This window comes from Phyllostomus hastatus, unplaced genomic scaffold (genome assembly GCF_019186645.2).
Source record: "Phyllostomus hastatus isolate PE091 unplaced genomic scaffold, TTU_PhHast_1.1 phas_scaffold_1674, whole genome shotgun sequence".
Lineage (NCBI taxonomy): Eukaryota > Metazoa > Chordata > Mammalia > Chiroptera > Phyllostomidae > Phyllostomus > Phyllostomus hastatus.
Window position 1 is genome coordinate 10,566,574 of NW_025334011.1, and position 144,179 is coordinate 10,710,752.

General features: G+C 36.0%; 1 protein-coding gene across 3 annotated transcripts; it reads left to right on the top strand.

Moving 5' to 3' along the window:
* Positions 1-8,381: 8,381 nt before the first annotated feature.
* Positions 8,382-119,646, top strand: ARHGAP12 (Rho GTPase activating protein 12). 3 transcript variants are annotated; one of them, XM_045857885.1, is made up of 20 exons: positions 8,383-8,526; positions 12,365-12,459; positions 29,126-29,164; positions 30,589-31,335; positions 61,350-61,613; positions 68,297-68,437; positions 69,890-69,970; positions 81,597-81,722; positions 84,967-85,041; positions 92,204-92,265; positions 98,783-98,864; positions 105,392-105,493; positions 108,389-108,487; positions 111,330-111,432; positions 112,677-112,793; positions 114,459-114,557; positions 115,814-115,891; positions 115,999-116,133; positions 116,366-116,468; positions 117,287-119,646. In XM_045857885.1, exons 4-20 carry the CDS (start codon positions 30,658-30,660, stop codon positions 117,459-117,461), a joined length of 2,520 nt encoding a protein of 839 aa, XP_045713841.1. In that variant the 5' UTR covers positions 8,383-8,526; positions 12,365-12,459; positions 29,126-29,164; positions 30,589-30,657; the 3' UTR covers positions 117,462-119,646. The 3 variants fall into 3 exon arrangements, with proteins under 3 accessions (XP_045713840.1, XP_045713842.1, XP_045713841.1); XM_045857884.1 differs by lacking the exon at positions 12,365-12,459 and having other exon boundaries at positions 8,382-8,526; XM_045857886.1 differs by lacking the exons at positions 12,365-12,459; positions 68,297-68,437 and having other exon boundaries at positions 8,382-8,526.
* The last annotated feature ends 24,533 nt before the right edge of the window (positions 119,647-144,179 follow it).

The following is a 144,179-nucleotide window of genomic DNA, read 5'->3' on the forward strand; positions in this document are numbered from 1 at the left end:
CTACTGGCTCAAAACAGCATTTATTTTGTTCACAAACCTCCAGTTACTCCAGACCCAGTGAGGCCAGCTCATTTCTTTACCACCATCTTGCCATCAGCTGAGATGACTTGAACCTGGGAACTAGACTCATCTTGTTCACACGTTTGTCAGTTGCAGCAGGCTCTTGATTGGGATGGTAGCTGGGGCAGTCCCAGCTGGAACAGCCGTACGAGGACTGACTGTGTGTGGCCTGGGCTGCTGCATGCCTGATAGCATGGCTGGGTTCTCAGGGTGAGCTTTCCCGGAGAGAGAAAGTCAGATGGAAGCTGTATCACCGAGACACGGACGTCACCCAGCAGTTCCACCATATTCCATTCTCCAGGAACCGGTTACTTACTAAGGCCAGAACCTGTTTCACGGGAGGTGTGCCAAAGAATCTGTAGACATGTTTTAAAAACTCCACATCACTCACCTTGTCTTACCAAGTCATCATTGTATCTAAAGGAAAGTAGTTCATCCCAAGTCAGTATCACTGAATTTCCAGCAAGTTTTTGTTGTTATTGTTTAGTATGTTTTTATATTTTGTAGGAAGTAACAAAGAATTGCAAGATAGCACGACTGAATTAAAACTTTTTTTTGTTCTAAAAAATATGCAGTTCATCTCACTAAACTTTTACAGTGTAAGATGTGATTTCTCCTTAACTCTGGGAATCATGTCTTCTTGGAATGCAACTGAACTTAGCATCAAACATTTGTAGTTCAGTAAAAGGCTTATGGCAATAGAATCATATTTATAAGAGTCATTAATTAGAGTATAATTTTGAAAGCCTTATTTTGGGACATATTTATTGACTCAGGCTTTAATAACTCAATATGATATTCCTAAAACCTCTCTTAAAATTATGGAGAGTTATTATTGGGGAAGAGGTAAGAGACTTAATACTAAGAGATGATTTATAGTCATTTGGTGGAGGAAGACATGAAACAGTCATAAAAAAGAATATAAAATCAAGTGTAGACATTGTTTGGCAAAGACAATGATAGTAAATATATATTTTTTGACTCCTGGTGGTTTTAATTTCATTCTTGATTTGGAGTAATTTGAGGTTCCACATACTAAGACTACTAACAGTACAGGTAACATTTTATTGCAACTGAATTTATTTCAAAATTTGATACTGGTGTTGACTTCAACTATTCACAGCTACTTCCTTCATAACCAAATGTATTATTTCATTCATGCAAAATGACCATCTTAAAGCAAAACTGGAAACTGCATCTTCAAAATGTTTACTTTTGGGTGAAAAAAATTCTTCAACAAGAGTTATTATCTATGAAAGCAATACAAAAGAAATGTAAAAAACTAGAGAATGACAAAGAGAACTTGAAACAAAAAGTAGTATAGCTCAAAAGACGTATGGAAATGAATATGGTAGAATACAAGGAAGCAGAACAGAATAAACAGAAGATTAAAGAAAGCAAGACAGGATATAGAAAAAAATTAGAAGTCAATTTATTTTCATAGGTTTATTTATTGATCTTTAATTTGCTTTAATTCATTTCACTGCAAATTACATTTTGGATATATACATTGTATGTGTTTCCTCTACTTCCCTTAATAGCAGTTTGTTTGGTAGATTTCTGGAAGAAAGGAGGCATTTGTTTCTCCCTTTCAATATTTCTGTTTCCATTGTTATTATCACTAAATTGGATCTTTCAGAATGATTCTTACTAGAGGATCATATTATTTTTAAGGCCATAAGGAAGAAAAGAAAAAATTGTCATTTAAAAATCAGAAGTGGTACCTCAGTACTCACTGTCTCATTGTTAATTTGTTCCAGAACTTGTGACGAATGCCCAAATCAAGTACGGAACAAAGAGGCATTTTCTCTTTCGGGGCAGTGTGGTGACTCATACAAGTTCCAGCAAGTGCAATGGGTTCCAAGCAAGCCCTGAGTGCTGAAACTTTTTTTCTCATCAAAATGCAATGAGTACAGGGTTTGACGAATTGTGAAGCCAATGAGTACCAAGGTATGACATTACTGTATACCATTACTGTTATATTGCTCAATTTTTTAATTTTTAAACTGATTGTGTTATTCTTTTTTTTAAGATTTTATTTATTTATTTTTAGAGAGGGAAAGGAGGGAGAAAGAGAGAGAAAGATCAATGTGCGGTTGCTGGGGGCCATGGCCTGCAACCCAGGCATGTGCCCTGATTGGGAATCGAACCTGCAATGCTTTGGTTCGCAGCCTGCGCTCAATCCACTGAGCTACGCCAGCCAGGGCTGATTGTGTCATTTTTTAAATTATCAAATACATGAGTACTAATAAAAAAGGATTTAACTTTATTTTTATAATTTAGATTTAACTTAGTTGACATTGATAATACATATTTTGAGTTCAGCTTTTGAACTTCAGCTTTTCTCATGTTTAAAGCTGCTCTCTGAATCAGTGGCTCAACACTAAAGGAAACAAATATAATTGTTTAGATTATACTTATTTTAAAAATGTATCTTTTTTATTTGGTTTAGACACAAGTAGCATCTCAAGAAAATGTAGAGAAGTTTAAGAGAGAATCATAATGCTTCAATAAGAAGTCAGCTGGAACTCAGAATTAAAGATCTAAAATCTGAATACTCCAAAACGAAAGCTTCTCCAGATTCTAAAGAGATAGGTTTGAAAATATAAGGAACTCTACCTAGAGAAATAGGTTCCATCTGAGCACCAAATCCCGGTTTTTGTTGTTATTGTTGTTATTTCTTGGTCTTAGCTATTTGGATGCTCTCTACCGGCAGGTATCTGATTTGTAGTTGACCTGACATATAGTTTTGTGGTCCTATCATCACATTTGGATTGATATTGGGAAATGACAAGGCTCTACTTTAGGCAGCAACAAAGATGGCAATATGCACTCTAATATCCTAATAGTCTTAACATAATTCTGAACACACAAAAGTAAATGTTTCGTCCTAAGTATGCAATAGAGAAAAATTCTAGTATTGATCCCTCAAATCAATATTATACACAATTATTAGGTGGAGTCGGCAAATCATCTAAACTTCACAGGCTCAACTGAAAGGGTTACAGGCCCCTGTTAGCGTGGAGCTGGAGGATTCACCCAGCATCTTCAGGAAACTGACTCTGATGGCCAGGTCCATCCTGCACATGTATATTTTGAAAATCCTAGTATTTGAGATTAGGGCTGTTCAATTTTATTTGAAAATAGAAGAGGTTATTCGATTCCTGCTTCCAGAATTTCCTTAGTGGGATTAACCTCCAACTGCCCAATGAGGGTCGATAAGCACCTTTTAGCAATTGCCTTTTTCCCTGTTTTATTTCTTGACTCCCATCACCTCCCAAATAAACTTCTTGCACTTCAATCTTTGCCTCAAGTTCAGATTCTGGAGCAAACCAAACTAAGAAAGAGATATATTTTCATCTTCTACCTTCATAAATCTGTAAAGGTCTACCTTTCACTACTTAATAACAAATTATTTTTTTACTAAGTGTTGAAAAAGTTCACAAAACTTCAATTTTATCATTTACCAACCACCTAACAAATGTAAGGTTTTAGACTAGCTGCTTTTCTCTCATTCTCCCAAACCACCATGATATACCAATCATGGGTTTTTAATAACGTGATTTGTTTGGATGCTTTATCTACTATACTAAATTACATAAATTTACATAAAGTTTTATCTGCTGGTTACCTGCTAGAACTGCTAGTACAATGTTGACTAAAAGTGGTGAAAGCAGATAGCCTTGTTTTATTCCCAAAGTTAGGGAAGTATCTTTATTTTTACATCAAGAAATATTATCTTTATCTTTCCTTTGTTTTACCTGGAAACTTTGCACTACCACCTAATTGTGACAAATACTAATGGATCTTAATGGTATAAATAGGCTAAATAATGAATTATTGACTGTAGATTTTTATTAGTTTTAGGGTCATTTCCTTAGTGCCTATATCTAAGTCTGAGATAGAGATAAAACTGAAATGAATGCTTATTTAAAGAATATAAGCAAAACAAATTAACAATTAAAATATAACTGAATTATAGATTGGCTGATTTACAAAGTTTCAACTTTAAGGTGAATAACTAATTTTCTTGTGTTAGGTAGCCCTGGCTATACAGTTTTGGGGAAAAAAGCTCCAGGTGGCAATTTTTCCTTTAATTTTAATTATTTATGCCAGCACTTATCTTTCATAACAGCATAAAAAATCTGGTCATGTAAATTTATATAGTAAAAGTGGTGAGATTTCACAAGAAAACAATAAAGACTTTAAAATCCTTAAAGGGATGGTGTTATGTAAATCTGAATGTGGTTGCAATGTATGATTATACTTCCCTTTTGAGGTTTCTGGAAATTAAGCCCACAAATAAATATAATCAAATACTGAAACATATTAGGCAAAATAATTTCCAGGGCATCTGTGTAACCCATGTAAATGGGAGGTAGTTGACATTACAAAGTAGGTGAGTGGACAGATACATACAGAAACATGTGCCTTGATGCCTCTAATACACCGCAGCCGTGGGCCTGGCCTGCAACCTAGGCATGTCTCCTGACCTGGAAGTGAACCAGTGACCTTTTTCTTTGCGGGAGGTCTCCCAGCCCACTGAACCACACCAGCCAGGGCCCAGGTATATTTTTCTTGACCTTATTAGGAGATGAACAAATGATTCATGAAATTATAATTTTATTATTTAAAACAGAGGATCCAAGTTGTTGAAACTTGTTCAAGTAAGTCTCTACCTCAAGAAAAATACTTTAGAAAATTTATAAATATTTGATACAATTTATACAAAGTCTCAAATGTAGTACCTGGATCCTAAATCATTACAGTAAGGAATAGATATTGTTCAATCTGAATTTAATAAAAATAACTGAATTTTGAAGAAGTTTACCTGATATGAGGTCTGTCCAGAAAGTATCCAACCATGCAATATGAAAAACAGAGAAATTTATTGAAGATTCGGGATACAAGAAATACTGTATACGTGACAATGATGCCTCAGTTCCCTTCAAAGTTATGACCTTCTTGAGGAAATCTGTTTCATTGGTAGCAGTTCGAATCAAGTCATTAGCAACTGTAGCATGATGTTCCTTCTGCTCTAGTACCAGAAGCCACAGAAGGAATTTTGCCACAAGTTTCATGCCAAGATCCTACATCAAAATCTCCGACACAGTAGTTTTTGGAATCCCCAGATCAGCTTCTAGTTCTCACACTGTCAGTTGCTGATCTTTGTTGATTGCAGCCTTTACACATTCAACATTCTCAGGTGTTCTGCTTGTTGTGGGCCTTCCAGAACGTGGATCACATTCAACAAGATTCTTGATGATCTTTGAAGTATTTATGCCAGACTTTTATTTGCGTAGCAGTCATTGCATCATCCCTGAAAGCATTCTGAATCATCTGAATAATTTCTGAAGAGGAATGTTCAAGCTTAATGCAAAATATGATGCATATTTGTTGCTCTATTTGCTCAGTCATTTTGAATGTGATGGCCACACAGTACACATGCTCACTCAGTGGCATCTACTGCCCTCACTGACTTGTACAATGAAGTTGTCATTGTTTACACATGTACATTCCAGTCTATTCTCCTTGGCTACCAGGTTACACCAATATTGAGCAAACCATTCCCATGATATTAACAATGGCTGGACTTTTTCCAGACTGACCTCATACATACTGGCAAACATGATACTCTAATCTGGCAAATTATCTGATAAAATAGATGAAGCCAGAATATTTAAATTACAAAGATACTAGAAAAAAATTTAAGTTAACATTTCATTTTTGTTTAACTTTTTGAAGAAGTAAATTATTCTCATGGTTTGAATATCAAAAATTTAAATATGAATACAATGAAAAGTCTTTCCTGTGTTTTCGATCTGCTTATTTCTCATACTTCGACAGTTAGTGCTAGTTTAATGCATCTACAAGTCAGTACACTATTCTGCAGCATTTTCCTGCTTTTTTTTTCATTCAACAAAAAAGTCTTGAAGATAGTAATATGAAAACATAAGGAACTTTGTCTTTTTTGTTAACAGCTACATATCACATTCAAATATATGGATATCATAATTTAACTAGTGTCCTGCTGATGGATATTTAAATTGCTCCCAATCATTTGCTGCTTTCAGCAATGCAAGAAATACCTTATCATCCCTAGTGTGTGAAAATTTATCTGTGGGATAAATCCTTAGAAGTGAAATTGGAGGTTCAGACTACATACATATGCATCTGAAATTTTGATAGATACTGCCAAATTCCTGTTTCTCAATAGCCTAGACAAAGCAATAATGCCAGAAACAATTTTATGCTTTTTCATTTAGAAATGCACAACGAAAAATGGGTTACCTATTTAAAAATTAGGAAGCAGGACAAGTTTTTTCAGCAATTTACAGACTACATTTTCAATCAAAGATACATCCAACAGAAATTTATTGTGCACTTACTACATGCCAAGTGCTTTTTAGGCACTTGGGAAATATATAATCAAACACCTCACGCACACACATCAAACTCAAAACCTCTCCCTTTGTGGAGCTTACATTTGAATTATACATTTTAGAACTCTATGTTACTTCTTAAGAAGCCAATTAAATGTAATTATCTTGAAAATGAACTGTTGATATCCTGAGCAAAGGAACCAGGCATATGCTGCCACTGTTATTTAAAAACTAACTATAGTCAATGTTGCATATGATTTTACAGCTCCCCATCAGGTTCTTTTAAAACTACACACTTGAGTGAGAGCTCTTTTTATCTGCCTCCATCTGCTGTTGGTAGTGATCAGCATACTGTGGGCAGTGTGGTATCATCTGAGATTAGGTTGTGAAATAGGAAGTGGAGTTACAGGCAGATCTGCAAGTATATGCAAACTGTTGCTGAAACCAAGGGTGTCCAATTCAGGTTTGGAGAGTAGGGAAGATAAGGTTATCAATATATTCCCATCAGTGCAGTTTACTTTTTGCAGTCTATCCTTGTTTTGGTTCTAGAAAGAGGTCAAAAGAGATTCTATAAAAAATATTCGAAGCATACAACAGCAACGCTCCATATGCTGAATACGGGAATAGAAATGTCAACATGTTAGAAACTGAGGGAGACAGAAAAGAGCATTGGTGCCAAGAAAAAGGTGGTAGCAAGTACAATGACAGAGAAAGTATGGTCTCAGGCTTATTTTAAGTATTTTTCCTTTGTAAGAGGAGTGTCTTAAAACTTTAGCCCTCCATTAGATTTAATTTTATAAGGTGATAAACGACAGCTTTTAAAGTGCCACCAATATCCTACTTGGTTCTTAGCAATCTTTAAAGAACAATTGGGAGTTCCACTTATGATAAGGAAGCCAGACACAATGGCATCTTCAAGTATGAGGTGAAGAACAGAAAAGAGCTAATTCCATTGAGTGGCTCTTGAATCACATCTTGGCAGCTCCCTATTAAAATTTCATATCGGCACCATAAAAACCACAATCAACAATTGGCTATTGAAAGAGTGGTTTCTGAAGTCCTAATGTTTATCACTTAAGTTTTTCAGTCATTGAATTTTATAACTTTTGAGTTTCGTCAACACGCTCCTTTAATTGCAGAGGTCGGGAAGGGTGAAATGGCAATGGTAGAATTCAGGTCTCTTTCTAGATTTTTAGTCCATCAAGAAAAACCTTTAACACTCTGCCTTCCGGATTCTGGGTTGCCACAGAGCAAAAAGTATAAACTGGAATGACTTTGGGCAATGACACAGTAGCCCCCGTGGGGCGTGCACACAGCAGGCCCCGTGAATGCCTGGGCGCTGAGGGTGAGTGGTCATGCAGCTCTCAAGCCGCCAGTCCGAGGAGCGGATGCTACTGGGTCCCAGGGGCCTCCTCCGCCCAGAGTGTGCACACCTGGCCCAGCAGTCTGCTCGGGTCGCTCCGGCAAAGGACATGTCCGCATGGGTCGGGTGATGGACTCAATGACTCTAGAGTTCCGTTTTGTCCTTTGGAGGCAGCACTTTCTCCGAGTCTCCTGGGGATTTCGGGGTTCCGTGAATCGCTGACCTCGCTCAACCACAGCTCCCGGCAGGCCAGTGGGCCCTGGACGGGATCGCGTAAGGACCACCGCCCCACTGTCTTCCCTGGGCTCCATTCCTGCCACTCTAGCCCTAGGTCTGTTTCCATTTCGCTCTTCCCTCATTTTCCCCACGAGCGTTTTCTCAGCACTTCCCACTTCATGTTTACCAAGTGCTTACGCCCACTCACTTTCCAGCTCCCTCAGGCTCCAAACCCTCGGCCCCTCCCTCTCCTGGATCAGCAAGTCCGATTCACCTCGCGCTTCCCCGTCGTCACGTGCTCTGAGCCCCGCCCCCACGACCACGTGACCCGCCCCCCCCCGCCCCCGCGCCGGCGCGCTCCGACGTGCCCTGGAACTTACCCTCCTGCGGAGACTAGCCTGCGGGAAGCTGCCGGACGCGGTTGCCTTCAGGCTCGATTCAACTACCCGCAGCCCCCTTGCTGGGTGAAGAGGCCGCTGCCTGCGAGAGGCCACCGTGCCTTCGGTAAGGTGGTGGACGCGGGGCCCCGCGTACGAGGGCAGGTTGGTGGGGCGCTGCACAAAGGCGCTCCGGGGCCGGAGCTTAGTCCTCCGAGGGCGGCGGAGTTGGGGGTGCCGAGGTGCGCGCGAGGTATGGTGGAGAGGGCTGCCTGAGGGGTCGGGGCGCGAAAGTGGCCTCGGACCATTAAAGGGGCTGTTGCTAGCTTAGGGGCTGACGTAGGCGAGAGGGTTTAAATGGCTAGAAGTTGTGGCTCCTTAGCCCCCCGGTTTCCTGACTTCCTGTGTGAGGGCAGCGCCCGCCCCGCCCCCAAGAAGGAGGGAGTAGGGGTGTGTGTGTGTGTGTGTGTGTGTGTGTGTGTGTGTTAAGGACTGGCTGGTGCCGCCCTCCTTCCTTGCCTCCTGCTGCTGCGTGTGTGCCCCTCCCTACCTGCTGTAGGGTGTTTAAACCTCCGCCCATCCAGGGATCCCACCTAGGGCCTCCATTCCTGGACTGTTGACCTTAAACTGGGCGCTTTCATCTCTGCAGTCTTTAGAGGTGCCCCACCCCTGCTGAATAGATGTTTGCTACTTTTCTGGGAGGAATCTCCTCAGAGTCCTTGAATTTAAAACATCCTCTTTACAAATGTGCTGCACTCCTCTCATCTTAGGGTACTGATCGTTTTCCAAGACAGTCTACTGCCCTAAATTTTTTGTTACTGCAAAAGGCCTCTTAGAAGAAATGTGCACATGGTCATCTGTAGAGAAATAGGCACAGCCTTTAGTTTAACAGGCCTGTGATGTTTTCCTTTTAGATGCAGCAGCGGTTTTAAATGCATTTGCAAAAGCTCAGAAAGCAAAATGTTTAAAGCATATCTTTATGGAAGTTCTGATACCATTTCAAGTGAAGTGTGTGTTGTGGGAATAGGCTGTTAACAGTCCTATTGCCTTATGGGTAATGGTGACATATGGAAGTAGATTTTATTGATCATTTATGCATATATTGCTGTAAGGGGAGGTAATGTGGAGGAGCATTGAATAAGGAGTCACTTGCGTTCTGGTTCAGATTCTCCCAGACATTTCTAAAGGTGAGAACTTGAAAGATTGAATATTACAGTGAAAGGTTATTAAAAAGTATATTGTCCCTAGCCACGCCTCTTTCAGATTTAAAGGTTAGGAAATGGTGGCCTGGAGATGTATTTGTTCATATCCAGTACTCCTTACATGATCTTCAGGAGGATGTATTAGAGAATGGGTCATCTTTCTATACCTTTTTTGGCCTGGCTTCTGCTGTTAGTATTTTTCTTTCTCTTTGTTTTAAAAATACTCCTGGAACCGTTGCAGAGCAGGGATTAGGATCCCAGAACAGTGACTAAAAGTAGGCTGTGAAGACTTGACCCTGAGCCGTGCAACCTCAAGAGTTAGACGGGCTGGGCACATATGTGTGATCCATGGTCGCATGTAGTTCAGCTGCTTTGGAGGTGTTTCTTTGTGGGAAAAGTACTGTAACAGATCGTGTGTGTGTGTGTGTATGTATGTATATGTCCCAGTCTTTGTTGACAGATACCGGTTTGTACTTTGTCAATCATAGGAGTCAGAGAAGATTGCTAACTCACTCATTCTTTGTGCCGTCTGTATATATTAGTGTCTGTTATGTAGTCAGTGTTTTATGTAACTTGGTATATTTTTTTACTACACCAGTTGAGATGCACAACTAAACATATAAATGCTGTAGTAAAATAGCATATTATTTGTAGTTAATCATTTGGCTTTTTTCCCATTAATTGGAAAGAATCTGTTGAGTGCTTTTTGTAAAAGGTAGATAGAAAGTGGAATTTACAAATTGAAGTACTTTAGGTTACTCAGTCGACATTTCTGAGAATAAAAGGCTAATAAAAATTCTAAATTGACTAAAACAGTGAATTTGACGTTTTGTAAAATTATTAAATGATAGTACTAATATTTGGCTTATCTGATAAAATTGGTACTAGGAAAAAGCAGCTAAAGGTGAATCTACCTAGATCAGGGATTATAATTTATGATAAATAGTGGGGGAGAAAAGTGAAGTTATAACTTTTATAACAGTTTTAATTATATGTTGCAAAAATTGCAAATATGCACTGTTTTGTAGAATGAATCAGATGTGAAAAGGTATGATGCTACCATATAGCATCATTGTACTTCAAATCCTACTTTTCAAATTATGCTCTTTTGAGGTACCCATCCAGCCACTATCTGTGTGGTTTGTCTTTTTTTCAGTTGTTAACAGGTCTGATTGTGCCACTTCCTCATTTGTGGATGGCTTTGCGGTGATTCAGCCATTTTCCTATTACTTTTATTGACTTAATAAATATCCTGCAGTTTCAGTTTGCTGTTGATACAGCTTTTCCTTTGACCTGAACTGCGAATGCTGACATCTCTAAGTGCCCCTCCCTTGTTGGTAATCTAGTGCTTCTCAGACTTCAGTGTGCATGGGAATCATCTGAACTCTAACAAGCCCCCATATAACACCCATGCTGCTCTTTCTACCAGACACAGATCACTGCTGTCTGGTAGAAATAAATGCTGTCATCTGTGTAATTTTGAAGTTTTAAGTAGCTACATTATAAAAGTAAAAAAAGGGAAAAAACCCAAGTGCAATAAATTTTTATCATTTTATCATGTAATCAATACAAAATTATTAATAAGATATTTATATTCTTTTTTTTAACTAAGTCTTCGAAATTGCATGTGCACTTTACAGCACATCTCAGTTTGGATTAGCCTCACATCAAATGCTCAGTAGCCATATTTAGCTAGTGATTGGTAGCACAGGTCTGGTGTCTAGAATCCAGATCAGTGCTATATTAAGTTTATTTTAGGTTGGCCACATCTGCAACCTTTTGGAATTTGTTAGGCATGTAAATTTTGGGGCTCTATCTCATACCTACTTGTTTTAGAATACCTGGATTTCAGTAACTTGTATTTTGAAAGCTACAGAATGTGACTATACAATGTATATGTGGTATTCTGAATGGGATCTTAGAACAGAAAAAAGTTTTTTAGGGAAAAACTAATCTGAATAAGTATCAACATTGTTATCAGTATTGTTCATTGAGTATGACAAACACCATACTAATGTAAGATAGCAGGGGAAATTGTGGACAGGGTAGATGGGGAACTCTCTGTACTGTCTTGGCAATGATTCTGTAAACTTTAAAGTGGTAGCTCCCCAGGTGATTCCATTTGCAGTGCGGAAGCTGGTCAAGGTACAGGCCTGGGTTGCAGTTCCAGTCCCAGGTCTGGGCACTTACAGGAGGCAACCAGTTGATGTTTCTCACATCAGTGTTTTCTCCCTCTCTTTCTCCCTCCCTTCCCCTCTCTCTAAAATCAAAAATTAAGATTAAAACATTTTTTGAGGAGTAGTGATTTAGATCAGTAACATGACCTACACTACTGCAGCTTGGGTGGCAGGATGGAGGCTAACATTATGTTGGGTAGGGTAATAATAGTATTTTTGTAATATAACTAAAACTTGTAAGGCACTTACCATGTGCCAAGCATTATACCATGTGCTTTATACATACCTACTCTAATTCTCCCAGTATGTGGAATGCCCTACTAATAAGCTTTGTTTCACAAATGGAAAAAAAAAAACTGAGGCTCAGAGAGGTTCAGTGATGTAAGTCACATAGCTACTTACTAGCAAGAGGCAGAAACAGGGATGGATGTTTGAGGAGGGAGTAATGTCATAAGCTATCAGTTAATTTGTGAGTATTTTTCTACTCTGAGAACTTTGCTTTTTTGAGTAAGCAATGATTAGTGTGGATGTTCTGTATCAGCTCTTGTAGTTTATAAAGTACTTTTTCTCTTTTCATTCTCACAAGGATCTTTGGAAGTTGTTTTCCAAATAAGTGAAGATGTTCAGGGTTTGAGAGCGGATATGTGGCAGATCCTAGATATAAATTTCAGGCCTCTGACAGTAAGTTATATGCTCTTTCCTTTTACTACAGAAGAATTTAGAAAGTGGTGTCTTTAAAAGTTTGCTGAAAATTACCTCTATTTTCCTATATATACTAGTGGTTTACTTAAAAATTCAATTTTATTGAGGTATAATGTATACACTAAAATACATTAAACCAACAATAAAGAGTACAGATACCTATGCCAACATGGATGAGTCTCAAAAGCATTATTCTGAGTAAAACAAACCAGACATAGAAAGCTACAAGTATGATTTGTGAGTACTTTTCTGTTACAACTTTGCTGCCTTGAGTAAGCAATGTTTAGTGTGATGCTCTCTATCAAGCTTTATAGCTTACTTTTTCCCCCCCACATTTTCTCTTTACATTTTCACAAGGATCTTTGGGGGTTTGTATTGTTTCCTTTTTACAGATGGATGTGTTTGCTTAGGCATTCACCAGATGATAGGCCTTTGGGTCATTTCCAGTTTCTTACTCTTATGAATAAAGCTGTTATGAATGCCCCTTGTAAGGCCTTTGCATGAACTTACTATTTTTTTCTCTTGGTTAAATACCTAGAAGAGGATTTGCTAGATCATCTGGTAAATGTATGTTCATAAGAAATTGCCAAAATATTTTCCAAAGTGGCTGTATCATTCTACATTCCCCACCAGTAGTGAATGGGAGTTCCAGTTGGTGTTATCCTTACCAAATACAAATAATAGGTTTAATTCCATTCTAGCAGGGGGGTAGTGATATCTGGGAATTTTAATTTGCATTATTAGGGTTTTGTTTAACAGCTTTATTGAGGTATAATTACTGTATAATATTTAAGTGTCCAATTTGATAGGTTTTCACATATGCACTGTGAAGTGCATACCATTATCACCATTATTAAGGTAATGAACATATTTATCACCTCCCCCCAAAAAAAAATTTTTCTTGAGCCTCTTTGTAATTCATTGTCCTGTTCCCTGGTGACTTTTGATCTGCTTTCCGTCACTATGGATTATATTTTCTAGAATTTTATGCAGATAGAATTTTTATAGTACACACTCTATCTTGTCTGGATTTTTTTCACCCAGCAAAATTATTTTGAGATTTATCCAGTTTTTTGTGTGTATCAGTGGTGGTTTTTTTGTTTTTTGTTTTTTTTATACAATTGGTGAGTGATAGACCCATATGTGGGTACACTGCAATTAGTTTATCCACTCACCTGCTGATAGACATTTGGGTTGATCCCAATTTGGGGCTATTACAAATAAAGCTGCCATGAACATTCACATACAGGTCTTTGTGTTGTCATGTGCTTTCATTTCTTTTGGGTAAATCCCTAGGAGTATAATCCCTGTATCATATAGTAGATATTCTTTTAAACATTTAAGAACCTGCCAGCCCTGGCTGGTATGGCTCAGTGGATTGAATGTCATTTTGTGAACCAAAGGGGTGCTGGTTTGATTCCCAGTCAGAGCACATGCCTGAGTTGCTGGCTAGGTCCCCAGTTGGGGATGCACAAGAGGCAACCATTTGATGTTTCTCTCCCTCTCTTTCTCGCTCTGTTCCCCCTCTCTAAAAATAAGATAAGTAAAATCTTCTATAACAAAACAAAGAACCTGCCAAACTTTTTCCAAAATACTTTTGCTATTTTACATTTCCACCAGCAGTGAGAGTTCTAGTTCCTTCACATTCTCAAAAATAGTAGTGTTATCAGTATTTTAAACTTTAGCCATTCTAGTAGATGTGTAGTATTATTTCTTTGGTTTTCATTTGCATTTTCCTAATGACTGAAGATTTTGGGCATCTTTTTATGGGCTTATTTATTACTGTCTTCTTTGGATGTTTATATCTTTTGCCCATTTTTATTGGATTATTTGTGTTATTGACATGTACAGTTCTTCATATGTTCTAAATATGAGTTGTTTGTTGGAGATACATGTTCATGAGGGAAATTGAGCTGTAGATTTTCTTTCTTACAATGTTTTTGGTTTGGGCATTGTGATAACACTAATCTCATATAATGAGTTAGGATGTTTTCCCTCTTTCAGTTTTCTTTGAGAGGTTTGTATAGAATTTATATTATCATCTTTACACTTTTGGTAAATCACTAGTGAAGCCATCGGGGCCAGGAGTTTTCTTTCTGGGATGATTTTTAAAGACAGATTCAATATTTTTAATAGATACAGGGCTCTTTGGATTACCTGTTTCTTAAGCAAGCTTAGGTAATGTCTTTCAAGAAATTTGTCCAGTTCATCTAAGTTGTTGAGTTTATTGGCATAAAAATCATGGCATTATCTTCCTTTTGCTGTCTTAATCTGTAGTTATGTCCTTTGTCTTATTCCTGATATTGGTAATTTGTGTTTTTTCTAATTTGTTCTTGATCAGTTTGGCTAGAGGATTATCAGTATTACTGACCTTCTCAAAGAACCGCCTCTGGTTTCATTTATTTCCTCAAACATTTTACCATTTTCTCTTTTATTGATTTCTACTCTGATCTTTATCATGTTCCTTTTTCTTCTTGCTTTGGGTTTATTTTTCTCTATTTAGTTTCTTAGAGTGGAAGCTTATGCCATTGATTTGAGATGTTTTTCTTTTCTAATAGGGGCATTTAGTGCTATACATTTTCTCTAAGCACTACTTAGCTGCATCCAACAAATCTTGAGATTTCATGTTTTCATTTGCATTCAGTCCAAATTTCCTGTTTAATTTCTGCTTTGACCACTGAGAAAAATAACCATTTAGAAAAGTGTTTTTTAGATTCTTAACAAATTTGGGGGTTTTAGGATACCTTTTTATTAATTTATAATTTAATTTAATTATCAGAGAAAACACTTTGTATGATTTCAGTTTTTTAAAAATGTATTGAGATTTGTTTCATGGCCCAAGATATAGTCTAAGGAAAATGTGTGTTTGTAAGAAGCTACTGAGCAGACTGTACCATTTAGCATTCTCACTAGGACTGTTTGATGATTTTTGTTGTTGATATCCTTGTCAGCACTTCGTGTCGTCTTTGAAGAAAAAACCTTTATCTATTGTAGTTGGCTTGTGGTGATACGTTGTGTTGGTTTTAATTTGCATTTTTAGGTTTTTAATGTTTTGTAAAATAATTTAAACTTGAATAAAAATTAAGAATCATGGAGAGTTTTCTTTTTTTCCAGTAGAGGACAGAAAGCTCTGAGGGATTTGTAGTATAGTTCATTATTTGTGTTTATTTGCTTTTTAATACAGGGTGAGGAAAAGGTAGGTTTACAGTTGTTCATATGGAAAATGATACAATAATTAATAAACAATAATACAAGAATAAACTGTCTCATGTACTAACAACTGTAAACCTGCTTTTGCTCACCCTGTATTTACATTGAAGGAGGATCTGTAAAAGCCGTACGATGATTTTAGTGACCTTTGTGGGTTTTGAGCAGACTGGTGCCAGGTGATTTAAATGTTATTCTCCAGTGACTATTTATTGTGGTAATATGTATACTTACAATGTTTCATGTATATAAAACCCTTCCTTTTTTTTTTTAGCTATTCATCCACCTATGGATAGTAGATTTGCTTCAACCTTTTTGGCTATTGTGAATACTGTTGCCGCAAACATGGGTGTTCACATATCTGTTCAAGTCCTTGTATTCAATTCTTTTGGATGTGTATCCAGAAGTGGAATTGCTGGATCATGGTCATTTTATTTTTAATGTTTTGAAGAAATTCCATGCTGTTTTCCCTGTGGTTGCACTGTTTTACATTCCCACCAGCAATCCAGAAAACAGAATTTTTTCTCCTCACCAACACTTGTTATTTCTGTTTTTTTGTTACTGTTGTTGTTTTACAGCAGCCATCTTAATGGATATGAAGTGGTTTTGTATTGTGGTTTGGATTTGTATTTCCCTAATTCTTGTGATGTTGAGCATCTTTTCATGTGCTTACCAGCCATTTGTATATCCGTGTACTCAAGTCCTTTGCCTACAGTGGGGCTTCTTACCTCAATGTTAATTTGAAGTAGATTGGCATAATATAACCATTGTAAAGAGTATGTCTTTTTAAAGTAAGTTACTCATGTCCAACTAGTACTTTGTGAGGGCCAAATGTTAATAATCACCACACGTGTATATGTACTTACCTTTGTTTTGTGGGTTATATCTCTTTTAAAGCATGGGGTTATGCAAACATTTGAAAGTGGTTGAGTGTGAGTAGTCATTTCAGAGGTTTTTCTTTGAGAGGGTAATGTGTATAGTTTCAGAGGAATATCTGCATGGGTGGGATTTGGGGGCCATTGTGCCAGGGTAACCAATAGATTTGTGCAGTTGTGACATGAAGGAAGTTTTTCTTCAAGAGTAAGTTATTAGAGGTTTAGAAATCCTATTACATTTTATAAAGACCAAGGTTATGATTTTCTTATTAGTATATAGCACCTTGTATAATGACATGGACTGAGACTGGACTGCGAATGGGTGTTTACCCAGAGGAAAATCAAGGTGTTGTTACTACAAGAGGTGGGGGATGCTGAGATGCCACAGAGGCAAGATCAAAATGATGTGAACTGTTTTTAAAAAAAAACTTAATATCTTTCTGTTTGTTAAACCAATTATTTTAGAAAGTTCTTATTAAGAAATTGAAATACGGGACCCAGGTGTTGAGATATAGAAGGAAGAATACATTGCTTGGAGTGCATTCAGAAGGAAGTAAAGAGGAAGCTGAAAACTGTAGAAGCAGAATGATCATCATAAAAGGGTAGTTTTATAGATTCTTGTGAAGCTGTTGTCCACATAGGTAGTAGTTTTTGGTGAAATAGAATCTGAAGGAAAAGAAAGTTAATCTTTTTGCTCAAGAAGAAAATTCGTATTGTTCTTCAGACATTTTACTGATTTTGAGGGGTTTTGTTTTGTTTTTTAGGTTTCCTTTTTAGGTTTGTTTTTTAGATCTTCTTTGTATCCTACATCATCATATTAAAACTCTTAGTTTGTGCAGGTGGCTCTCAAAGGGATTAAAACCCAGTTAGTGCTTACTGTTTTTTGGTCTAAAAGGGAGCTTGATCAGGGCTCTTTACTACAGTACTGAGCTTGTGAAATTTTTTTGAATGCAGTACACTTCTCACTTTCTGGTCTGTTATATATTAACTGGGTCAGTATTTGCATCTCCATATATGAGATCATTTTTACAATAATTTTGAAGGTTTTACAATAATTTTGAAGGTTGTACAACCACAGGTAATGGAAAACTCTAGTACCTCTTAAATAGTTGTAATTTGTGTTTTGGCAAGAAATATAGGCAATGTGAAATTCTCTATAAATACATTGTTTAAAAGTAAAGAAGAAAGGAAATACAAATTTATTTAAATCATTTAAATGTAGGGCAATATAACATATGTTTGTCTGAATATCAGATACGCATGATGTCACTTTAAATATGAGATAAAGTTAAGACAGTTGTCTAGCCCTGGCCAGGAGACTCAGTTGTTTGGAGTGTCATCCCATACACCACAAGGTTGTGGGTTTGATTCCTGGTCAGGGCACATGCAGAAGGCAGCTGATGGATGTTTTTCTCTGTCATTGATATTTCTTTCTTGCACTCTCTTTCACCCCTCCCTCTCCTTTCCTTCTCTAAAATCAATAAATATATCCTTGGGTGAGGATTTAAAAAAAAGTTGTCTAATAATAAGCATTTAAATCAAGTATTGTAGTTAAAATCCAGATGAGGGAGGTAGGTAGGAGGGTCAGTATAGTACTACAAGATGCTTCAGGTTCATCTTGTATATTTCTTGCCCCAGTTCTAGAATCAGCCATTTTACCAAAGAGCCTTGGTTCTGTTATTTGGAGAATGGTATTAGCAACCAAATCAGGATGTTAGGTGTGCCTGTTGTTGCTAGGGTGTCCTTTTTATTGATAGCGAGGAAACACACGTACTAAGCAGTATATAGACATCTAGCTGTAATTTTCAAAATGTAATCACCTGTACCCGTGGTGAATTAAAAATGAATTCATTGAGTTCATACCGATGTCTCCAAATCTGATCCATTACCACATGGATCATCCTAGCCTTCTCCCCTTGCTTTCAGTCCAACATTGAGAAATCTGGCTCCTACCACCCACATTCCATTTACTTAATTGTTCAATTCTAGTATACATGTATAGCAGTTTCAGAATTTATTATTGATGTTTTTATTACTACAACACAGTATTTAATGCAGTTCCTTTGCTTATGTTTTTATAGACCCCAATTATATCCAAAATTAGGTCATCATTTCTCTTCCTCCCTTTCAGTGAGGTTCTATATGTTTGTATTCCAGTTATACTGTCATGTCATGCCTGGGTTCCTTCCTGAGATTCCCTTGACCTCCTAACAGATTTTTTAAAAATTTGCATACATTGAATTTTACATCTTCTGTTGTAAAGATTAATGGATTTGACAAGTGCTTCACCTATGAAACACTCCCTCTTCTTTTCCCACTCCAAATAATCACTGTCTCTTTGGTTTTGACTTTTCCAGAATGCCTTATAATTGAAATCATTCAGTATGTGGCTTTTCAAACTGACTTCTTTCACTTAGCAAAATATGTGTAACCTCTGTTTGTGTGTGTTCTTAGCTTGATAGCTATTTCTTTTTATCAATGAATAATATCTCCTTATAAGGAATCTTATAGTTTACCTAGTTGCCTATTGTAGGACAACTTGGTTGCTTTCTGTTTGTAGCAGTTATAAATAAAGCTGCTATAAACATTTGCTGTAGGACTTTTTGTGCAAATAAGTTTTCAGCTCATTTGGGTAAATACCTAGGAGTGTGATTGCTTAGGTTGTATGGTAAGATCATGTTTAGCTTTGTAAGAAACTGCTAAACTGTCTTCCAACGTGGCTGTACCATTTGGCATTCCTCCCAGCAATGAGTGAAAGTTCCTGTTGCTCTACACCCTAACTAGCATTTGGTGTTGTCAATTTTTGAACTTCAGCCATTTTAATGAGTATGCAGTGATATCTTGTTTTAATTTGCAATTCCTTAATGACATGATGTTGATAATTTTTTCATGTGCTTATTTACCATGTTTTCTTTCATGATGTGTCTTCTCAGATCCTTTTTCCATGTAAAAATTTTGGTTCATTTTGTTGAGTTTTAAGATTTCTTTGTATATTTTCAGCACAAGTCCTTCAGCACATGTCTTTTGCAAATATTTCCTCTTCTGCAATTTGTGTTTTCATTCTCTTAAAGTAACTTTCACAGAGCAGAACTTTTAAATTTTAATAAATTTCTACTTAATATTTTCTTTCATTGATCATACATTTGGTAGGTGTGTTTAAAAATTTATTGACTCTTCAGAGGAAAGATGATAGAGTAGATGGAAGCTATACTACCCTCCTCCCAGGACCAAAATGGAATTACAACTAAATTACAGAAAAACCATCCTGAATAACCAGCTGAACACTAACTAGCTGGAGAAAAGCTTTATAACCAAGGACTTATGGAAGAAACCACACCAAGACTGGTAGGAAGTGCAGAGGTGGGCTGGCTGGGCTCCCACAAGCAGCAACTGAAGTTCCAGAGGGATTTTTCAGTGACCCAGAGGGTTCCCCCTGAGAAGAGTGGGGTTTAAACCCCAAGCTGGGCTTCCCAGCTAGGGCAACAAAACCTGGAAAGAAACTCAAATAACATCCATCTGTGAAAAGCGATGGGATTTCTGTCTGCCAGGGAGAGATGACTAGAGATGCAGAGAACCTCTTAAAGGGTCAACACACAAAATTTCATTTGCAGCCACTTACCCTGGGCTCTGGCAGAGGGAGGGCAGAGCAGACTAGAGCCACATGAGGAGAGTCTGGAGTTGGTGGCTGTGGGGAGAGAGCTGAAGGGTTAGTTGCCAGGATTCCTGTGCTCAGTCATTTTTACATTACAGAAGCCACCTTTTTCAGGCAGACCACTCCCCTCACCTGGCATCAGCCTGGGGGGGAGGCAATAGCTTCACCTGCAGGAATCCCTCTCACTTCACCCTGTGTAGCTTAAGCGAGGCTGCTGAGGAGTACAGTTGGAGGCAATTTTATTGATAAAGCCAAACAGAGGCCTGCAGCTGAAAGCAGATCTTTGGGAGCTTGGGGACTTTAGCTGACCCTTCTCTGGGCCCTGTGCCTGTAAAAGCTGGCCTTAGTGTGCAACCTGGTTCTTTCAACATACATCTGGGCCCAGAAGAGGGAGTCATAAGCTATAGATTACTGATAGCTCCAAATAGGTTGCCCAGGGCTAGTCACAGGCAGCACCAGAGTTTGCAGATCTAATTAATACATAGAAACAAATACAAGGAGACAACCAAAGTGGGAAAACAAAGAAATAGGACCCAAATGAAAGAACAAGAGAATTGTCCAGAAGAAGAGGTAAATGAAATGGAGGCAAGCAATTTATCAGATATAGAGTTTAAAGTAATGATTATAAGGATTAGTAACAACATGAAAAAGACATAGACACCATAAACAAGGATCAAAAGTAAAGAATGCAATATCTGAAATAAAAAATACAGTGGAAGGAATAAACAATAGGTTAAATGAAGCAGAGGGTTGAGTCAGTGATGTGTAAGACAATGTAGAAAAAACACCCAAGCAGAACAACAAAAGGAAAAAAGAATAAAAAAAAAGAGTTTAAGGGTCCTTTGGGACAATACGAAGCATAACAACATCCACATCATGGGGATACCAGAAGGAGAAGAGAGTGAGCAGGGGATCAAGAACCTATTTGAAGGAATGACTGAAAACGTCCCTAACCTGATGAAGGAAAAAGAGACACAAGTCCAGGAAACGCAGAGAGCCCCAAACAAGATGGACTGAAAGAGGCCCCCACCAAGATACATCATAATAAAAATGACAAAAAAGCCGTAAGACTAAAGCAGTTAGTTACCTACAAGTGAACTCCCATTAGAATTATAATCTGATTTTTCAACAGGAACATTTCTGGCCAGAAGGGATTGGCATGAAATATTCAGGGTGATGAAAAGCAAGGACCTACAACTAAGGCTACTTACTTACCCAGCTAGACTATAATTTAAAATTGAAGGAGGAAAAAGCTTTCCAGACAAGAAAAATCTAAGGGAGTTTGTAACCACCAAACCAGCATTGCTAAAAATGTTAAAGGGCTTGCTTTAAGAAGAAGAAAAGGGAAAAAAAGGAAAATAGGTTAAAAAGGCAATAAATAGGTATCTATCAATAATCACTGTAAAGGCACCGTATTTTTCCGATCATAGGACACACCTAGGTTTTAGAGGAAAATAGAGAAAATATTTTGAAGCAAAAAATGTGGTAAAATATTTAATAACATAAATAACATAATATTTCACCAAATGTAAATGTAAACAGAACTCAACAGCAGCATTAACAACCATTATTCCTCCCAAAATGGGGGTGCATCTTATAGTCTGCAAAACACGGTGAATGGTTTAAATGTTCCAGTGAACAGATACAGGGTAGCTGAACAGTTAAGAAAACAAGACCCATATATATGCTGTTTCTAAGAGACCCACCTCAAAACGGAAGATACACACATACTACAAGCAAATGGACAGAAAAAAAGGTATTTCATGCAAATGTAAAAGAAAAAAATTGGGGGATAGATACTTATTTCTGGTAAAATAGACTTTAAAACAGTAAGAGACAAAGGAGGACACTACATAATGAAAAAGGGAACAATCAAGTAAGAGGATATAACCCTAGTAAACAATTATGCACCTAACATAGGAGTACCTAAATATGTAAAGCAAATCTTGATGGACGTAAAAGGAGAGATGGACAGAATTACGCTCGTGGTAGGGAGATGTTAACAACCCATTGACTTCGATGGATAGATCTTCTAGACAGACAATCAATAAGGAGACATAGGCCTTAAGTGACAAACTAGATCAGATGAATTTAATTGATATTTTCAGAGCATTTCACCCTAAAGTGCAGAATATATTATATATTCTTTTCAAGTACAAATGGAATGTTTGTAGGATAAACCACATGTTAGGACACAAAACAAGTCTTAATAAATTTAAGAAGATTGAAATCATATCAAGCATCTTCTCTGACCATAATGCTATGAAACTAGAAATCAATCACAAGAAGAAAACTGAAAAAATACACCAAAACATGGAAGCTAAATAACATGTTATTACACAGTAAATGGGTCAACAGCGAGATCAAGGTAGAAATCAGAAGATACCTTGAAACAAGTGAAAAATGAGAACATGACCAACAAAATCTGCAGAACAGTCCTAAGAGGGAAATTCATAGCATTACAGCCTTATCTCAAGAAACAAGAAAAAGCTTAAATAAACAATCTAACTTGATACTTAAAGGAACTTGAAAAAGAACAACAAGCAAAGCCTAAAGTGAGTACAAGGAAGGAAATAATAAAGATCAGAGGAGAAATAAAATAGTCTAAAAATTGATGCAAAAGATCATGGGATCAAGAGCTGCTTTTTAAAAAAGATAAACAGATTGACAAACTTTTAACCCCTCATGAAGAAAAAAAGAGGACCTAAATAAATAAAATCAGAAATGAAAGAGGAGAAATAACAATTGACACCAAAGAAACACAAAGGATTGTAAGAAAATATTACGATCAACTCCATGCCAACCAATTGGACAATCTGGACAAAGTGGATAAATTCCTAGAAACATACAGTTTTCAAATCTAAATCAGGAAGAATCAGAGGATCTGAATAAACAGATTATATCTAGTGCAATTGAAGCAGTAATTTAAAAAACTCACAACAAATAAGCCCTGGATCAGATGGCTTCGCAGGTGAAATTTTACCAAACATTCTGAGAACTAACACCTCCCCTCAAACTATTCCAAAAAATTCAAGAGGAGGGAAGACTCCCATTTTGTTTTCCCTCCAAGCTCATTTTGTGATGCCAGCATTATCCTAATTCCAAACCCAAGTATAGACACTACAAAGAAAGATTTATAAGCCAATATCCTTGATGAACATAGATGCTAAAATCAACAAAATATTAGCAAACTGATACAGCAATACATTAAAAGATTATATACCATGATCAAGTGGGATTTATTGTAGGAATGCACGATTGGTACAACATTGCAAATTGATAAATGTGGTTCACCATATAAACAAAATGAAGGGTAAAAACCACATGATCAAATCAATAAATGCAGAAAAAGCATCTGACAAAATCCAACACCCGTTTATGATAAAAACTCTCAGCAAAGTGGGAATAGAGGGGGCATACCTAAACATAATAATGACTATAAATGAAAATCCACTGCCAGCATCATACTCCACAGGGAAAAAGTACACCTTAAGATCGGGAAGAATACAGGGATGTTCGCTTTCACCTCTCTTGTTCAACATAGTTCTGTAAGTCCTCACCATAGAAGTGGGACAAGAAGAAATAAGAGGCATTCAAATTGGAAAGGAAGAAGTTAAACTGTCATTATTTGCAGATGGCATGATACTGTACATAAAGAACCCTAAAGATTCCGCCAAGAAACTATAGAACTGATAAATGAATTCAGTGAAGTAGCAGGATGCAAAATTAATATCCAAAAATCAGTTGCATTTTTATATGCTAGTAATGAACTATCAGAAAGGGACATTAAGAAAACAATCCTATTCACAATTGCTTCAAAAAGAACAAAATACCTAGGAATAAACCTAACCAAGGATATAAAAGACTTATACTTAGAAAATTATGTGATACTGAAGAAAGAACTTGAAGAAGATACAAATAGTGGGAGCATGTACTGTGTTCATGGATAGGAAGAATTAGCATCATTAAAATGTCCATACTACCCAAAGCAATCCATAGATTCAGTGTAATTCCTATCAAGATATCACAGAACTAGATCAAATATTTCAAAAACATATACAGAACCACAAAAGGCCCCCAAAAGGCAACAGTGATTTTGAAAAATAAGAACAAAGTTGGAGGAATCATGCTACCTAATATCAAGCTATACTGTAAGGTCATAGTATTCAAAACAGTGTGGTATTGGCATAAAAATACACATAAATGAGTGAACAGACTAGAGAGCCTGGAAATAAACCTATGCCTTTACAGTCAATTACTATTTGACAGAGGAAGCAAGCACATGCAGTGGACTAAAGATAGTTTATTGAATAAATGGTGTTGGGACAATTGGGCAGTACATGCAGAAAATGAAAGTAGATCACCTGCTTACACCACGCACAAGAATAAATTCAAAATGGATTAGACTTAAATGTTAGACCCAACACCATAAAAATTTTAGAAGAAAAAATAGGCAGTAAAATCTCAGAAATTGCTCGTAGCAATACTATTTCTGATATCTCTCCTCAGGCCACGACAACAACAACAAAAAAATGGGACTACTTCATACTACAAAGTTCTTACACAACAAAGGAAACCATCAACACACTAAAAAGACAGCCCACTGAATGGGAGAATATATTCACTGATACACCTGATGGGTTAATTTCCAAAATTTATAAATAACTTATCAAAATCAACACTCAAAAAACAGTCTAGTTAAAAAATGGGCAAAGGACCTGCATAGACACTTCTCCAAAGAGGACATACAGATGGACAGTAAACATGTGAAAAGATGCCCAACATCTGTAATAGCAAATTAAAACCATGATGAGATATCACCTCACCTTGGTCAGAATGGCTGTCATCAACAAATCATCAAACAACACAAGTGCTAGCCAGGATGTGGAGAAAGGGGAACCCTTTTGCACTATTGGGAATGAAGATAGGTGCAGCCACTGTGGAAAACAGTATGGAGATACCTCAAAAAATCAAAAATGGAACTGCCTTTTGACCCAGCGATTCCACCTCTGGGAGCTTATCTGAAGAAAGCTGAAACACTAATTCGAAAGACTATAAGCACCCCCTTTATTCATCGCAATCTTATTTGCAATAGCCATGATCTAGAAGCATTCCAAGTGTCTATCAGTAGATGATTGGATAAAACAACTATGATACATTTATACAATGGAAAAGTACTCAGCTGTAAAAATGAAAATTTTACTCTTTGCAATGGCAAGGGTGTACTTGGAGAACATTATGTTAAGTGAACTAAGCCAATAAGAGAAAGACAAATGCCATGTTATTTCATTCATATGTGGAATTTAGTGAACAAACTGAACAAGGAAAATAGAGACAGATTCACAGATAAAAGGTGGGTGGTTAACGGGTGGAAGGACTCAGCAATAAAGGAAATGTATACCCATGGACATGGACAAGTGTGGTGAATGTTGGATGGGGGTGGGTGGGGGTAAAAGAGGGAGGGGATGGGGGATAAATGTTAATGGGAAAAATACAATAAAAAAACCCTAAAAATTCATTGCCAATTGCAGTCATACTTTTTCCTTTTTAAATTGGAATGTTTTCTCCATTCTTATAATCAAGAAAAATTCACATTCATCCATTTCTGACTAAGACTTCATGGCACAAATCTTCCTAAAATACCTCATGGAAATGTGTTTTTTATTGTAATATGCTTATTTCCCCAAATATCTTTCTCTATTTCCTCATTTTTGTTTTAGATTTACATCTTGGTTTTGAGTTTCCTATACCAGTTTATAGCTGATTGTGTTCTCTGTGCTTTCCAGTTACCCAATTATTTCCTGTATGCTTTCTGCTGTTCCAGTTTCGCTATTTCATGTGGCCAGAATAGTTTATAATATTAATCACTTTATTTTTCTCTACTTTGTTAGGTCCAAATGTATGCCTTATATATTTTTTTAAGTTAGATCATGCATTAAGAAAAAACTAAGTGCTCTCTAATGACTGATGTCTTGTTAGGTATACGATTTATAGAGTTGTTTGGGTGAGTAATTTCTTTTATTGGAATTGTTCTTAACATTTTTTTGTGCTCATTAAGTTTAACTGATTTCTTTAGCAGAGGCCTGTATAGGGGTTAATTTTAAGCTACTTTTAAAACTCCTTGTAGGACAGTGCTTAAATTGTGTTATTCTTAAGTTGGTTAACATTTGCATGTGAGCTGTATTAACATTTTGTTGTTCATGGTACTAGAATTGCTAAATATGTTATACATATATATTGGACTTGATTGTAAATTTACTAATTATGGATACACTTACTGTATTTCTCTTCAGATTTTGTTTACTTGTTTACTTTTTTAATATACTTAGTAAGGATACCATACTTAGAGATGTAGTTGGTTAAAGCAGATGTCCTGGGGGAGGAAGATAACATTTACTGAGCTGTATAATTTGTGGTAGGGAAAAAAATGAGAAAATTAGCAGACAGAAAGGAGGAGCCTATTATATTTTAAAATAGCATGATTGAAAGTTCTGAATTTGATATGGAGGAAGAGGAGTTAAAGATGTAAGCAGTTGTATGCTTGTATATTGGTTCTCATTGAAACATGAGGAAGAATGGTAAGATGTATGAAAAGCCTACATGGATATTTTTAAAGCTGCAAAGAAAAGCAGTTGGTTGGTACTGGGCATTAGATATGCAAAAACTTTACTGGTGGGTAGGTACTTTGTAGTTGTCTGTGTGTGTGATGAATGTGGATGCAGGAGTGTGGCAATGAGTACAGGATACATTTCAATTAGTAATTGAATGAGTACCATTCTGACCAAAATACTGGAGAAGATACCAGGATGAACAGTGCTCAACCTAATACCTACCTAATCTTAAGAGAAGAATCCACAGTTTGGGGAATAGAGGAAGAAATGAGCCAAAATTAAAACTATGAACATTTGTTTTAAGTAAAAATAGGATAGCATAAATTATTCACTCATTTGCAGATAATTTTCACTTAAATCTAAGTTTTTAGAGCTACTCCATAATTATTTTAATTTTCTTTGACTTCATAGTGTATAATAAGGCTTTTATTTTCATTTATATTTTACCTAACTTTCCTGGAGCTTGGATTGTAATACATAATTCCTGCTGTGTGATTTTCTAGAAGTTTATAATTTTATTAGTCTCTCTTAGGAGCTTCCCAGTTTCATTAGCCATCCTCCACCCCAGTATTAGAAATCTATCACAACTCCTGTTCTCTTACGACTTTGTGCCCACTCTTGTTCATGCTGTCTGCCTTGATATCTAACTATCTTTGTTTGTATAGGTGTCTTTTGACTACTACTGTGACGTCCCAATTCCCATTGCTTTTAACTACAATTTTATAGATAGGATGTTTCATGTTGAATGTGGTTAAACTGACAACTTTATCTTTTTTCGCGAATGCTCCCTTCATACTTCTGGTTACTGGGCAAGATGCAGTCATAAAGCCTGGCAGTGAAAGAGACGGAAGATGGACTGGTCTTTAACCCATTGTTGCTCCCCACCCCACAGCTCCTCTCTGACTAGCATGAAATCACACAATTTTTCTTATTATTCTTCATACCTTTCTTTTACCTATTCCTATGGATAAATGACCAGTATAGTATGTCTGAGCTACTGTAACATTCTACAGATTCCCTTAGTTGTTTCACTATCTTCAAAGGTATTTCTTAAGTTATATTATTTCTTGAAAAGAAAAATAAATAAATCACCGAGGATAAGTATTTCAGTGTGGAATTTTGAAAAGTTGTAGCGAAAAACTTATGTAGGTAAAAGTATTAAAGCACATAGTGACTAATGTCCTGGTAATGCATGAAAGTAAAGGCTGGACATTTTAGGAGATTAGAATTTCTATTTCCTGTGAGGGAGAAGACCATGTAGATTTGCCAGGGCTGGGGTTGGTTACAGACAGGAAGTGAATTTGAATACTGTGAGTTGTAGGTATCTATTAAAACATCACATGGATTTGTTGTGTGTCTGTAGTCATTTTAAATCTAGAAGAATCTCCCTCTCTTTTTCATTTTTTATGCATTCAGGTCTGTTGTCTAAGAATGTCTCACCTTCTGGATTTGTTTGTATCCTAATAATTAGCTACGGTTAACCTTTTTTTCCCACAAGAGTACAACATAGGTGACATTGTAACATTTTAGTACATCACATCAGGAGGCATGAATCATAAGGCTGTTTGTCATACTGTTGGTGTTGCTCAGTTTGACCCCTTAGTTAAGCTCATGACTTAACGGATCTTTACGTTGTAAAGGTATATTTCCCCACTTAAAATTACTGTATTTTTCAGACTATAAGAGGCACTCCCCCCAATTTGGAGGAAAGGGGTGTGTCTTATAGTCCAAATGTAGCTTGCCTGGCTCACTGTGGGGGAGGGGCAGTAGAGCAGGGTCATGGGTTATTAAATATTTTACTACATATTTTGCTCCAAAATTTTTTTTCTATTTTCCTCCTCTAAAACGTAGGTGAGTCTTACGGTCCAGTGCACCTTATAGTCCTAACAATATAGTAGTAAGCAATCTGTGGGGTAATCCGTATTAGGGCTCCCAACAACTTTTAACATTTGTTTTCATTCTCTTTACCCACTCGATACCATAAACTTGAAAAACAGTTCTGTCATTTTAACAATTTTACAAAAATTGTTTCTCATATTACTAGAAGTTTAAAAGAGTATTCTGTCATAATATAAATAAGGGACAAATGAAATTGAGACAATGTGGAAATGAAGTAAGAGAGGCTGTGGTGTAAAGCATACCTATGTTTGGAGGGTGGTGCTAACACTGTGTCATATACAAACTTGTACTGTGTTCCTTATAGCCACAAAGTTATGCTTCTAAAATGCGAGCAACATTGTATTTATGACTTTCTTTAAGCAATTCTGGCCAAAGTTAATGAACTTTATTTTTTTTAATAGGTTTAAATGTAATACTGGATATTTATTTCTCTTTCTAAGGTAAGTTTTATTTTTACTTTTCGAAATAACATTACTATATTACATTTATTATTCAAGTAGTTTGTCTAGAAAGTAAATTTTAGTTACTGAAGTTGTATCACTGATTTATCAATCATCAGGCTTATGGGTTTATCTGTTACAAAGAGTAATTGTCCTTTGGGGAATGATTGTTAGTTATGGCACATATGGCATACAATAATATCATGCTCAGTACTTTGGTGCTCATAAACATTTCGGTATAGTGAATGTTCAGAATTGCCTTAGGATCCTTGAGCATTGGGTTGAGTGTTTAAGTTTCCTAGGACTACTGTAACAAAGTGCCGCAAACTTGGCTTAAAACAACAAAAACATTCTCTCATAGATCTGGAGGCTGGCTGTCCAAAATAAAGGCATCAGTAGGTCTCTGCTCCCTCTGAAGGCTCTACAGGACGATCCTTCCTTGCCTCTTCCTAGGTTCTGGTTGTGCCAGCATCATTGGCGTTTGGGCTTAGCTGAATCACTCTCGTTTCTGCCTCTGTTCTTGGGCTTATTTAGAGAGGGGAAGGAAGGGAGAAAGAGAGAGGGTTACATCAATGTGTGGTTGCCTCTTGTGTGCCCACCACTGGGGACCCAGCCACAACCCAGGCGTGTACCCTGACTGGGAATCAAACCACTGTCAACCCCCTGGTTCACATGCCTGTACTCAGTCCACTGAGCTACACCAGCCAGGGCAAGATGTGGATTTTTAACATTTACAAATATAAATACTGGTTATGTATTGGCATTTGTGGGATTCAGCCCAACAAGAATTGTGGCCCTTCTGAGGGTAGACATAATAGGGAAACAAAGTAAACTCTTGATCAGTGTATTTTGCCTAATAATAACAATGCTGTATTTTTTTATATTAGGAAACAAAACATACAAATTGGATAATTTTCTTTAAAGCTCACTAAATGCTCTTGATCATTTTTAAAAATAAAGAGTTCAGGGTCATTGAAATTCAGCTCTAACTTCAAAGATGATCTTAGGTAAGGCATGCAGTGGATTTAGGTCAGTGTCTGGCCTGTGGGAAGTACTTCATACACATTAGCTGTTATTATTAGTGAGCCTTTCTGAGAACGTGAAGAGGTTTGAGGTAGTCATGAAAAGAAGGAAAGTTCTTCTCGCCTCTTATTTTTGATACTCTTGTTTCTGGTTGGTTAGTGTATTTACTATTACAGTCATTGGTAATGGACATAAATGACTAAATGTAGATTACAGTATTATAAGTTTTTAAATGTGAGACAATAGGAAAACATTAGACACATATTTACTTTCTGAGTTTGAGATTTGAAGGTAATGTTCTTTAAATGGCTTGTACTGTGTGATGCTTGTAAGTAAATATTAAAAATCCAGACTGTGTTTAACTTTCTTTTTCATTCTCCTTTTTATTTAAATAAAAACAGCTATATTAATCCAACAAGCCATAATGTGGCATACCATCCTTTTTGAGAGGTGAATAGTATTGAGTAAAAATGGCTGACAGAAGCGGCAAGATTGTTCCAGGACAAGTGTATATCGAAGTGGAATATGATTACGAATATGAAGCAAAGGACAGAAAAATTGTGATAAAACAAGGGGAACGATACATCTTGGTAAAAAAGACCAATGATGACTGGTGGCAAGTCAAACCAGATGAGAATTCCAAAACGTTTTATGTGCCAGCCCAGTATGTTAAGGAAGTCACTCGCAAAGCTCTGATGCCGCCTGTTAAACAGGCAGTTGGACTGCCAAATAATTCTATGAAAATGACACCGAGTCTGCATCTGCAGAGATCAACAGAAAATGTGAACAAATTGCCTGAGCTTTCAAGTTTTGGAAAGCCATCGTCATCTGTTCATGGAACAAGTCTTATTCGTGATGCCAATCAGAATTTTGGACCCAATTATAATCCAAGTCAAACTGTCAACCTAAGCCTGGACCTCACCCACAATAATGGGAAGTTTAGCACTGACTCACATTCTCCTAAAGTTTCTGGGCAGAATACGACACGCTTATTTGGTCACTTTCCTGGTCCAGAGTTCTTGGACATAGAGAAAACTAGCTTCTCCCAGGATCAGTCTTGCGATTCAGCAGGAGAAGGCTCAGAAAGGGTACATCAAGATTCTGAGTCTGGTGATGAACTCAGCAGCAGCTCCACGGAACAGATAAGGGTAAGATTGACTGTAGAGCGAACCACTTGCACCTTAATAAAAATATTAATTACAGCTTTTATTTTAATTAAAAAGCTTTTTGTAAGAGTTAGGAATCATTTGTTTTGCCTTATGTTTTCAGGATACATGAGTTCTATCCCGAGTTAAATAGGTAGGGAATATGTGAAATAACTTGTGGAGTTCACATTATAGTGTAGAATTACTGTATGTATGAGAAAAAAAATTTTCCTCTCTATTGATAATGCATGGTATAGAAAGGACTTACTTAATGCATGGTATAGAAAGGACTTACTTAAATTACCCAGTGCTATTTCTTTTATTAGAAAAAGTTTGTTTTCCAGCAGTACTAATTTTGACTTGTTTCCAGTAAGTCTCCAGCTAACAATGGATATATGGGGAAAGATGTCACTGGACTATTAACCACTAACTTGTGTTCTTTGAAACTTGTTTGTTAACCTTGAGTATTAAGACAAATTACAGAGCTCACAAACCTTTACTTCCATTCATGTACTTTTGTGTCTGAAGTTTCTTAAGTATCCATGCTTACTTGCATTGCAGGGGAAAAAATTTGTGTCTGTGGTTTGGTTTTCTAAATTTTTCATTATCTAACTTTGAGATTAGTTTATGCCAGTTTGTTGGTCAGGTGAAGTGATTTGAAAAGCACATACATGAAATTAAAATTTGAATGTATTTGGCAAAGTCTTAATTTTAAAGGAACTTTGAAAATGGTACATTTATGGCTTAAAACTCTTGTAAAACTTAATCATCAAGTTAAGTCATTGAGTAATTGTATGGCTGTTGTAAGGTGTGGTCTGATTATAATGGAATTGGTATGTTATTTCTATAGATTTTAATTTTTCTTGTGACATCTTGAATGGAAATAGGAAAAAGGGAGTGTTCTCTAGAAAAACTCCAGATGTTCGTGATCAATAGAGGTACGTGAAGGAGCATAGTCAGTTTATCATGATGTTATTATCATCATGACATAGAGTATGTAGTATTACTTGGAGCTGTTTTTATACATGGCTCCTTTTTGAGCCAGTGGGCTTTGGGAAAGCTGTGCTTTTTCTCTTCCATCTCGCCATCACCACTGTTTGACAGTTCAAATTACATTTTTTATTTAGGTACACTGACCAGCCTGTGTTCTCTTCATTATGGTCATCTTAGATTTATGGCATCCAAGTTCATGGCTCTTAACCTCTCTTGGGACCTTGACACTGTTTTGAAATTCTATTAGATTTCCCTGGCCAGTCCTTTTTCTTACTCTTCGTGGCAACTCTGCAAACCTTTTCTGTTACCTTCAGTTCTCTGATTCACCTGCTTTTTCCCGCTCTCTTATCAGGGAACCTTTCCTTGTATTTCACAGCAAAAATAAAAGCCATGGGATAGAACTTTCTTCAGCTTTGGGGAGGTTACTAGTGCCAGTAGTAGCACTTACTGGCACTCACCAGCAGTTAGCAGCAGTGGGTTTTGATTTGAACCTGGAGTTCATCAAGGTTCACTTTATGGTTTTCATAATTCCATCACTTAACCATCTGTATGATAGTTGGGGAAAATTAGTTAACTTCTGTGAGTTTCAGTTTTCTTATCTTAAATTGCAGATTGGGTGGTTGAGGATTAAGTGGATTACTAGATCTAATATGCTTAGAACTATACTTGGCATATTAGTACTGAATACCTATTGCTGTTTAATGAATTACTCCCAAATTTAGTAGCTTAACATAGTAAACATTGATTACCTCACTGTTTCTGTGGGTCTGTAATTCAGAAGTAGCTTAGTTGGGCCGTTTTAAAGACTTAGGGTCTCATGAATTTGCAGTCTTAAGAAGACTTGGCTGGGGATGCTTTTAAAATGGCTCACTCACATGGTACTAGTTTGACCTCCTCAGGTATGCTGGAATGTTGTACCTAGGTTTCCCCTTGAAGAAGCAAAGCATGAAAGAACAAGGTAGAAGCTACACTGTCTTTTTGCCCAATCTTGGAGGTCACACACAGTCATATTTTACTAAGTATACAGTTCACCCCAGTTCTCTGTGGGAAGAGACTACACTGGGTACAAACATCAGGATATGAGGACATTGAGACCAGCTTGGAGGCTGGCTAGCACAGTCAGCAGTCATTAGCTATAGCTGTCATTATTGTTTTTGTTGTTTCTAGTATTATTGCTACCATCTAATCTGTTAGTGCACCTGTGTCAGCGATCATCTTTACCCCCAGTGCAATGTAAGCATTGTCTCACCTATCAGAGGGCAGTCTCTTTGTATCTGCTTTTCCCTTTCTTCCATAAACCTTTTACTAAAGATTATATAGCATTGTGCCCATATGGTTTTAGAGCCATTATTTACCAAGTTTTTCCCATCATCATTTAAATTTGCTCATGTTTTTCCCATTTTAGTAAAGCTCTTTCGTGTACCTTCCCTACTGAGTATCACTTACTACCCTTTCCCTTTACTGGCACCTTATGCGAAGAGTCGTATAGGTTTGCTGCTCTACATTTGCTCATTTCCCACGCATTCCTTAACCTATTCTAGTATGTCTTTGGACTCCACCTTGCCACCTAAGTGGCTTCCAAAATTATGATATCACAATCAGAACATTGACCTTGGTACAGAAGAGATACTGAGCATTTCCAACACCACAAGTATCCTTTGTGGTTCCCTCCCATTCCCACCCCTCCTTAACCCCTGCTCACCCCAATATACTCTCCATTTAAAAATTTTTGTTACTTCAAGAATGTTATCTAAATGCTATATAACCTTTTGGGATTAGCCTTTTCATTCAGCATAATTCTCTAGAGATTGATCCAGGTTGTTGTGTGTATCAATGTCCTTTTTGTTGGTGACTAACTATATTCTGTGGTGTGGATGTGCCACACTTTGTTTCACCATGCACCCATTAAGGAACATCTGAGTTTCCAGTTTTTGGCTATTGCAAACAAAGCTGCTTATATACAAACATTTCTGCACAAGTTTTTATGTGAACATAACTTTTTATTCCTCTGGCATAAATGCTCACAAGTATAATTGCTATTGGTAGTTGCATGTTTATTTCTTCAAGACACAGGCAAATTTTCCAAATAGTATTTGGAAAGAAGTCATTATATATGGTCCATATTAAGAAATAGATGTTATACCCCACCTCACTGAAGGTGTAGTTTCTACATGGATTTTTTGGAATTATTTTGTATGGAAGATTTTTATCTTTTACTTCATTTGTTTATTCAGTCATTTATTTTTGTCTGTATGAACTCATAGGTATTTTTTATACCTTATTTTATAATCCAATATTACTATATTTTGCTGCTCAAGTATTTCAGCTTTGGCAGTTGAGAACTTGTATTGTCAGTTTGAGCACTGCCCTACTTTCTGGCTCTACAACGTACTCCATGTTACATATTGTATATTTTTTGCCCCAGTCTGGAACCAGCCATTTCTGTAAGGACTTCTGTTCCCCTTAATTGGAGAATGGTATTAGAAACCAGGATCTGTGCTGGTGTGCTCATTGCTACTTCAGTGTCATTGCTTCAAAGTCTTCTTGGATAATAGAGCAGGGAATACACATTGGTACGCTAACCTGTGTATATACACATATCTATAACTATTTCCACATGTAACCATCTGCATCTCTGTTAAAATAAACAGGTTCATATTGATGTCTTCAATTCTAATCTATAACCACATAGATCATTGCTTATTTATAAACTGTCACCCCAAAATTGAAAAATGTACCTACTGCCATTCACTGTCATTTGCACAATTGTTCAGCTTAAGTATATATGTTTAGGAGTATTAGAGATGTTAACTTGTGCCCTTGTGGAGTACAACTTTATCAGCTAGAATATGATATTTCATGTGTGATTTTTTTTACAGACTCACTCATTTTCAGAGTTTATTTGATCAGCACCTTTTGTCCCCGCCTGATTAATGAGATTGTTTCATACATTTGTAATAGAGTTAGGCTTTTTTCCCCTCATATTCTGCATTCTTTTCTGGGGTTCTTGACCTCACTTTGAATTTCTACGTTTAAAAAAATTGCATACATTGAGGTCTGTTTTTGGTGCTATAAAGCTCAGTGGATTTTGACAAATGCACAGTATTGTGTTTGCATAATTACACTATCATACAGAATAGTTTCATTGCCCTAATCTCCTGGGCTTCACCTGTTTGCCCTTCCTGTGCTTTTGGAGACTCCAGTCCTCTGCAACTGCTCATCCTTATGTGTAGTTTTGCCTTTTCCAGAATGTCTTTCAATCGGGATCATATAGTAGGTGTACTTTTTAGATTGGCTTCTTTCACTTAGCAAGATGTGTTTAAGATGCATCCATGCCTTTTAATGTTTGATAACATTTCTTTTATTGATGAGTAACCCATTGTAGTGATCTATTGAGGCACATCTTGGTTGCTTTGAGTTTTTGGCTATTATGAATAAAATTGCTATTAATATTTGCATGCAGGCTTATGTGTAGACATAAACTTCAGATCAGTTGGGTAAACACCTAAAATCACTTGGGTAATATCTTCAGTAAATACCTAAGGTTGCTGAATAGGTATCTCTCACATCTGAATAGGTATCTTTTCTACATCTCACCATCATTTGGAACTGTCAGTTTTTTGAATTTTTAGCCATTCTAATAATATGTAGGATCTTGTTTTAATTTGCATTTCCGAATAACAAGGGGTATTGAGCATCTTTTCATATGCTTATTTTGTGTCTTTGTTTCTGCTTTGATGAAGTGTCTAGATCTTTTGCTCATTTTTAAATTGCTTTGTTTTAAGAGTTCCTTGTATGTTTAGATACATATCCTTTATTAGATATATAGTTTACGAATACTTTCTGTGGCTTGTCTTTTTATTCTCTTAAGAGTGACTTTCACAGAGCTGAAATTTTTAATCTTAACGAAGTTCAAAACTTTACTATTTTTCTTATGGACCATGTTTTTACAATTATATCTAGAAACTCATTGCCAAACCCAAGGTCATCTAGATTTTGTTTCAGTTTTGGAATTTTTATAGTTTTGCATTTTACATTTAGGTCTATGATTCATTTTGATTTAGTTTTTATGAAAGGCCTTTGTTGAGGGTGTGTGTGTGTTTGTGTTATACACATATATGTCCAGTTCCTCATTTGTTGAAAAGATTTACCTTTCTCTATTGAATTGCATTGTTCCTTTTGTCAATAATCAGTTGACTATTTGGGTGTATTTGTTGCTTTCCATTCTGTTCTTTTGATCCGTGTGTCATTGTTTTGTCAATACCAGGCTGTGTGGATTAATGTAGTTGTATTGTAAGGGCTGAAAGTAGGTTGTGTGCATCTTGCAACTTTGTTGTTCAGTATTGTGTTGACTATTCTGCGTTTTGTCTTTCCATATAAAATTTAGTTTTACTTTGTTGATATCCAAACCATGGCCAAGGAATATTTCTTCATTTATTTAGACTTGTTTTTTATTTCTTTCATCATAGTTTAGTAGTTTTCAGTACCCTGTAGCTATCACCCTTAATGTGCCACTATCTTTCTCAGCTCCAAGCAACCATTAATTTAATTTTCTGTTCTGGATATTCCATTTTAGTGGAATTATATAATATGTGGTCTTTTGTAACTGGCTTCTTTCACTTATCAAGGTTCATCCATGTTGCAGCATGTATCACTTCATTCCTTTTTATGGCAGGATAATCTATTGTTTGTTTATTCATCACTTGTTGGACATTTTGGTTGTTCCTACCTCTTTGCTAATATGAATAATACTGCTGTAAGCATGGTGTACAAGTTTTTGTGTGGATATGTGATGTTTTTCTCTTGAGTTGATAACCTAGGAGAAGAAATGCTGGTTCATAGGGTAACTCTGTTTAATTGTTCAGGAACTTCCAGGGAAAAAAGAGCCTTCCAGGCTCTTTTCCAAAGTGGCTACACCATTTTATATTCCCACTAGCAATGTATGAGGGCTCCGGTTTCTCTGTATCCTTGTCGGTTTCTAACTTTTTGGTTATAGCTATCCTAGTGGGTGTGAAGTGGTGTCACATTGTCTTCGGCATTTCCCTCAGGACTAAGGATGTTGAGTATTTTTTCATATGTTCACTGACTGTTTATCTTCTTAGAGAAATGTCTATTCAGATTTTCTGTTCGTTTTAATTTGAGCTATTTGTTTTATGGCTGAATTTTAAGAATTCTTTATATAGTCTCATCAAATACATGGTTTGCAAATATTTTCTCCCATTTTGTGGACTCTTATTTTCTTGATAATGTCTCTTTAAGCACAAGTTTTTAATTTTGAAGTCCAAATTGATCTAATGTTTTGTTTTATTGCTCATGCTTTTGGTGCCATTTCTAAGACTTGCCAAATTTGAGGTCATGAAGATTTAATCCTATATTTTACCTAACAATTTTATAATTTTAGCTCCTACATTTAATTCTGATCTCTTTTGAGTTCATTTTTATGTATGGTGTGAAGTAAGGTTGCAACTTCATTTTTTGTATGTAACTATCAAGTTGTCTGGGACATTTGTTGAAATACTATTTCCTTCCCTCATTGAATGGTTTTGACACCTTTGTTGAAAATCAGTTGACATGTATATATGGGTTTATTTCTGGACTGTCACTCTATTCTGTTGATCTACATGTCTATCCTTATGCTTGTCCTAGATCATTTTGATTACTGTTGCTTTGCAGTAAGCTGAAAAGTTGACTCTTCTCTCTACTTGCTCTTTTTCAAGAATATTTTGTCTATTCTGACTCCTTTGTAATTCCATTTGAATTTTAGAATCAACTTGTCAATTTCTACAAAGAAACTAGCCAGAATTCTGGTAGGGGTGGTGTTAAGTCTGTAGATAGATATGGGAAGTAATACTTTCTTAACAGTATTCACATTTCTTTCAGGAAGTTCTGCTAGTGCTGAATTCTCTCAGTTTTATTTATTCAGGAAACTTCCATTTCAATTGATAATTTATATGGATATAGAGTTCTTGTGATTGTTTTCTTTCAGCACTTTAAATATTCTGACCAAAGTGGGTAAAATATTTTCTGGTGGCATATTTTGTTTGTATGGCTTCTGGTGAGATAAATGCTGTTATGTTTATTCTTGTTCTCCAGTAGTTAAGATGTAAAGGTGTTTTTCCCCTCTGGCTTCTTCCAAAGTTTTCCCTTCATCTTTGTTTTTTCTGCAGTTGGTTTATGTTATGCCTTTATATATGTTTTTGGTATTTACATTGTTTGTTCAGTTTGGGAAGTTTCTATTGACATGTCTTCAGGCTCATTGATTATTTTCCCAGCCATGTTCAGTCTACTGATCATCATTTCATAGGAATTTTCCATTTCTGTTACAGTGTTTTAATTTGATTGTCTTAGATTTTTCATCTCTGCTTAAATTACTCATTTGTTCTTGGATGTTTTCTGCTTTTTCCTTTTAAAGCCCTTAAGATATTAATAATATTTAAAAAATTTTTGTCTGATATGCACAACATTTATGCCATATCTGAACTTGACTCAGATGCTTCCTTTCTCCCTTCAGATTATTTCTTCTTGTTTTTTTGGCCATGCTTTGTAATTTTTTATTGAAAGCCAGACATGTCATATTGGGTAGTAGGAACAGAAGTAAGTAAGTGTCTAGTGGGAGGTGTTAGGTTAATATGATTATAAATTGGACTATGTTTAATGTTTGCTGCTGTTGTATCAATGACTTTCAAGTCCTCGAGTACATGTGTCCTGGGCCTCTAAGGCTTCCTCATTAGTTTCTGGTGTCCCCAAATCTCCGTGTTACCCCTTCTAGCCCTTGAACTTCCTAATTCCTTGGCCCATGTGACCTCCGCTAACATCATTGGTTAGTGGATGGCCTCCTTGCCACTTGACAGTGGTGGAAGTTCTAACTCTTCACTAGGCCTCTGTGTGTTTGTGAGCATGCATGCACATGCGTGCAATCTTGTTACTGTCCAGAAGTGACTTCTCTTGTCCCTTCTCTTGTCCCTTCATAGTATTAATATGCTATTCCTGCCTTCTCTGATAGTGCACTGGTGGGGTTTGGGGGTGCCTTATTACAGTCTGGCACATACAGAAACCTAGGTTCTGTGTTCGCCATTGCTAGTGGTATGTGGGTGGAACTGTTGATTTTTCTGTGTCATTTGGCAGGAATAGCATAGTAATACTAAAAGTTTTTGGTTTTGCTAGTCTTCCCCTTTTTTGGTCCTTTTGCTACATAGACAGGGATTTGTTGGCCTTTTCCCAGCCTCTGCCTGTTGGTGTTTCTGGGTTGCTGACTTCTACCTTCAAACCTGGGATATATGAAGCCAGAAGTAAATCCAGGGAACTCACCAGCATGTTGTTCGTTGGGTCCTGAAGTTACTAGTTGGTATATTCTAACTTTCAGAGTTGTCTTATGTATGTTTTATATATTTTATCTAGTGTTTTTATTTGTAGTTAGAGGGATAGAGGACTCCTTTTTCCCAGGATTGGAAGTGCTTGGCAAGTTTTCTAATGGTAGTTTTTAAGTATTAATTTTCTTGACCTCTTAACAATCTTGTTAGTCTTAGCTTCTATGGGATATCCTCTTATAAGCTTCCATGGCACCTTGTACTGTTCCCATGTTCTCGTTACATTTAAGATTGTTTTCTTTTCACTCGTCAGTCTGTGATCTCTAGGGTTATGCTAGCTGTGTTCCTTATCTCTATATTAAGTACCTGGTATAGTACCTTGTATATAGTAGCTATGCTAAATGCTCCTTGAATGATTACCAGTGTTTAGCGACAAACATAGGAAGTGGAAACCTTGATTAATGTCCCATCAAAGATGCATGTTTCTGTATGAAAAACAGTAATTTAGAACAGCAGTTCCCAACCTTTTTGGCATGGGAGACTAGTTTTGTGTAAGATTTTTCCATGGACAGGAGATGGAGCTCAAGTGATAATGTGAGCTAGGTTTCACTCACTCACCCACTTCTCGCTTCCTGCTGTGCAGTCTGGTTTCCGACAGGCCACGAACCAGTACCTGTCCATGGCCCAGGGGTTGGGGACCCCAGGTCTTAAAATGCTAAGCCTCTGGATGCAACATAGTCTTTAGTAGAGAATGTTATTAGAGAGATGGAGTTGGGGGTAAAAAGTTGTAATGCAGTATGGAGATAACACACACACACACACACACATACACACATATATAGTTGTTTTATGATTCTAGTAGAGTAGCAATTGTAGACATGGTTGAAAAGATGACAGAATCTTAATAGAGTCATTAAAAAATGTGTACATTACAAATGTTTTGTGTTTTCACCCTGTTTTTGTCCTGGGAAAGAATTTGAAAATCTAGGTGACACATCAACCAAAACAACAGATGTGGAAACATTTTTTTCATTTTCATTGAGAAAACTCTCATCTGTATGCATGGAATATCTTTAGCAATTGCTTCAGTAAATGCTTCAGACAGATGGTTTAAACTCCGAATGACTACTCAAATAATATCACAATTATTTTGAAGTGTGGTATGTAATACTCAAGCTCTAGAAAATCATGAGTGTAACTTCGTACATAAAAGAAAGGTGCAAGAATAGGCTTTTAAACCAGAGAAATTTGTGACTCAGCCTTTCTACAAAATACTTGACTTCTGTTTTTGTAACATGTGTTTGAATACTACTTATTTGTCTGTTTTTTCTGTCTCATAGCAGAGTGTAATTCAGTCACTTAAAAATGATTGGTGAATAGGTGTGTGACAACTTGGTTTTTAATGTGAGTTAGAAAAATAAAACAAGATTCATCAGAATAACCATATGATAGAGAAAGAGAGGAGGGTAAAAGGAACTAACATTCAAGCATTTAAATAGATGCTTACATATGTGGTTTCCTACAATTGCTTTATAAGGTAGGTAGAGATAACTTCCTTTTTGCATTGAAGAAGCAATTTCATATTCTTGGTTTAAAAAGTCAGGGGAGAAATTTGCACTTTAAAAAATAGTTAATTATTAAAAATTCTTGACATTCTCATTTGATTAAGTTGAATTGAACTTCTGTTCACTTTTATAATGGAACTCCGGTTTTACTTGAAAGTATGACTGACAAACTAGTTATTCACACTAGGGTGCTTGTTAGACCTTTTGTCTAACATGATCAAAATAAGCCCATCACTTTTAGGAAAACAATTGATTTTTTGTGTGTTAAAATGATACAATTCAAGCTTTTAGGTGAAAATGAGAATTTTGAAAACTTTATCTGCTAACATGAGCTTACAGCTTCAACCCAAGACTTTTTGATGAAAGCAGTGGTGATATTTAAGTTTGTTTTGTTTAATGTTTTTTATACTGTATAATGAAATGTTTCGGCATTTGGGAGATAAGATAAGCATAACCTTGTGAATTAATGTTTTTTTAAATGGCCAGTGCATGATGGGTACAAGAGTCATTCAAAGACAAGATAGACCAATGAATTTAATGTGAAAAAGTACAAATAGAGTTAATTGACAGGATTTTAGGTTCTACATTGCAGCTGATATTTAAGAACTTTTCACTCAAGTTTTGATGGAATGCCAGAGAAAAATGTCCACAATTACCTGAAAAGCTTTCTCTTTTTTGTCTGCCTAAGGCTGTTTTTTCTTTATGTATTCAACCAAAAGAACAAATTCTAACAGATTTAATGTAGAAGCTGATATGAGAATCTAGAAGACATTAGAAAGTATATTATAAATGTAAAACAGTGTCATTTTTCTCAGTAATGTTTTTGGGGGAGACTATCATTTTGAATAAATATGTATTTATGTTAACATGTAGTATGTCTTATTATTTTTTTTAAATGAGTTTCACAAATAATGTTAAAATTTCTTAGTTTTAACTTTGAATACTAAATATCAGTAGATAACTGAACATGAACTAAAGCTCTTTGGTGTCTCCAGGGATTTTTAAGAGTGTAAAAGGGGCTCTGTGACCACAGTGTTTGAAAATTGCTGTTTTGGTGAAAGGGTCTACATTTGTCTAAGTGAAAGTGCTATTTAATTGATGCCTTGCAAGATTCTTTTCCTTAGGTACATACAGGGCACATGCTAGTGGTTGATGATAAAAATTTTTGATAAAACTTTTAAAATTTGGCTAAATATTTTTTGGCTAAAGTCTGAGGGAAGGCAAGTGGTAGATAAGTTCTTCATTAAAATTTTGTATCAGTTAATTTGGAAAACACATAGTGGTCTTAACAATACATAGAATTAAATTTATATTTTTCTTGTAAGTATATATGCAGTATTATAAACTATAGTAATGTTAGAGGTTTGGAAATTTCTTGTGTTAGAAAGAGTTATATTGAACATTATTATACATAAAGTCACATTTCCACAAGGAAGGCACAGTGCGAAAATGCTCAGTTTCAAGAATTGAAAACCTTGAATTTGCAGAAATAGAAATGACAAGAAATGAAAGACTTATGTCTGTAGTAAGGATAGAAAAGAGGAAGGAAAGATTTCCTGTTCTCGGACTGTTTTAAATATTTTTGTGCTGAAGTTAGAAAATGGAAAGCTTACCAAGAAAAATAAAGACTGCCTACTAGATTGATTCTTCCTTAAGCAGAGTATACAGTGTGAGAGATGCCTTAATGTGACAGAACTATTTTTCAATACTTTGATATAAGATGAATTGTGTTAATTCGTCTTGTATCTCTTTTCATCTATATAGCTTGTTGAACTAAAATTTGAAGCAAGTTTGGGCAAGGGGATAATTAATGTTAAGTCTTACAGAATAAATATTTCTGAATGCAGTGAAACCTTGATCACTTTTCCTGGGGGACTTACATTTTTGCCTAATTGAAATTTCTTTAGTAAGACAGGGACACCCAATATCTATTTTTTATTCACCATTTATGAAAGGCTTTCTCTACTTGATAAAATGCAAAGACTTATTTAATTTCTGTCATTAATGAGCTTGTATTTTAGGGTATTTTGGTTCACTCTCCAGTATTAATAAAAGTAATATGAAAGATTATTGAACCTTTTCAAAAAGAATCAGACTTTTGTATTTATCATCATTACTATTAGTTGTCTTTATAGTAGTAGTTTTGTTTCTTTGTAGTATCTCCAGGACATACTCAATGTTATCTTTAGAGAAAAATGAAAAATTATACTATCAGGTATCATTGCCTGATTTGCCTAAAATGAAGATACTAAAAATTTCTAGGTAATAGTTTTGTGTAGGTAGGCTCTAATTTTTTAAAAATGTAAATGTTCACTTTTTAAAAATCTGGTAAAAGAAAATACATCTAAACAAAAAGAAAGCTTGTTTACCCTACATTCTAAATTGGAAATGCTTGTTTTTCTACCATGTCAGCTGTTAGTGTTTATTATTTCTGACATTCATTTAAAATCCTATAGATGTAGACTTAGTTTTATTTTAGTGACTCTACCCTCTGAATTTTACTTAACCATTCTTGGCCTCTTAGCACCCAGAGGATACATCTGGTCTTCTTTATTGTTCTATCTAGTGTTGTCTTCACAGACGAAGACTGTAGGAAACGTTAAAATCTCCTAAATACCCAAGAATGTAATCTAGCAGAAAGATTCACAGTGGGAGAGTTGTTCTGTCTCCCTCTCTCTGAGGATCTAAATGTGAGGGTGTCCAGTTCCTTTGGGAGAGCACACAGAAGTGTAGTGCTCTGGTCAGAAATGTATTTGAAGCTTATTTTTAAACGAATTTGGTGAGTGTGCCTTGGCAGTTATTTTACAATATTCGAGTGATTTTTTTATTACTTAGGAGTACTAAAGAACCATGAAAATTAATGTTCCAAGTTTTCTGTTTTCCTGTTTAAACCTACCAGTACCCCAAACTTATTAGCACTCAGTAAGTTGGATGAATCTGTGTATTGGATCAAGTAACCTGCTTCCTAGTGGAACGCATATTTACACCGTTGATTGTCTTGCTTTTATTTTGCTCAGAAAAATCAGTTGGAGAGTGAGAAACATTTTGAGCTTGGATTTTGGGTAGTGTCATAGATGTGATGACTATACTTTCCGAACTAAAAATCAGAACATTTGTTCTGATGATTGTGAGAAGTGAGAATGTACTTCTGGAAACAGTGAGAGGCAACATTTGAAATCTGAAGTAAGCCGGATAGTTGCCACTCTCATAGAGTGAGCGGATCATGTTATTTATATTTATTGATTACTTCAGCTGTGCTATGCATATTTTAGGAAGCAGGACATTATTTTCAAATCATTTAGTAAAAATAGGCAAACTGAAATTAAAGTTGATAACTTAACATTTAATATTTCTTGGTTAGTGTTTTTCTGTTTGTAGCTTCAGGGAGAAAGAATGTGCCAGCTCTTAAATTTGAAAATATTTTACACTGTGGTAACAAAAATATTTATTAAACAAAGCTTTAAGAAATTACTATAATTATTTTTACTTGGTAGGTACACATAGGTAGTGAGTAATAGCCTGAACTTTGAAATCAAATAGATGTAGTTGTGAATCTTGGTTCAGCAACTTCCTTATGAGGAGGAATAATTAACTCCTGGGTGTGAGAGAGATTAACGAGATGAGTAAATCAAGTGCCTCAAACAGTGTGTTTGCTTAAACAATATTAATCGCTATATATTATTTTCATTACTGCCAAAGGAAAATTTTATTGAGAAAAAGACAGTTTGCAAATCTGAATTTCTATCTTAGACTCTCAAAAGAGCTTTTGTTAACCTCTAAGTAGGCAAGCAAAACATTTTAAATGTACAGTTAGTGTATTGGATTAGAATCAATTTGTTTGGGTGTGTGCTTCATGTAATTCGTGTACTGTATTATGCTTCTGTAATATATTTGGGGGCCCATGAGATTTATTTTTGTTTTTCAGCTTGTATGGATACTGCTATTGCTTTAGGCAAGTTGTTTTAAAAATTAAATTTATTGAGGTAACATTGGTTTAATAACATTGTATAAGTTTCAGGTGTACAACTTTATAATACAACGTCTGTATACTCCATTGTATGTTCACTGCTCCAAGTCTAATCTCCTTTCGTCACTGAAAATTTCACCCCCTTTACTCTCCTCATCCTCCCCTCACCCCTATACCACTCTGGTAACTACTCGTCTGTTGTCTGTATCCATGAATGTATTTGTTGCTTTTGTTTTATATCCCACATATGAGTGAAATCATACGGTTCTTGTCCTTTTTTGTGTGTGACTTATTTCAATTAGCATGATACTCTTTTAAGAGCTATCCATGCTGTTGCAAGTGGCAGTACTTCATCTTTTTATGGCCGAGTAGTATTCTGTTGTGTAAATGTAACATATCTTCTTGTCCTTTCATTGGTCAAAGGACACTTAGATTGTTTCTGTGTCTTGGCTATTGTGAATAAGCTGCAGTGAACATAGTGGTACATACACCTTTATGAATAAGGGTTTTCAAAAGTTTCAGGTAGAAACTTTTGAAAGAGGGATTGCTGGGTCATATGCTAATTCTATTCTTCATTTCTTGAGAAACCTCCACACTGTTTTCAGTAGTGAATGCACCAATTTACATCCCCACCAGGAGTATACAAGGGTTCCCTTTTCTCTGCATCCTCTTCAACACTTGGTATTGCTTGGTATTATCTTATTGATAATAGTTTAGGCAAATCAAACAAATTTTTTAACAGAGCATTGCTCACTAGGTTTATTTTATGTTTTATAATACTTTGTCAGTTTTAATATTCTTATGGAAAACTGGTATCATAAGTTTTGGGGGAACTAGTCTAGGAAGGATCTAATGTAGGAAGCCCACTTTACTGTTTTTGCTTTGTATAATGCACACTTTTTGCCCAAATCTTGAGGGGAAATAAGGGTGCACATTATACATGGGTAGTACTAATTCTGTATCTTTATAAATATTTTTAATTCTCTTATATTTATTTATAAAAAGTGTAACTCTAGGAAGCAATAATGCTATCCGTGTCCAAAATAGTATTCTGGAATACAAGAATAGGTTTTGTTTCTAATTATAAATAAATAAAAAATTGAATTAAAAAATTAAAACAAAAGATTTTTTTCCTGAAAGTTTGGGCCAACAACACATGCACATTATGCACAGCAAAATAAGGTAGTTAAGAGTCAACAACTAACATGATAACAATCATAATGAGGGGATTTGTGGCCTCACTCTGGTGTGGTACCTGTGCTTTGAAGAGTCTGGAAAAAAGAAACTTGACATTCCAAAGGTATGTTATCATAGATGCAAAAAGACAATAGACAGGCTCAATTAAGGTAAAGATTGACTTTTGTCAGGGAAGAATCTATCTAGCCTTGGACATGACTGTCTGCCATGACTTGCGTTTAGTTAGAAAGCTTTTAATTTCAGACCATCCTATGTGGTTTCTTTAGGTGAGTTTGCACCCAGGCCCACTCTGAGCTTGTCAGGCTTAGTATGTGGCCCTTTCTTGTGCATGTTGCCATCATTTGATTTCTCAAAAAGTTCATCAGCTGGTATAAGGCAGTTCATATTTTTCTATTAAAGGAAGCTCAAAAGTTTCATTATGACAATATGGAAGTACAAGATGTTTGGAAGTTAAAAACTCTAAGGTTCCACAGCCTATATCTGTTATTAAAACTTCATTCAAGATATCAACAGGTTATACTGGAGTAGTAGATTTCTCTGAAGGACTTTTTTTTCTTTTTAACCTTATTCTCTGTTTTCCTTTTTTTTAAAAGATAGTTTATTATTTTTTTATCTTTTGTACCTGTATTTTATAATTTAAAGGAGGAAATCTTAACACTTTGTGCAACTCAGTATATCACTTTTCTAGTTAGTAAAGTGTGGTTTTAAAGTTTTATTATCTGGTAAATATTTCCCATAGGAATGTCAGATTTTTTTTCACTTGATTTACCATGCTTTTTGTTGAAAAGCATTGTTAAGCACTCATGTTATATGGATAGTATCCCTAGCGTATACATAGGGATTGAACTTTTATTTATAAAGAATCAACTGTTCCATATATTAGCTAAAGTAATTTTTTCTTCATCAACATTTTAGTTACTGTAATTTAAACAAGTTATGGAAAAATCTGTTTATCAGTTATGTAACTTAATAACCAGATTTTCTTTAGGCATAATCAAGTGGGAAAGAATGGGATCTTTTAAATTTCTCAGCTACAGATTTAAAGATTTAAATGGGAATTAGTAAATCTCAGTGTTCTTCTAGTAACTAAATGTAATTATAAAAATGGTATGGATAATCCTACAGTACTTACTTGCTCTGATATATCATTATTGACACATAATTGTTTTTCTGTTAGCGTCTTTACCAAAATAGAATATGAAGACTGAAAACTGTGATAACCAGACTTATTTCTTCCTATGGCTAGCACTTCTATTAAAAGGAACCAGACACATTTATGGCACTTTCAGTATGTCTCATTCTGAAGAGTAACAGTATCCCAAAAGGACATACTAGTTAAGAAATTAGTAAATCTTAACTGAATTTAGACCTCTGTTGCAGATTTTCTCATTTGTCAGTTTTATATGTAGAGACTTGTGAAGTCTGAATGAAAACCTTTTTATTTCTCCTGTGAATGTTTAGATGCCCGATGAAAGTAACAAGCATATAAATAACTGACTTGGCACCAAAGGGAGCCGGCATGTCTCAAGTGAGCTTTAGAACAGTGTAGAGTAATTCTGAATCTTTAGAGGAGGGTCAGGAGTTAGTATGTATGGGAAATGTATCTTTGTATTTAAGAATCTATTATAAAAATTCTGAACTAAGAACTAGTTTTGATGAGAAAGAGAATTGAGAAGGGCCCTAACAGGAAACTAAGAATGTTGGAAAACAAGCTACAATTTTATCCGAGTGTTTTTTTGATGTGTTTTTAGATGATTTTGTCTCCTGCACTTCAAAATATAAGTAGATTATTTTATATTTTTCTTCCTGGAAATTAGGGATATAGGAGGAGGTTGAGAGGAACAAAATTAAATTGCTTTTAGATTTAGCTGCTGATTTCCCCCCTCTTTTGGATTAATGGTCTGTAGTGAGTATGTAACATGTTGGGAGTGGAAAACATGTAAAATAAACTGTGATTTTTTAAATGATGACCTTTAGCGCTAATGGTAAGTTTTATTTGAGTTTCAAAAATGTATAAATCTGTGTAAGTCAGGGTTCTCCAGAGAAACAGAGCCAATAGGAGGTATGTAAGAAGATTTATTGTAGGGTTTGGCCTATGCTCTTACCAAGGCTTGAGAAGTCTCATAATCTGCCATCTGTAACCTGGAGGACCAGGAAAGCCAGTAATGTGATTAAATACAAGTCTGAAGGTCTGGGAACTGGTGTGGGCTGAGTGTACTTTCCTGTTTGAGTCCTAAGAGCCAGAGGATCCAGTGTAATAGGGTAGGTGGCAATGGATATTTTAACTCAAGTGAGAATATGAACTTGTCCTTCCTCTGCCTTTTTGTTCTATTCTGGACCTTAATGGATTAGATGATGCCCATCCTCACTGATAAGGACAATCTTTTATACTCTGTCTACTTATTCAGATACTAATCTTTTCTGGAGACATCCTTAAAATATACTCAGAAACATTGTTTTTCCTTCTATCTGGGCATCTCCTTAGCTTAGTGAAATTGACACATAACATTAATCGTCACAGTACCAAAAAGAATTGAAAGCAGTGACTCAAACAGATATTCATATGTCCAAGTTTATAACAGCATTATTCAAATTAGCCAAAAGGTAAAAGTATCCCAAGTTTCCATCAATGGATGATGAATATAGAAAATGTGGTATGTACATGTAATGGAATTTTATTCAGCATGAAAAATGAAGGAAATTTTGACACATGTCACAGCATGGATGAATCTTAGGGACAATATGCTAAGTGAAATAAGCCATTCACAAAAAGGCAAATATTACATGATTCATTTATATGAGGCACCTACAGTAGTCAGATTCATAGAGACAGAAAGTAGAATGTTGGTTGCCAAAGGCTGGGGCAGAGGGAGATGGAGAGTTTATAGGGTAACATGTACAGAGTTTTAGTTTTGCAAGATGAAAAAAAGTTCTGGAGGTGGATGGTGGTGATGCTTGCAAGGAGAGGAGGTCTGGAATGGCTAGCTTGTGTCTGGACAGGCCTCTGTTTCTGAAACTTTAGGATGAACTACTCACTCAAAGAGGTGCTAGACTTTTGACCACTATCATAATGGCACAGCCCCACTCCACCTCACCTATCTTTACCCTTTACTTACTCTACTATTTTATCCATTAGTAATTTGGAGAACTTGCTAATAGGAATGGTTATTCACATTGTGGCTTATTATGAGGATTATAATTTTAAGTATGGTGACTACATTTCTGATTTACAGTGAACCCTAAATATTTGTGACTTTGAACCAGCTTTTCCTCCTTGCCTACTCTGTATTTTCTGGGTAAACTTGAGTTTAGTATTGACCTCCATGGGTATCATGTGTTCTTGCCTCTATAGTTTAGATTGTAGAACTTCCTAAATACCATTCTAGAATCATTACATGGCTTTAAAACTGTCTTTTTTTCCACATTTTTTCTTTTTCTCTCACTTCAAAGTAAACATACTCATTGAGAATAAATTAGGAAATACAAACAAAAGCAAAACAAAATCAGCTCTAGTTCCATGAAGTACAGTACAAAAGCTTTCTTGATTTTTTAATGCATAGATGTGTGTGTGAGTATATATTTATATGTATTGACTCGTGTGTCTAACTTTTGAATATCTTTTATGGGATTCAAGGCTTCACTATTTGTTGCTTTAGAGTAGAATTGCCTTTATAACGATGAACAATCATTTACTTTTTATATGGTTTGTATAAGGTTTTCAGTACAGCTTTATGGAAAAAATGTTTTAAACCTCGTAACTATGCACCCAGATAGATTATCCAAGCAACTGTATTACAGTGTTGTCATGCAGACTTGTTAATGAATTGGTATATGTGGTGAGTTAGAAACCCATTTGTTTGGTTGTGTTCATTTGAATTGACAGTTCATAGATTCTTTTCCTTAGATAATTTGAGGTTTTTGAAATGTTATTTCAGAATCTTATCTTTGAAAAAAACAAACAAAAAAGAATAGTCATCAGAAAGTTAGAGGAAGGATAGTATATCAGCCATTAAATGTGTACCATATTACTGTGGATTAATATTTGTATCTTTCTGAAATTTATTATTTTTTGTTGTTGCCAGAAACCTCAACTTCTACCCTTAAATTTGTTCATATATGTTTTCAACAAGTAAGCACAGATGCATTTTTTTCATTTGTAATTTTACTGTAAACTTTTGAGTTTCTAGAAATTTCAGCAAGTAATCTTGAGTCATTTTCTGAATGCTGATCATACAGTTGCCATTCAAGTCCCCAGGGAGGGAGGTTTGGAATAACTGGCAGCATAGCAGGCCTTTGCATGTTGCTTCATCAGCATAAAATAGTAATAACTAAGTCTTGCTATCTCAGCATAATGTCTCAGTTGAAGAAGTCTGTTAGTTTCACTGACCAAGGACATACATATCTGGTTGAATATTTTCAACACAAATTAATAGTAAGATTTCATCAATAAATACTAGTTTATATAGCAGCTGTCTCCTTTACTTTAATATTTCTTAATATATTTTATGGATTGGGAAAGCAGTTACCTGGCTTAGTTTAATATTTGTGTTAGTGCTGCTCTATATGCACAGGAAGTGTATGAATTCTGTTTAAGAATAGAGGAGCATCTGAAAGAGAAGGTGACCTTTGAACCAGCTTTTAGTGGTTTTATTTGTGGTTTACTAGTTGGTGTTTGGGGACAGGATATCCTAGATCACAGGTGGCAAGCACAAGGCCCACGGGCCGAATCCAGCCCTCCACCTTCTTTTATTAGGCCCTCACCTTGTTTCTACTGGGCAGTAGCAGCGCTGAGCTCTTAACTGTTAAGGAGTAGTTACATTTATACAGTTCTAAAATTACATTCGGCCCTTTGAAGGCAACCTCGAGGCTGATGAGTTTGACACCTCTGTCCTAGATAGAAGGAAAAAGAAAAGATTTGAAGGTAATTGGGAGGAAGAGGTAGCCTGATGTTAATAGTAGAATTGTGAGTAATATGGGAGCTTTGAAGTGAAGAATGTAAAGAGAAAGAGAAGGATAATAAATGAGGCAGAAAAATTTATTTGGGACTGGTCAAGAGCCTTAAGTTCTCTGCTTTGATATTTGAGCCACTTCAATAGTCAGTGAAGTATTTTTTGATGTTTTTAAGCAGATTTGTGTTTTTAGAGAATAACTATTGGTACTTGGAAGATCATTTGGACAAGGTGAAGAAATGGAGCCATTAATCATTTAGCAAATAAAGGTAAAGAGGCCCTAACGTGGTTATCTTGGAATAAGAGTGGAAGAAATTCAGGATGTATTAAGAGGAAGATTAGTAGAACCTTGTTGGGATGAAGAGAAGAGACACAAGATGATGTTGAAATTTCCAAGTGAGTAGCTTATGATGCTGTTGATTAGAACTGGTGAATATGCAAGGATGGTGTCTTATGGGAAAGGCAGAGAGAGAGAAAGAAAGAGAAGGGAGTACTCAGGGGGACATACTGAGTTCTTACAGAAAATGACTATGGAGAGCTGTGGGCTTGGCCTTGGTGGGTAAATCTGTCTTTTGTTCCTTTTTGGCAAATTTTCTTTAAATTGCACACACCCTTTTGACTGTGTATTGCTCATCCCTTTTTCCCCAGGGCTTTTCACTTTGGTGTCTATCACCTCTTACCTACCCACCCTCTTGGTACAGATAGTCTTTAACTACCAGTGTTTTTAGTTTATAGCATGGCACTATTTATAATGATTGCACTGTTGTCTGTTTGCAGCTATTATTGCAGATTGGTAGCATGGAAATGACTTCATCAGTATGTTTGTGTATGGCTGTCTACAGAGAAACATTTGCTAAGTCTCAAAGCTTTCCTACTTGGGACCTGCTTTGTTACTGTCTGTGTCAGGGCAAAAGGCAGAAATGGTGACAGACCTGTGATGGTGTGAAGCAGTTACTCAGGTTGGCACTAAAAAGTTTTAGTATATAGAAATAAGGTATCAAATCCTATAGGAGTTGAGCAACCTTGAGTTGTAATAACTAACCATCTGAAAAAAAAAGTAAGGAAAAGAATTCATTTACCATGAAAATGATATCTATTAAAACTTTTCACAGTTTCATTATTGAAAGGCTGCTTTTCATATCTTTGTGTTGTGTCAGTTAAAAACAGATTCTGAATGTTCTTGAAGAGACCATCACTTCTCTTTGCATATTGGGCTTCCTCCTGCTTTCCTTTACAGATCTAGTTAAACTGTGCTGTGGACTCTTTCTGAACACCATGTCTCACCCTCGTTCCTGTTTAGTGTCTCTCTTATTATGCTCCCAGACCATCCTGTACACACCTCTATCTCTCCATAGTATTTAGCTCATGCCACTGGGCTCATTTTCTTACCTATCTCCTCCTCTTTATACTAGGCTGCTCACTCTTAAGGACAGGGTCTCTTATTTTCATCTGTCACCTAGCTCATAATTAGTTTTTAAATGTTAGCTAAATAGGTAAATCATAGAAAATATCAGTATATTCATGTAATGCAGTCAAGCTTTAAGATATGAACATTAAAGTTTGTAAGATTTTATATTTTATTTCTTTTGTTAGGATTTTATTTAATTTTAGAGAGAGGGGAAGGGAGGAAGAAGGAGGGAGAGAAGAAACATTGATGTGCGAGAGATACATCCATCATTTGCCTCTCTCATGCCCCCAACCAGGGACCTGGCCTGCAACCCAGGCATGTGCCCTGACCCAGGATCTAACCAGAGACCTTTTGGTTTGCAGGACAACATACAACCCACTGAGCCACACCAGCCAGGGCAGATTTTATATTTAAAAATAATTAAACAAAGGTCAGTATATGTTTTTCCCCCTCAAATTTGGCTTTCAGTGGAAAAATGGCCTTTTAGAAAGTTATATTTTTCAGTTAACATTGATATGCAATTTTTATGCAATGAAACTAAAGTTTTAGTCTTGTATTAACTGAATGTTGGCTTGTTGACATTTTTTCTTTTTGTCTTCTATTGTGGTCACCAGTGTTATAATAATTAACCATTACAGTAAGGCAGAATTTGAGCAGATAAATTACCCAAGGCACATATATGTTTTTTTCCAAATGAGTTAAAATAGAATTAAAAAATAATTTTAATATGGAGTCTGATACTTTGTAATCTTTTCCTCATAAATCTAAATCAAAGTTAGGCTGTGGACTGTAGACTGTAGGGGCTTACATTAATCATTCAGTATAAGTGTAATCTTACACTTAGAGTACAGTAGATACCTAAATATTAGACCTTAGTAGCATATGCAGAGAAATGAGGTATAGCTCCTTAGTTATTATGTATTCTGACATTCTCTGAAGTTTATTTTAGAAGCAGTTCTTGAACTATGCAAAGTCAAAAGTAAAAAGGGGACACATTGCAATCTTTTTGGTATTAAAAAAGTGAGGATTCCGGTGCAAACTAAGCTTAAACTATCTTCTTCGTTTTTCTTTCCTGTGAGTAGTGGGAGGGCTGTGCTAGTCTATGTATAGAGAAAGTGGGACAGGCCACATCTTTTTTTAAGTACAAAATGGGGTCATGTGCAGAGGTGCTAGTCCCAATTCAGGTGTTAATTAATGACAGATGTGGACCATAAAATTAGCTTTTTTTTTTTGTTCTTTTAAAAAGTCTTTTTTGGGGGGGTGTTGAAAAATCCCCTTGTTTTTTGTTGGTGACAATCCATGAACAAGGCTGTTCAGTTTAAATGCGGAATACTGGTTAAAAATAATTAGTAAACTAATTTTTATTTGATTCATTTATTAAAACACTTTTTTGTTGCTTTTTAAAAAATTTTAACTCTTCCTTTGATTTTCAGAATAAGAAGCAACTGGTGGTATGGACTTTAGAATTGTCTTTTTAAGTATTTATATATTTTATAATACAAGTTTATTGAGCCATGGCGAACAGTTAGTCCTAAGTCCATTCAGGTAGCTTGAGTTCTATTAGTGTTTTCTGAACAGTGGTATACATAAAAATCATGTAAGTTACTTAAAAAATACCAATTCTTGACTATCCGCCTCCACCACTGTCCCCACCACTGTCCCCACCCCAGTAACTCTGGCTTATGACCCAAGAATTTTATTAAGCACCTCTAGGTGAGTCTGATATAGATGAGCCATTTACCACCCCTTAAGAAACTCTAGTTTAATTAGTGTTATACTATCGCTCTCACTTTTATGAGTTAATGGACTAGGCAGGTGCCCCAGATTCTTCCCCTAATCAAATTCCAAAGGTAGTAATTCTCATTGTAACAAAAGTTGGAAAATAAAGCACATAGAAAAAAAGTCATATATAATCCTATTGTCTAGAGAACTCTGAGAATGTTTTAGTTTGTTTTTCTTCATACTTTGAAATTTTTAGTTAGGGAAAAATTGGTACAACTGTAATAACATAAACAATTTTAAAAATCATCCAAAAAAGAAAGAAATTTTTAGTTAGAGTTTAGTCGGAAGTTAAGTTTTATATATTTTTTCCCATTAACCTCATAAAATTTTCTATTATGTTACTAAAAATCAACATTTTCATTGCTTGTTACATAGTATTGCCTCATATATTGGATATTTATTTGCTTAACCATTCTTCTGTTGGATTTTTAGATCTAATAATAATATTGGAATGAACATCTTTGTGGGCAAAAAACTTTTTTTTCTTTAAGATTCCCTCCCGTACTTGGCTGAAGGTTCTAAAAATATATTTTTTAAAGATTTTATTTATTTTAGAGAGGGAAGGGAGGGAGAAAGAGAGAAGAGAAACATCAGTGTGCGGTTGCTGGGGGCCATGGCCTGCAACCCAGGCTTGTGCCCTGACTGGGAATCGAACCTGCAACACTTTGGTTCACAGCCCGCGCTCAATCCACTGAGCTACGCCAGCCAGGGCCTAAAAATATTTTTTAAAAGCTTTGAAACATACTGCCAAACTGTTTTCCAAAAAGATTCAGCTAATTAAAATTACTAGCAGTAAACTAAAGTTGTTACATTGTACCTTTACCAGCATCCAGTATATAAAAAACTATATTTTTGCTTCACTAGACAAAATAGTGTATAGTTGCTTAACCATCCCTTGTTGTAGTTAATATCTTTTGTGTATATGTAAAAATTAGTTTGATATTTATATTAAGGTTTTTTTTCTACCCATGAATGTATCTTTTCACAACTTGTTGAGGAAAAAATCATTACTGATCAATTAGGTAAGTACTTTGAAATTTTCTCAGTTGGTGGAGCTGTTGATAGTAAACATGGACAGTTTCCTTTTGCCAGAGATGAGATTATTAACAAAAATACTGAGGGTTCATCTGTTTCTTCTGTACACTTTGGAATTGAGAGTTCAAGCTGATTTTGAATTCAGTTCATTCGAGTTCAATTCATTAAAGAAAACAAATTCATTAAGACACTTTCTAATAGCAAATGAGCAGTATTTCAAATGACCATCAAAAAATTTAACTGGTGGGAAGTGAGAATGTAAAATGTTAAATAAAGTTTTACCATTCATTTATTGCTAATAAACCTCTTCTAACTACATATTCTTCTACTTAGAATTACTGTTGTATCTTTTAATCAGACATCACTGCTGCCTTTATTTCTTGGTTTATCAATTTTGAAAAATACCATACTTGAAAATTTCCTGATTTAAAAAAAGGAGACCATTCTCTTTCCCTTTTCCTTTCTGCATTGCTTGATATTTATCTAATTATTTTTGTTTCTTCTATTATTTCCTTTGTTACTTTAAGTAATAAGTGTAGTAAGTGTATTTCTGTCCTGTTCACTTACTGAGCCTGTTAGACTCTGCTTGGGCTTCTTGTCCCTGGGCTGCCTCTGGAAACCACCTCCAGGCGAAAGGGATGGGAGAGGCAGCACTCACCTCTGTTTCTCCTCAGGAATCACAGTCCTGGGCTACTTGTACATGTGTGAAAATAATTTTCTGTGTTTTATTGACTTTTCTAGTTGTTTAGAGAAGGAAGATAATTTCTGATTCTTGAGTCTGGGAGCTGAAGTCTTTTAATGACTTCTTAATCGCTGAATCTGGGAGTGGTTTCAGAGCCTTTATGTTGAAGTCTTTGGATTGGTACTATCAGGTTCCCCCCTTGTTTGAAAATTTTCTCCTCCTTGACTTCTAAATACTTTTTCTTGTTGTACCTTCTACTTCAGACTTCCTGTTTTGCCTCCTTTACTACATCCTCTTACTTTGATAACTTAATTATATTAATTAAATTAATACTTAACAATAATAATAACAATAGTAGAAGTCACCATGCCAGTCCTTGTGCTGTGTCCTTATTTATAACTTTAATTCATGAAACAACTGCTTAGTGTTCTTCAGGGTTCTGTTTTCCTCCTCTCATTCTGTGTCCTGTCTTTGAGTTACTGGCCCCACCTATAGGCTAATGACTTTTACATTTATATTTTTAGCCCTGATTTCCATGCTGAGCTCCCAATCTGTGTATCTAACAGTCTGAGCATTTTCACCTGGATTTTCAAAAGGTGTATCAACCTGATACAATCTAAATGGAACTCCTTTTTGCTCCTCTCTGTTTATCCTATTCTTCATCTTGACGTTATTTAATCTATAGTTAAAAATACATACATACATACAAAACATACATACATACATAAATACATACATACAAAAAATACACCAAAACATGCTTCACATAAACAAAGATACAATCTGCTTGTTAATTTAACCTTCCAGTTATTCTCGACTCTGGCCTTGCTTCTCCGTTCCTTCTACGTTTGTCCTCTTGCAGCTTTCTGCATTTTGTGTCTGTCCTGTTCTTCCAGCCTCCTAAATGATCTTTGCCCTTAGTCATGTCCCTCTAAAATCTGTAATATTTCTAAATTTTAAATCAGAGTGTACTTCTGGCTTAAAATCTTCACTAGTTCTCTAAATGCTACTGGATATGGTTGTGTTTTTTAACATGGTATACAAACTTTATCCTTTTTCTGGCATTTGCTCTTCCTTAGATATTTCTCTTGCTGCTCCTTTTACCTACTCTGTAAGTCAGCATCATTCCTGACTGTACCGTGCTTTTTATCACCTCAAACTTTTTTCTTGCTGCCTCCTGTATCCTCAGCTTTTAGCCAGGTAAAAGCTGGCTAAAGCTTTTACCCATGTGTAGAAGCTTTCCTATGTGTAGCTCTAGCATTGTGTCTAATATGCATTTATATGGTTTTTGTTACACTTTCTTTTCCTATGTTATGAGGTCCTAGAACACAAGACATTTTTTTATTCATAGTTTTAATATTAGCACCTAGCTGAGAACTTGACACTCGATTCATTTTCAGGTAGTTTCTAGCTTAGGTGATAACACAACTGCCAAAGCTGGAAATGTGGATGTTTTCCTAGTTTCCTCACATGTAACCGAAGTCCTTAATTTTGCTTTTAGTTGGGCATATGTGTTTGTACTTGTTCATTTGTCCATTCAACACATTTCATTAAGTGTTACTGTGTGCTAGGTGCAGTGTACTGACTATGTTGTGGGCTGAACATTGCATTGAATTTATAAAATTTATAGATTAATTTTTGGAGAAGTAACATGTTCACAAAGTTGTTTTTCCATTTGAGAGCACAAGTTTATCTACTCAAGTACATTTTTTGGTGCCTAAGGAAGATTTTATAAGTATTCCTCACTTGGTTTTCTACATTTTTGTTAGAGTTTATTTGTGTTAAACAGTTTTTTCTACCGTTATGAATGAAATTTTTTATTCTGTTAATTCCAATTTATTGCTCACGTATGGGAAACTGATTAGATGATCTTATATCTGGTCAGCTAATTAAATTTAGTAGTTTTCATGGACCTGGGTTTTCAGATGTTGGTTATGTTAATGACAAATACCAGGGTTTTTTCTTTTGAGTATTTATAAATTTCATTCATTTTTCATATCTTGGTACATTGCTTAGGAACTCCAGTACAATGTTGAATAAAAGCATCTTAGTATTATTCTTCACTTTAATGAAAATGCTTTTCATCAATATCATGCTAAGAATGATGTTTATTCTAAATAATTTTTAAAAGTCAAATTAAGGAGGCATCACCTGTTCCTCACTTGCTGAGTTTTATCCTGAATCCTTGTTGAATTTTATCAAATATTTTGTTGGTCTGTGGAAATGACCATGTTAGTCTGTTAATGTAAAGGATTACAGTGAGAGATTTCCTAAAGACAAGAGTTTCGTAACATAACTGCTTTTTTCCTGATTTATTTAATGCACTTCTGGATTTGATTGCTATTTTTTTTGTATGCCCTCACCTCTTATATCAGCTACCTGTAAGTCAGAAGTTTTCTATTTATTATTTACTATTATTCTTTTATTGTTGTTCAAGTACCGGTATCTCTATTTTCATCCCACCACAGCCCCTGTCCCACTCATCCCACCTCCCACCCTTGAACCTACCCCCTTTGGCTTTGTCCATGTGTCCTTCATACATGTTCCTTGATGGGCCTTCCCTATTTTCCCCATTATCCCCTCCCCTCTTGTTACTCTCAGTTTGTGTTTTATTACAATGTCTCTGGTTATATTTTGCTTGCTTGTTTGTTTTGTTGATTAGGTTCCACTTATAGATGAGATCATGTGGTATTTGTCTTTCATTGTCTGGCTTATTTCATTTAGCATAATGCTTTCCAGCTCCATCCATACTGTCTCAAAGGGTAGGAGCCCCTTCTTTCTGTTCTGTAGTATTCCGTTGTGTAATTGCACCTTAGTCTTTTGATCCACTCATTTACTGCTGGGCACTTAGGTTGCTTCTAGCACTTGGCTATTGTAAATTGTGCTGCTATGCACATTGGGGTGCATAGGTTTTTTTGAATTGGTGTTTTACGATTTTTAGGGTATAATCCTGGCAGTGGAATTGCGTGTCAAAAGGCAGTTCCATTTTTAGTTTTCTGAGGAAATTCCATCCTGTTTTCCCTAGTGACTGCACCAGTCTGCATTCCCACCAACAGCACACTAGGGTTCCCTTTTCTGCACAGCCTCGCCAGCACTTGTTTGTTGATTTGGTTATGATGGTCATTCTGACTGCTAATGTTTTATTTGGTGTATTTTCATTTATAAGTGAGATTGGTTTATAATTTTCTCTCATTCTTCTCTGCTTTTATTTCAGAATTACATTAATTTTATAAACTGTTGAAGTAATTTAATTTTTTTAATTAGAAAAACTGTTTAAATTTGAACTTTTTAAACAACAGGAACTAGTTGTTTCTTTAAAATTTGGTAGAATTTGTCCATAAACATCATTTAGAAAAAGGCTGTTTCTTGGTACTTTATTTCCCCAAGTCTAGAAAACAATCAGGAACAAAGAAAGAACTTTTTTCTTTAATACTTGTTGAATAAATATCCTCCTGATAAGTTTCTGGAAAATGATTTACTATATACAATTATTAACCGTTTATTTTAGAGTAACGTTGTTATCCTAGTGAATCACCAGGATACGTAATTAGTTTGGAAGAGAAATACATGGAAATCTGTCTGCAGGGATTGATTTTCCTCTTAGGAAGATGCTGTTCAGCAGTAGTCTAAAGTCAAAGCTAGTGTTTTTAGAAAAATGTTGATTTGTATGATTATAATTTGTGTCAGTCTAATTTATATCATTGAGTACACTGTATTGGCTTAATTGCCATGTGTAAAAAGACCAAAGGTAAACATTTTACAAATGTATTCAAGTTGTGGATTAGTTTTAGTGTTTTCTCTTTTAAAGCTTATTATGTAATTTAGATTCATTATAATTGTTTTATAGGCAAATAATGTTTTCAGAAGTTACAGTACTTCAATTTCAATAAGACTGATTCAGTATATCTTTACATTTCCCTTTTTAATTCAAGATTTTTAAGCATTCATAAAATAATTGGTATGTTATTGAGGTACTGAACATCTGAACATAACTCTAGGATTTATGTGATAAAGCAGTGGTTCTGAACCAGGGAAAGTTTTATCCCCAGGGTACCTCTGGCAATGTCTGAAGACTTTTTAGTTGTCACAGTGGAGGGTGAGGAAATGCCACTGTTGTGTAGAGGGTAGAGGCCAAAGATGCTAGTAAACATTCTGCGATGTGCAGGGTAGCCTCTCACAGAAAAGAGTGATCCCAAAATGCAGCGGTGTTGAGGTCAAGAAACCCTGACATAAAAAGAAAGATATATATATACAAAACTATGAATATACAAATACAAAAAGGTGTTCTCAGACGTGTGCTTTTTTCCAGCAACTAAATTGTAACAGTTTACAATGTTCTTATGCAAAGTGTATGAAGAGTATCCTGCTATTGACATCTAGTGAAACATTTAAAACTGAAAAATGTAGGCTAAGATCAAGCATGTAGATCAGAGTTGCTGCCCATTCTTCCCACTGTTAGGAAATTCACAAATAAGGAAACTAGGAATAAATTAAATGGTTTATGATCACTAAGAAATTGTAACTGAGAAGGAATAGAATGTAGTAAACTGTTAGCTGAAGTAATCCATCTCCTTTATCTTTCATTTATATTCCTGATTTAACATTAAAGCTTTGAATATAAAAATATTTCTTTTGATAGTTTTCTGAATAATTACTGAGTTACTCGTGTAACTCATGAGGCTTTTTGTGTTTTAAAAATTGTCTGAAGTCATAGAATTTTAGAGTGAAAGCAGACCTAGGTTGTTTAATTCAAGTTTCTCATTTAGAGCTATTAAAAAATCTATATTTAGAGAGGTGAAGTGATCTGATCCAGTGTCACACAACTTGTTATTGCCAGATCTTGGACTAGCACCCACACCTCTTGACTTCTAGCTGTATATTCTTTCAGGGTGAGGGAAAGTTTTTAATCACACTTTGGCTTCTATCTGAGTCTTTAATTTTTTGGAACTATGAACATTAAAACTGTTACTTCCTCAGATAGAATATATATACCTGTATATGTTCTAAAATGAATTTTAATATATATGTTTATACATTCTGTGTTTAATTTTAACTTATAAATGTTATGCCAGTTTAAACAAATTTATAAATGTCATACCAGTTTAAACATGAAAATTTCAAAATTTTCACAGGCAACAACACCTCCAAATCAAGGACGTCCAGATTCTCCCGTATACGCTAACCTTCAGGAACTGAAACTCTCCCAGTCTGCTCTCCCTCCACTTCCGGGAAGCCCAGCAATTCAGATTAATGGAGAATGGGAAACTCATAAAGATAGTTCAGGACGTAGTTATTACTATAACAGAGGAACACAGGAAAGAACTTGGAAACCCCCTCGATGGACTCGGGACACAAGCATGGGCAAAGGAGATTTTCAAAGTCCAGGAGAACCAGAGGTATGAGTAATCAGGAAATTGATCAGTGAGTTACCAAACTTTGTTTTTCTCATTGTTCAGAGACAAAAGGAGTGAATAGATTTATATCATGGTACTGAAATAATAGAACACTTGAAATCTCTAAGATACCAAATCTTCTTTCCAAGTTTTACTACGTTAATGCTAGTTACTGCCTAATCTCTAACTAGTAGACAGTAGCTAACTTTGTAGTGTGCTTACTAGTTGCAGAATTAACTGTACTAAAGTTGCATGGTGCCAGTGATTTCCTTCATGTGCTGATGTGCTAGAAGATAGTTAAATCACTGTTATTGCCCAAGCAGTGACTTTTTTTTTAGAAAAAAAAGGAAAGAAATTATGTCTCTTAGCCAAATACACAATGGCAGATATTTAACTGATTAAAACACACACTTGATTGATTTGGTCTGTAAGCAGGATAACTTCTCAGTTTCTGTCAGTCAGATGTACAAGATCACTTTTTGTTTACATGTAAGGGAAATGAGTATAACCTTATGTCTGTGCTACAAATGGACCATCCTGTAAGTCTGACAATTCATTGTACAGTCATTATTTTCTCTAACAGGTGTTCATACTGTCTTCCTGCGCCCCCCGCTCCCCCCGCCTTGGTTTCACCTTTCCCCAAACTTCTTGATTAAGGGTGGTGTGGTGAATTGCCCAGCTCTGTTTTGACAGATACTTATCTCAGAGGTCTGTAGAGTTTCTTGGGGTTGTCTTAGATATGCGGGAAAAGTTTGGCTGGGGTTGACATATGGGTGCTAAATCCTGCTCTTTCATAGATAGGGCCCTGTGCCTGCATAGGACACTCTGCTCTTATAAAAGGCAGCTGGCTTGCACAGTTAAAAACACGAGCTGGAACGATCAGGTAACACCTGTATTTAGCAGATTTAAAAGCTTTTTGTGTTAATAACTCCTCTTCTTGTCCTATTTTTCAGTTGGTTATTTATAGCTTTGGTTTGGTAGTAAGTTGTACTTTAGTGTTCAGGAATGAGATCAGGAATAGTGAGAGAAATTGTTTCTGGTTACTGTAATAAGAAAAGTGTTAGGAAAATTATTTGAAATGTAGATCTAGAAAGATTTGAAAATAAATTATCCTGTGTATCAACAATAAAGTAAAATCTTGTTATTTGGGAGAGTTGGGGAAAGGACTAAGTTATAGAATGATTTAAAGTACACACAGGAACTTGTAACAGTAGGTTTTTTAGCTTTCTATTTCAGTAAAGAAAAGAGTGATTTGTATATCAGAGTTTCAGCTTACACTACCAGTCTCTGCACACATTGTAAACATAGGGTATTTCCAAAGTGGCTGGAGCGCATCTCTCAGTAACTTTTTGAGAAAGGTTGTGCATGGGAGGCAAAGTTGAGACTTTGTGAAAATGTCTATATTCTGCTCTCATATGCTAGTTTTCCTGAATGCAAGGCATTTTGAACTTGACTTTTTGGCAGGCTGGGTCTGCTACTTGCTGGGAAGTTCCCAGTGTTAGAATCATTAAGTCTTTTTTTTTACACTAATCAGAGTTTCCACAGAAGTCTTAAAATCTTCTCTCTAGAAAGTCAGGGCTACGAGGGTGTTTGTAGTTAGCATTCAATTTGCATACAATCCCGGGTCTCTCCTCTTTCTGTTTAGTACCCTTGTCTCAATTACAATGTCTGAGTTATTGTCTACCAACTCAGAATCTTACTGGTTTTTCCTCTTGAGAGGGAATACTCTGCTTCTGTTGGTATAAGGGAGAGGTGAGCTTCCAGCAGCCAGGAGTAAAAAGGGGATTCTGGCAATTTTAGCCTTTGTTGTAGTACTCATGCTTTTTACCTCCAGTTCCAGGAATACCTGATACTTTCAGTTCTTGCACCATTTGAAGATTCTTAATAAATTTGTTGGATTTCATCTTCCTTTCACAACTCCACTCCCCACTCTCACCAGTTTAGATTCTGCTTTGTTGTTCTGCTTCTCAGCTTCCAGAGTTTTGTGACTGTTGTGTCTTCTCATGGGCTTAGGTCTTTTAAAACATATTTACTATTTTTATTTTAGTGGGGTTTGAGACGGACCAAGCGTTCAGACTTCCATCTTAAGTTTGAGGCTTATTATTTTAGTGTTCACACTAGAGCAAAGGTTCTCAACTGGGGATAGTTCTGCCTGAGGGGGTGGGGTTAGACAATGTCAAGACAATTTTGCTTGTTGCAGCTGGGAGAGCGCTTCTGGTCTCTAGTGGATGGAGACCAGAGATGCTGTGGAACAGTCTGTGAGTCACAAGACAGCCCCCACACACAATTATCTGGCTCTAAATGTCAGTGGTGCTGCTGTTGAGAAACCTGCCTTAGAAATTTTAATGTGCATACTATCAAATTCTAAAATTAAAATCTTCTTGCTCCTTAAAGTTGCACAGGAACTATACATATTTTTGTGCCATTATCATCTTTATATTTTTATTTTTAACTCCCTTGTTGTTGTTGTACATGGTGACTCATAAAATTAATAGTCATATTTACCACCTTTTAAAATCATATTTCTTTATAAAAATTATCTTGGATAACTTTTCTGCTGTCTTAAGTATTACTTTTAAATTTCCTTAGTGAGGATCTGTTAGTGATAGAGTCTTAGCTTTTGTTTATTTGGAAATTAATTTATTTCATCCTTGTATTTAAAGAATGTCTTTACTTGGTATACTGATCTAAGTTGAATGTTTACTTGTTTGTTTTATTCCTAATTTATTAAAGATTTTATTCTCATGTTTTCAGGTTTCCATGGTTGATGATGAAAATTTAGTTATCAATTTGATGGTCTTTGTTTTAAGGGTGGCTTGTCACTTCATGCTCGTAGCTTTTAGAAACTTGTATCTGTAATTTCACCATCACGTGATTAGGTGAAGTTATCTTTTCTATTTCCTGCCAGGGCTTTGTTGGGACCCCTGAATTTGAGGAGTCCTATCTTTGATGAGTTTTTGGAAAATTCTTAGCCATTATCTGTCTATAGCTTCTGCTCCATTTTCCCTTCTCATTCTGGAATGTTGGGTACATGAACATTTAGTGTGCTCACTCTGTTTGTCATGTCTCTTGATTTCCCTTATATTTAAAAATGTTATCTCTGTGTCTCTTTGATTCATTCTCAGTAACTGCTAGATGCAGCTCCTGTTCACTATTTTCTTCTTCATCTACATTTTTACTTGACATTAAACCAATCCTTGAATTTTAAAAACATGTTATTTTTATTTGTTTGGTAGCTTCCCCTCTTATTACTTTGAAAAGTTTTAAACCTACTAAAAACTAGAAAGATAGTATAGTAAGAATCCATGTACCAGACTCTTCACATAGGTTGCCAATTGTTAGTATTTTACCACATTTGCTGGATTTTTCTCTTCCTCCTTCCACCCTCTAGTAACGTTTTTTGAACCATTTGGAGCAGACAACATAATTATTTTATTCTCTTAAGTGTGTGGACATTTTCCCATAAAACTGCTTTTTTGATGAAAATAGATTTATCACAAAAATTTAATGCTAATATATTATTTAATATGCAGTTAATATTCTGTGTTTCTCACTTGTCAAGTAATGTCCTTTATAGTTTTGTTCCTACAGTGAAGGATCCAGTGAAGGGTCATCTATTGCATTTATTTGTTATATCTTTTTTTAGTCTTATATTTTGTTTTTGATAATTCTAATATATCAAGTCTTTGAAAATATGAGCATGCTATCTGTTTTTCTGCTGTCATGGTGTGTTGTGTCACCTTATGCACATGCATGCGTGTGTCTTAACATGAGATTATAGTTCTTGGAAATTTGTAAAAAAAAGCTTCGTGAGGAAGTTTTTTTTAAATCCTCACCTAAGGACATATTTTCATTGTTGTTAGAGAGGGAGAGAGAGGAAGGAAGAGAGAGAAACATTTGTCCGTGTCTGGATGGGCACATCTTATGTGCTGAGACCAGGGATCATCCATTCTCAGACTGGATGGAACTCACAACCTAGGTATGTGCTCTGACTGGGAATTGAACCTGTGACATTTAGGATACGGGGACGATGCTCCAACCAACTGAGCCACACCAGCCAGGGCATCATATATAAGAAGTCTTTAATGCTGGGGTTGGAAGTTTCTTCCTTTAGAGAGTGTTTGCTGTTGTGTCTGCCAGGTGCTTAGGCAAACTAGTGTCCTCTGAACATTTGAAACTAAATTTGTAGCTTTAGTCTTTACTGGCCTAAAATTTAGGTAGGTACTTTATATTGCTTGCAGATGGGTTTGTGATTAAGGATTCCCCTAATTTCACCCCATTACTGGGGAGGATTCCTGTGATTTCCCTAGTGTTGAATAAAGGGACAAAATTTCCTTCTGGCTCACCCATAATGTGCATATTTAATTTTTGGTTGTTCCAGTTCTGTATTATAGGGTATCCTTTTAGAGTCCCTGTCTTTGGTGGTCCCGAGTCCTGTTCCTTAATACTTCTGCATGGCCTTGAAAGCTAACATTGTAGTTTGAGGTTTGGCAAATGCCTTCAAGGAGAAACCTGGTCTTTCCTTATCTTTTTGGATTCTTCTACCTAGTATTTGGCCTCTGAGTTATTACTTAACCTCTTGCTCATTAATGATTTTTAAAAATGTTTCATCCAGATGATCAATTGGGTACCTACTTGTTATTCTTCTGTAAATGGAACATTTTTAAAGCCGTCTCACATATCCACTAGGCTACATTTGCTGCAGGATATATACCCCAAAGTTACTGAGGCAGGTATCCTGTTGTGTAGGAGTATTTAGGACAGAGCAGTTAACATTTGGAGAGTCCTTGCCAAAAATACTCTTTTAGTTTCTATTTCATTGCCATTAATTGGCTCTTTCCTGACAGTATAAATATCAAGATCTTAAAGATCTACTCCTGTTTCGTACTTTTTATGGCAGAAAGGAATGTCTTTGTTGCTCAAAAATTGGGAAATTGTGGTGAGCATTTTGTCAACTCGAAAATCATATTTCTGAAAAAAATTAATTTAGTGTTTCTTAGATTAATTTTATTAGATTGCCTTTTATTCTTTTTTAAAAAGATTTTATTGCACTTTGCCTACCTGAGCTTACATTTTAAGTGGTTTCAATGAAATAAAAAAAAAATCCTGATTTTTAAATTAAGTTTTCCTTTTTTTAAAAAAGATTTTATTTTCAGAGAGAGGAGAACAAAGGGAGAGAAAGAGAAACATTGATGTTTGAGAGAAACATTGATGTTTGAGAGAAACGTCAGTTGGTTACCTCTTGCACGCCCCCAACTGGGGACCTGGCCCACAACCCAGGCATGTGCCCTGGCCTGGAATCAAATATGCAATCTTTTGGTTTGCAGGATGACACCCAGCCCACTGAACCACACCAGTCAGGGCTCCAGTTTTTTAAAATGTTACTGTTAAAATATATGCAGCTCACTTGCAAGGTTTCTGCAGTGTTATCTTTGTCAGTACTTGTGAATGTATTAATATTAGACTCTTTATGTTTTTAAACTTCTACAATATTTAGAATCTACCTGTCTTAGTGTTTCAGACCAAATTACAGTGGTAGAAAATACATGGTTAAGATTTAATTACAAAAACCCTTTTACCTGAAAGTGACCCTGAAAGAGTCATTTACACATGAAAGTTAACCCAATAAGTATTTATTGAATGAGCGAAGTGCAGCCAAATTGCTACTTAGCCACATTATGGTGCCTTTTTGAAAAAGCAGAAATTGTTAACTTTTCTCAATCTTTTTTTCCCCATCTCTTACATGTCTGGAGTTTATCATGCTTTTTACAGTAAAACATACCTAAATTATGTCTACACTGAATTTCCTAATCTCTTTGTGCTTGATTTTTCTCAGTATTTTGTTTTGTTTTGAAGTTTAGTTTCCAGCCGTCTTTAATAAGCATTTGGTTGAGTGAGTTAGGAAAACTTGCTAATAAATTAGAACATAAAGTAGTGTTACAAAGGTAGTATCTTTTCTCCCATGTCTCCCACACACACTTAAAAAATAATTTAAGTTGCATTTATTGAGCACTGTTGTTTGCCGGGCATTTGACTAGGAACTTGTGATAGACTCATAGTTAAAGATACTTGGTACCCTCATCACCTGCTTTGCTTGTATATAGGCGTGTGTGTGCAAAAACACCTATATCATTTTTAAACCTGGTTTCAGTTCAAAAGCAGCATTAAACAAAAGGCTGCATTTTTGTCTCTCAGTGTGAAAACATTGTTTTCAGTTTTATTATGGTGAACTTTTCTTTGATATTTGTTTATTGGTTTTTTTTAGAGTGAGAGAGAAGGGGGGGCGGAAGGAAACCTCCATTTGTTCTTGCACTTATTTATGCATTCATTGGTTGATTATTTGTGTGTGCCCTCACTGGAGACTGAACCCACAACCTTGGTATATTGGGATGAACCAAGGTTGGTGTATTGGGATGACACTGTAATCAGCTGAGCTACCTTGCCAGGGTGGTGAACTCTTCTATGGTTGCATTAATGTGATGAAATAACTATTATTAATTTCACCTTAACACTTAAACAGTGTACCATTTAAAAGCGTTAACAATTTGTTTTGAAAATTATTAAAGTATTTTCAGGATATTTTTGTATTTATAGTCAAATATAATTGCTTAATCTCTTAAATTTTCAACTACTGCATACTTACGCTATCAAAGAAGAAAAATCCTTATATTTCTGACTATTTATAGCTTCTTTCATCAGAAGAAAACTTCCACAGAATTTGTTACAGCCAGTCAGATAGTCAGTGTGGTTCTCCTCCAAGGGGTTGGTCAGAAGAGTTGGATGAACGTGGGCATACCTTGTATACCAGTGACTATACTAATGAAAAGGTACATTCTTTTTTCTCATCTAGTTTTCTTGGTTGAATCCTCATAAAATCATTGTGTACTGAAATTTTAGTATTTAAAAAACACTCAAAATATTTTTCATTGTAATTTGTAGTCATGTAAATTGACAACATGAAAACTCAGTATAACTACTGACTCATGGTTTTAAACTACTTACAATAACATTGATTTTTATGGGGTCAGAACCCACTTAAGGCAGACCTTTTTAAGGGCAGGCATGTCGGGTGTCATTCTGTTTAGAGGGATTGGTTCCAGGACCCTCCTTTTCCCCCACAGATACCATAATCTGAGGGTGTTCAAGTCCTTGGATTATATAAAATGGTACAGTATTTGCACTTAACCTATATTTGCACACGGGCTACAGCAGAGTCTGCCTACGTATCACTTCATTCGCATGAATTCAGTGTAGAGTTTGGCACGTGGCAAATCTAAATTTTGCTTTTTGGAACTTTCTGGGATTTGGGGGTTGGGGAGGGATGTTTTCAGTCTGCAGTTGGTGAAATCTGCGGGTGGGAAACCTGGGGATACAAAGGGCCGACTGTCTTTCTCTGGGGGAATAGATTTTTGGGAGTACTAGTTTTCTTAGCATGTTATGATATACCGCCTCACTTCCTATACTTCTTTTTCTTTTATAACCAAGTTATATAAAATAAAAACCATGCATCTAGTATCTTATGATTAATTAACTGGTTTGGAAGTGCATATTGAAATTTTAGGAGTGTATTACATCTCAGATCATCAGAGAAAGTAACTGGATTGATTGGGCTGGTTTAGAGGATAGGACCTTTGGGAAAGAATGGAGGAGATAGGCTTTTGCCCCCTCCCCACCCCCCGCATTTCTGCTTTAATTATTTGACACTGGAACACAAGGAAACAGGAGTATTCATATATATTACAATCAAGATCACATGTTTGTATTAGCAGTAGGCTTTCTTTCCCTCTTCACATTCTCTGTATTACATTGTATGAAATAGTTTTTCTATGATTATTTAATCACATTGAGTAAGATATGTTGGCTATGAAGTTTGGATTAAATTGTTTAGTAGTTTTCTACTTAAAGATTAAAGAAAAATCCCCTTCTGTTAATTTTTTAATCCTGTTGTTGAGGTGGGTGTGGTGGCCCTGTGTTTAGCGCATATGTATCTGTGTATCTTTACGTTGTATAAAAGTATTTTTTATGTTTTAAGTCGTACTTGAACTACTAGCTTGACTTTGGATGAAAGGGAGAGAAAATAAGCTTACATTTAATATTGAGTTATTTACTCTTTCTAAACTTAAAATGTAAGCGTTAGCATAGGTTGTTAAATTGTTTTTTGCAGCTTTCTAAAGCAAGTAGAATAGAACTTACAAGAATAATATCTAATATCTCTGATTATAAAAGGCTAAACTCTCCTTTATTTAAATTAAAAGATAACACCTGTTCTTTTTTTATAGTGGCTCAAGCATGTTGATGATCAAGGTAGACAATATTACTACAGTGCCGATGGATCTAGGTCGGAGTGGGAATTGCCAAAGGTAATAAACCTTAACTCTGAATTTCTATTTAAAAATAGTAGATGAAATAATATGCAAATGGTTTCAGTAGATTTATTTTTAAATTTTTATTCAACTTTTTTTTACTTTTTTTATTGATGTTCAAATACAGTTGTCTCCATTTTCCCACCACCACTGTCCCCCGCCCTACCCACAACCACCCCCTACCTTCAATCCCACCCCACCTTGGCTCTGTCCGTGAGTCCTTCATATATATTTAACTTTTTTATTTTATTAATTTTTTACTGAATTCATTGAGGTGATATTGGTCTGTAAAATAAGACAGGTTTCAGGTACACATTCTGTAATACACCATCTGCATATTGCATTGTGTGTTCAGCACCCCAAGTGAAGTCTGGTTCTATCACCATTCATTCCTGCTTTACCCTCTTTTCCTCTTGTTATTACCATACTGTTGTTTGTGTCTGTAAGTTTTTTTTCTTTTCTTAGTCTGTTCAACTTTTTAAAAAGCAACAAAGTTAATTTCTTCAGAATTCATCGAGAATCCTGGGATTGGCTAAAATTTTCTAAAACGTGCATTATTTTTATAGATATTATTGATTGTTCCTATTAAAATATTCTTTTGGTTTAACATGAAATTTGTTTTTCATTATTCCTGGAATAAGAATTCTTTTCAGTGCCAGTAATGCCATCTTATATCTAGTTATCTTGAATACATTAAATTTTCTACTTGAAGTTGGTCTTATATTTAATCTTTATTTTGAAGAGAAAGATCAACTCAATATTCATGTTTATTGTATGAAATATGTGTTATAATTGAGTCAGTTATTGGCTGAGAGAGGCAACATGTAGTGATACGATCTGCTAGGGTGTCACTGGGTATCTCTTCAGACACAACACTAGGGCTAAGTTTAAATGATATCTGTGCAAACACTTAGATTTTAATTGGTACATTATTTTAATATTTTAGAAAACAACTATAATTAGCATGTCTGTGGCATCAATTATCAGATAGATTTTAGTTTTTAAAGAAATTTCCTTAAAATAAGTGAATTTAAAGAAAAATATTTGGTATAAATGAATACATGTGGATATAGAAAAAGATTACTAGGTGTTACTAATCTAGTGAACTGGTGCTAACAGTAGTTTTTTTTTTTTTTCTGTGAGTGTTATCTGGCTTGATACTCATAAAATATGATATATACAGCCTGTAGTTCATTTCTAAGACCATGCCTTGTGCATCTGTATTGAGCCAGTAGCAAAAGAGCTCCATTATAATTCTGATAGCTTTAAAATGTTACATTGATCAACCTACATGGATCTCAAGGAACAATGTAGGTTGCTATGATGGAAACTTGGTGGGGGTTAGGGAGAGAGGGATGAAGGAAATACTGGTTTTTACTGGTTAATTTTGCTATCAAGTATAGCCCTAGAAATCTCTTGTAGTTAAAAAAGCTTTGTAAAGTCTTCAAATAAGCGTTTTTGGGTACTTCATCATGAATTTTCCATAGGTACTTTATTTTTTGCCCAGCTCAGCACAACTAAAACTATTTCATATTTTTAACTACTTTATTGTTTAAATTAACATTTTCTAAATTAGAAGTCATATTAAAGTTTACATTTAGACAGTATTTTTTTTAAGGACTGTTTGGAACTTAACATATTGGTATTAATAAAGATAATTTTTATATTTTAATTACAAAAGCTCTCATATACAAAGAGTTTAGAGGATATTATTAGATTGTAGGGGTTTTTTAAGACTTACTTTTTTAGAGCAGTTTTAGGGGTTTTTTTATTGTTTTCAGTTACAGTTGTCCTCATTTCCCCCACCCCTGTTACCCTACCTCGCCCTCCCCTCTCCCATGTTTTAGGTTTACAACAAAATTGAGAGGAAGGTACAGAGATTTGCTGTATATAGCCCCTGTCCCCCAGCCCCCCATGCATGGTCTTCTCTATTTTCAGTGTCACATAATAGAATCATATATTTTTTTTTTACCAAGAACCTACACTGACACACATCATAATCACTTACAGTTTGTTGTCTACCTTAGGGTTCACTCTTGGTGGTGTTGCACATTCTATGTGTTTAGACAAAAGTATAATGACACATCACAGAGCATTTTGATTACCCTAAAAACCTGTTCTCTGCCTATTCATGCCCCTTCTCTTTCCCCAGCAACCACTGATCTCTTTTTGGTCTCTATAGTTGGGTCACATGGTTTTTACTTAAAGTTAACTGTAAAGTCATACCAAGATTGAAGAAAGATTTAAATAAAATGTATTTAAAAGTGCCATAAAAAAATTAAAAAGTGCCATAAATTGCTCTGAGGATTAAAAGTTTTATATTACTACTTTTTAAAATTATGAAATATAATTTAGTAAAACATTCGTAGATTTAAATTTTTGTCATTAATTTATACTTTTGTATCTGATTCATACTTACGATAAAACCATACTACTTTTTAAACTTTAAAATTGTGCTGAGCCCTCAGATCCCTATAATAGTCTTATTTGATGAACCGTAACATAGCAGTTGAGTGGTACAGTAACAGTGTTGGGATTTTTTTCTTTTTGGAAGTTTTCCAGAAATTGAATATGAAATGATCTAACTTTATTTTCCAGATTTAATTGTCCCTCAATAAAACTTTTAAGTGACAAATTAATATTCCAAGCTTTATATGGCTATTAACAAAAGTTTAGGAGAAAAGAAGTATTCATAATAAGATTAATAATACTTTGTTTTGTAAATGTACCAGGAAGAAGTTGAAAAATATGTCAGGTGTTACTTTTTAATACTGGTACCATTTATAAGAAAAATCTATGGATAGTGATGGCTAAAATGTAATATCCTATGTGCTGGAATAAGAATATGTTTTGGGTATATAAGTATTCAATATTAAAAACTATAAAACAGTACTTAATTTTATAATATTAAACTTATAAAATGAGATCAGATTTTGACTTAAAAAATCAGAAGAAAAATCTGAAAGTGTGTTTCATTGAAAATGATTTCGAACACGGATTATATAATATTAATTAAAGATGTAATGTTAATTTTATAATGTTAATTTTGTTCCTCTTGACAAATTTGAATTATCACTCCTATTATTCTGATTGCCTGGAGTAATGGCATCAAACATAAGACTTTTTTTTGACTGATTTTTCCCAGGTCAGGGTCCACTAAAAGGAGAGGCTCCCAGAATAACTTTGCATAAGGGCTAATTTGGAACCTTTACTTAACTGGTAGCTGGGTTTTTTAAAGACTTCTGTACTTTTCTTGGTCAGAAGACATGTGGGCTCAATATTAGGAAACTAACTTCTGGAGATGCCCTGGGTGAAAGGGAGAAGAGAAGCAAGGGACTTGAGTTATATCAAAACCGGAAAGGGTAGTTAGTTCTACAGCAATGGGAATGGATGCTGATTGTGACCAGTGTTGAGTTTTTAGTTTTGTGATATTATCTTATTTTCTGCCGCCATTTGCCACTTAGAATAAAATGTCAGAAGGTCTAGTCAATTTCTTATATTTCCAATTAAATTTGATACGTAGAGGAGGCTCGAGTTGGGTACAGTAGGAATAAGGAAATGAGGAAAAATGTTTTAGAACCACTCTTTAATGGATTGTTAATGTAAGATAAAGAAAACTGCAGATTTAATTCAGTACCCTAAGGAATTTAACAATGAAAGTAAGTCTTAAATTTTAAGTTCTGTCAAATAGATTTGTAACCTTCAATACAGAGATTAGAAATTTAACTACTATTTTCTAAATACATCTTTGATCTCAGTACTGTGTAGGTGTTCTAAGAGACACAAATGCATAGAGCTTGGTCTTTACCCTCTAGGAGTTTGTTATAAATTTGGAAAAGAGAAACATGTTCATATGACAGCTAAGTAAGATAGAACGTGTACACACATATTATATACATCTGGTTCTAGATTGGGAGTAAGTGAAGGGAAATGTAAGCTCAAAGACAAGAGGAAGGGTTAATAGGGAAAAATAAAGATGAATTAAAAGCAAAGAAACCACAAAATATCTCTCAAAATGAATGCCATTTAGAATTTTTTTAAAAGACATGAAAAACTGATGCTATTATAGACATGAGAAAATCAAGAGATCATTGTACTGTAGATGATAAAAGCTTTATATGTTGTAGATTTTCAAAGAGTTAAATGAAGAACAAAAAAAATAAAAACAAATGTTACATGAACAGGTGAATGTAATAAAGAAATTTTTTTCTGAAATGAAATTGCTTTATTTGTTTTAAATAAGGTTTATTTTTTATTTTTAAGTATATTTTATTGATTATGCTATTAGTTTTCCAATTTTTTTTTAAGATTTTATTTATTTATTTTTAGAGAGGGAAGGGATAGGGAGGGGGGGGAGAGAGAGAGAGAGAGAAACATCAATGAGCGGTTGCTGGGGGTCATGGCCTGCAACCCAGGCATGTACCCTGGTTGGGAATCGAACCTGGGACACCTTGGTTCCCAGCCCGCGCTCAGTCCACTGAGCTACACCAGCCAGGGCAGTTTTCCCAATTTTTTTCTCCCCTTCCCTTTGAACCCCTCAACTCTCCAGCATTCCTTCCCTCTTAGTTCATATCCATGGGTTGTACATACAAGTTCTTTGACTTCTCTGTTTCCTATACCCTTCTTAACCTCTCCTCGTATTTTTTATGCCTACCAGTTATGCTTCTTATTTCCTGTACCTCCCCTCCATTCTTCCCCTCCCAATCCCCACCGATAACACTCCATGTGATCTCCATTTCTCTGGTTCTGTTCCTGTTCCAGTTGTTTGCTTAGTTTTTGTTTTTTAGATTCAGTTTTTGATAATTGTAAGTTTGTTGTCATTTTACTGTTAATATAAACTAGAAATTTTTGAGATAAAAAGATAGTCATTGAAATAAAAAGTACAGTGGATAGCATAAACTATAGAAGAGACAGAGGAAGGTAACATTAATGCATAGTTAAGGGAAATGGAAGATAGGTAGAGTTTTCTATACTCATGCTAGGAAGTGAGTGCAGAAAATGGTAGAGAAATAATATATAAAAATGTGACTTAACGGACATTTTCTAAAGCTAAAGAAAGGATAGGTAGACATCCACATGTTGACAAAGTTCACTGGATCTGCAGAACATCATTATAGGGAGACAATTGTAAAAGCCATCAAAGGGTTAAAGATCAGATTACTTGCCTGGGTGGATTGCATCACTGAGCCATTGAGGCCTTTCTTTACCCACTCCTGTATCAGTGCTCTTTGCTGTGTACCTGTTGCTGCATAGTGGCCTCCCACTGGATGAGGTGTGTTGTCATGCTATTAACTGAGTTCAGTAAGGTGACTTGATTTCACTGATGGGATGTGAGCAAATGTATCAGAAAGCACCGTATTGAGATGCTTCTGTATCAGGTCCTGGCTTTTGTACCAGGGCTTGCTCTTTTACCTCTGCCATCACCATTAGAACATGCCAGGCCAGCCTACTGGTCCCAAGAAAAAGAAATAGATTTTTTAAAACAGATAAGTTAACAAAGCCTCTGAGTGTGTGGGAAAATACAAAAGATCTAACGTTTGTTTTATTGGAGTTCCAGAAGGAGAGGAGAAAGAGTGCAAGGCTGAAAAACATTTGAAGAAATAATGTTTGGAAATGTTCCAAATTTGGTAAAAGGCAGACCAACAGATTCAAGAAGCTGAGTAAACACTAGACAGGATAGACCCAAAGAAATCCACGTCAACATTGTAATCCAATTTCTGAAAACTTAAGGATTTCACTACCCTAGCCCCTCCTTCCCCGCCCTCCCAATCTTGAAAGCATCTCAGTGAAACAACACATTACTTTATAGGGTGATAATGATTTGAATGGCAGTAGATGTCTTGTTAGAAGCTGTGAAGCTAGAAGGAGGTGGTGTGGCATTTTTCAGATGTTGAAAGAAAAGACCTTTTCACCAGTAATTAGTAACAGCTAGTGATAATTGTATATCCAGCAAAAATTTCCTTCAGGAATGCAAGTAAAATAAAGACATTTTTACATGAAAGTAAATTGTGAGATTTATCACTGGCCATCTTTTTCTGGAAAAAAAAACCCTGCTATAAACAAAAGGGAAATGCTAACTGAAGAAAAGTTGGAACATTGGGAATGGAGAAAAATGGGAAGGCTGAGTATCTGAGGAGACTTTGTCCTGAATTTAAAAAATTGTTTGACATTCAGAACAAAAATTATAACATTTCTGGAGAGCTGGCCCCTTGTAGTACAGGCTTCCCCTGCTAGGTGAGTGTTCTAGGAACCCATCTGTATCAGTGTACCAGCTGGCATGGTTGTGAGAGGCTGCATCCAGCTTCAGTGATTTTTTTTTTTTTTGAAGACTTAATGCATTTGTGTTGGCCAGTTTTATGATGGGTGATTTATGAGCGCACCTGCACAAACTGTACTGAGTGTTCAGCAGTTTTTGACCAAAAATATCATGATCCCTGTGCCCACTCTCCCCATTCATCTGATCTTGCCCTGAGTGACACTCTTTTTGTTTCCTCATTGAAACAAGTCCTTAAAGGGAAATGTTTTGCCAGTGTGGAAGAGGTGAAATAATAAATAAACAGCAGAACTAAAAAGTATCAAAATCAACAAGTTTAAAAACTGTTTTGAGCAGTGGAAAAAACATCTCAGTTAGGTGTATTGCATCAAATGGAGAGTACTTTGAAGGTGACTGAAGTTTAAATATGTAAGAATATACTATTTCTTTTTATATACTGGTTTTTGGAGTCCCCCTTGTAGAGATGTTTAAAACTATATCAAAAAAAGGGAGAGAGTAATGTAATTTTTGGTAAGGTTTCTACATTCTACTTGAAGGAATAAAATGTTGATACTAGTTGACTGATGTATTGAGTATGTAAATTGTAATCCCTAGAGCAAGCACTAAAAACCATAACAAGAGATACGTTCAAGAAACTACAGATGAACCTCAGATCGATGTTTCTCTCCCTCTCTTTTTCCCTCCCTTCTCGTCTTTCTAAAAATAAGTAAATAAATAAAATCCTTAAAGAAAGAAAAAAACTATAGATGGTCCTGACTTACGGTTTTTCTACCTTATGATGGTGTGACCGTGGTTGGCCTTCAGGAGAAACTGTACTTCATATTTTGAATTTTGATCTTTTGCTGGGCTAGAGATATGTATACAATTCTCTCTTGTGATGCTGGGCACCTGCCGTGAGTACAGCTCTCAGTCAGGCACGTGATCCTGAGGGTAAACAACAGACTCTGTTCAGTGTGCTGTGTTGCCAGCAGTTTTTTGGGGGGGAGGGGACAGGTATTGTGTTCTGCGAATGTTCAAGGTAGGCCCGGCTAAGCTATGAGGTTCAGTAGATTAGGCGTATTAAGTGCATTTTGAACTTCCAATATTTATAACTTCTGATGTTTTTTGGGGAAGTAACCCCATTGTAAGTAAGTCATGGAACATCTGTATAGATAAATTAAAATATGGCAGAAAAGGAGAAACAGGGATGTAAACAGAACAGAAGACTTAATTACATTAAATGTAAATGTCCTAGACATATCTGTTAAAAGATTTTCAGAATGGGTAAAAAACCATGATCCAACTATATGCTTCTACAATAAAAATCACTTCAAATGTAATGATATATTATTACATCATGCTGAAGGTTATCAGATAATCTGCAGTAAATCTCATAGTCTATGGTGAGATTACAGAAGCTTTCCCATTAGAATTAGTAACTAGATTAGAACTCTATCACTGCCTCTGTTCAACTATAGAATAAGAGAAAGAAAAAGAAATACCAGTTTTTTCTGCTTTCAGAAAGTAGACCATTTCCTATGAAAACTTCTGTAAACCAAAGTGGCATAGAGTACGTGACAACTTTATCATAAAAGCAAAATTTTTCTTTGGATCTTTTTTCTGCTAATGAAAACAGGTACTAGTATAGGTCTTTTGTAAAAGGGAAGTGGCATAATATAAACTTTAAGAAAATGGGGGTTACCTGTAATAGAATTGAAAAGAAAGATACAATTTTTTTTTACTAGAAAATCAAGAGAATCTACAAACTAAGAACTGATGAGAGTTCAGTAGAATTGCTGGGTATAAAATCAATGTAAAAACTACTCATTTCTCTAGTAAGTAGTCAGTTTGAAAATATGATGTAAATAAAGTCCTCTTTGCATTAGCAGCAGCAGCTACAAAGGAGAATCTTGGCTAAGAAGATGCCTGTTAAAGTTTGTAAGGTCTTAACTAAAATTTCAGAGCAGAAATGAAGGACATAAAGGAAGACCTGAATAAATGGTGCAGTATACAATTATGATCTTGCATTGGGAGAGTTAATTTTATAATAGTGTCCACATTAGTTTGTAAAATTCACTGTATTTCCATTTACTGTCTCCCTCCCCATCTTTTTTGCAACTTGTGCTAAATTTTATTTGCAAACAGAGGCCTATGAAGAAACAAAACATTCCTGAGTAGGGAGAATGTGTGTTGGGAGGGTGGATACACATGAGGGACGGGGTTCCGGCCATGGTGATTTAAGATGCGGTAGTATGGGGACATGTGTAGGAAAATAGACCAGAACAGAATAGGAAGCTCAGATGTGGCATTAGAAATCAGTAGGTTATGCATGGACTATGCAGTAAATGTTGCTAGGATTATTGGTTATTCACATGAGAAAAAAATAACTAAATGTACACCTTGACCTGACTTAACACTTAATGACTAATTCCAGGTAGATTAGAGATATAAATATAATAAGCACACATAAAGGCTATAGAAGGATATATCAAAGAATATCTTTGACTTTGAAGTAGGAAGGATTTCTTAACACTAGATAAGGAAAAACTATGAAAGGACAGATTAACAGATGTGACTGCATTAAAATTAAATGAGATGTCTTCTAATATAAAAAAATACAATACACAAAGGAGAAAAGGTGAGCTACAGACTAAGAAAAGATGTCTTCAACTCAGCTTACAAAGGTTTAGGATCCCCAAAATAGAGAACATCCTGTTCTTCTTGTACCTACCAGTAAGAGAAAGATATCCAGTTGAAAATAGGTAAGATATATGACTAAGCAATACACAGAAGAGGACATACATGAAATAAGTACATGAAAAGATACTCAATTTTACAAGTATCCAGGAAAATGTGAATTAAAACAGTGAGATAGCATTATATCCTTTATATAGATTTTTAAATGTTTGCAAATGTACGTACATTTATTTTATATACGTAAATGTGTATGAGTTCAACAATAGCAAGTAGAGCAGTGCAAGGCACTATGATATGCTGGTAAGAATGTGAATTAGTATTACCACCCTGGGCATATCCATTTATAACCATTATGTAGAAATAAAAGTAAATTAATTAGAGCTGCATACTCACCAATGTGGACACATTTTAAAAAATAAAAATATTGAATGAAAAGAGCAAGTTGAAGAATATGTGTAATATGTTTCCGTTTATATAGACTTTAAAACAAGTAATATATATATTTACATATATAAGTATATATCAAATTATAAAATTCATGAGAATAATAAACACTGAATTACATGGTACTGCTGGGGAGAGGGAGAGAGGAATGGAATGGGGAAGCTGTATGATATAGTAAAAGCCTCTAATGTGGTTATACTATTTTGTTTTCTTTTTTTTAAATGTCTTAATGTTAGATATGCTAAGGCTTGATGGTAGATTTTCATTATGGTCTCTATTCTTTTGTATAAATTTGAAATAATTCAAATAAAATTTTAGTTAAATTTTTTAAATAAAAGTGTTTTTAAAGGAATTAGAAATATGTTAAGTTTTAGTCATCTGATTAAACTAGGGCTGTGTGTGTGAGTGTGTTAACTGTGGGGTCTTCTTATTTTTCTTTTCTCTAATTATCATACTTTATTTTTGTATTGTCTACATTAGATTTTATATGTTTCATTTATGCTTTTTAATGGCTTTTTTGAACACACCGTTGCCTAGTAAAACAATTAGCACATTTAAAATGTGATTATTACCTAGTCTAACTTTATATTATTTTTGTTGCCACGTAGAAAGGGTTTTTAAACAGTGGTAATCATAAAGGTCAAAAGCTAGGATTGGTAACAACATTCATGTATAAGCTTTCACACAACTATTCATTTTCCTTATTGCTAATGATGGTTATCTTGAAAGGATAATATAGCACTGTTAATTGGGTCCCTTTACACTTAAAGATTTCTGGCACAGAATTTTTTTGGTATCCTTTGAACATCTTTGTTTATTCTAGAAATGATCCCTGAGTGGACTGTGATAAATTTTAAGATTAGTAACAGTGAATTAATAACAAACATCTAGCTGTGATTACCTGGCTTTGGCAAATTTTAATGTGAAGAATGAAATAACGGCTTTGGGAGACAGTTTGAGAAGGGCCTGTATGGATTCATTTTGGAGAGAATAAATGGCATATTGTGGAGAAATATATTCGAACATTAAAAACACCTTAAGATATTAAAAAGTACCAAAGATACTTTAGTGGAAATTATAACCAGTCATTAAATTTTAAGGTTTACTGGGCTTTTTAGGAGTAGAGGTAATAGATATATTAGATATCTTTTGGTTTCAGTAGAAGAATTATATCCCTTAAAAAGCAGATTACTTTTTTTTGTTATTTTATTATAATAAATAATTTACTGTTACCTGTATAAAACAGTATAACTTTTAAGCCTCATGTTTCTTTTTTTTTTTTTAAGTTTTTATTTATTTACTTTTAGAAGAGAAGGGAAGGAGAAACAGAGTGAGAGAAACATCAGTGTGTGGTTGCCTCTTGCACCCCCCCTTCGGGGGACCTGGCCCATAACCCAGGCATGTTCCCTAACTGGGAATCGAACTAGTGACTCTTTGTTTCGCTGGCTGGCACTCAATCCACTGAGCCACACCAGCCAGGGCTAAACCTCGCATTGCTGAAATGTTTATGCTTGGTGATAATGCTTGACATTTCAAACATTTAAATGACTGAAATGATTGAAATACCTTATTGGTAATATGTCTTTAATTTTATATGCAGTTTTCTTGACAGTTTATAGTTTGTACACCACTAATATATTTAGGAATGTTCTTTAGAGTTAGGACCATCTCTACCTTTTAACCTGATTATATTTTACCACTTCAGAGAAACAGATAATAGTGTGTTTGGCCTGTAAGTGAAAACAGAAGTAAAAACAAAAATCCCTTTAAATGTGAGAGTACTTTACAGTGTATGTAAGCATAATTTTAAAAACCTAAACTAAAAGTTGAATTCATGTGGCTTTTAGAAGTAGCAAGAACCTAAAAAGTTGTCTGATGACTTCATTTTGTAAATTATGATAACTAATACTTATTGGAGAACCTACTATCAGGGCGATATTTTCTACTTTTATTACTTTGTTCAATCCTTATATCAACTCTGTGAATTAGATATTCTGTTATATCTGTTTTACAGTTGGTGAAACTTAGGAAGATTTAATATTTTACCAAAGATAGTATTAAATTGGTCCATCCAATACAAAAGTGTTGGTCAAAGGTGAGAAAACTGAGACCAGAACATTCACATTATTGTCATGATGAACTTGACCTAACCTTATGAGTCATTGGGAGGTAGCATATTTAGATTCTAGTTTTGTTTCTATTATTTATGAAGTATATTTTTTTCTTTAGTATAATGCTTCATCCCAGCAACAAAGAGAAATAATTAAAAGTAGAAGCCTGGACAGGAGGCTACAAGAGCCGATAGTATTAACAAAGTGGAGACATAGCACCATTGTGCTGGACACCAATGACAAGGTAAGACTTTTTGAGAAAATCTGTTGAGAATTTTGGCAAATTCTTTATTATTTTATTTCCTTCTTGGTTGAATCCCATAACCTTGGTGACTAGCATTTTATTGTGTGTTGCATCAGTTTGTCCTAGAGTAGGTTTTGGTTTTGAAAGTGAAGTTTTGAACAATGGACCTTCTCATCTGTAGCTTACTGATGTAAATATACCTTGATACATTTGAGCCTAGAAGTTGACAGGTTTTGTTTTTCTGATAACCCTATTTTAAAGTCACATATCTGTTAATTGTCTTCAATCTTTAGGAGTTTTTATAGTACAGACATTTAATTAATTTTCTCCATCCTGGGGAAAATTGCAGTCTTGTGCCCTTTGTTTCCCTAAATGCTCTCTGCGTATAGTGCTGCTTTTATCAGAGAAATAATGGTCTCTGCTTCAACAGGGAGTGAATTTGGATGCAAACTTCAGAATGGAAAAGTCATAAAAGTTTTTAACTTCCTACTTACATCTTTTCATGTAGCTTCATTTTGGGGATGGAGTAAGAAATCAGTTCAAATTCACAGAACATAGGCATACATACTAATGTTAAAATGTGGTGGTAACATCCCAATTCTAAATAAATTATTTTAGAAAGATATTTATTAATGGGGATTTTTAAAGAATTTCACTATAAGGCTTCTCTTTCACATAATTAACAGGTTTCTTGCATTTTTAGGTGTGTTACTGAAAACAGAATGAACTCTCCTAAGGCATAGTTTTCTTTATTTGGATACTTCATCTTAAACTCCTTTATAAATTATGTCAGTCCATCAGTCAAGACAAGTATTTTTTTTAAGTATACAAGTGACTGAAATTCATCTTTGTTGAATTAAAAGGTTTTTTGTGGAGCTGCAGAAATAGTCTACACACATAAGATGGACTAAACAGAACAACAATGAAAGTGGTAGATCAATTTCTAATTTCTGTTTTATAAGGTTGAATGTAGAGGGCATATTAAAGGATTGAAATTCTGGGGTTTGTGCTATTGAAGAATGCTTGAAAATATATTAGCATTGAGATTAACCTGAGAGGGTAAGATTCCTAGAGATTTTAATAGAAAAGCTCATTTTACTCCAAGAACCAGATTACAATTCAGGTATACAGAAAGCTCCTAAATACCATATATAGTGCTCTAATGTAAAAGCTATTGTTGAACCAACTCCACTGCCTCTTAATGCTGAGCAAAAAGGATGATTATTTTGGCAATGTAGACTTATAATTTCTTACTCCTTTTTAGTCTTTCTCAAAATTTATTTTCATTCAGTTAGAATAACTTCCATGAAGTTTTTGTATTTCCTTTTTCATCTGATTGTTTCAGAGTTGTGAGGACATGATTTTCTTGAGACCAGATATTCACTTATTTTTGGTAGAAATGTCTTTTTTCCCTACCTATCCTTTATAAATAGAATCATAGATAATTGCTCCACCCAGTAAACTTCTTTTTATCATTGCCTAATAATACCTTTTTAAGATTTGAGGCTGTGAAAGAGGAAGTATTATACCAGAATAGTCTAGTTGACTAATAAAGGGGTAAAGTGTATGTAACTTGAAATGTAATCATAGAAACCTGCTGGATAGCAAATGTTATGCTGTTACAGACAACCTTGGAGGAGGGAGATATGTGTGTTGTATGTGTATATGTGGTACATCTGTTTGTTTCTGCCTGTGTATGGTTTTTACTATAAAACCTGCTGTTGGCAGACTTTCAATGTATATTTATATATGCATATACATTTATAAGTATACATAGATAAATCTGTAAATGCAAAATTGTTTCTTGTTATAATAATTAAAATTATTACACATAATTACTCCATTTGATGTGGTTTTAATTTTTGTAGGACTGATGCTATGAAAAAATAAATTATAGTTACTATTCATTTTGTTCATTTGCTTATTTTCTAGTTTGTGGGTCATCAAATCTTTCCTCTTTTTCTCAGACAATTTTAATACTAGACACTCTTAGAAGTTAAATTGACAAGTGAAACATCTGAAATTATCAGAAAAAGTACTTAAATTAGGCTAAACTGAAATTTGGACATTAAGTATAATTTCTTTTTGTAAAGATAAGTTTGGTATGATTTTAATATTTTCTGTATTAATAGTGCAGTCTGAGGATGTTTGATTTAGAAGGTTGCCCCTTCAAGGGTTTTTCCTGTAAACTTGTACTAATGTGTAGTTTCTCTGTTTACATATTATATAGGATATACATCTGAAGACATTCCCCCAATTGAATGGATGTTAACAGTTTTGCATTATGATTTAATACAAATCTCTAGGTTTGTTGACAGTACCTTATCCAGTTTCATAAGCATAGAAGAGTAGACTGATACAGATATGAAGATGAATGTTCAAAGAGATTATTTGGTTTTATAGGGAAATCAATAATATGTATTATCATATGATTTTAAAAATTCTCTTGAAATTATTCAAAACCTTTAGGGGAATGGAGAAAATTTAAATGGAACTTGGCTGTTGATACCAAAAAAATGTTTCTTCAGCCTTATCTTTCATGAATAGTTTTACAAACGTCTGTGTTAGAAATCAGAAACCATGTTTTAATAATTGCTTTAGAAATGCACATTATTGGTTTGTCCCTGTTTTATTCCTGTAGGCTTAAATGTTAAAATATTTTTTCTGGTGAGTTATTAATCTTTAAATCTGAGGTGTCGTTTTTACATTTAAAAACTCATTTTTAATAATTAGAAAGTTAGCTGTAAATTACTTTAAATATTAGTAGTAATTTAATTTCTTACATAGCTGTTGACTAAAATAAAGTTCTCATTCTGGCAGTTGTCAGGTAATTCTTGTGACTGTTCTTTGCCTAATCCTGGATATTCATACTTACCATACCAAGGGCAAGTCAGTATGGTAACTATACATTTTTATTCACAGTATTTAGATTTTACCTATTTTAAATATGGTTAACTCAAGTTGATATAACATTGATTTTAACTCAACATGCATCATTTCTTTTGAGTAATTATGGAGTATTTAAATTTAACTGTAATTGGTAAAATATACCACATTTTATAAACTTTATGATATCTGTAGTTTTCAAATTAGTACCATATTAGTTTCAGAGCTCAATATAGAAGGAAAATAACTAGGAAAATAATTTTATTAGCTTCCCCTATTAAGCTCTCCCACTGTGAGTAGAAGGAGTAATATAATTATATAAAATAGAGTAACATTTTTCATTACTTATTTTTTATAGGAATCTCCACCTGCCTCAAAACCCTGCTTTCCTGAAAATGAGTCTTCTCCCTCTTCACCAAAGAACCAAGATACAGTTAGTATGATAGCAGCTTGTAGTAAAAATTAGTCTAGCTATTTCCGTCAATTTCAATAAATTAATCTTCTCTGAGTATAATATTTAAATATTTCTTGGGCTTCTATTACATTTCATTGTTGTTGTTTTTTTTTCTTTTTTAAAATAATTACAATTAGCCCTGGCCAGTGGCTCAGTTAGTTGGAGCATTGCCCCGTACACTAGAAGGTTGTAGGTTTGATCTCAGTCAGGGTACATACCTAGGTTGTGGGTGTGATCCCCAGTAGGGGCATGTATGGGAGGCATCCAGTCCCCCATATATTTCTCTCTCACATCATTGTGTCTGTCTCTCAAAAAATAATCAATAAACATACCCTTGGATGAGGATGAAAACAAAGAGGAATAATTACAATTGAAATAGGTTTAAGTTCAAAATCAGATTTTATTGATTTAAAAGCCCCTTTTTCTGCAAAATATGGCATTTTAATGATTAATTTATATGCCATACTTGTAAGTGACATTTGTTTGGTTTTTAAAAATAAATATAAAGATCCCTGGAGAATCCTATCAAATTATACATGACCTTTTTTCCTCAGGCTAGCAGTTCAAAGGTAAGAAGCATTTCCCTCCTCCTTAATGAGCATAGATGCCATTGTTTTTTGTTTTTTGTTTTTTTCTTCTATGCTATAAAATACATTGCTCAGGCTATGCTAGCTGAGTATTGGAGAGATGAAACTCAACTTTAAGTTTTCCCTAAACTGACAAACCTCCAAATGACCTTTCTTTAGGGACCTGTCTTAACTGAAATGAAATTGTACTTGATCTCTGTATCTGAAGTTCCTCCCAGCCTTTTCTGTAATTTGTTGGTTCTGCCTTTCCCCATTAGTGGCTTCTCTTTTCTTTTAGAATGAAGGCTGCAATTTTTAATGAGGACTACAAGATCTTGCATGCTCTGGCTCTTAACTGCTTCTCCAGCCCCACCTCTTGGTCCTAATCTTTCTGGCTTGTTTTCCTCAGACTATACTGCACTCCTATCCTATCCATTCCTCAAAGGAGCCTGCTTTTCAGCTCGAGGTCCTTGTACTGTCATTCCTCTGCCCACTGAAACATTTTTCTCCCACATCTTTTTGTCTGATTAACTTCTGTTTATTCATTGGAGCCCAGTTGAAACTATGCTTCCTCAGAGAATTTTATTTAAATCTAGATTTGGTCAGGTTTCCCTGTAATACTCTTCATATCATTTAATGATACGATACTTGATTACGTAAGATTGAGTAACTCTTCGTTTCTTATGTAATAGAGGAGCCTCGAATCCTCTATTAATAACCTGTATTCCCCACTAGACAAAGAAAAACTTCATTAGAGAAGGAACAGTATCACCCCAATACCTATTGCAGTGCCAGGTAGTAGGTGTCTATTAAATGTTTGTTGAATGAATAAGTGAAACCTTTAAAGCTTTTTAAAACATAAACTTTGTTACTTTTTTATTTTATGAAATTATAATGTTTATTAGGATACTTCCAATTGCTTATTCAGAGGCAAGGATTTCCACAGATGCCAAAATTTACTTTTCTCACTCCTTCTCCATTTCTTAACCTTGTCAGGTCATCCATGAATCGTATCACCTGTTGTACACATTTCCCTCTGACATTGCTCAGGTAGTTCCCTTGTCTCCAGTGTCCAGACTGATCTCAGCATGATTTGTAAAGAATTACTCTATGGATATAAGGTGCTTTTACTACCATACTCTTTATCAGTCCATCTAGAAAAAGAGCAGAAACCTCTTTTTAACTTACCTTAAGTATAGGTAATAATGTATAATAAGACCTTTTATAAATTATTTCTATTTTGGTAAAAGGGAATTTCTAGGTAATCTTAGAACTAGGACTTCATAAACCTTCTATACAGAGGTACAAAGGACTGTTTGCAAATTATTTTTCCATGCATTAGCCATTTTCTGAAGAGTTTTGAAAGCAACTAGACCATCCTGGACTCACGATACCCTCTGATGGCCATCACAGGGAAGTGCCTCACCAGTGTTTCCTCTTTGTCATTCTTTGTGTAACTTCAAGTGGAAAAACAAAACAAACAGTGAACAGCTCTGTTCATTCTACTTGAGGCCAGCCTGTTTCCACACAGCCACTCCTTTCCCATGGAATGGGGAATGCTGGGAAACATGCCCCATCCATGCTGTCAGCCCTTCCTCGCTGAGGCTTCTGCCCTCCTCGACTTCTCCTCCCTGCCTCTTCCTTTGCTCTGTGTTTTCCTTTTGCCCTGGTTCCACCTAGTCGTGCCTGTCTTTCCCACTCTTACCCAGTTAATACAAGGAGATTTTCCCCTTCTTTTTTTGTGAGTTAAAATATGGTTGGTATAAAGCCTTTAGTAAGAAAAAGGAAGCTACAAATTTAAAAAGATGAAAATGATATAATACTCGGCATTAGCCACTGATGTCATCTTAAAATCTCTGAAGATTGCCCGTCTACCTCTTCAAACTTTTTTTAATCAAAACTTTATTTAAATGTAATTTACGTACCATGCAGTTCACCCATTTAAAGTGCATATACTTCAGTTGTTTTCAGTACATTCAGATATGTGCAGCCATCATCGCAGTCAACTTTATTTTCATCATCTCAGAAAGAGACCCTGTCTGTACGCAGCCTTAAGTAACCAGTCGTCTTCTTTCTGACTCACTAGATTTGTCTGTACTGGACATTTCATATGAATAGAATCTCATAAAACATCTTTTTTGGTAGGCCTTCACGTATTTTCATCTGACCTCTTCTAATCAAACCAGATTTAAAACTCCATTTCTTAATATAAATTTTAAACATGTTCATTTTTATTTCATTTCTAGTTTTAAAATGCATTGTTATTTTTCATAGTTCCTACACATCATTTTTGGAAATGGCAGTATATACATTTTGAAAAGTTAGTATTTCTACAGTATGACTACCGTATGGACTGAATATGATTTTATGGGCTGATACAGAATCTAATCTCTTCTTCCCAGTGTTCATATTAGAATATGCATTTTAAAGTTCTAAATTACTGAATAAAATTTTAGAATATACAGTTTGGAAACTTGAACTTTTCAACCTGTATTCCCAGTTATGGTATTAGAGCAAAAGACATTTTCAACATTTCTTTAAGAAAAGTATTAATGGAAAGAATTGGTGTTTTTTTCCATTGAATAATACTATTTTAAAGGATTTTAAAAACATAATTTGAATATCTAATTTTTTAATAACACTGGTTTCAATTTTTTTATTAAAGTGAAATTTATGTGACAACATTAAACATTTACCATCTTAAACTGCACAGCTCAGTAACATTTCACATATTTGCAGTGCACAGCCATTCCTTCTACCTGGTTTCAGATGTTCTCCTCTGGGGGGGAACTCACACACCCAAGCAGCCAGTGTACATCTGTTTCCACCTCCCCCTCCCTCTCCTGCCGGCAGCCACTGGTTTGCCCACTGGTTTGCCTTCTATTTCTGTGGATTTACCTGTTCTGGCAGCTTCTGGCTGTTCTTCAACACTGTGTCGTTGTGCAAGTTTACTTTTTCTGTATTACAAGAATCTTAGTATTAAACAATTATGATACGATTAACTGAACATAAGGATTTTGAAGAACTGTATTGATTTTTTTAAAAATCATCACCCAAGGGTATGTTTATTGATTTGAGAGAGAAACATTGATGGGTTATTCCTGTACACGCCCCAACTGGGGATCAAACTCACAACTTAGGTTTGTGCCCTGACTGGTGATCAAACACACAACCTTTCAGTGTGCGAGACAATGCTCCAGCCAACAGACCCACTCAGCCAGAACTAGACAGTATTGATTTTGGTACACAATATTTGTTAGCTGAAATTGGGAAATGCCTATTTACTAAATGAATACCACGTTGATTAGTTTCTGGAGCCTGCAAAGTGATTATGAACCTGTGGAAGTTTTCTCAAATTACTTAACAGAACTGACATTATATTATTTTCTTACCTTACTAGAATAGGATAATCTTATTACAATCTTTTTGGTTAAAATTTAACCACATTTTGCTAATCCTTAATAAAACATTTGCTTTTTTATGAAGTTTTGAGTATCAACCATATTTAGACTAAGATATCTTCATTTATGAAAATGAGCAATTTTTTACTGGATTAAAGATATTTTTATGAAGTTATTTTAATAATCAACACAAAAACAGTTAATTTTTGATTATGTTCAGTAGAGAAAGTACATCAGATAGTTTGAAATAAACTTCTAATTTTTTCCCACAAATCTCTCACTGTGTAACCAAACCTGTATTAGTCATCTATACCCACTTAGCCTTTTTTTTTTGTCACATTCAGAATCTTCAGTGTTTGAAAGTTAAAGGTTATATTTCTTTCTTGTGATAGCGCTGCTAATCTGTTGGTCTATTACTGCAACAAATATGTATTGAACTACAATGTCAGATGCTGTACTAGGCACTGGTCTTAACATTGATTAATATAATAGATGTGGTCCCAGTGTACAACCTAATGGAGTAGACAGTGAATAAATAATAGATGTGTAGTTGTACTTTGCATTAAATGCCATGAAAACACAAACTGGAGGCAGTACTAAATAATGGAAGAGGTAGAGGAGCTCCTGCTTTCAAATGGTCAGGGAAAGTTTCTCTTAAAAGGTGTTATTGAAGCTGAGGTATGACCATCTACCCAATTTGCTCAAGCTTGGGAGTTTCTTTCAGATCTTCCTTCTCACCCTCACATTCAGTTCCTGCCCATCTGTCTTCTAAATCTCACTCAAATTTGGGCCCTCTTCACTCTCTCACTGTCATTGCCCTAGCTCAGGTCTTCAGCATCTCTTAGGAAATTAGTACAGTAGCATAGTATTCTAGTAGGTCCCAGTTTGCCACCCTTTCTTACTTTATTTTTTCCACTGCCTCATTACTTACTCACCCAATAAACTTTAAGTCCCTCACTATGATATTCTCTCTCTAGCTTTTGTGCCTTTGTATTGTCTGTTTTGTTTGGTTTTGTTTTTTCATCTCCTATTTCCATCTAGCTAACTTCTACTCCTTAGCTCAAGTGTCAGCTTTCCTTCTCTCCCAGGTTGTATTAGATACATCTTTCTCATAACACTTAATCACATTGTATGGTAATCATTTTTGTATTTGCACATTTTGGATATGGCAGGGTTTTTTTTAAAAGATTTTATTTATTTATAGAGAGAGGGGAAGGAAGGGAGAAAAGGGGGGAGTGAAACATCAATATGTGGTTGCCTCTTGTGTGCCCCCTACTGGGGACCTGGCCTGCAACCCAGGCATGTGCCCTGAATGGGAATCAAACCAGCAACAATTTGGTTTGCAGGCCCGTGCTTAATTCACTGAGCTACACCAGCCAGGGCGCAGGTTTTATTTTTATCTTATGTTCAAGCTAGAGTGCTTAATACTTCTTGGGTCTTGATCCCTCTGAGAATTTTGTGAAAGTTTTGGACCTTTTCCTTTAATGAGGCATATACATACACAATTTAGTACCAGTTTCAGTCCACCTGGTGATTGAGGTAAGAATCCCTGATTTAAAGTCTCTCTCTCATCCTTAGGCTTAGGCTGTTTGTCACTGTGGCTGTCCCTCTACATCGTGAGACCTGTATTTCCTTTCTGCCTCTGTTGTCCTGAGAGTTTCAGTTTGGGCATTGTTATAGGCTTGATTCCTATTTCTCTCCACTTCCAGTTCCAGTGCTCACATAACCAGTCTCCATCCTCTCAGATTAATGTTGTTACTTAGTTCTTACATCATTGAAAGTTTTTATTTTCCTCCTTTCCTCCCTGCTTTGGATAGTAAATGGAGGAATGTTCTTAATGAACATCTTGTGCATACTTAAGACTGTGTACTCAATGTTTTTCTTGAGAGACAATAAAAAGCTCTTACAAAATGTATCAGACTTGCATATCTAAGGAAATCTAACCTATGTTTTATGAAAAAATTATAGAAAAACTTCATGTGAGTATTTCCCAGGTTCTCAGTATACCAGAAATGTGGATCAGCAACAGTATGTCCACTTTGTTTATAGATGTGAATTTTCATCAGACAGGCAAAAGTTTTAAGCATTGTTTTTTAGACATTAAAATATTTAGTATTAGGTTTATCTTTCATGCAAGAAAAGTAATTCATTTGTTGTAATTAAAGTACATGGAGAAAATAGCTGAGGCATGAATTAAATAGAAATAAATTCTGAATTGGGAATAATCTTTTCTGTATGTATATATTATATGTTTCAGTTGAAATAAAATTGACTACTTTATCATGTACATACAGTGCTTCCTAATGTTAATGATTACTGTAGGCACAATGATTTGGATTAAATTCATTTGAAAATATAGGAAGCTGAAACAATGAGAAAGTGCTTCTTTAGTTCCACCAGGAAGAATTTTAAGATAACATTTAATTTGAACATAGTGACTTTTGCCTTTACAGGGTTTGATGATAAAGCTCTGTCACTGTTTTTGACATCAACTGACTAACATATCTCGTTTTTTTCCAGAGCCCAATTTACCATCTGATAGTGTGTTTAGTGAAACACATACTCAATTTGTTATGCCATATTAAGGCCAGTTGTATGCACAGTACCATTACTTTTTAATAGTTTATTAAATACATCACGACATTTGTTCTGTCTACTTTTTGCATTCTCACAAAGTGGGATAGTAATTTAAATAATTTTCAGACTATATTGTTGTGACATAACAGCGAAATAAACAATTCATTGTTTGTGGTATTTATCATAATATTGTATTACTTTCTTTGAACAGGAAGTCATGTTTTCCCCGGTGCTGACTTGTAGCATTTATATGGAAATCTAAGTTGATAGCAAAATACCTTATGGCTGCTATGACTTGAGAAGAGGAAGCTTTTAGTTATAGAATTACTGAAACTATATACAAGGAAATTATAATTTAATTATAATTAAAAACTATATACAAGGAAATTATATACTATATACAAGGAAACTATATATTATATTTCCTGTATATTAGGAAATTATATTCTAAAAAAGAACTAAGCACATTACATTACATATTAATCTTTTAAGCCTATTTTTAGAGTATCAGATCATTTTGATTCAGTTATATGTAAGGATTTGGACTTCATTGTCTATGTGAATGATATATATATCCAGTATAATTCTGTTCCATAGGGTCAAGAGAAATATGGATTATTAAATGTAACGAAAATTACAGAAAATGGAAAAAAGGTTCGGTAAGTATACAAATCATAAATGTTCTGACAATGTTTCATCTGATTGCAATAAATAAAAACTGGATATAATTATATTCTAGTAGAAATGTTTAAAAGGTTCATAAGAATTTCAAATAATATCTTTTCTAATATAGTGTATGTAGGATTGTTATGAAATGTATGAAAACTTTTGTCTCGACATATGAAGGTGAACTTAAATTCAGAGTTAAAAAAAAAACAGAGGATTCTGACCAAAGAATTAACTTTGTTGATGATTACTATAGGCATGATTTGAATTAAATTCATTTGAATATATAGGAAGCTGAAGCAATGAGAAAGTGCTTCTTTAGTTCCACCAGGAAGAATTTTAAGATAACATTTAATTTGAGCATAGTGACTTTTGTCTTTACAGGGTTTGATAATAAAGTTCTGTCACTATTTTTGACATCAACTGACAATTTTTTTCAAAAGTAGTAAGTGCACATGACAAAAACCAAAGGTATGCACAATATCTAATTAAAACCCAGTCACCTAGCAATCTGATGAAATACAGTGTTTTCCTCCAGAGATAGGATATGTATATTTGTATGTGCATGGATTAATTTTTCAAACACAATTTTTGACAGTTTATCTTGGAAATGGTTCATTCATTGCATGTAGAGTTGCCACATTGTTTGTAACTGCTGCTTCACAGTTCATTTAACTTAGTTATTTGCAAAAATGTAATTATGCCTATCTGTTGGTAGACATTTAGGATGTTTACTTTTTTTTTTTTTTTTTTGCTATTACTAAGAAAACTGTACCTAGTATCTTGGCATAGTTTATTTTGCAGGAATGTAACTAGGCCTATAAAGTAAATTTTACCAAAGTAGAATTGCTAAGCCATATGCAGTGCTCATTTCCATAGAGTGTTCCAAATTTTTCTCTGAAGCATTGAATCACTCCCTACCCCCAGTAGCAATGGACTTCTCCACACCTTCGGCAGTTTAGTATGTTGTCAGATTCTTTGGTTTTTGCTAATAGAGATTAGAGAGAAAATGGTATTTTCATTTGCCTTTGTGTAGGGGGTATAGAGTGTTGTAAGCTGTTTGAATTTCTTTTTTTGTTGTTGAATTGTCAGCTCATACCCTTTGTCTATTTTTCTATTGGATTGTTAGGTTTTTTCGGTAAATTTTTCTGTAAGATTTTACAATCAAAATGCTTAAGAAAGTTTTTAAAATCTAATGTAGTTGAGCTTTCAAATCTATGTGGATGAGCAGTCAAACCTGTGCTTTGATTGAACTGTCTTTGTCAGATTTTAGTACTTAGAAGTTTTAAATGCTCTGAATTAGCTTTACAAATACTGCAATTATCTATTCCTTAAACTGTTCTTTAGTAGAATTCACCTGTAAATCAGGTCTTTATTTTTCTCTTTCTCTTTTGAATGGATATACTGCAGATAATTCTTTGGCCACTTTGTCTTTATTGTTTTAACTGTGGTAATTTTAGGTTTTCTCCCTCTTTTGGAATACCTTTGGTGGTTTATGTTTTCCTAAGAATATCATCCATTTCATTATCTTCACATTTATTTATATAGAGTTGAGCAAAATAGGCTTTGAATTTCCAGTATATTAGTGGTTCACATATATTATGGTCTGAGGACCTCTTTAAACTCTTAAAAATCATTAATTACTGCAAAAGCCTTTTGTTCATATAGTTTACAGATTTATATATACTATGAGAAATTAAAGCAGAAATTTTCAGGATATTTGTTAACTCTTAAAACTAATGATCTGTTACATGTTAAAATGGATAAGATATTTATGAAGAAAAACCTATTTTCTAATAAAAAAACAATTTATATGAGAAGGATAGCCTTGTTTTACATTTTCACAAATTTTTAAAATCTGTCTTAATGGAAGAAGATAGCTAGATTCTAATCTCTGCCTGCAGCCAATTTGTTGTGATATATGATTTTGGTTGAAATATATGAATAAAATCCTCCCTTAAACAGATAAAGTTGGAAAAGGGAGAAATAGTTTAATAGCCTTCTGAGATAATTGTACATATGTAGTTGCAGTGAAGAATCTAAAAAACCGACAGTGAAATTTTCAGACTCAGTTACATTAAAATCCATAGGTTTGTGTTGCACTTTGAATGAATCTTTACCCATGCATAAATTTGTAGCATCTTGTAGGTCTTTTGGAAAGGAACAGTTTACAAAGTTTGCTGATTGTAAATGTTGACACATTTTATTTTATAAGATCAAAGAATCACAAATCAGAAATATCATCAGAAAAGCCACTAAGTATTAGAAAATTGTCAACCTTAACAGTTGCAGATAATGCCAACCTTTCTGTAATTTACTTTCTTTTTGTAACCTTTAACTTTTACTTGTCCACAAAAGTTTATTATGTGCCATTGAGTTAGCTCTGACTCCTGGCCACTGAGGATGAATGAGTGACATCCATTATGTCCTGTACTCAACCACCCTGCTCAGCTCCTGTAGACTCAACACCTGTGATTTCTTTTATGGAGTCAGTTCATGTCATATTTGGTCTTTCTCATTTCCTGCTACCTTGTAATTTTTCCAGCATTATTATATTTTCCAAAGAACCCTGCCTTCTCATGATGTGCTTGAAGTAAGAGTTTCACTTTTTTGATTTTGCCTCCAGCAGTGTTTCAGGCTTAATTTGCTCTGGGACCCACTTCTTGTTCTTTCCGGCAGTCCATGGTGTTCTGAGAGCTCCTCTTCAACACCATGTTTCAAGTGCATCCATTTTTTCCCTTTCATCCTTCTTCACTGTCCAACTTTTGCATCTGTCCTAGTAATTAGGAATACCAGGATGTGGATGATCTTATCCTTGGTCTCTAATGACACATCCTTGCTCTTAGTGATCTTCCCTAATTCTTCCGTTGCTGCCCTTCTGAGTGTCAGCCCTCTCTGCATTTCTAGACTGCATTCTTCATTTGAATTGATGAGTGAACCAAGGTAAGCAAAATCTTTAACAATTTTAGTGTCTTCGTTGTCTATGTTAAAATTGTATTTCTTCCATAGTCATGATTTTTGTCTTAATGTTCAAACACAGTCATGCTTTGGCGCTTTCTTCTTTCACTTTCATCAGAAGTTGTTTCAAATCATTGCTACTTTCCATCAGTAAGGTGGTGTCATCTGCATATCTTAACTTATTGATATCTTACGTTACTGATATTTCTTCTACCAATTTTCACTCCTCCTTCTTGAGTCTAGCCTAGTTTTTTGTATGATGTGTTGTACATACAAATTAAACAAATAGGGAAATAAATATACCCTTGTCTGACACCTTTTCTTGTAGAAAACCATTCTGTCCTGACATTTATCTTCCTGTCCACGGTAAAGGTTATGCATCAGGACAGTCCAGTACTGAGGCACACACCCATTTTTTTTCAGAGCAACCCAGAGCTTTTCATGATCCATGCAAAGGATCTGTAAAATGTAAACCAATCTTCCTCTGAAATTCACTGTGGCACTCCAGTGTCCAGTGAATACTAGCAACTACATCTTGAGTGCCTTTTTCCCTGAATCCACTTAAACATCTAACATGTCAAAAAACACTGTTATTTATTGTCTTTGAAATGAAAGAGTTTTATTTTTGAGATCTGTATTTATTTTTGAGATAATATCTGTTTGTCAGATAATCAAGTCTAAATAACTATAGTGTGTCTATTAGTCTTTTTTTTTGAGCGAAATATTTGCATCCCATGAAAAAAATGTGACTAATTCTGTTTGTAACACATTCACACAAAGTGCTTCAGTTCTTGAGGCAACTGTTGTTAATTCAGTGTTCAAATTTCAACATTTATTCTCACATATATATGTATATGTATTACTTCTGTAGTTTTTGAAAATTAAACTGAAGTTTATTTTAAATGGAAATACATATTAGCATAGGTGTAGGGACTCAGTAGACATTTAAGGGCACAGATTGAATATAAAAATTTAAAAACAAAAATAAATTCTTCCAAAGTATTTTAAGATATGTACATAAAACAAAATAGTAAAATAAAATGAAAATATAACAAAATGATGAATGAACAAATGCCAAACATATCTATCATATCAATATCAATAGATATAAATGACTACACTCATCTATTGAAAGTAAAAGGTGCTCAGACTGAAGCACAAAATAAAACCGTTAGTGATATCATATGCAAAAGAGACATCTAAAAATGATCCAGAAAAGTTAAAAACAACAACACTTGTCAAAGATACATGGAGCAAAAGCAGGAATAGGGAACTTAATACCAGGCAAGTTCAATTCAGGGTAAAAGCATTAAGCATCACAAAGAGGAGTACTTAAAGTGATAAAGCACTGTGAATAAATCTGCTGGGAATATTAATCATTAAGACTAGCCATTCAACAAATACATGAACAACAGAAGCAAAAAGAACTGTAAATAACAAGAAAAATAAAGAGAAACTTGGTAGTAGTTCATTTTTTCTGAATTAAAATTTTTCCTCTTTTCCTCATTTTATTGAGAAATAATTGCCATTTATCACTGTATAAATTTAAGGCATATAGCATAATGGTTTGTTCTACATATATTGTGAAATGATTGCCTCAGTAGGTTCAGCTAATACCCATCTTTTCATATAGATAAAATAAAAAGGAAAAAAAGGGAAAATTGTCTCCTTGTGATGAGAACTCACAGGATTTGCGCTCTCAACAACTTTCCTGTATGTCATAAAGCAGTGTTAGCTGTAATCATCACGCTGCACATCACATGCCTAGTACTTACTGATGTTCTAACTGAAGTTCGTACTTTTGACAACATGTTCCTTTGACTTCCCCTCCCCTCCGCTTTTTTTTCCCGTGAGGTTTTATTTTGTTTTGAAGATTCCACATAAACGTGAAATCATATAGTATTTGTCTTTCTGTGTCTGACACATTTCACTTAGCATATGCCTTCAAGTTCTATTCATGTTGTCACAAATGGCAGGATTTCCTTGTTTTTTGTTTTTGGTTTTTTTTAAATGGCTGAATAATATGCTATTATATGTATATATACCACAACTTCTTTACTCATTCATCTATCAGTCAGCCCTTAGGCTGATTCCTTGTATGGGCTATTGTCAGTAATGTTACTATGAATTTGGGGGTGCAAATATCTTTCCAAGTTAGTGTCTTTATTTCATTTGGATATATTCCCAAAAGTGGAATTGCTAGCTCATGAAGGAGTTCTATACTTAATTTTTTGAGGAACTTCCATACTGTTTTCCATAGTGGCTGTACCAGTTTATAATCCCACCAGCAGTGCATAAGGTTTCTCTTTCTCCACATCACTCGTTATCTCTTCTCTTTTTGATGATGGCTGTTCTAACAGGTATGAGGTGATATCTCATTGCAGTTTAATTTGCTCTAGTGATTTGAGCATCTTTTCATGTGCCTGTTAGCCTTTCATATGCCTTCTTTCAAGGAACATCTGTTCAGATTTTTCACGCATTTTTCAATTGGGTTATTTGATTTTTTACTCTTCAGTTGTATGAGTTCTTCATGTATTTTGGATATTAACCCCTTAGGAGATTTATAGTTTGCAAATTTTTTCCCCATTTCATAGGTTGTTTTTCACTTTGTTGATAGTTTCTTTCACTGTGCAGAGCTTTTTAGTTTGATGTAGTCCCACTGGTTTATTTTTTATTCTGTGTTTGTGCTTTAAGTGTCATATTTTAAAAAGTATTACCAAGACTTACGTCAAGGAGTTTTATTCTGTGTTCTTGTCTAGGAGTTTCATGGTTTCAGGTCATACATTCAGGTCTTTAATCCATTTGGAGTTAACTTTTGTTGAGTGTTTTAAGATGTGGGTCCCATTTCATTATTTTAAGTGTGAATATCCAGGTATCCCAACACCACTTACTGAAAAGATTGTATTTTTCCATTGAGTATTCTTGTGAAATATTATTTGACTGAGTAGTAATAAACTTTATTTTTTCTTAATAAACTTGAAGTTTAGATATGAAAAGAAATAAAATAATAATGTAGGTCTAATCAATAGATACCAAATTATGCATTCTGAAAATTGAGAATAAACCTTTTTGTTTGAGTGCCTAGAGAGTTTTCAAAAACTGGCCACATGTTTGGCTGTAAGGTAAGCATTAGTAAATTCCTGTAGTGGACATATTTGATATCAATTTTAGTATGCCAGCAATTGACTTCCCTTAAAGGGTAAACATTGGTAACCTTTGGAGTGTGGATTGAATGAAAATAAATGGGCTTTTCCTTTATATATTTTTATATTCAGAGTGCTGGAGGATTAGTACCATGTAAGAATAGTTAGATATATAGTTATTCTGATAACTTGTATCTGATTAATTTTATTTGTTTGGGCACCTTTATGGTCAGGTTGGGACAATAAATTATTAATGTCCAGTAAGCTTATATCCCCAGTAAAAACAATGAGAATGTTAGTAGTGACTGTGAATCGTGGACAACCTTGATAACCACTAGCCTTTAATTTTTAAAGTTTAGTTGGAAAAACTGGGGAGTTGAACTTTCACTGGTCATTTTTGTAATTACAGAAAGAACTGGTTGTCTTCTTGGGCCGTCTTGCAGGGTTCATCTCTACTCTTTACCAAAACTCAAGGAAGTAGCACAAGTTGGGTAAGTCTTTCCTTTCTTTGGAGGCTTTATATTGCAATACACTTAAATTATGTGGATGTTATTTATTGTTCCTGAAGTTCATGAAGTATTCCTCAGTCCTAGCTATAGCTTGTGTGAAAATAAAACTAAATGAAAAGATGAAAAACTGCCATTTGCAAAAATATGATTAGATCTTGAGAATATTATGCTAAGTGCAGTAAGTCTGATGGAAAAAGTCAAGAAACATATGATTTCATTCATACGTGGGATATAAAAGAGAAAGCAGCAATCAAACAAGCCAAATGAACACAACCTCATAGCTACAAGCAGCAGCATGGTAGCTACCAGAGACGAAGGGAGGTGGGAGGAGGTAGGAGAGGGTAAAGGGAGCCAAAAACATGGTGATGGAAGGAGACTTGACTTTGGGTGCAACATACACAATGCAACATACAGATGATATATAATAGAATTGTATACTTGAAACCTATATAATATTATTAACCAGTGTCACACCAATAAATTTAATAAATTAAAGAAAAAGTAAATGAAGTTTTCTTAGTAAAAGATGCATTTTGACTCATCAGAGTAATAAGAGGGCTAATTAGAAGTCTAGTTAGTAGTTATATTAAAATCAACAAATTCTGTTTTATCCATTGAATTGAAAGATGGGCCTACTGCTTAGACATGATAAAACAAATAAATTTCTTGATCCATTTTCAGGGTGTTAAAGCTATAGTGATTTGAGCATCTTTAAGCATCACGATAATGTTTGCGACTTTGCTATTTGAGATACTTAGTCAGAAAATAAGCAGACTGTGTCAAACTCCACCTGAACTATGATCTGACCCCTGGATACTAGTCATTGATTCAGGTGTTCATGTCTATATGTAATATCAGCCAGCTTTTACAAAGAAAAAGAAATGTCACCATTACTTGTAGGATTGTGGAGGTTTTTGTGTACTTGAGTGTTTACTACTATTACTCCTCAGTGATTTGTAGTACAAATACTAAAAATTATAAGTGGTGACACTTATAATTATGCTATTATGATAGCTAACACTTTTTGAATGCTTAACATGTATTAGGTATAATTAAGTGCAACTTGAGAAACACAGTTTAAAATTCAGTGACCTAGCCAATATTGAAATTGTAGAATTCTTAATGAAATTTTACCTTTAGGGGTTTACTATTTGAATTTTTGCGTTTATATGAAATTTTATTACTATGTTGTTAATAATACATGAAGTCTGTCCAAAAGGTATCCAGCCATGTAATATGAAAAATAGAGATATTTGTTGAAGAAGATACAAGAAACATTGTACATAGGACAGTAACACCTCAGTCCCCTTCAAAGTAGGCACCTGGGGACCTCACACAGTTCTCCCAGTTGCCATCAGCTACCCTGTTATATTTTCCTGAATCTCCTCGACTGTCTGAAATCTCTTCCCTTTCAAAGTTTATTTTAGTTCTGGGAAAAACCAGAAGTCACAGAGTGCCAAATCTGGGCTATAGTGGGGCTGAGTCACTTGGGTGATAGGATGTTTCACTAACAAACTCTGCACGATATATGATATGTGAGCAGGCATGTTGTCGTGATGAAGCTGCCAATCACCAGTTGCCCATAGCTGCGGCCTTCTGAATCATCCAGATAGTTTCCACAGAGGAGTATTCAAGTTTAACGCACAATTTGATACAGATTTGTTGCTTTACTTGCTCAGCCATTTTGAATGCAACAGCCACACAGTACACATGCTCACTCAACAGCATCTACTGCCCCCACTGATGAGTACAGTGAGGTCATCACTGTTCACACATGTACATTCTAGCCCACTCTCCTTGGTGTCCAGGTTACATCTATGTGATGCAAACTGTTCTCGTTATATTAACAGTGGCCGGACTTTTTCTGGACAGACATCATCTAATAATCACCCTGGCCAAAGTGGCTCAATTGGTTGGAGCATCATTCTGTAAACTGAGAGGTCATGGGTTTGATTCCTGGTCAAGGCACATGCCTAGGTTGTGGGTTCAGTCCCTCTTTGGGGCATGTAAGAGAAACAACCAATGTTTCTCATATTGATGTTTCTCTCCCTCTTCCCTGCCCCTCTAAATATCAGTGAGTGATATTTATCATATAAGACAAAAATTTAGAGTGACATTATATCTAAATATGAGTGAGTATGTCTCATGGGTGAGGATTAAAATAATAAATAATAATTTCAGATCAATATAATTAAATAAAATATAGTTACACTGTGTTTTGTAGTCTCAATAAAAGCTGACCAGATTTGGAATATGGTAAAATGGTTGGTTATGCAGTCAATTCCTAATTTTTATTTTATGGCAAGTATAAAAATCTCAGACTGCCTAGCTTTTTTCTTCCTATATGTAACACATATTAAGGGAATGGAAACTAATTTAAATGGCCCAAGTAAAAGCAAATAAGTTTATTCAAATAAAAAGTGTGTGTATATAATGTATTTTGGCATATACAACATTCATAAGTATTAAAAATTGATTTAGTATGCAGGATGTTTCTGTTTTGTAGCTATTTTTGTTAATTTCTGCTTAATTCCTTCTGTGTTTCCTCATGTAAAAATCAGCAAATACAATATATATCTTACATTTTTTTTATAAACAAAAGCTGTCACATTATGTATACTTTTGTACTTTGCTTCTTTTTTCTCTTAGTAGTTTATATTGGAAATCAGTCCACTCAGCTCATAACAATCTTCAATCTTGTTTAGGGTTAAATAATATTATACTATGCAGATGTTTCATAATTTGTTCTAAGGGTGGACACTTAGGTTGTTTCCTGATTTTTATGTTACAAAATGCCAATTAAGATGCTTCTTTATTAACTCTAATAATGATTGTACAAAAGAGATTTCAAAGAATCCTAACTTTGTTTCTCTGCTCAGACCAGTTAAATCTATTGTAGGTAAAATGTAACCTCTTACCTGAGGATGAGATGCTAATGCTGTCACATAAGACAAAAATCACCTATACCTATAGTAAAAATTGCCCTTGCGTTTCTCTTTGGAAAATACTGTGTTAGAACTCAGTCTCTAGCAAAGCTCATTTTTTCCTTTAATTTTGGAAGAGACAGATTTTCCTTTAGTTGAGTTTGCATGGTTTATGTTAGGAGTCATGTTATAGATGAATGGTTCTTTAAAAGTTAGATTTATCCAGTGCAAAAACCTAAACCAAGATCTACGTGAGGAAGTAGTTGATTCAAATTTTATACGCACTCCAGGGCATTTACTTATTGATGGGATGCTGATCAAACTCATTCATGCTTTGTATTTATTTTTGGTTTCATGGATAACTAAAATTGAATAAATGATAACTAAAATTGAATAAATGAAATGTATATGTGTGGATGCAACTCCACTATAGAAGATTTATTTTTGTATAGATGCTAAATCATCCAAGCATCCAGTGAGCTTTTCCTTCTCCATAAGGGTAGATACATTCCACTGGTTTTCTGGAAAATACTGGTTATTTGCCAGTTGTATCATTAATATAAACTAGACTTTTTTCTTACCTCATTTCACCTCATTTGTTCAACATACATGAAAAGCTGCTATATTCTGGGCATTGAGTTAAACTTTGGGGTTTGGTAATAAATTACATGGTTTCTGTTTTCATAGCTTACATTATAATGGGGAAAATCAACACATTCACAGTTGTATTATAACTCTGAATGTATTGATCCAGTACAGTGTGTCATATGCTTTGTTATATGCTCTGTCTCCGATAACATTAATCATGCTCCTTGAGTATCTTACAAATTATCATACAGATACTATTAGTTATTCAAATTTCTACAAATAGTCACTTTTGAGGGCTGATAATTCTTTGTTGTAGGAGCTGTCCTATGTGTTACAGTGTGATCAGGAGATGATAGTAGCACCGATTCCTCCCATCCATCCTTCCTGGTGTGACAACTAAAAATGTCTCCGGACATTGCCAGATGTGCCTTGGGGGACAAAATCACCTCTGTTCGAAAACTACTTTCCTAGAGGAAGGAGCAGGCAACCTAGATGGTAGGGCCATCTGAAACTTAGAAAGGGTTACCAGAGGACATCGACCAGCAGAGCAGGAGGAGGAAGTTTAGGATTTCTGAGGAGGGGACTGAGCAAGATGGCAGAGGACCAGAAATGACTTCTATTACCCCTGTGGTGAAGTCCTTTGGTGTGATTATAGCCAAGACAGGTCTGTTTAATGTATAATGTTCTATCAAGCATTAATCTTAAAAATAAAGTGTGAATGTATGTAACAACAAATTCATAAAATATTCTGAGATAAAATTGGGGCCTTTGCAAAAGTATTTGGAAATTCAGCTTTGCCAAGTTGTATCTGCTTGTAGAATTGTAATTTTTGTCTTAATCTGGTTCCATTGTGCTCTTCTCTTGTGTGTCATTTTCCAGTGTGCCGTGTTACGGCCTTGTCATTTTCTTCCCTTTTTCCATCAAGTCATTCTGCCAACAGGACTCAGTCTCTGAGCTCTTGCATTCTCTGCTTTCTTCTTGGGAAAAGCTCTGTCAGTCATCAGTCTGCTGCCACATTATGTAAAACCTGGCCCTGTTTCAGCTGTCGCTGTGTGTTCTTGTTGCGTGCCCCCTGCCACAGTAATTTCATTCTTGGCCATGAATTTTATTTGAGGATGATTCCAGTGGCGAAAACTGAGACTAGATTTTGATAAAGAAGGCATAACGAACACAAGACTTTGCCAGCCATTTTGAATGCACCTTTCTAGCATTCCTCTGGTTGTTAGATCTTATTTGGTTAGCTATTTATACCTTAATTTATATGTAGTAAGCCATCTGCAGAGCATGTAGTGGCAAATTGATTATCATTTTGTTAAATGTATATGCATTTAAGTTTTAATAACTTTGGATATTTATCATTTTTGCTCAGAAAGTTATCTATGTCCATTGTAGCTTTATGGTTAATTGAATGTCTTTTGAATGACAAAAGGTACTTTTAAAAGGGCCAAGAATTTGTAGAATAGTTTAAATTTTTATCATTTTTATTTTGAGTACACTAATAAATATTCCATATAATATCCTAAATTTTTGTTGTAACAAGTACTTATTTAATTCACATTGCTAGCTACAAAGATGGAGTAAGAATAAAAAGATGAAGTTGAACCATTTATTAAATGTGAAACTATTGAGTAGACTCACTGACATTATGAATAGTGAATAAGTTATCACAGGGTTGGTGGGTAAGATCCATTTCCATTGACACACCTAATTTGACTTAAATATTTAAGGAAATGAAATTTCCTCTAACAAATCTTTATGACTTTAAGATTACAGTTTATCAGCCCTTAAAGATTTTAAAACCTCCAAATTTTTTAATAACATACGAATGCTATTTTCTATTCTTAGTTAACAGACTAAACAAAAATTTAAGTTAATGATAGCAAGTACAGTGTAGGACTACACTTAACATAGATTTTCTGCTATTTGCTCTTCTCTCTTTTTTACATGCTTTACTGAATAGCTAGTTACCTATTTTTCAGACTATAAGACTCACTCCCCCAACCTTGGCGGGGAAGGGGGTGTGTCTTACGGTCCAAATGTAGCTTCCCTAGCTCTCTGTGGTGGGGGTGGGCAGTGGAGTGGGGTCACAGGAGGCAGGAGCAGGGTTGCCCCTGCATTTTTCCTCCCAAGAGAGGCGGGGATGGCTGTGCCTTACAGTCTGAGAAAATATGCTAAATGCTTTTTCTTTTTGAACCACCTATGTGTTAACTATCTTCCTATTCTTTTCAGTTCCTCATTAAATTGCTAAAGCTTTGTAGCATCTGGCTCTAGTTATAATTTCTAACAAAGGCTGAATAAAAGAACATGGGGCTAAAAGTTTTCTTATTTCATAAAGTATTGGTAGTTACTGACAACATAAATAGTTGATAAGAAAATAACTCTTGAAATCACAAAATCATATTCAGGGAATGTTTATTAGGTTTAATATCTGCAAGATATTATTTAAACATATATTGCTTTACCTTTTTGAACACATTATTTTATAGTCATGTTAAGTCTAAGATAAATGTCAAGAAATGGAATGGAATTGCTAAGCCAAAGAATACATATGTTTGTAAATTTGTAAATACAGAATTACCAGTTTTCCTTCTCTAGGAGTTGTTCCAATTTATACCCCACGTTATACCCCACTTACATAGGAGGGCCTCACCAGCCTAGTTTTTCGTCATATGTTTTGATTTCCTTCCTTCCTTCCTTCCTACCTCCCTCCCTCCCTCCACACTGTTGGGTGAAAAGATTTCAATATGGTTTTATTTTGTATTTTTCTTACAATAGAAATTGAGCCATTTGTTTCCTTTTCCTTGATTGTATGTTCATGTCTTACAGACATTTTTCAATTTTAAAGTTGTAATTTTTATTTTATAATAGAGGAAGAAGTCTTTGAGATAATCACCTGTTTGATTTATTGTTAATAATATGAAATCAGCCTTAAGTGTTTTTGAATGTACACATGTACGTGAATATCACATAAATGTTTTTCCTTTCTTCTAAATGAAGTTCGGGAGTAATCAGTCCAAACCAGAGTTCACAGTGGACCTTAAGGGGGCAACAATTGAGATGGCTTCAAAGGATAAATCCAGCAAAAAGAATGTATTGGAGGTAATAAATTTTTTTCTGAGTATAATTCACATTCTTAATTGTAGTAATTAGATCTTTTTTGAGTTATGTTAGAAAATGGTCTTTTAGTGTGATTAGTTTTGGCAAATTTTATCATTAAGTCCTTTTTTATTATAATTTTTTAAAAAGCTGATGTGAGCCCTGGCTGGCATAGCTCAGTGGATTGAGCGCAGGCTGCAAACCAAAGTGTTGCAGCTTCGATTCCCAGTCAGGGTACATGCCTGGGTTGCAGGCCACGGCCCCCAGCAACCGCATGTTTCTCTCTCTCTCTTTTTCTCCCTCCCTTCCCTCTCTAAAAATAAATAAATAAAATCTTTAAAAAAAAAGCTGATGTGAATATCAGGGCTTTATTTGCATAAATTATTGGGTCTCAGACTATATATTACAAGCTTTTGTTTCACAAATCTTGCTCTCCCCCAGCAACAATAAAAAGGGTGTGGTTTCCTTTACCTATGAAATCTAATATTAAAAAATACATTTTGTCATTAAAACCCCTCTCCAGTAATGTATGATTTTGCATCAGTTATTTATTGCTTACAGTCAGACTACTCCACAATTTAGCAGCTTAAGAAAGGAATCATTTTATTTGCTCAGTTTGGCCTGTAATGAGCTGAATGATTCTTCTGATCCCACTTGGAACCTTTCATGAGACTTCAGTCATCTAGTGGCTTGACTGGGGCTGTATGGTGTAGTTCACAGCCCTGGGGCTGTTTGCCAGGCCTCTTTCTCCACAAGAGCTTTCATTCTCAAGGAGTGTACCCCAGGCTTCTTTACCTGAGGATATCAGGGTTTGAAGAGTGGGGGAGAGAAGCTATAAGGCTTCTTGAGGCCTAAATTTAGAAGTCACATGTCTTCCATTGGTGAAAACAAGTGAGTAGGCCAGCTCAGTATTCAGGGTTGTGGGGAGCTAGAGTCCACCTGCTCATTAAGGAGCAGCTAAGTCACATTCTAGGTTAGTGCAGATACAGAGATAGGATGAATTTTTGAGGCTGTCTGTGCAAACAGTTTTCCAGATCCTACCTACCCATGTTTTAGTCTTTTCCTAGCTTGTTGTCTAGGCAGGTTGGATTATTCGCTCTTTTCCTGCCTCTATGATTTTCACTCTTTATTGTTTTGCCTTGGGTGCTGTCTCATTCCAGCCTCTGTTTGTCAAAGGTTACGGATCTTTCAAGCCCATAAGAAACGTTACCATAACACGAATGCTTCTTCTTTGTTTATCTTTTAAAATAGCATTTATTTTAGAGTACCTTGAGTTACAATTTGTAAGAGGGTTTTTTATGTCCTTTTAAGCAGAGACACTATATTTTTCCTTATCTTTAAGAACCTCTAACAGAGTTATCTTAGGGTGGAGTATTGGTTGACTGACTTGACCTACTCTCTAGAAAGAAATGAGGAAGTTGCTGTTTTCCCATTTACTCTTGTAGTGTCAGTAACTGATTCCAGAATGAAAAGGATTCCATGGTCAAATACCTTTTATGAACATTACTTCAGGAACTGTATTTGAAGCATATGTCTCCGAATGTTGTTTGAGAAACACTGCCATATGTCCCTGTAGGAAAAAATAAAAACAGTTATCAACTAGAAAATAGGGGAAATGCTTTCTCCAATTACCTTGAAATTCTTCCTCAATCAAGTGTTAAGAAACTTTAAGCAAAGGAAATTATACATAAATTGGTTATTGCTTTCATATAGCATAATACAATAGTATCTTTACTTGAGTTAGTTTATTATTTGATACTTTATTTAGTAAATTTAGTAATGTGTCTGCCCCAAAGGGATGTGACATAAATAGTCTGTGCTGTCTCTGTACTAAGTCATTATATTTGTCTGTTAAATTGGAAATAATGAAGGTCCAACTCTTAGTTTTGGGTTGACCAAAAAGTTCATTTATTTTTTTTTTCCATACAATGGCTCTGGTAGTGCCTAGTTGTCTGCCTTCATTCAAAACAATTTTGTTAGATTGTACTGTGACAGTTGTCATATCAGTGTGCATTAAGAAAAAATACCAAATTGGTGAATTTTTGTGCAGCCATTTTAATACTGAAGATGGAAGAAAAATATGCAACATTTTTTGACATTATGCTTTATTGTTTCAAGAAAGGTAAAAACTCAATTGAAACACACAAAAAAGATTTGTGCAGTGTATGGAGAAGGTGCTGTGATTGATTTAATGTGTCAAAAGTGGTTTGCAAAGTTTCTTGGTACTCTTGACATTTTGACCAAATAATTCTTTGCTGTGGGGCTATCTTAGGCATTGAAAGATACTTAGCAGCACCCCTAGACTCTATCCACTAGAAGCCAATAGCAGGAGATAGCCGACATACTCAAAATATCCAAATCGGTAAATTTATCAGTAAATTTTTAGGGGAAATTAAAAATTTGTGTTTTATTTTACAGAAAAAAACTAAATGGACTTTTGGGCTAACCCAGTACATTCTTTTCCTACATTTTTAATCAGAGGGGAAAAAGTTCTCAGATTTATATAAAAATACCATGTTTTCTTTCTTTACAAATGAATTGTGTTTCAGTTCTAATTTAAACTGTATAGCTTTGATACTTGAACATATTTTTTAGTGATAAAGTATTAGATTCAGCATTTTTTGACATTTATACAATGGAATTTGGGACCCTCAAACATTAGATTTTCACTGAGAATTTACTGTGAGAAAAACTTAATGTTTTATAAAATGATTCAGGTGGTGTTTTATACTAAAATAAAAATATTCCATTGCTGTGTAGTACTTAAACCTTTCATCAAATAATATAAAATATGGCATCTAATCTTCTGCTGGTGGTTTTATAGAGTTTGAATATAAATGTATTCATTTATTTGGTTGTAAGCAGTAACCATTCTCTCTTTTTTCTTTTTCTCTAAAGCTAAAAACCCGTCAAGGAACAGAACTGCTAATTCAGTCTGATAACGACACTTTTATTAATGATTGGTTTAAAGTTCTTAGTACTACCATCAATAATCAGGTATGTGTTTGATTTAGGTCAATTTATTTTACTTCAGAGCAGCTTTTCTCATTGGCTTTTTGATTGGTTACTACATATCTAGATTCCAAGTTATATGAAAAAACACATTTTACAGTGGTGGGGAAGATGATGGTCACCTTAGTAATTCCCAGGAGTTGGTAAATGATTTAACATTCTCATTTATATAACGTTTAACTGTTTAAAATATTTAAGTCATTTTAATTAATTTTCACATGAGGCATTGGTCCAAAAAGAAATACTTCAATAAGAAGGGGCAGTCAGATTGTGCCTAGTACATAGGGTTTATTCAGTGTCCGAATGAGTTGGAAATAGTACTGTTTGGCGGAAACAGGTCCTATGAAAAATTGTGAAATGGATAAAGCTATAGTCTCTTTATTAGCACTTTCTCTTTCCTAGTGACACGTCTCTGTATCCATCCCCAAAGGTGTTGTCAGGTGTTCCAGCTCTGCCCCCTCCTGCTACCAGTGCCCTTGTGTTCCTGGTAAATCTCTTCCTGCATACATAGCAACCAAAAAGAATCTCAGATTTGTATTCAGGGCTCTGCCTTCTTAGACTGTACTCTTTGTTGCTCACTGTATGGGGGCATGGCTCCTAAATAAGAACGGTATGTCATTGACAAGAATGAGTGTGTTACGGTTTTTAAACTAAGTGAAGACAGAAAAAAGTTGGGGATGACTGGCTTTAGTAGAGATTAAGATATCTTTCAGAGGATTTATAGGTGAAGCCTCCTAATTAATATTTTGTGATCAAGGTTTTTTACCACCATGGGCCCCAGCATGTCACTTATAAAATAGGGAAGTTGGATTTGATTGCCTCTAAGTATCCTTTCAAGTTGCAAAATTCTATGATTCATTCGAGTTCAGAACACCCAGATTTGGAATATAGTTAACTTTTGGAGTATAGTTAACTTTTCCTCCTAATTTTTACTTCCTCTAGCATATGACTCATCGGTCTGTGTACAGTATATATATTCTTCCTTTGTAGTTTATAATATTCTGTAATATTTCTGAATCTTGCTCCTTCCTTTCCACTTATTCCTGAACCCAGCACAGGCCTTTATATTTATACTAAGAGTAACCTCTTAAACAGTTTTCCTTATTTCATCTCATGTCCCACCAATCCATCCATAATGCCATTGCTATCTGAAACTTCCTAATGTCAATTCTACAGTCCTCTCCTGCTTAGAAACCTTCTTTGACTCCCATTAAAATTCAACAGCCTGAGCCCAATGTGTCTTTTCAGTTGTGCCATCCAGTCTACCCAATATGGGCTTTCTGCTCCAGTCACAGTAATCTGCTCACTATTTCTTGAAAGCAAGTCTGGCTGCATTCATTTGACAAATGTGTGTGTATGCCGTACACACTGGGTGATAAAGCACCTTTATGTGGAGCTTGCCAGTAAAGACAGAAGACCACTCAAGACAGACAACTGAACAGTTCATATGATGACATGTGATGAGTTTTCGTGATGTTATAGGATGTACAACATACAATAAAAACACTGACGAAGTAGGGGATAACTTAGTGTAGGGGCTAAGGAAGACCTTACAGAAAAAGTGGGTTTTGTTTTGTTTGCTTTTTCTTAAACTTAACCCTTTAGGGTCTGGGAACCAAGTGAAAGAGAGGAATGTATTACTGACTATGAAATTTCAAAATATATACTGTTTACTGAGTGGCAAAAGAGACTGAGGAGTGAATGTGCAAGATCTGCAAATCCTTTGAAGGGAAAATTACGAAACTTTATCAAAGAAGATCTAATTAAATGACAAGTATCATGTTCGACCATCATGTTCATTGAGACTAAAAGTCTCAGTAATGTAAAGATATACTTCCAAATGATTTATAAATTTATAGATTTGAGATTTTTGAATCTCATTCAAAATCCCACTAGGTTTTCTGGTGGAACTTCAGAAGCTTATTCTAAAATTCATACAGAAATGCAAAGGGCTAAAAATACCCAAGACTTTTTTGAAGAAGAATGTGCAAGGGCTTGATCTAGCATATGTCATGATAATTAATACAATGTCATATCCATACTGGATAGATACAAAGATCTGTGGAACAGATCCCTGTACCTTTGGACACTTATGCCAGATGGAGCACTGTAGAATAGTGAGAAAGAATAAACTTTTTAGTAAATGAGGCTGGGTCAGCTGGATATTCAAGAAGAAATCTGAACCTTTCCCTACATTATATACAAAATTAAATTCCTAGTGGAGTAAATGTCTCAGTGTGAAAGGCAAAGCCAGGTTGGCTTTGGGAACTCGGTCTAGTTTTCTGACCTGTAAAAGTGATCATGGGTAGACTGTGGACGAGGATCTCTAACATTTCTTTCAGTGCTTAACATTCACAAGTCTGTGAGTAATGATTAATTATCGACCCAAACTGTAATTTAAAAAGCTCATTGGTGTGAAAAATTAATACACCATTGGCTGTTCAACTTTATTTTATCTTACACTTTTTTTTCAGTGTGTAGCTTCATCCTGTTCTATCACCACAGATTGTAGCCTGACCTTTTAACTGTTATTTCTGTCACTAAATATGTGGTTGATCAAAAGTGAGGCAAGATTGCTTCATCGTCGATGTAAACCCATTGTCCTGTGACTTATCAGTAATATTTTATTTTTGGGAATTCAGAATTAATGCCATCTAAAGGGAAAAAAGAATAATTTTAAATGATTGATCAAATATCTAAATCATACCTACTGTATATATGCTACTTAGTTCCCTAAAATTATCTAGAAGAGCCAGTCACTGATTATGTGCTGTTAAATCTAAAGTAATCAAAAGTAATGTGTGTTTGGGAAATATCTAACCCATAGACAGTAGAAGCTGAAGAAGCAATTGAAGAGGAAATACCAGATTCACCAGGAATAGAAAAGCATGATAAAGAAAAGGACCATAAGGATCCTAAAAAACTTCGTTGTAAGTTATTCTTTCTTTATTTAGCTGTTGGTTTGAGTGAACTTATTCTCTTTGCTTTTCAAACATTTTAAATAAATATCTGAGTGAAATCTCCAATATTGTAAGAAAGCTATAAGGTTAAGTACTTGCAATCTCAATATTTCAGTCCTCTCCTTGTTAACTAACTCATATCACTGTTCAACCTCATCATGTGCATCCCTAGAGAGTCATTAATTTTGAAATACTGTGATACTTCAAGAGGGAAAAAAACATGTTAAGATGTACTTCTTTTAAGGTCTCTACAAAGGTGAACTTTATTGATTTAGAAACATGTAATTACTGTTTACGATCCCAGGTACAGTCTTACACTTTAAAAAGTCCAAAGTCACGGAATATATACAGTGGTTCCATACTGGACATCAGGCAGCTTCCTCTGGACTAGGATATGTCTCTGCAAGTGCAGCTAATTTTAAGAATAGCATTGTCTACTGTGGGCCCCTTGTGAATTACATTGTTTAAATAGGCTATTAGCTATGACTCTGAACTTTGTTTAATGTATTTTAACAAATCTACATATTTCCAATGAAGTTTAGGCCGATTACTGACATTGTCACCATGTAACAGTGTAAACAGATAAAAATGTTATCATTGTAATTCTTTACTAATATAGTATTTCCTCAAATGTAGTTATTTTTCAAGAAATTTATTTTTTTAGTCTTATTGTAATTGAAATCAGTACTAAAGGCAACATAGCACATTTTCCAAAGTTTTCTTAGTTCAGAGTACAGATAATTATGATGAGTCTTAGTCTAAACTACAAATAATTATGATCTCTTTCTTTCTCTCCCCCACCTTAGTTCAGTAAGGATAGGGAAGAATAGGGATTTTTTGTTTATGTTTTATTATTTTTTTTTTGTTGGTCTTTTTTTACCTTCTAAAACTGATGGAGGGTCAAAGAAGATAAGTTATATCATTTATGAAATAGCGAATATAAATTAGAGTAACTTAGGAATGCCTTAATACATATACCATAGAAGGTACAGTTTGTGGTCAGTGCTTAGTGATTAAAAAAAAATGTCTTGATTTGTCACTTTGAGTATGCACTTATTTGATTTTTCATATGTTACTCTAAATCATATTAAAGTTAGAATAACTGAATTTATACTGTGATTTTTACATATGAGATTAATATATTTTGAGTGTTAGTTGAAAATACTTTTTTCAAAAAGTTTTTATTTTATGAAGTACTTAATATCTGTTTTAAGCCATGAAAGTGTCTAGCATTGATTCTTCAGAACAGAAAAAAACCAAGAAAAACTTAAAGAAGTTTCTTACACGGCGCCCCACTTTGCAAGCTGTTCGTGAAAAGGGTTATATTAAAGGTAGGTAGAAGTGATGTCTATAATAATGAATTTGGCCATAATCAGAAATTTAAAAACTGAAAAATTTTCCAGCTGTAAGAATGTTCTTATTCCTTATTCATAAAGCTTTTAAGTTCAGTGATTAAAATATATTTGAGTAATTAAAATTGATTTTTTATGTACATAAAGAGTTTATTTTAACTAAAGCATTGAGCAGACATAAATACCAAACTAAGTTTTTAGCAACCCTGTACAAGAGGAAATAACTACATGAATTTGATCAGATGGGTGGCAGATTTTTAAAAGATATGATTTTTAGTTTGAGGTGCACAGATCAGAAGAAATTTTAAATAAACAGTCATTAACAGTAGAAAGAAGAAAAATACTGAACAAGCAATTTTGTTCTTGTTTTCAGTTCTCATTTAAGGTAATTTAAAAATTAGTGTAAGGTGTTCTTCCCTAATTTATATACATTTGTTATTTCAAAAAAAAGCACCATAATGGGTAGGATCGTCTCTTCATAAAAAGGCATTCTTCAGAAATACAAAATATGATTTTAAAGAAGATACAATATACATGTATATACATTTAGTTCTCACAAGCAGTTTAATCCCAAAGGTAAATTTTTTTAGATACATGACTCAAAAGAGTGACAGTTATTTGTAAATAAAGATATAAGTAAAAGATATATATCTTTTTGTCTCTGTGATGTTTATGACAAAGACCATCATTGGAACCTCTATTTGGAAAGTATCTAAATTAAAACACACAAGTGGGTTTTATTTGAAAGATTTAAAACTTCCAGGAAGAGTTCAGCTAATTAAGTGTTTCAGATTAACAACAGAAAGAGTTATAGACAAACAAGTACTTCCAGATAATCATATGAATTTAGCATTTTGAGTCTGGAACCTTAAAAAGGAAAAAACCAACAAATTAATCAAAATGCACACAGCCACTAGTTTGTTCACTGGGCCTATTCAGTGAGAAATATAAACAGTTGCCATTTTATGGTATTATTCATCACTTGAAATATTTTGTTTGTTTTCCTGAATGCTTAGCACAAATGTGGCATTTCAAAACTTTGGGTTGAAAAATTAATAGAACAGCCTTTGAAACATACTTTGTGAAATCAAGTGTTGGCACCTGATAAGCATGCATATGCTTGAGTACTCGAGTGTCTAAGTGCTAGGCTTGAATACCTATCGGTGTTCAAGAATTATGGATCCCTGCCCTCAGGAAACATATAAAAATGAGAGATGGACAAGATAACTTAAAAGCATGATGTGTACTATGAAGAATCTCACCTTGTAATGAAATAGAGTAACTGGATGCTAGATACGGTGTTCAGAGGATTTTCCTGTGGAGATGACAGTTAGCTGAGACCAGGAGTAATGAGATGAGGGGGAGCTGAATTTAGGGGCATATTGATTTCTGCACATGGGGTAGAAAGTAATAAGGTTCTTGAGCAAATATAAGTTGGGGTGTTCACAGAATTTAGTAAAGAAGAGAAATTATTTGAAATGAAATTAGAAGGGGGTAGGCAGAGTGCAGGTCCTTATAAAGCATAAGTCGTGGCAAACAATTCTGGATGCACTGAATGGCTTCCATGTCACTGTGAACAGTTTAGCTATTTTGTGAGCTAAATTTTAGCAAAGTGGTTCATTGTAAAAAACAAATCTCTTTCAGATCAGGTATTTGGAGCCAATCTTGCTAATCTTTGTCAGAGAGAGAATGGCACGGTGCCAAAATTTGTGAAGTTATGCATTGAACATGTGGAAGAGTATGGTAAGAAAATGACTTTTAAAAAATGTTAAGCATACCAGCCCCTTGTTTTGCCATCAGAATCCCTAGGATTTTTATGATTTTGAGTGATGCAACCAAAAGTTCTTTATAGTTAGAAGATGTTAAGAAAACCATCTTGTTTGCAAAAAACTTACTTGTTTATACTTATTTTTAATTAAGACCTTTGTAGGTATCTATTAAAATGTTCAGCACTTATGATTGATTGTATTCTTTGAAGCCATTTGGAGTTGGCCTTTATTTGCTTATATGAACAAGTAGTGATTGTAAAGCTGAGTTTATTAAGAAATTATTTGACAGTGTAGAAGATAAGAGATTGTGTTTACTAAGAGAAAGTTACTTCTGTTTATAATGAAAATGAGATATTTTAAAACTTAAATCAACTATCAAGTTACCTAATCCTTTTTATGTCATTTACTGTAAAATAAGACAAACTAATTTTTATTTTGGTTAATTCTTAAATGTTTATAATATTTATACTAGTTGTATATAAATTAATATCTTGACTAATCATTAATGTATACCTGTAGATCATTAAAAACATCTAGTACAATTATTTGCTTTATTTGTCATCTCTGCTAGTTACAGATCTCTTTGACTCTGCTTTGTCAGCATGACAGTACAGACACCATGCTGCTTGCTTTTATTTGAAGTTAAATGAGTAGCTTTGTTTAATGTGTACAACATTATCATGTAATGAATATTTAAATGTTTAGGCTTAATTGTGTGAATTTCAAATGGTTCTATTTCACATATAAAAGAAATTGCTAAATGTTCAAATTATCAGCTGCTTTTATAGAACCATTATTTTAGTTGCTAGCTTGTATGAATTTATGTATCAAGCAATATTAATATGACAGGCATTTTTAAGAGAGCACTCTAATATGTGCATTTACATGATAAGATGGCATATAAAAAGTGAGTGGGCTGATTTTATCTCCTGGCTTTCTTGGTGAACTATCCCCAGGTGTCTACAGAAGTTTATCTTCAATTGTTGGCATTTAAAGTTTAATGAGGTGATTTCCTTGATGATAAAATAGAATTGTTGCTATGTATTAAACAGAATTCAGAGTGAATTTCTACCCCTTTCTGTGTCAAGCATCTGTAAAAAGCTGTTTAGGGGAAAAGAATATTTGCCCATGTGATGTAGGCTAATGTTAATGAATAAGAATTCTGAAACATGTAGGCATTTTTAGAAGAGTCAAACAAGTGCTTTAAATGTAAAAATATTTGTCTCGTAGGTTTGGATGTTGATGGGATATACAGAGTAAGTGGCAACCTTGCAGTGATTCAGAAACTGAGATTTGCAGTCAATCATGGTAAGATCATATTCCCTCTTGTTACATCAAAATAATCATAACTGTTAGAATTAGTTGAAGTAATTTAAAATTTTTCCTATCTCTATTGTTGTTGTTTTTTTTTCCAGATGAGAAATTGGACTTGAATGATAGTAAATGGGAAGATATTCATGTCATTACTGGAGCACTCAAAATGTTTTTTCGAGAATTACCAGAACCTCTCTTTACATTTATTCACTTCAATGATTTTGTGAATGCAATTAGTAAGTGTGTAATTCTACTTCTATTTTTTTTTCCTAAATGTTGAAAATCCTCTCCACAGATTCAGTCACTATATTCTGTTTCATCTTTCTAAGTTTATTCAGTGGATTGTTTTACTCCAGAAATTATAAAAATGACCACCAGATGTCACTGTGTATCACCAAATATCAGTTTCAAAACTATGTCACTGCTTTTAGTTTTCATGCAATATTTCTAGTTATTATCTTTTTTCAGAACAAGAACCAAGACAGCGAGTCACTGCTGTTAAGGACCTAATCAAACAGTTGCCAAAGCCAAATCAAGATACAATGCAGATCCTTTTTAGACATCTCAAAAGGTAATCAAGTCTCAGTACAAAAGAGAAATAGTATTTGGGAAAACAAAAAATAAGGGAACTGCAGTTACGAGACATGGTGTAGTGTACCCATGGGGCCAGATCCAGGTTCAGATCCCAGCTGTGCTACTTACGGTCTTTGCAACTTGAAAAAGATAGCTCCTTTGAGCCTCAGTTTCTCATAGATAAAATGGCTTGGTACAAAGAATACATTCAAGTAGATGTTATATATGTAGTACTTACATAGTGCCTAGCAAATACGTAGTAGTTGTTCAAAAGTTGTTACGAAAGTTAATGTGAAGATGAGATTGGTTATTAAACAAGGACTGTTCAGTCACCTTAAAATAAAGCCATCATTGCTCTAAGTTACCTAGGTAGCTACCTTGATAACTGATTTTTTTCCTTCTGAAAGACCACTAGAACACTGAAATAAATGACTCAGTAGGAGAGATTTTTAAAATAAACAAACTATAAAATGAGTAAAATTCAAAGTTTGATCTCTGAGCCCTAATGAAATTTTTTCTCCCTGTCAATCTAATGGAATAAGCATTGTTACCTGAATTTTAAGTGTCTTATTTTAAACACTAAGCCAAAATAACACACATTTAAATCTGTTAGGGTATGTGTAATTATATTGTCCAGCTGTGTTAATCCAGAAGCAAGCTTCACATGACATTTGGTCTGTATTCTGCTTGGCTAAATAGTTTATGTGTACCTTAGGAAAATGAGTATTATTCCTCATTTCTAAATGCAAAGTGTTTATATTTGTAATACAATGTGAAGAATTTACCTCTTTTAACAATGTATTTTTTCCCCCTTAGAGTGATAGAAAATGGAGAAAAAAACCGAATGACCTGTCAGAGTATAGCAATTGTTTTTGGTCCCACCCTGTTAAAGCCAGAGAAAGAGACTGGTAATATTGCAGTTCATACTGTCTACCAGAACCAGATCGTAGAATTAATTCTCCTGGAAATTAATTCCATCTTCGGACGTTGATTTCTTTTGAAGACAACCTGTGGAATAGGAGCCGGATTCTATCAGATTTCAAATCCTTATACGTGTTGCATTTTGGTTTTCGACCAAGCAGTGACTCATTGATTTTGCACTTTTTTGAGGGATCAGAAGGGACTGGAAGAGTCAAGATGGGTATTAGGCCCTCATATTTGCTGCTTTGTTGCAAGGTGATATAACTGTGTGTAACTTTGAATTAATTTTATCCTGAATGTTTGCATTTCATATGATGAATTTCAGTAAAAATCAAAACTTGCAATTCTAACCAGTCATACACACTGGATAATTTGGTAAGAAATCTACATTTTTTCCCCTCAAACTGGATAATGTAGAACTTCTTCTCGTGATTTGTTAGGTTCATCACTTGATAGAACAATGTTTACTATCAGTTATTTGAAATCACTCCTGGGCATTTTAAACAAAATGAAGTATATCTGTTTTGAAAACTGTGTATTTCTTTTTCAGGGTTTTTGCATGCAATGCAGCCTAAGTGCTAAAATTTATCATAACCCAGACATAATTCCTTGATGGAGGCTTGCTGTCTTTTTCCCAGGTTGCACAGCATCCTTATGGGCTATCTTAGTTGCTTGTTTGGGCAGCACACTAATATTACTTAAAACACTGTGATATACTGGAGTTTAATCTAGCATAGTTCAGTTCAGGGTATTTTGGGGCTGTCTGTGCTACACTGATTTAGCTAACAATCGTAATTATATCTAGTGCCATACTGAATTTTTGGTATGACCCTGTGGAAACAGACATTATCTTATGTAAATATAGGCTGAAGACTTAATATCCTTCAGTGTATGTATATAATTGTGTTGTATAGCCTCAGAGTACATTCTCACCCTACATTTCTAATCATTATATTGGTAATCTTTTCTGTGAATATTAGGTTTCCTTCCAAAATAAGTCGCTATTTGAGAAATTTAACTGTGTGCACTTTTAGCTTTTAATTACATTTACAGGCAAACCACTGTAATGCAAATGGTACTGGAACAATACTGAATAGACTTGCTAAATGGTAAATGCACTACAAGAGGAGCCTTTTAGGTTATTTAATATGTACAGAATACATTAGAAAACAATTTATTACAGAATTCTAACCGCAGTATGAATAGTGGAAACCTATATGCAAATTAGATGTATGTCAGATAGAAAATGACATTGCTAAATTTGAGAAGTTCTTTTTACATTACTAATGTAGACTGGTTTGTACAATAAAAACAGGGTTTGGAAGATTTTGTTACAGAGAGCATGGTCTGTTGAAAAATTTTTAAAATGTATTTTTCTAGATTAACTACTGTATATGAAATGTCTAATCTGAATAAAGAAAACTATAAGAGGTGTAGAGATTTTTTCCATTGGAAATGTTTCTTTTGGGTTTTAATTTTTTTGTTTTTGCATTTACTGGCATACCTCATTTTAAAAATCAACTGAATCTATATTTTCTATGGCAAATGTATTTTCCTCATTTTACATCTTTTCTATACACTCCATATCAATGCCTCATTTACCTTCCCTACCACAGTTTTTATTTCTTCATCAGTATTTGAAAGTGAATGATTTATAACAAAGTCTCTTTTTCTTAGAATTGCATTTGTAATTTATAGATTACCTTCCTTGGGAACAAATATTTTTTGTAGGATCTATCTTAAAAACCTCTCACCTGAGTTTGTGATAAAACTATTGTTAGTTGTTGTGATCTTGCTCAATTGGTGACAAACCAGACTGTGGGAAAGCAGATTGTCTTGGGCAGGGAGAATAACCCCCAAAGAGAATGTTCATATTTGCCTAAAGATATCCTTGCCAATACAACACGATTTAGGACTGGCCTCTGTAGTGATCGTGTGCCAGGAAAACAATTAGACTCAAATCCGTGATGTTCTTTCTCTCGGTAGTTATAGACATATCAGTGATTAATACTGTCCTGTATTTCTTGTTTCAAAGTACATATGTGTGTATGTGGTCTTAAATGTTTTATTAGTCTGTAGCTAATCAGCGTGTTGTAATATTGTATGCACAGTGAGACCAGTGTCTTGTGTTTTCATCCTTTGTGAATTAAAATTTCGCACTTGTTTTTTTGTAATAACAAAGCCAGTGATATTTTCCTGTCTTAACAGCTTGAGTTTTAGTAGAAAATATATTAAAGGCTGAAATAAATTGTCAATGGAATTTCATTTACTAAATTTACATCAGCATGACATAAAAAAAGGTAGTTGGAAATTGAAAGAAAAAAATTTATTCAAGTGTTATTACATTCTGGTTAGAAGAAAAATACTTTAAATTTTAAAACAGTAAGAAATGTCACCTTTTACTTGAAGAAGTTAATTATGAAATATTTCTGAAAAAATGATGTTACCTTTCAAGAGGCAAATCTGTAGATATTTTTTTATTAAATGAAAAGCACAAATGGAATAATCAAGCCAAACTTGAGACTTAGGCATTATATACACATATACACACGTGTAAGTAAATGGCTGTGCGGGGGCACACCATGGCTTTCATGCACGTGAAAATTCATTGATGACTGTAAGGGCAGAGACCTTGAGACTTTGATACTATGTTAGTTTGTTTCATCCCATGCTTTTTTGTAAGCCTGTAGTATTAGATATTAGATAGCAGCAGTGAAAGGGAAAAATAGTATTCTGTATTTATGCCAAGAGATTTTTTTTCAGCTCATGGGAGAGTCTTCCGATTAAACATTTAAAGTAAACAAGTAGTTTTCCATGACACGAATTTCTCCAACATCTTTACACATTTTAAAAAAGTACACAGAGAAGCCTGTCACATGTCATTTAAGTAAAGAAGAAAATAGTCAAATGGGAAAATAAAAACAGTCAAATATGGGTGTCACACTCTTGTGGTCTAATAAAAGTCAAATGCTCAAATATTGCATCTAAATATAGAATTGAACATGGGTAAAAAATAAGATTTTATGGTGTTCACTAGTCTCTGAACTCCAGCCATCAGCTTTAATGATCCTCTTTTACAGAAAGTGTTTCTCTTGGTGTGAGCTAGAAAAGGCGGTAAATAGGGACCTGAGCGGCCTGTGTGTTACAGTCCCAGAGGTGGGGCACAGTTGCTGTTTATGTTTTTTTAAACAATGTTGCAGTATAAGTAATACAGTCCTATTAAATGCAACTTTAGTTTGCAACGAAAAAAAAAAAGGTATGAATGCTGCCAAACCGAATCCACAGCCGTACACTAACCGTGCGTTAGGATCTGTGGGAAGTGCACACACTGTAAACCCAGGCGAGCAGAGTCAGACTCATACTCTAGAGAAGGGGAGGGACAGATGCCTAATGAGACGCTCTGTAACTGCTACAGACAAGGCAGTTCTCCTGAAGAATCTCAATTAGTCTTCTCAACTGAAGTTTTGTGGACCAGTGGTGGCTGTAAATATATTCAGCTGGAGTGAGCTTTTACAAATTAGCTTTATGTGACTATGGCACTTAAATGAACTCTTTCATTTCCTTCCTTGCTTCCCTCTCCCACAGGAAAAAGGGAAAGAAAAGAGCACTTTCATGGTACTCTCATAAACAGAGCACTTGTAGACCAAGGTAGGTGGTTCATAAACCACTGCGATATGGATTTAGAAAAGTCTGGTTCTCAGTTTTTCTCATCAACCTCCCCTGCCTCCCCCCATCCCTAGGCGTTTATTTTACCACTTCTCAGTGTTTTCAGAAAAGGAGTTTCAATTAAGGTTTTTAATCATTAATTCTGGTAGTCAGATCTTTTCCATGGTTCCAATAGTTGTGGCTCACACTGCAATAGCACTCAACCTTGTGATGCTGATTAAATCCACAGTGCTGTCAGAACAATCAGTGGTGCTCTGTGTGGGGTGCTTATCAGCAGGGCCTTTGCAGAGGGAGAAATCAAAACCACTGTGAGATCATGGTAGAGTACCTGGTATAGATTCAGCATTGCATTCAAGGCCTCCTTTATTCTCCTGGGCATTTCAAGAGGTTATTTATACTCAGGCAAAAGAAATGGGAATCTTAGACACCGAAGTAAAACTGAGTCTCATCAGTTGATAAAGCAGGACCAACAGGAACCCTAACATGCACAGTTTTGTCTCAGGGAGGCCCAGAATTAGTGTGAATGCTTAAGGCCATGTAGTCAGTGGCACAAAATGATAAGCTTAAGGCTGACCAGAATTATCTTGGTTACATTATTTTAAGTTTGTGATCAATTTAAGTAAGGCATATTCTGGCATGTTAAAATAATACCATTTGAGGAAGAAACTAGCAATTTGTCTACCTGTTATGAGCATCTATTTTCAAGCTAATTCATTTTTATGTGGCATATTAAAACTTACGTTTTTTATATATATCATGTACGTCTCTGACAAAGCAGAGGTTGGCAGAGGGTTGGTATTGCTTTCTGCAGAAGTTCTAGTTGTAGAGATAATAAGCCAGCATTCTTCTCCCTCCCGGGCAAATAATCAGGTTTGAATGCTTCTGTTTCTACCCACTAACATATCTGGGCAGGCCACTGTGTACATTAATCTTTATTTAATATGGATATCTGCTTTCACTCATATTCCGGAACTGTGCCATCCATTACTGTAGCCACCATTTACACTGTCTTGTAGCAATTTAAATTTCATTGAAATTAAATAAATCTTAAAAATTCAGTTCGTCACAATAGCCACGTTTCAAATGTTCAATAGTGACATGGAGTTAATGGCTGCCATATTGGACAGTGCAGATATGGAACATTTCCATCCTCAGAAAATTCTGGACAGTACTGTTTTAGAAGGTTAGCTATGAGGAATACATGACCTGTAAAAGGTCCCTCTCTCCTGCTTGTCTCTTAAGTGTATGGTACTGGAAGAGCTTAAAAGCAAGGAGAGAGAGAGATTTCTAATAACAGGTCTGCCAAACTTTGATTATCTGTCCTGTTCTATGCTCTCATGTTGGCAGTTGGAAGGGCAGTAAATGTGATTTGACTTTTAATACCACTCCAGTCAAGATGCTTTCTGTTTGGTGTAAACCAGTTCGGAACTGGCTTAAAAAAGCCTCAGTTGATAGTATTCTCTGGGGAATTTAGGAATGCTATACTATTAACATTTCAGTGGTTTATGTGGCAGTGTTCTTACATTTAAATTTCAGGAATTTTCGGTTCAGTGGGAAAGATTTTTCTGAAATCCTGTTTTAGAAAGTGTGCCTAAACAATTAATGAGAGAAATAGTTCTTATTAGAGCTTTCCCTCGGGATCCAAGCTACTTCACCTTGTATTTACTCCTGCTTTTTAATGATGCCATACATGAAGCAGTGAAGGTCTTGAAGAACTACGTGCAAACTGTCCCTTTAAATAGGAACTGAAGTACAGCCACAAATACAGGGAAATTGTTGGGAGTCTCAAAGCACTTCAGTAGGTCTGCATATGATTTCACCAGCTGCCTGCTAAAGTACGGGCAAGGGGCATGGTATACAGATCCCATAGAGTCCATGGTGATTTAGCAGCTTTTGTTTTTTATCAAAGTGACTGCTTATAAGGGTCCCAGGCCAAATTTTTTTGTTTTCATTTTTTCAGCTCTCTTCTATGCATTGTTGATGTATACAATGCTCAGGTTGAGGAAGATGCTACTGATATATTTTCAACCCTGTTGTAAAGGCTTTCTACTAAAATTCTATTTATAAAATAATTTCTATTAAAATTTCTAGGCATGTAGTATAGTAGTTCCCATTGACACAGTGTTTTAGTTCAGACTCAAGCAAATCCTAGGGTGAAGAAGCTTTGCAGTCCAGTAAAATGAGCTCACAAACTCGCCTCCCATCTTCTCATTGAAACATGAACTACTTCTGTGTCATGTCATCTTCTGCCTTCCCTTTATTGTCCCTCCCCTCCCATCTCAGCAGTCGTTGGTTACATTAGACAATCAGATGAGTGGCTACTCACAGAGACTGTATTGGGACTTATTGAGGCCCTCGTGTCCAGAGTGTCATGTTTCCCACAGAGGGTGAATTTAAAGAGGAATCAAAGCCCTCTAAGAAGCTAGCACCGCTCTGTTGAGAAGAAAACTAAATCTTTTCTAAGAGGGAATCCAGTTATCTTCAGATGACAGGTTCTGACTATGAAGTTCCCTAAATTCAACCCTTGATGTTAGAGGACCAGATCTGATGTCATGTCTGACATCTGGCTACATTTTGTAACTGCCCACTCTGATTACGTCCCTGTCTCTTGACCTGTCATACAAATCAAGTTAATTGCCTGAGCATTGCCAGTAACCATGAACCTCCTTACCCATCCTATCACTCTCATAAGTGCCTGTTCAGTTAGCATTAATGGCTCCACAAAAACACCATCAGGCAATATGAGATTACTATTTTAAATAATGGGTAGTATTGAAACCTCTCCCACTGAAGAAAGGCTGGAAAGAGACTTTTATATAAACAGTCTGCTAAGGTCCCATTTATTTATTCAACCAATTTGGTGAATTTGTTTTAAGTGTTCAGGCATAGTGTTAACTTTCAGGGATAGAATGGTAAGCAAAACAGAATTCCTGCTTTTATGTTCACAGTGTTGAGATTGGTAATATGTCAAACAGTATATATTCAGTTCTGACATACCCATATTCAGTAAGTGAACTCAAAATGGTCAACCTCAGTAGTTTCGTAAGTGTGCCTTCCAAGCGAGTCACCCATGTTGTAGCCATGCCCACCTACTGAGACCGGGCTAAGATTTGTTGCTGCATAGTTGAGCAGCACGTGTTGAATGACATAATTCTGGGGTACTTGCTGAGTTGGAGTAAGGCAGGTTTGTCAAATACAAAATAATGTTGAAGGCTTTGATGAAGGTCTGCTTTTAAACAGATGGAACATCCTGGCATGAAGCAATAAAATATGGGACAGTCTCAATAAAGTATCAGGAAAAGCATGGATTTAACAATATTAGTAATGGTCACACAAGTAACCAACATCATACTTTTGTATTAAAGTTAATTATATGGAGGATTCTGGGAATGTGGTGGTGGCAAAACAATAGTTTTTTTAGTTTCTACATTAATACAGCATAATAACAATGACAGTAAAACTAGGTGATGAGGTAACCTCACAACCCCCAAAATATGAACAGGTGGGGAGAAGGCTCCAACAGCCCCAGTGATCCTGGCATCTGTGAGAGAGGGACAAGGGAGAAGCAGTACGGAACACCTGAGAGACCTAACACGGGAGAACTGCAGTGTGACCAACAGTGAAGGGGCTGGAATACTAGCCCCTAGGACTTGGCACAGACAACTTCAGAGCTCCCTTCCAGGACAACGCCTCACATGGGAGAGCTGCTAAGAGTGAAATCAAAATAGAACAGGATACAGACAGTAGACAAAAGAGACCATCTAGCTCAGAGTGGGGAAGGGTAGGCAGAGCCAGGAAATCCCAGGCATCAACCTGCCATGTTTTTTAACTCAATGTAAAAACGCAGGAATGAATCTGGTATTAATGAAGCTTCCCTGAATTCTGATTCCAAAAGTTCAGGAAAATTATTTTTACATAAAAAGTAATAGTGTCAGGGCCAAATTCCATATGAAAGTGTAGAAACAAGCAGCATTCCTATGGAAACGAAGCATGCCAGAAACATGCCTGCAAAAAACTAGAACCTGTTACTTCAATACAAGCTCCAAGTCTGTAAGAAATACAAAAGAACAACATAAATCTGGTTATAAGAACTAAAAAATACGATGGCAAAACTCAGGAAAGAATTAGGAACATTTGAGAATTGTAAATAGAAACATAAGATCAAATTAGATAAAGCCCCCAAAAATAGTTTTTTAAAAATTTTTAAGTATTTAAAGATTTTTTTAAAATTAAAAAGTGGCATTGAAGATAGGCAAAACAAATCAAACATACAATTAATAGGGGTTCTTAAAGAAGTAAAGACAAGCAAAACACTAGAATACTTTCCTAAAATTGAAAGAGAAATGTACTGAAAGAACACCAGCTAATTACCATTGACCTAATATGACCAATATTAGGACATTCCAGTGAAATTACTGAACTGTGAAGGAAAAGCAGATCTTTTAGGCATCTGTTTAAAAAAAGCACATGATTTGTAAGGGAAAGTATTAGATTATCAGAATTTGTAAAACTCTACCAGATGAAAATGAAGCAATGTATTTAAAATTCTCAAGGAAAGTCAAGGATTTTTCCCTCCAACAAAATAGACTTTCAAGTATAAAAGGTACAAATTGTTACCAGCATTTATGGATTCAAAAACTACTTGCCATGATCCCATCTTTAAGAATCTATTGCAGAGTGAGCCCTGACTGGTGTAGCTCAATGGATTGAACACCGGCCTGCAAACCAAAAAGTCGCCAGTTCCATTCCCTGTCAGGGCACATGCCTGGGTTGTGGGCCAGGTCCCCAGTTGGAGGTGAGCAGGTGTCGAGCAACAGGCAACCAATCAATGTTTCAAATATTGACATTTCTCTCCCTCTGAAAATAAAATCATCTTTAAACATCTATACAAAATCAGTTTCAGGCTATTGAAATGTCTTAGAGACGTCAGCATAGTAACTGACGGTTACTATGCTGATTGAGCATTAAATATTTAATTGCTTAGAGAAATAAGACTGAGGGCCAACAAGGAGAATATATAATCCTTAATGGCCATATATGCCCTTACAACTAATGATTTAGTGTATTTTTTTACAATAGAAGAATGAGCACATGCAAAAATTTTCATGTTATCAGTGCTCATTTTGGTGGTATTCTGATTGCTGTGTATGTAATAGGAAAGTGAGCAAATGAGTATTTCTGGAATATTCTATCCCTTGAGCCCTTGAGAATCAGGATTCAGGATCCTTGGAAAATAGCAGTCACCGCTGTAATAAGGAAAAACACTGGTTGTAATTTGGATTGGGAGTATCAATGTGAAGTCATAAGATAGTATGTCTGTGTGTCTGTATGTGTACTCTACTAACAGTCCACTGAAAAGACCTAGAAAAATGACCAATCCAAGGAGCATCTACAGTACCTAAATTTTGACCTTGAAATGTAATTTCTCATGAAAAGAAACAACAATTTTCCTTCTACACCCATTTTATTGATTGTTTTAATCATAAATGGATGTATCTTATCAAATGATTTTCCTATATTTGTAAGATCATATGTATGATCTTTATCCTTTGTTTTGTTAACATGGTGGATTACATTGATCAATTTGCATATGTCGAACTATACTCTCCCCCTGGAATGAACCCCACTTGGTTGTGGTGTATGCTTTGTTAATGTATTGTTACATTCAGTTAGCTAGTGTTTTGTTTAGGATTTTTGCATTCCTGTTGGTCTGTAGTTTTATTTTTGTGTTGTCCTCGCCAGGTTTTGGTATCAGGGTTGTGTTGGCCTCATAAAATGTGTTAGAAAGTATTGCCTCTTTAATTTTTTGGACGAGTTTGAGAGGATAGGTATCAAATCTTTTTTGAATGTTTGGCAGAATTTGCTAATGAAAATTTCTGGTCCTGGAATTTTACTTTTTGAGAGGTTTTTGACAGTTGCATCAATTCCCTCACCATTCATCAGTCTATTTAGATTTTCTATTTCTTCATGATTCATTCTAGGAAGGTTATATATTTCTAGGAACTTATCCATTTCTTCTAGGTTAATGATTTGGTGGCATATAGCCTTTCATAGTATTCTGATTTTTTGTATATCTATGATGTCTGTGGTAACTTCTGTTTTCTGATTTTGTTTATATGAGTCTTTTCTCTTTTTTCCTTAGTGAGTTTAGCCAGGGAAAGGCCATATATGAGAAGCCCTCAACCAATATCATACTCAGTGGGGAAAAACTGAAAGCTCTTCCTCTAAAATTAGGAACAAGATAAGGATGCCCACTTTCACTCTTATTCAATATACTTCTGGAAGTCCTAGCCAGAGCAATTAGGCAAGAGAAGGAAATAAACAGCATCCAAAGTGGGAAGGAAGAAGTAAGTGTCAGTTTTTGTAGATGATGATTCTGTATATAGAAAACCCTAAAGACTCCACCAAAAAAGCTATTAGAAACAATAAATACAGTAAAGTTGCAGGGTACAAAATCAATGAACAAAAAATCCACTGCTTTTTTACATACTAACAATGAAACTTCAGGAAAAGAAGTGAAGCAGAACAATTCCTTTTGCTGTTACAACCAAAAGAATAAAATACCTAGGAATGAACTTAACAAAGGATGTGAAAGACCTTTATACTGAAAATGACAGGATTATTAAAAGAGACAAACACGATAAAATGGAAAAATACTCCATGTTCATGAACCATAAGAATCAACATAGTTAAAATGTCTCTACTACCCAAAGAAATATACAGATTTAATGTAATCCCCATCAAAATCCTAGTGTCATTTTTAAAAGAAATAGAACAAAAAATCATCAGATTTATATGGAACCACAAAAGACCCTAAATAGGCAAAGAGGTCCTGAGAAAGAACAAAGCTGGAGGTGTCACACTACTTGACCTCAAATTATACTACAGAGCTACAATGACCAAAACAATATGGTATTAGGAGAAGAACAACAGACACATAGACCAATGGAACAGAATTGAGAGCCCTGAAATAAAACCACAGGTATACAGGTGCAAATAATTTTTGACAAAGGAGCCAAAAACACACAATGGAGAAAAGAAAACACAAGGCCTCTTCAATAAATGGTGTTGGGGGGATTGGAAAGCCATATGCAAAAGAATAAACCTAGATTATAGTTTGTCCCCATATACAAGTAGATCAAAGACCTAAATATAAGATCTAAAACAATGGAGTACACAGAAGAACACATATTAAACTTACAGACATTGGTCGTAGAAAGCATTTTATAAATTTGATCACAAGGCCAAGGGAAGTAAAGGTAAAAATAATGAATAGGACCATATTGAATTAAAAAGCTTCTGCACAGCAAAAGAAACTAACAACAAAACAAAAAGGCAACCAAGTGAATGAGATAATACTTGTAAACAACAGTGCCAACAAGGGGTTAATATCCAAAACTTTTAAAAACACCAAAACTTCAACTAAAAAATGGGCAGAGGGCCGGAACAGACATCCCTCCCAGGAAGACATGCAAATGACTATCAGATATATGCAAAGATGTTCAACTTCACTAGTGATTAGGAAAATGCAAATCAAAACTACAATAAGATACAGCCTCACACCTGTTAGAATGGGCCTCAACAAGACAAGTAACAAGTGTTGGAGCGGTGGAGAAAAAGAACCCTCGTCCACTGTGGTGGGAAAGTAAACTGGCACAGCTGCTATGGAAAACAAGTATGGAGGTCCCTCAAAAAACTAGTTATCACATGACCCAGCAGTCCCTCTTCTGGGTATCTACCCCCAAAACAAAAACGTTTATTTGCAAAGATTTATGCACCCTTATGTTCACTGCAGCGTTGTTCACAGTGGCCAAGACATGGAGATAGCCAGAGTGTCCTTTGTTAGAGAATCGGATAAAGAAGATATGGCACATATATATATATATTATGGACTACCACTCAGCCATAAGAAAAGATGAAATACTGCCATTTGCAACAACATGCATAGATCCTGAAGATACTATGCTGAGTGAAACAAGTAGAAAAAACTAAGCACCATATGATTTCACTCGTGTAGGATATAAAACCAAAACTCATAGACAACAGTATAGTGGTTAGAGAGGGAAGGAAGTGGGAGGGGAATAGAGAGTAAAGGGAGTCATATGGTGACAGAATATGATTTTGACTTTGGGTGATGGGCACACAATGCAACACACAGGTCACATATCAAAGAAATGTATACACTTGAAACTTATGATCCCATTAACCAATGTCATCCCAATAAATTTAATTTTTTAAAAAGAAGATTTTTAGAGAGATGGCTGATTCCAGATCTGTGGCAGGAAATGTACAAGGTGACCCTGGAAGATCTTGTCATATGTAGCAAGGAAACTATCAGATATTACTAGGATTTTGTCAAAACAATCTGGAAGCAACTTGAAATGGATTCCCACTGGCCAAATACAGAATACGTGAACTTCAATAATGAGAATTATTGCAGTGAATTGAAACCCATTATTGTGTTTTAACCCATTCATTCATAATGATACTTAAAAAGATAATCACCTTACGAGGAAGATAAGGAGCCAATTAACATCTTCTTTCAAGGTAGTAAATAAAGGGAAAGAAACATTTATCTCATCTTTTCTGTATGCACTTGGGTAACCAAATGGCAGATAGGGAAAGTATATATAGAACAATTCCAACTAAATTATAATTCAAAAAATAAATAATATAATATTCATTTTATACCCCCATTGAGTTAATATAAGTGTTAAGCATCAATGGCTTCTAGCATCATGAAAAGATAAATAATTATACACTTCATTCCTCTTGAAAGAACACATAGTCAAACAATCTTAGGGTTTGAGAGTTTAAAAGTGAATAGCCCAGCCCTAGAAGGGTGGGTCAGTTGTTTGAAGCATCATCGTGTATGCCAAAGGTTTTTAGGTTCGATCCCAAGTCAGAGCATATATGTAGGTTGTGAGTTCGATCCCCAGTTGGGACGCATACAGGAGGCAACCAATTGATGTTTCTCAAATCGTCATTTCTCCCCTTCTAAAATCAATAAACATATCCTCAGGTGAGGATTAAAAAACAGTGAATAGTCCCATGAATTCCTGGGAAAGTGTAAGAATATGAGATTTCAAGTGCACCGTTACTGAGAGGCAAAGTGGGAAGAGAAGGAAATGAAAGAAATGTATGCTTGCCTGGGAAGCCCCCTGAGGAACACCGGGTCCGAAAGGTGAACTAAAGTTGACTATGTGGGGCATATAATCAACATGGTCATACAACAGTTCTAGTTTATAAAACTATCAGAGGGTTTAGATTCCCAATGAGTTTTTTAAAAATGCTACTTAACAAAAAATGCCTTAATATATATGCAGATCAAGAAGTACAACACGAGAAAGGCTTATATCCCCAGCAAGTAAAATAATCTTCAAATAGATGACAGAAGCCAGAAAAGCCATGAAAAGTCTTAAACGACCTATCTCCAGGACCAGACCAACCATACCCCAGTACGCTCCTGCTTCCTGAAAAACTTGCAGGTGGAATCCAAGAACATACATTGATATGTCTGATAGATAATAGAGACAATATTCAAAAGTCTTTCAAAATGGACAGTTTTTCCCCAAGAGAAAAAATGGGTAGGTCAATGAAAGGAATGCTGCAAATACAGTCCTGGATTCAGCAAAACCTTGATGAAATCACACACAATATCCTGTGGATAAACAGAGAAATAACTTGGTACCTGGTACCTGGTACAATAGTTGGTCTCTGGCCTTCAGCCTGTGAATAGTGAGAGTGTTAGTAAAATCACTTAGTGATTCTTAGTGCCACAAGAATCTTTGAGTGACCTAAACTTTGTCTTCATGTTTAAACTTTGTCTACCATGTGGTTAAGTGTTTTATTGATAACTTAAAGCATAAAATACGCAGATAATATAGAACTGGGAATATTAACCAATATGACGGACATAATCAACATGCAAAATTACTATATTTTGCCATGTGTAATGCACATCCACATTTTTGGCCCAAACTTTTGGGGGAAAAACTCTTGTTTTTTAAATTCAATTTTGTATTTATTTATATGTAGATACTTCTTTTTTGTATTATAAAGGAATTTTAGCATTCACTTTTTAACATATTATGATGCAAGAAATTTTATGTAACAATTACTAAGAACACAAGAATAGACACAAGGTATTTTAGATACTACCCATGTATAATGCACATTCTTATTTTTCACTGAAAAATTTAGGCAAAAATGTGTGCATTATACATGGCAAAATACAGTATATTGATAGATGTGCTTCTGGCTGCAGGAGATTAACTTTGATCAAGTGAACTGTCTCACTAAGAACTAGAGAAGCTAACACTTTTAAAGTCGATATTGTTGAGGTATAATTGACATGCAATAAAATGCACCCATTTTGAGTTTGAGTGTGATTGGTATTGACAAATGCATACACCTGTGTAAACCACTGTCCCATCACAACAAGGAACATTCTCTCATCTTCAGAAGTTCCACGTGCTCCTTTTTAGCCAGTATCTATCCTCCACTTCTGGTCCCAAGCAACTACTGATGGGATTTCTGTAACTACAGACTAGACTTGACTTTTCTAGAGGCTCACATAAATGTAACCATACTGCATATATTCTTTTCTGCCCAACTTCTTTGACTCAGAATAATGTTGCAATCCACCCAGCAGTATCTTTCTACTGCTGAGCGGTATTCCATTGTGTGTCTATACCACAATTTGTGTACACATTCATCTCTGGTAATTAATTTTGTGGGGAGAAGCAATTTATTGGAAAGGAGGCATGAGGAGTGGTAAAATGTGCCATATTTTGATTATGTATTTGGTTGTTTTTGTCGAAGTTTATTGAACTATTCACTTAAGATCTCTGTGTTGTAGCATGTAAATTATGACACAATAAAAGAGAGAGAAAGAAACTCAGTCTGCTGGACTATGTGTCATCCAGAACATCTAACTCACAATTTTTTATGTACAATGTTTGTCATTTCATAGAAAATAAATGACCAGAAAGTAATGCAACAATTAACCAAATCAGTACAAGAAAAGCCCAGACAATCGAGTTACATGTGAGCTCATAATGTTAGAATTGTCCTGTTTTACAAAAGCTGTGGTTAGTATATTCAAAACATTAAATGAAAAGATTGAGAATTTCAGCAGAGAACTAGGAATTCAGTAAGATTCATATGAAAATTCTGGGATTGAAAAATATAGTTAACTGAAATTAAGAACTCAGTTGATGAGTTTAAAGATTAGATACAGCAAAAGAGAGAATTATTCCAGAAGATACATCAAAAGAAAATATCCAGACTGAAACTTGCTGAGACAAAAGAATAGAAACTAAAGAAGTAAACATAAAGTTTATAGGGGACAGGGTGGAAAACAGCATATACTCAGCAGGAAGTCCAGAAAGGAGAGAGAATATGGCAGAGGCAGTATTGAAAGAGATAATGGCTGGAATTTTTCCAAAACAGGTTGAAAGACAGCAAGCCATAGATTGAGGAAGCTCTGCAAACACAATCTAAATATAAAGAAAACCCCACCTTGGGGACATTGCAGGGAAACAGCCAAAAATAAAGACAAAAAAAGGGGTCATAATACTTTTAGAGGAGCAATAAAATTGCTGACTTCTCATCAAAAATAGTCAAGTGGTGAAAGTAACTTGCCAACCTGGAGTTCCACGCTTGCGATATTGTGACTTCTGAGAAAATTTGGTCTTCGTTTATTGTTCCAGGCTCGAAGTTCCCCAAACCCTCCGATTTCCTGAGCAATAATAGCAATGGAAGCATCTTTTGTCATAATAGTTGGTCTCTGGCCCTCAGTTCCTGAAATCTCTTCATAGCCATAAAGATGAAATAGGTGTCTTTGTTATTTACAACAAGCCCCTTCCCACCACAACTGGGCTTATGTTAATGAGATGACTTGATGCACTTAAGGATGGGAGCCGGTTGCCAGGGGAAGCAACCATATGATTAGAGGGTTGAAATTTTCTATCCTGCCTTCTGATTCCCAGAGAGGGAGAAGGGCCAGAGTTGAAACAATCACTAGCAGGCAATGATTCATTCCTGCCTAAGTAATGAAGTCTCCATTAAAGCCCGAAGGACAGGGCTGGAAGAGCGTCGGCGTTGTGAATACTTGGAGATGCTGAGAGAGGAACATGCCCGGAGAAGGTGTGGAAACTCTAACCCCCTTCCCACAGACCTTGCTCTATGCATGTCTTCCATCCAGCTGTTTCTGAGTTTATCCTTTAATAAACCAGTGATCTGACAAGTAAAATGTTTCTCTCATTTCTGTGAGCTGTCCTAACAAAGAAATGGAACTTAAGCAGGAGCTCATTGGAACCTCTGATCTGTAGCTGGTCTGTCAGAAACCAGATGATAACCTGGGCTTGCCACTGGCATCTGAAGTGGGGTTAGGGGCAGTCATGTAGGACTGAACCCTTAGCCTACAGGGGGTACCACTATCTCTGCGTAGATAACATCAGAATTGAGTTGAATTGTAGGACACCCAGGGAGTGTCTGAGAATTGTTTGTTGGTGCTGTGAGAAAACAACTTTCCACAAATTGGAATTGTGTTCAGTATTGCTTTGATTCTCAACAATAACACCCTTCATAGAGGAAGAAAAAAAGGCAATTTACAGGAGAATGAAAGTGGAGAGAATTTGTTACAGTAGTTTCTTGATAAATGAACTAATAAATGTAGTTCCTTAGGCAGAAGGAAAATGATCTCAGATGAAAGAATGGAGGTTAAAAAAGGAATGAAAAGCACTAAAATGGTAAATATGTAGGTATGATCGGTGGTGAGTGTATATGTACTCAAGTGACTATGATTATGAGAAACATGTAAACAGAATCGAAATATTCTGAGGTATTGACATTGTTTAAGAACTGGTGAAAGACCTAATTTGTATTAGATTTAATAAACCAGGAGGCATGTTGTAATTTACGGTAGTTATATAAGAATAGTAAGGGACATGAAATATTGAAAACCACTATATTCAAAAGAAGGCAAAAATAAGGAAGGAGGAAAAACTAATGTAAAATAAGTGGGAAGAATAGAAAACAAAACAACAGTAAGCCAAACAAAAATAATACATGTAAACAGATAAAGTGCTTTACTTAAAAGTTTCTTTCACTGCACAAAGCAAAACCAAAACTTAGAAACATACGGAAAGGAGAGAAGATCCGCTGTCTCTGCGTTTCTGAGTAGGAAGTGGAGGAGTGGTGACATTTTTGCCTGAGTTCCTCCCGACCACCTGGTCTTAACTTGGCTTCCTGGCCACCTGGTGTTTTCTGTTCCTGGGTCCGAATGCCTTTGTGCTCTCAATAGGTTCAGGAAGAAATCAAATGGCAATTTAAAAATACTTTAACTGAATGATATGAAAACATGACAGTTCACCTCATGTAAATTAATAAGGAAGAGCAAATTAAACCCAAAGAAGTAAAAGAAAGGAAATAATGAAGTTAAAAGGAAAAAAAGTAGAAGGTAAATGCAATATAGAAGGGACTGGTAAAGCCAAAAGATGGTTCTTTGAATAAAGGATTAAAGTTGATAATAAATCTTTGGAGAAAGAGAGAACACAACCCATATTAAAATAAACAAGAGTTGGACATCATCACAAAGTTTAGAGATATCTCAAAGGTAATAAGAGGAATTTTATGGAAATACACCAGTAAATTTGAAAATTTAGATAACATGGACAAAACCTAGGGGAAAAAAACTTACCAAGACTGACACAAAAGAAAGAAAAGAGAGAATGCATCATATATAAAGGGCTAATTTCCCTCAGGTTTAAAGACCCCTACGAAATTAAGAAATAAAAGACCAACAATACAGTTAAAAAATGAACAAAGGACAGAAGAGAATAGCAACCATGAAAGTAATAAATGATTCAGGCAAGAGTTATCTAATGGATGCTACACTATTTGGTGAGAGCTGAATGAGGAACAATGTATGCTCCACCCTCTTTCTATCCTCCCGATTTTAAGTGCTTTGCTTCCTGTAGACTGTAGCCCTCCATACAGATGATGATGATGATGATGATGATGATGATGATGATGATGATTACTCCTCCCCTTATATGAGTCCTCAATTTCTTCTTTTTGGTGGAAGGAACTAAGGGCGGCCTTATAAGCTTTAGAAACTGCATTTTATGTCCTTTAGGCATTGGTGTTATTTTATCTTTTCTCTCCAAGAAGACACTATTTGGCTACTGATGCTGTTCTTGGATTCTTAGCTGCTCCCTTTGATGACTGGTTAAAGGAGACAGAATGGTAACATTGGCAACCTTTAAGTTAAATTTGAAGTTTAAGGAATCTAAAATTTTTTCAAAGTTTTATTTTACTATTCTTTCAAGGCCGGTCATTGGGAAGAAAATCTCCCCATACAACAACTGTGTTTGTATCTGAGGCCAATCTCCAACAACTTATCTGTATTAGAAAACTCGGTTTCTGAAAATTCTGATAGGTGGTGGGGTCTATTAAGACTCTTGTCTCAGTCATTTTTTGATGAGCTGACACCGGCTTTAGCGCACCCGAGTGCGTGTGACACTATCGATCTACTTCATGCTGACTTAAGTTTTTAACAGCTTGTCCTATGTTGCTTTGGGTGGGAGTCATGGACACAGGACTGTCAGCTCATTTTATAAATGACTACGTTGTGTGTGACATTCAAAGGGAAGGAGAAAAACATCTTTCATTTAGTGAGTGTAGAGGTGATTTGTCCGCAGAATGCCGTTTCCCTTCATTTCCCCCGGACAAAGTGATAAATCAGCAGGGTTTCTGAGCTGTCGCGCCAGTCGTCAATAACAGGCACTTGATCTCTTTCTCCAAGTAGCTGCGTCTGCTTGAAACTTTAACAGTACTCTTTTATTAGCTGAACTGCTTCAAGTTTTTCTCTGAGAAAATGGTTATATTTTATTGAGAATCATTGTGCTGCTAGGTAATGGAAAATAAACATTAAGCTCTGATACTATCATCCTTTTGACTTGTTTAATTCTCGTGGTTCTCGGTGCATTGTGGCTGGACGGATGAAGCCAAACCCTTCATGGTAAATTAGCTGTCAGACGGATTTGTCTGCTCTGTTCATTATCTTTGGTGAAAACACGGCTGGGATGGTTTTGTGTGTGCGTGCACACGTGTGTGTGGTGTTTCAATTTCCTTGGAAATGCCTCTTTGCAGAAGGTGAACTTGGGATGTGTAAATGGAAACTGAAATAGCTGTGGCGCTCTTCATCTTTTGACCCAGAGGTTTGAAGGGCACACGTCTCTAGGCTGGGCACTGAACACACGAGGTGGCCGCTGCTGGGAGACTGGGCTTGAAAACAGCTTGGCCTTAAATACAGGAAGGCCTTCCAGAGAGCAAAATGGAAACTCTGGTTCCAAAGTGGACTGAAGTGCAGTTCTCTTCAAAAACTTAGGAAACGCTAGTTTTGCATCTGGAGACAGTGGCAAAAGTTTAAAGCTGGTTTTTATCTTAAGGATGAAACATCTTTTTTGTTTTTTACCTTTTGTTAACTGAAAAAGAGCTTCCTGTAGTGTCAGCCTCTCCTTCGGTGATCTTTCAGACACTCGGGACTGCCTGCAGGGGGAGGGCAATCGGAAAGCCACCGTGCACTGAAGCAGATCTTGGGCAAGACGGGCAGGTGGCTCCGTCACCAAAGTCACGGGGGGACCTCGGTGAGGGGGCAGGTGTTGGGATGCTTTGTGGAACTGGGTTTTCGCAGCACATCCAGGTTCTTGCCAGATTGCCTTTATACTAGAGAATGCTATGCTGGGGTAACTCTAAATTTATTTCAGTGAATTGGGAAGAACATGGGTAAGGGCACTTCTGATGTCCCCTCCCTTATGGCTAGCCAACCACACACTCAGTCCTCAGTGGCAGTCGCTGCCTCAGAGCAGCGCTGGGGGGAGTGGAGCGCTGGGATGAGACCGAAGCAAGGGGTTAGGAATGCGTGGGGGTCAGGGAGACCTGAGTTCAGATCCCTGATTCCAGGATCAGAGTCGAAGCAGATTTCTTGAACTTTGTAAGACTTTGGTTTTTTTGTCTGTAGAATTCAGACAACACCACCTTCTTCACAGTTTTTAAAATAAGAGTTAAATGAGATACTGTGTTTGGAGCACTTCGCATAGTACCTGGTTTATAATAACCCAGTGTTAGTTAAATAGCAAAATTTGATATTACTTCAGTTACAACCCTCAAAAACTTATTTACATTTTCCAAATATTGGCTTTTACCTGGTCCTATATAAGAGGCCTGGAAGATAGGTAAGTCAATCTTATTATTCCATTATACAGGAGGAGAATGTAAATTCCCAAAAGATCAGTGCTTGACAAAGGGCACTGGGGAAGTGGTGTTCGACCGTGTGGAGTTTGTGATGAATGTTCCCAGACATATTTCCTGCTATCAGGGTGTTTATAGTCTAGGAAGGGATGTTAATCAAATAACCCCAGGAATAAATGTGTAATTCAAAACTGGTTTAAGAGCTCTGAAAGTAAGGACCAACGGTCTGAAAAGGTATATTTACAAAGGGATCTGGTTTAGACTTGGGTCAGAGCAAACTTCCTGAGGAAATGCCACTGGAGTCCAGCCCAAAGGATGAATAGGAGTTAGCTGGTCAGTGAGGGCGTGCAGGGCCCCAGGGAAAGGCCAGGGGCAGGTGAGCACGGTTTCTTCCAGGAACCCGGAGGAAGCCAGTGTGGGGGAGGACAGGAAAGGCGGGAAGGAGGGTGGAGGTGGTGATGGGGTGGGTGGCGGTGGTGGTGGTAGTGGTTGCCAACATTTACTGGCCCTGTGCACACCAAGCGGGCCGCGCCCATCTGGAACCACCTTACGCCAGATCTTTAGTTCGAGTTTCCCTGTGAATCTAGGTTGCAAATCCACATTGCGGTCTGTGGCCAGGGATGTGCTGTTCCCATTCCTTTTCCTTCCCGCCTTCCTTGCCTTGCAAGCAGCCTCGCCAATTTTCCCTGTGAGCCCTGGGGTGTGCGTGCGTGTGGGGAAGAGGGTGGGTGCAGGCCCCAGGGCAGGCCTCCATGTGGAAAGGTGTCCTGCTCGGGTCCCCATCTTGGTGGGGGCCCAGGCCTTGGTTTCTCTTTCTTTGCCTCAGAGACGGTTGAAAATAAAGCTCATTTAGATTGCCCATTTTAGTGACAGCCCTCAGAATAAAAGCAACTTAGATGCTTGGTGTTCTGCCGCCTCCCTGGGTTCCCATTTCCCCTTAGACTCTCATCTGGTAGTTACTATCTGGTCAGCTTGTTGATGTTTTCAAGGAGTTCGTGTGTGTTTTGTTCAGTATTTGTTTTTCCCAGAGGGCAGTTTGGTCTGGGTCTGGGTGCCGCTGCAGGTGTCAAAGTCCGCCTAACTCCAGTGCCTGTGTCTTCTCTCTCAGCCTGTGGGAACCTTATGTCATCTGGGAGTGATGTGGGGTCTTTCCCCTGAGGAGTGAAGAAACTGAAAAAAAAAAAAAAGTTTTACGGTGGTAAAGGATACATAACATAAAATTGACCATTTTAACCATTTTGCTGTGTAATTCAGTGTCATTCAGTACATCCACAGTGTTGTACAACTGTCACTGGAGCTTTTTTATCATCCAAATAGAAATTGTGTCCCTATTTAAACAATTGCTCCCTCTCATCCTCCCCACCCCCGCCAGCCCTAGGTAACCTCTAATCCACTCCCTGTCTCTGAATCTGACTGCTCTGGGTGCTTCAAGGAAAGGGAATCCTACAGGATGTGTCTGGCTTGTTTCCCCTAGCACGATGTTTCCAAGGTTCATCCACACTGCAGCTGGTGTCGGGGTTTCAGTCTATTTTATGGATGAGTGCTAATTCCATTATGTATCTATACCTACATCCCATCTACTTCCACATTTATCACACTCTGTTGTCCATTCATCTGGTGATGGACACTTGGGTTGTTTCCGCCTTTTGCTGTCACGACTATGCTGCTATGAACATTGGTGTCCAGGTATCTGAGTCCCTGCTGTCAGTTTTTTTCGGTCTATAACTAGGAGTGGAATTGCTAGGTCATGTAGTAAATCTGTGTTCTACTTTTGGAGGAACTAATCACGTATGTTTTGAAGTTACTTTTTAGGACATGAGCTTTATGCCCCTGGGCTGGTACCAGCGTAGGCCCTCAAACCCTCTCCTCTCTGGGACAGTGTCCTCACTGTGTGCTCCAGTAACTCCTCCCCTGGCCCTGTGAGCACACAGATCGTCATACTTACATGCGTCTCTCAGGGGTTCCAGGCGGGAAGGTCTGTGTCTTGTCTGGCCCACCTTTTGAGGAGTGTGTTTACAGTCTGCCCTGCAGGGTGTGGCCCTGGGACAAGTTCCCTGAGAAGCAGCTCCCCCTCACCAGCTACCGGACAGGAAACGTAGCCCCGAGCGGGCCCACCTATGGCCAGCTGCTAGTGTGTGGGTTCTTGACTTAGTGCAGGAAGATTTCACAACACAAGTACAGGTGACTATGAGGGTTCTCTTATTAAAGCTGGGGACAGTGAAACACGGAAGAGCTTAGCATAGACGCAGCAACAGGGGAGCCTAGGTGGGACTCCTTGGCTCTCTGGGAATACTCGAAGAAAGAAGTGAGTCTCGGTGGGGCTGCCTGAGCTCCTTGGTAAGTCAGAGGAAAGAGGCTCTTGGGGACAGGTTCAAGGGTTGGGCAGGGACAAGCTGCTGCTGCCCATTGCTCCCCTGGTTGCAAGTCTTGTGGGGACCCTTGGAGTTTAGGACGTGTGTGCCTACAGGGGAAGCAGTGGGGGAAGGGAATGCCTTGAGCTACATCCCCGAGGGAGGGCGGGCGTGTGCCCGGCCCCTTTTCCTGAGGCCTGTCTCTCTCTCTGGCAGGCAGGAATCTTTGGGGAGGTTTCAGGGGAGGCTTTCAGTAGAATATTCATCAGTTCTCCAGGTGTGCTGTTTCAGGGCCATGGTCTCCACTGGTTGGTCTGTGACAGAGCAGGGGGCTTTAGTCGTTGCAAGTGATCCTGGTGTCACCCACCTGGCTTTGCTGCTTTTCTGGGCCTGGAGCTGAAACACGACTGGGGCCTAGATGTTACTTCTCAGGTGACCTTCTGTATCTGGCTGTAAATTGCTCGGCCAGTTTGTTCAGCTGTCTGTCTCGGGTTCCCTGTACCACTTGTCCTGGTTTACTGGCCTGTCTCACTCCTATAGTTAGTGCGGAAGCAAACTGGACTGAGCTCAGCCACACCCACACTCTAGTTCTGTGGACACCAGAGCCGCAGATCGACCTGGATTCTAAGGGTGTGGACAGAGGGTGGAACCGGGTGCCCAAAAGTGAGGTGTGCCCCCGCTGGGCACTATCACTAGCCAGGGCTGAGAGCTCAGGGTTTTCTGTGCTCTAATGAGCTCCAGAGAGAGCTTATCTGATCTTTCCGGAGGCTAGATCTGGAAACAACGGAACACTTTTCTCTTTATTCCCATTAGGGCCTTTGTTTTCTTTTTCAAAGTTGTGGTAAGCCCTGGCCACTGTGGCTCAGTTGGATGGAGCATCATCCCACACCCGAAGGGATGCAGGTTGGATTTCTGGTCAGGGCACATACATGGGCTGCGAGTTCAGTTCCTGTCCTGGCCCACACAATCCCCGGTCTGGGGTGTATGGAAGGCAACCAACTGGCGCTTCTCTCTTCCGTCGATGTTTCTCTCTCTTGGGTGGAGATTAAAAAATGGGGTAACATATACATAATATAAATATAAAATTTACCATTTTAACCATCTGTAAGAGCATTTCTGTGACATCATTTCATTAACATTGTGGCACAGTGTTCCCATGAGTTTTGAAAAGATCTTTATTTAGAGCCAAAAGAGATTATGACTTTCTAAATGCTAAAAAGAGTTTTACCTTAAGGAAGCCGACTGCTCCCCAATGGCTGTGATTGTTGTAAACTTTCATAGTATTGTCAATAAGACAGACACGGCCAGCTGCGGGCTGTGGGAGAGAGTGTGTGAGCCACAGAACGGAGCCTGTCTCTCCACTTTCCTGCCATAGTCTGCTTCCTCTGCCTCCACTGTCCTCTTGTTTCCATAGTGCTGAAAGCCCACACCCCTGACGCTGCTCACCTCCTCCCAGAGGAAGGAGCGTCTGCGGATGACGCGGGCAGGCCCCGTGCTGCTCTGTGAGTAACGGTGATTAATTCCTGCTTTTGTCTGCAGTGGGTGATGGCGGTGGGGGTGGGGAAGCCAGAGCCAAATAAATTGCTGGAGCTGATGATGTTTTGTTTTGTTTTTTAACCAAACAGACACTATTTTGGGCTATAAACCTGTTAGGCTTTATTTCAGTGTCATCGTTTCAGACAGCAAGTGCATCTCAGGAATTTTGCAGCCACACAGCAGGGCCCTGAGCGTGTCATCTTGTTGCTCTAGGTGCTAGGCCGACCACCAGGAGTCTGGGACCCTGCTCTCAGCTTCCTCATTAACCTTGGGCGTGTCCGTGACTCTGAAGGAGGTGGGCTACATGCCCACTGAGGTTTCTTGGTGACTCAAGTGGAGGGACCCTGTTCCTTCCATCAGTCAGGGGGAGTCTTATCTCGATGCTCCGGACCGTCGGGGAAGTTGGAAGGAGGAGTTTGAAGGGTGGGCCTCACTTTGCAGGTAAGTTCCATCTGGTTCTTGACCAGAAGTGCCTTTTAGCCAAGGCAGGTCCAAGAGCAGAAACAAATTCACCCTCGCCTCCGCTCCAGGCTGCAGGACTGGCTGCACCAGGTTGGGCAGCCTTGGCCCCAGTGCGGCAGCCCTAGGGTCCTAGCGCCTGCATCGGTCTCTCAGGGCTCTGGAGCTTGAGTCTGCGGGGCTCCCACCTCCGTCGCTCGGACCCTTGGTCTCCCCACCCCCTCCTTCCTTTGTTTTCTTCCTCTCTACCCAGGCAGCCAGCCTGTCTGAGCCCCCAGGCTTGCAGGAGCCTTCTGGAACATGTGAGCCTGTGGCTGATTTATGGGAGCCGGGTCCTGGGTGTGCGCCTGGCTGCAGAACTTAACGGGCTCTGTCTCCTCAATAGAGGCCCCACAGCTGCGCACAGAAGCAGCTGCCTTCCCAGCTATCATCTCCTCCCACACCTGGATTAGTGCTGCCTGGCCCTGCCCACCAAGGGCTTGTGGGGGGGGGGGGGCGGGACGTGGATACAATGTCTTGCACAGTTTACATAGTGATGGTGAGCAGAGGTCATTCATAAACAGTGAATCACGGGTGGTAGCATTAGCTCTTAAAAATCATAACCAGCTCTCCTGGTGGCCTCTTAAATTGCGTGGGGCTTTTCTTCCCATGCAAAAAAAGGCAGCTTTAGACAGAGGCCCCAGAGCTGGCTGAGGCACAGAGCAGGTGTTTGGCCTTCAGTGTCTCTGGGTGCAAACCCCAACTTGCCCGTGAGACTCCATGTTCCCCTCAAAACACACTTGCATACACACCCACACATGAACGCTCACATTCACAGTGCCTGCATGCACACACATGTGTGCACACACATGCACACACTCCTTCGCAGACATCAGAAGTTTGGGCCTCAGTAGGCTGGGTTCAGGGTCCTAGGTAACTGTCGTGTGGGCCCCAAGGGGCCACTGCAGATTGGGTGTTCAGAAATGCTTCTCTCCAGGCCTCGGCTTCCCCTTTCCTTCCTTCACTGCTTTCCCTTCACTTTCAAACCCCAGCGCCATCTTCCAGTCCCCTACCAAATTTCAGGGAAGTTCCGAGCATTTGATTAGGCCTGGCCCAGGGACATCTGTGCTGGAAGCCCCAGCTGGGTTGTAGAGTGAAATACTTCTGACTGGGCTGGCAGGGCTCTGAGAGTCAGACCCTGGCTGGCAAGCGCCAGGCCATCTGCTGCTTTTCTCAGTGGCCACCAGAGTGGACCTTGGGACCAGAGGGCCCTAAACTTACCTGGGCCCTAAACAGGGCCTAAAATTACCTGCTGGCTGTTCAAACTTGAGCAATGTTACCTAGAGGAAGGGACACAGGGTCCCCAGACAGAGTCACCAGGTCCTAGCTTCTCTACTTCCTGGCTATGAAACCTTGGGCAATTATTTAACCTCTCTGAGCCTCAGTGTCCTCACCTATAAAAACGAAGATGAAATCATGTATCCTCTAGTGAATGTTGATAAGATTAAGAGAAAGAATTCATGTATAGCACCTGTTATTTTACTGGAGCTCAATGTACAGCACCTATAATAAATATTGTTTTCTCTTCTCCTGGGGCCAAGGCTTTGGCCCTGGGGAGAGGGGACACCCACCAGCACAACGCTGATGCACCCAGTGCTGGTTTTCTTTGGCAGGGCCACTGAAAGCCTCACCTCCTGCATATGTCAAGGAAGCCCCAGGATGTGGTGATGATAGGCAACTCAGGCTTCTGGCTCATTCTCTAACCTTCTAGGGTTCCTTGTTCTCCCCTGTGATCCTGGGGTATCTGACTGGGAGGCCAGACCACCCCTGTGGCGAGTGCAGGAGGAGAGGAAACACGTGGTGCTCTGAACGGCTATGGCCATGCTGGCCAGGGGGCTGGCGGTCAGTCCCGGGTCACCTCAGGGTTAAGCCCTGGGCACCTGTCAGGCCTAAAAGAGCTGCTGAAGCAGATGTTAGGAGAGGGGCCAGGAGCGCTGAGCAGCTGTTTGGTGTCGCATGGGCAAGAGGCCAAAGCAGCCCCTGCCCCAGTGGAGAGAGGTGTGGAGATGAGGGCCACAGGGACTGGAGGGCTGAGCAGAACTAGAGGGAACAAGGAGTTTGGGACCCACAGCCTCAGGCCAATGGCCTAACGTTTCCCAGACTAGATGCTTCATTCCTGTGTAGTGTGTGAAGAGCAGCTTTCTCTCCCTGGTGTGAGGACCCAAACCGCATTGCCTGGCCTGTAAGGAGGATGGGACATGAAGCCTTGTGAGGTTCCCGTGGAAGAACCATGTTAAAATAACACAGTCATTGCTTGAGAACAGGCTACCAGAGAGTCTGCCCCAGGACACAGCCAGAAGCTGGGAAACACACCTGTTTTCTATCACCTTCCCCCGACGCACCTGGTGCCTACCCGTTCCCAGACAGCTCATGGCTCCCGGGACTGCTCACTGAAAGCTGAGTCCTGACTGCAGCCCCTCCTCCCCCACCCATCCCCCTAGTGGCATAAGCTCAGCTCTGCTGCTGTGTCAACGCCG

Excerpts from the sequence above, each read along its gene's own strand:
- ARHGAP12 (XM_045857884.1), top strand. The coding sequence starts at position 30,658 with ATGGCTGACAGAAGCGGCAAGATTGTTCCAGGACAAGTGTATATCGAA. Across the intron at positions 81,723-84,966 it reads TGCTGGACACCAATGACAAG|GAATCTCCACCTGCCTCAAA; the intron begins GTAAGACTTTTT and ends TATTTTTTATAG. Across the intron at positions 116,469-117,286 it reads CTTTTTAGACATCTCAAAAG|AGTGATAGAAAATGGAGAAA; the intron begins GTAATCAAGTCT and ends TTTCCCCCTTAG.